The sequence below is a fragment of the Sitophilus oryzae genome, unplaced genomic scaffold (assembly GCF_002938485.1).
Source record: "Sitophilus oryzae breed Bouriz unplaced genomic scaffold, Soryzae_2.0 scaffold_471_pilon_pilon, whole genome shotgun sequence".
In the NCBI taxonomy this organism is placed as follows: domain Eukaryota; kingdom Metazoa; phylum Arthropoda; class Insecta; order Coleoptera; family Curculionidae; genus Sitophilus; species Sitophilus oryzae.
The window spans coordinates 558,509-682,915 of record NW_022147053.1 but is presented as its reverse complement, the minus strand read 5'-3'; the positions used below and the strand labels follow the sequence as shown (position 1 = coordinate 682,915).

General features: G+C 33.5%; 2 protein-coding genes, 1 long non-coding RNA gene, 1 other non-coding gene and 1 pseudogene across 11 annotated transcripts; 4 read left to right on the top strand and 1 right to left on the bottom strand.

Moving 5' to 3' along the window:
- Positions 1-27,101: 27,101 nt before the first annotated feature.
- On the top strand, positions 27,102-27,216 carry Trnal-caa. Its single transcript has 2 exons — positions 27,102-27,139; positions 27,172-27,216. It is a non-coding gene; the product is annotated as a tRNA-Leu (tRNA).
- A 2,662-nt stretch (positions 27,217-29,878) lies between these two features.
- On the top strand, positions 29,879-39,167 carry LOC115886197 (annotated as a pseudogene).
- A 4,702-nt stretch (positions 39,168-43,869) lies between these two features.
- LOC115886166 lies at positions 43,870-101,452 on the top strand. Of its 6 annotated transcripts, none has more exons than XM_030905240.1 (6): positions 43,870-44,021; positions 86,131-86,868; positions 88,329-89,115; positions 95,204-95,287; positions 96,698-97,037; positions 100,969-101,452. In XM_030905240.1, the coding sequence occupies exons 2-6, from the start codon at positions 86,177-86,179 to the stop codon at positions 101,307-101,309; spliced, it is 2,244 nt and encodes a 747-aa protein (XP_030761100.1). In that variant the 5' UTR covers positions 43,870-44,021; positions 86,131-86,176; the 3' UTR covers positions 101,310-101,452. The 6 variants fall into 6 exon arrangements, with proteins under 6 accessions (XP_030761100.1, XP_030761102.1, XP_030761101.1 ...); XM_030905242.1 differs by lacking the exon at positions 43,870-44,021 and adding an exon at positions 81,260-81,376 and having other exon boundaries at positions 96,716-97,037; XM_030905241.1 differs by lacking the exon at positions 43,870-44,021 and adding an exon at positions 81,260-81,376 and having other exon boundaries at positions 96,701-97,037.
- Positions 83,369-99,829, bottom strand: LOC115886168. 3 transcript variants are annotated; one of them, XR_004050851.1, is made up of 4 exons: positions 99,445-99,829; positions 85,260-85,366; positions 84,887-85,171; positions 83,369-83,716 (listed from the first exon to the last, which is right to left on the bottom strand). It is a non-coding gene; the product is annotated as an uncharacterized LOC115886168 (long non-coding RNA). The 3 variants fall into 3 exon arrangements; XR_004050850.1 differs by lacking the exon at positions 83,369-83,716 and having other exon boundaries at positions 84,745-85,005; positions 85,064-85,171; XR_004050849.1 differs by lacking the exon at positions 83,369-83,716 and having other exon boundaries at positions 84,744-85,171.
- Positions 101,453-102,189: 737 nt separating the features above from the next.
- LOC115886165 (dTTP/UTP pyrophosphatase) lies at positions 102,190-110,055 on the top strand. The gene is made up of 4 exons (XM_030905236.1): positions 102,190-102,468; positions 103,792-104,030; positions 107,435-107,587; positions 109,896-110,055. The coding sequence occupies exons 1-4, from the start codon at positions 102,379-102,381 to the stop codon at positions 110,032-110,034; spliced, it is 621 nt and encodes a 206-aa protein (XP_030761096.1). The 5' UTR covers positions 102,190-102,378; the 3' UTR covers positions 110,035-110,055.
- The last annotated feature ends 14,352 nt before the right edge of the window (positions 110,056-124,407 follow it).

The following is a 124,407-nucleotide window of genomic DNA, read 5'->3' as shown; positions in this document are numbered from 1 at the left end:
TTTAAGTGTCCTGTTTCTGTCCTATTTCCCAGAGACAAGACACCTGGTTGTCGATAGAGTTCCATTTTTGCTTCCTCCTAGATCACTATGTGAAGAGGCGGAAGGTCCAGGAGCAAGTCTTTGCACCTTGCTACAAATTGGATTACTGAAATTTTTAAAATTAAAAAATTACACAGGCCAAGGAAGGGACTTTGAATCAAAATTGTTCCAGAAATTGTGTTTTTAATCAACAATTTACATTACGAATCCTTACCCAAGTCTAATAAAAAACAAAAGTTTGACTTCAAAACTAATCGAAAAATGTTCGTCAAAACAAACAGCAAACTAATAAATAAATGAGACTGTCGGCAGCTTTGTCCGCCCGTATCAATTTTTTTAAACGGCTGCTGGGATGAAATTTAGGCTCGCCTAATGCGCGATCGATTACGTGCCTGCGCCTGCGCTAAAGCTTCTGGAGTCTGGACGGATATTCGGAAGAGCCGAAATATCCGAGAGGATCAGCCTGAGGGAGATGATGCTAGATCATATGTATACGTTCGTGGACACCGTTACTACATATCGTCCTATTGCTGCCAAAAGTCACTAACTAACATTTTTCCGAACCTGAAAATTCAATCACTAACTGTATTTTGAAGCGGAGAATCGATTGAAAAAGTCATTAACTACGATTTCTGGCTATTTATGTTGTATTTTAATACCGAATAGTTACTAACTATAACATTTTTATGCAATGCAATTCATCTTTAGACGCGTTTTTCACGGAAGTAATAAAAAGTAAGTTAGTGACTTTTGGCAGCAATGGGACGATATACAGGGCGAGGCTTAGATAAAAGAAAAACATTTTTTTTGTACTGTTTTTCTAATAAGTATAAAAATTAGCGAGTTAAATATTCATTTCTATTTACTTCTGTAGAAGAATATATACACAGAGAAAACAAAGATAATATCAGTACGCCAACGATACACTACTTTCCCCATTCCTCGACTATATCAGTGTCTGTATCGACATGTATCATGATATTGCTTTAGGAATATCACTGTCTCAACTATAAGAATTCATTGGTTTCCAATACATCATTTAACGATAACATTAATTGGATTTCAATAAGAGTGTATTGTTGTTGCAACTATTATATGATATTGAATGAACATAACCTTATTGAAGCAATTTGACTATGTCTTGAAATTAAGCTTTTATTGTTCTAAACCGTAAAAGAATAGAATGGATACGACAAAAGACGAAACGTAAAAGATGTCATCCACAGAGTCAAATCCCTCAAGTGCCAATGGGCAGGACACCTGGCAAGAAGGACCGACAACAGATGGACCACAAAAATTACAGCATAGTACCCAAGAGTAAATAGGGTAGAAAACGAAAGCAATCGGCTCGGTCTGGAATTAAATACACAAAAAAAAACAAAATTATGATAGCTAATAGGCAACATAACAACCATCCAAATATAAGTCATATCGACCGTTTTGAAGTTGTTAAGTCATACGTGTACTTGGGATCACTATTGACAAATACAGGCACATAGGAAGAAGAGGTGAAGCGTAGGTGCAAGATGGCAAAGGTAGCTGTTGGGAGACTGACCAAGATCTGGAAAGACCGCCAGATTTCAAGAGCCATCAAAAACCGGCTAGTCAACTCTTTGGTACTCCCAATATTGACGTATGGCTGCGAATCGTGGACTCTCAGCCAGGCGGAACGTAAGAAGATCGATGCTACCGAGATGTATTGTTATAGACGTATGCTCTGTATCCCATGGACTGAACGGCGTACAAACGTTTCGATTATAAATGAACTTAATATTACCATAGTATAAGGAAACTAATAGTTTTACTCCTTGTCAAATCCTTTGCTCTTTTTCTGCCACTTTATATGACCTTGTTCTCGCCTCCGTAGCCGACGACGTAGCTGTATAGTCGTCGTCTATTAACTAGGCAAAGTATAGACGTGGCACTCGCCATAGTTTCACAGATATGTATTTAGGAAAATATGAGTTCACAATAAAATAAAATAAAAAAAATGATCATCGAGTAAAAACTTGCTTGAAAACAGAATATTTCACATTTCGTGTAGGTAACAATTCTTCTGTATCTGAAAATCTTCTGATGGGAAGAAATGCGGAAAAAATATATAATGACATATTTTTATATTATTATCTATTTCAGAGATTTTCTACGACTTTTTTTTTGATTTAAAGCAAATTTAATTTTCTGTAGATAACTGGATTCGGCATAAAATTATGCTATAGCACACTGTCTTTATTTAAAGTACACTGCGGTGTTGCCAATCTATTTCTTATTTACTAAAACTTTGGTTATAAACATTATATACGAAAAGTGGTAAAAAACTAGAGTGAATATAACTTTATTAATACTTTGCTATGTTTTCTTAAACATGAAGGATATCGGAATAAATTCGTGTAGAAAAATTTCTTTATCGTATACAGGATATTTTTTATGGCGTCACCAAAATCGTAATATTTAAAAAATGTTGTATCTCATTTTTTTTAAATGCAACACCTTGTATATTATTCTTCTTTCAGATGTAGAATTAAAAGGTGAACATTTTTTGACAAGACAAGATAGACAAAGATCATATTAGGTGGCTTTGAAAAAAATTTACTGTTGAAAGAGCCATATGTAATATAATACTGCGAATCTCTGCGACAGCGGTAAAAATTTAGAAACACTTTAAATCAATAAAAAAATGTTCACTTTTTAATTCTGCATCTGACAGAAAAATAATATACAGAATGTCGCATTTAAAAAAGTTGAGATATACCATTTTAAATATTGCGATTTTGGTGACGCCATAAAAAAATACCCAATATAGAATAATGTATATGGAATGATGTAAAATAATAAAAAAAATCAAACTAACTTTACCATAACTTTTTTTGTGACACCCTGTATATAACAAAATATTTTAGGATACACCTCTTTATAAACCTTGAAACATATGAATAAAACTTTTTTCACATCTTCGACAACGACGACAATATTGGACTTCCTCGCACTAATGGGCCACCCTGTATATTTACGGTGGTTTAAAGCTAGGTGTGGCACTTTTCTTCCCTCAAATATAAACTCAATATTTTGTCTATAATATTTTGAAAATATTGTTATATATTATGACCACTTATAATAAAAAATAAATAAAAAAAACATGAAAAAATACAGTCCACTAAATTTATAAGAGATTATGCTATTATAAAATTCTTTCAATTAAAAAATATGAATAATTTGCGGAGACTTTAGATGTACAAAATATTTACTCTAAAATTGTTTCAAAAACCAATTTATATAAATTACCTCGTAAATTATTATTGAAATGAAAATTTTATGGAAAATCCCCTGACCAAAAAATATTTTCATGTGCATATTTGAGACAACCTGTATATCTAAAAAACTATTTTTAAAATCTGCACATATGCTAAAAAAAATAATAACATTTAATTAATTACATAATATCTCAGGTTCTAAAATAAACAAATATAATTAAATGTTAACTGATAATTACTATCAGCTTGCCGATTTACATCCGATGGAAATCTAAATAGACTTAAAAACAATTTTTTGAATTATTTCCACAATTAATAGCAGCGCACAGTAAGGCACTCATTTTTTGTCAATCCGTCCCTGTGCTCGGACGCAACGCTCGAACCTCACAGCTCGACGGACCGAATTCAACTGAAACGCTTTGCAACCTGCCAGCTTGCAAAAACTGGCAGAAAATATTTGCAAGGGTGCAACTACTCTTTTCCTTAAACTATGATATTACCAACAGGCTTTCCTGTAAAATCCGACTAAAACAACTAAAATATTTTGGACATATAATGAGGAGTCCGGATAATAAGTCCGGAAAATATGGAAAGACTCATAATTCAAGGCAAGGTGAAGGGACGTAGACCACGTAGCCGCTCTCCGACTCGATGGATAGACCAGATCACGACTAGCTGTAGGAAGCCAATGCACGATGTCATGATAGAAGATGACAAAAGACAGAGGCGCATGAAGAAAAATCATCCATGATGTTACGCTGACCACTACACTCCCTAATGGGGGTCAGGAGTGAAGAGAGATCAACGAAGAATTAAGAGACCTAGAAGAAGACCGAACCTGAGATTGGACCATGATATTAGAAAATTACGGAGGCTACACCATAATTGGAAATGGTTGAATAAGCTGAAAATGATGATGATGATGATAATGATCTGCTTCTGTATAACTTTACTTTGATATTAACCCATTATACACCAACATATGATTTGTATTTATAGATCCAAGACTCAAAACAAAAATACCTCTAAACTATATTTTTGAGAAGGAAGATGACAAACTTTTTGGACGATGGTTGTTAATGCTCTAGTGATAATCTCTTATGAACAGAGAAACACATTTTTATCATCTTGAGATGAATCAAGGAGGGAGGGGGGTCAAAAAATCCTTAATAACCTATAACACGTAATTAGTAATAATAGGACAAAACCGTTTTGTTAGAAAAAAGGTGTACTGATAAAAATAAATAGTAGACATTCAAATTGATATAAAAATGCAACAATTATTTTTTATATGTTGGCATCAGAGTTGGATGGTTTATAGTTTTATATCTACGAAAATTAATATGGTCTAGGGTATGGTATGAGGATATAGAGAGAGGACCGAATACGGTGTAGAAAAGAAGGGAGAAAATAAGAGAATGAATTTAACCTAGTTTTCAGATAGGCTTGCTCTTTTTTCCCGTGCAAGAGTTCGATGGTGTGAGGAAAAAATCGAAGAAAGAGAAAATGAGGTGATAAATTGGCTGGAAGAGTTTTAAATCAATTTTGACCTATGGTCCAGTCTCGGATCGTTACCCGTCATTATGCTTTCCATGCTTTTCTAGAGAAATAAGTACTTAAGATTGATGCTACCAGACGATCGAAAAAAAAAGGCGTCAGAGGTGTCTTGAAAATGAAGATCGCCTGTTATTTTAGATCGCTAGTCATTTTCAAGCCAATTGGACGCCGTTTTTTTTTTGATCAGACGATATTTATTGTTTTATTTTTTATTTTTGACAACTTCGGACTCTTCTCGAAGAACGACAAATTTTCGTTTGTACAAAATATTTTGTTTGTACTACATTTTAAAACTAGTTGTGCATTTACCAATTTACCATTTCCAAAAAAGTTATACAGGGTGGTCCGATTTGTATTTGGAAACTTCTGAAGCATATTCTGCAGATAAAAATAAGAAAAAAAGTTCATATAAATGTATGTCCTAAAATGATTTGTTTCGGAGATACCGGTTGTAAAACTTTCATTTTTAAAGAAGCAAAAAAATATAAAGAATAAAGAAAAAACTATTTAAAATATTTAAATGCAACTGTTCGAGAACACTTTAGTTTTTTTTAACAGATACGTCTACAAAAAGCTTTGACGTTCTGTTAAAATGACATTATATCAAGTTAACTTCAAAATTAACAATTACTATCTGATAACAATTACTTAATAAGGTAAAACCAAAAAGCTTCAAACTTTCTGTATGATTATTTTCAATTTGATTTTAATTTTTACGTATGTTATGTTTCTTTATGTTATGTTAAATATTTTAAATCAAAGAAGCGATTGCCATACATTACTAACATCTACAGATGCATGAGCAATACATTTATCTTTATTAGATTGTATTAAAAAAGTCTCTTTTATTTTTCTTTTAGAGTCTATCTCTATCATTATAATTTTGGTGTTGCTAAAATCTGTTCTGTGCGCTGTGTCCCATGAATGCTTACAAATCTTAGATTTGTAAATCTTTAGGTTCTTTAATTGGAACATTTACGGGTTTAGATGTTTCACCAATATAAAATTTATTGCATTCACATGGTATTTTGTATATTACATTTTTTGTTTGTTGTTCAGTATTCAATTCAATTTTTAATTCGATTTTTTCCAAATAATTTCAGAACTAATATCAATATTTGGATGAAAATTGGTGTCTAGGTGTTTTTTGACATGAGATTTTTGATTTCGATATTAATACGACTCTTACTTGTAGGGGATGCTAACTACATGTTTTTAAAATATTTTGAAGAATAATAACTCTTTGTCTATACCTGTTCGTACTGTCCGTACCTTTGAATAAGAAGACTAAGGAAGGAGCATATCAAAAATCTTAGGTCCACCGCGATGGGCCTCAAATATGGCCGACTTAAATTCCGGTTCATCAGTGCCGTTCTAATTTTATTTAGAAAATGTAAAACTATGATGTAGGGTAGACGTGGGGTAGACCCAATATTTTTTTTTTATTTTACGTTGTGAATAAATGTTGGTAGTTATTAAAATTGTTATAAAAATATAAAAATCAAATAAAAATAGATAAGTTATAATAATTATTTATTACCATAAACATCCGATACGCTACTGAAACAGGTAAGTCAAATTGACGTATCCAAATTCTTTGACATCTAATCTTTGACAAGTAGTAAATAAAAGCAAAAATGCAAGAAAAAATATATAATTAGTTAATTTAAGTGAATTTCATAAATGATCGGTTTACTACACGTATGTATATTATATACTCACTTACTAGCGAAAAGTTGTTCCATTATTTCACTCGATTTTTGCTGAGATCTACCGCACGCTATACAACCAACTATTTTAGTTTATTATTTAGTCTTTTTCGATAAATCGCGATAGTATCACTGTTAATTTAAGTTCTGCCACAATTTCCATCTAGATTTACTACTTTTTTACAACTATCAGTCGTAGAATAAATAATAAATAACATAAAATAAGCTCCGTAAAGACTGACAAATCCACAAAATTTCAAATCAAATTCAAATGTGTCAAATGAATCGTCAAACAGAACTGTCAAGGATCCCCACCCTAGAGTGCTTTTTCCGCCCACCATGCATGAATACATGGATAGCATTATGCTCCTTCCTTAGTCTTCTTATTCAAAGGTCCGTACACTACTGAGTGAAAAAATAAAATACATTTCATTTTTTTTACAATAGAAATAATCAATGCATATCATCAATGACAAAAATGAAACATGTTGACTAGATAGTTATTTGAGAGAAATGATAAATTTGGGATTTTTTTATGTCATTGAAAATGTTTCAAACATGTAAGTTTGTTAAAAATTTCTTTATATTTGTATTTAAAAATTTCTTTCAATAAAATTGTAGAAACTTTTTTTGTAAGTTCACATTTAGTGACTATGTTTTAATTCGATTCTCAAAAACCTATACTTACTCAGGTTATATTTTTAATTCAATAGAAACTCCACTTATTCCTAACTTTTTGGCATACGCTGTAAAATTCCATTAATAAATAAATTCAAAATATAATCAACTTGGGTGTTTCTTTGTCGAGGCTTTTAATTCAATTTATGGTGATGCGGCTTTTTAAACTTGACACGTTAAAAATGGAGACTTTGTTCTCTTATTCAGCCTCCCCCGTTTTTAATTTCATTCTCCCCGCATATCTGTTAGGGGTTGCTCAGAGAGACTGGCGGTAAAGATTTTAAATGACAAGCGTTAAAAATATTATATCAATATACTTTCTATTTTTTTTCAAATCAAATCACTCAAATGGCAATGGGCAGGACACATGGCAAGAAGGACGGACAACAGGTGAACCACAAAAATAACAGTATGGTACCCACGAGGAATCAAGAGACTTAGAGGAAGACCAAACGTGAGGGACCATGATATTAGGAAATGAGCAGGAAAAACTTGGGCCCGCATAGTCAACAATATACAATAATGGACCCAAGTACAAAGAGAGTATTTGAGGCAGGTTACACCATAATTGGAAATGGTTGAATAAGTCGAAAATGATATGCTGATGATGATACTTTCTATACTGCATAATCATATCAATCAAGAGGGTAAAATAAATATGTTAAAATACATAAAATTTATTTGCAATATGAGCAAGTTTTGCATTTTTTACAAAAATTAATTAGTGACAGAATATAGACGATATTTTTTCTAAAAAAATTATGATTAAGTTCGTTAATTTATACTTGTAGTTCTTCAGGACTCTTGGCAATTAGGACTATGTCATCAGCGAATCTTGGATGGTTAAGATATTCTGTATCTATTTTTAATCCTTTGTTGGTCCAGTCGAGTTGACGGGAAATTTCTTCTAGTATTACTGTTAACAATTTTGGGTATATTGCATCCCCCTGTCGTACTCCTTTGCCAGTTAGGAATTCTGGGGTTATTTTATATATTATTACTCTTGCTTTGGCTTTCTTGTATACTAAGGGCTGGTAGACTAACCTTTGGTAATACCAAAGGTTAGTCTTGGGTCGAGATTTCCGTATGTAAGAAGAGTACAATGCGTTTATAATGTACTGAACAAAGAGAGAACAGTGAACACGTCGCCAAACGTATGAAATGAATCGAGAAACTGTGCTGTGCACATTGCTAAGAGACGTGGAAGGGGATATAGCAGATTTGTCGCAGTTGACCGGTCGACCCAATCAGTACCTCTGTCAGTACTTAAGTTCTAGGGAAAGGTGTACATCATGCGTTCAGCTTCACGATTTAATTACGTCTCGTGATACTTTATTTGTTTATTTATTAACAAGTTGTTGTAATTTTCCCTACAGCTTGAAAATTTTTAAGTGCAAGCAAGAAACACTTGCATTTTTGGTAAAAATAAGTGGAATTGAGTTGGTTTTCGACAGTAGTCGGACTATTAGAACTCTGAATTCAAAAATCGATATCTCAAAATCTGTTAGAAATAATTGATTGTAGTTTTTTCAAAAACTTTCTTAAAACTTTCTTTTTAAAACTTGCTGTATTTTCTTCGTAGACAATAAGTGGAAATCTTTATCAATAAAAAAATTACACGATTGCTGAAAATTGCTATGCTCTAAAAGTAAATGGATGGGTTGTTTACAATTTTTGAATGGAAAAAAACAACCTTATCCAATTTTTCTTATGTAAACATGTTGTAAAAGATCTTATCTTCAAAATCAAAAAAATTTCAATATCTAAAGTGTTTCTTGAGTTATGGCGTGGCTATCGCGATTACTTATGTTTTCTCATTATAAAAAAAATGACACCTTAAAGATATCCTTATAATTCCATTTCAGATGCTCAGAAACATTTCTAATGATTTTATCTAGTTATCTTATCGAAAAAAAAAGTCTTTTAAAAATAAGCGATTTGCGATCGTGATTTTACTTTACTCGATAGAGAAAGACGTACCGGCAACGCCGCAATAGCACTCCGTCGCATTTCTCTCACTCCGACTTAATACGATCCCTATGCGATTTACTTCCATACATGTAAATACCGACCCAAGAGTAACAGTTGCCAGCACGGTATATTGGCGAGAGTTTCTATATAAGGCATGTCAATACCTCGCTAGGGCTCCTATTATTACCTTAGGATTTATATTGAGTGAAAACCTTTCTCCAAAGTCTATAAAGGCTATGGCTAGTGGAGGTTCATATTCTTTTATTTGGCTGATAGTTTCTCTTAGTGTATGTATGTAATCAATCGTGCTGAATCCGCTTGTAAAGCCTGCTTGTTCTCGTAGTTGTGCAATTTCTAGCGTGTTTTGTATTCTGTTTTTTATTATTTTTGTGAATATCTTGTATGTTACTGGTAGTAGGCTTATTGGGCTCTAGTTTCTAATGTCTTTTTTGGTGCCTTTTTTAAGAATTAGAATTATGCTGGCGCTATTCCAGTCTTGCGGTATTTGTTTTCTCCTTTGTTTCTTCTCCACTCGTGTATATATTTGCTAGGATTTTCCTAGTTCCTAAGTTCTCCTACCAGCGTATAAAATGAAATAATAGATTTTATTAAAAAAGAATGTTGAAAATTAAAATGTAAAATTATACATTGTTAAAATAAAATTTCCAAATAAAACATATTACTCATAAAATTTGAAATTTCTGTTACGTACAAAGTAAAACAAAAATAAACAGATTTTCAAAGGAGACAGGGCAGTCATCATTATGAACATTTCCGTCATATATCAAAGCAAAAACAAAGAATCGGCCGCTGCTAATGTTCAATAGGCAATTTGGCGGATCGCTCATGCACGAGGCAATATCTGGCCGGACCGGCCAATTAGTGAGGTTTGCACATTCGCCGCACCTCTCCTCACCTCCATATCTCTCTCCCGGCTGTGCATCATCCCTCCTCCCTCCCCTCGACAGGCCCGGAGCGCACAGCCAGCTCGATTTTCTGCAAATGCATTCGCGTTATTTCGATCTGTTTGCAATTAGACGGGATACGATTGGCCGGTTGTTGTTGAATGTTGAATCAGAGAGAGGTATTAGTTTGAAAGATTTTTGGGGATCGAATTATAACAAAGCGATATAGAGTATAAAGAAAAAGGGTTTATGTTGAAGATATTTTAATAAATATCGAAAGCTTGGAATGTTTTGGTTATATGCAAAAGAAATACGTATTCTATTTTTATTTATTTATTTATTTAGCTTATGGCATTTACCAAACACACAAACAAAATGGAAGAAATTGCTGTCAACCTGCATCTCCTGAGTTCCACCATATTGAAAATATTTTTTAATTGGTAGATCTCGTTTGTGAAACAATGATGTCCAGAAATATCAGATCTAAATAATATTCTGGTTCTCTACAAACTGCTAATGCATGCTCAGCCTGGGACACCCTGTACATATTTAAAATACCAGTAACACAGACCTCCAACAACAAAAATCAAAATTATATCCGTCCCATCCCAACTCCACCAAATACCGATCCGAATCTCCCGCCCAGAAACCCAATCAACTTAATTAAAAATTTAATATTTGCATCTCTTTATAATAAAGCACGGGATACCGGCGAAAATAAATAATGAATCCCAGCAACGAGAGCAACCGAAACAGAGCTAATTTAACTCCCGTCCAAGTGCGAAAAGGACAGACTCTTCCAAATAAATTACAACCGAAAAAGAGAGAACGGCGTTCGGGTAGGAACAAGACGGATGGATCGCGGCTGCATCTCCATCCCCTGACGGTTGCCCGGGTAACGATCCGGGCCCGTCGTGACGTCACTACATGTGTCCCGCTAACTGACGAACGACTAGCAAGCGGAATGTGTGTAGCGTGGCGGAGCGGAGAATGCGATGCAAATCTGATTTTAGTTCGGCGGATGATGGGCGGAGTGGGATAAGTGTCGCTTATTTGGGGGTAAAAAAGGAGTGTTGGTGTCTTGAAACAAAAGGAGGAGTGTGGAGAACGATGGGAATTTTAATATTAGTAGGAAAAGATGATTATCGTTTTTTTTTCAGTTAGTAAACGGATTATTTTACTGTAATTTCTGTATTCTTAATCCGGTAAATGATGGAGATAAACAATTGTGATTGATTCAAATTTTATTTCTAAATTCTATGAGTTCACTGGTTGTCTAACCTAATGAGTTAGTAACTCGCATTTTCATTAAAGGACACTGTCATATTTATTTCAAACTAATGATCAACGAGAATATTCGTATACTTTATTAAAATTACTGTAAATTACTATAAGTAATAAATTGTTTGTAATCGAGCTGTAATTTTTGTATTAGTAATCCGGTAAATGATGGAGATAAACAATTATGATTGATTAAAATTTTATAAAATATTATTAAATGATAAAAATATTCTGCTTCTCTACAAATTTCTAATGCACGCTCAGCCTGGTACACCCTGTACATCTTTAAAATACCATTAACACAGACCTCCAACAACAAAAATCAAAATTACATCCTTCCCATCCCAACTCCACCAAATACCGATCCGAATCTCCCGCCCAGAAACCCAATCAACTTAATTAAAAATTTAATATTTGCATCTCTTTATAATAAAGCACGGGATTCCGGCGAAAATAAATAATGAATCCCAGCAACGAGAGCAACCGAAACAGAGCTAATTTAACTCCCGTCCAAGTGCGAAAAGGACAGACTCTTCCAAATAAATTACAACCGAAAAAGAGAGAACGGCGTTCGGGTAGGAACAAGACGGATGGATCGCGGCTGCATCTCCATCCCCTGACGGTTGCCCGGGTAACGATCCGGGCCCGTCGTGACGTCACTACATGTGTCCCGCTAACTGACGAACGACTAGCGAGCGGAATGTGTGTAGCGTGGCGGAGCGGAGAATGCGATGCAAATCTGATTTTAGTTCGGCGGATGATGGGCGGGGTGGGATAAGTATCGCTTATTTGGGGGTAAAAAAGGATTGTTGGGGTCGTGAAACAAAAGGAGGAGTGTGGAGAACGATGGGAATTTTAATATTAGTAGGAAAAGATGATTATCGTTTTTTTTCAGTTAGTAAACGGATTATTTTACTGTAATTTCTGTACTCTTAATCCGGTAAATGATGGAGATAAACAATTGTGATTGATTCAAATTTTATTTCTAAATTCTATGAGTTCACTGGTTGTCTAACCTAATGAGTTAGTAACTCGCATTTTTATTAAAGGACACTGTCATATTTATTTCAAACTACTGATCAACGAGAATATTCGTATACTTTATTAAAATTACTGTAAATTACTATAAGTAATAAATTGTTTGTAATCGAGCTGAAATTTTTGTCTTATTAATCCGGTAAATGATGAAGATAAACAATTATGATTGATTAAAATTTTATAAAATATTATTAAATGATAAAAATATTCTGCTTCTCTACAAATTTCTAATGCACGCTCAGCCTGGTACACCCTGTACATCTTTAAAATACCATTAACACAGACCTCCAACAACAAAAATCAAAATTACATCCTTCCCATCCCAACTCGACCAAATACCGATCCGAATCTCCCGCCCAGAAACCCAATCAACTTAATTAAAAATTTAATATTTGCATCTCTTTATAATAAAGCACGGGATACCGGCGAAAATAAATAATGAATCCCAGCAACGAGAGCAACCGAAACAGAGCTAATTTAACTCCCGTCCAAGTGCGAAAAGGACAGACTCTTCCAAATAAATTACAACCGAAAAAAGAGAGAACGACGATCGGGCAGGAACAAGACGGATGGATCGCGGCTGCATCTCCATCCCCTTACGGTTGCCCGGGTAACGATCCGGGCCCGTCGTGACGTCACTACATGTGTCCCGCTAACTGACGAACGACTAGCGAGCGGAATGTGTGTAGCGTGGCGGAGTGGAGAATGCGATGCAAATCTGATTTTAGTTCGGCGGATGATGGGCGGGGTGGGATAAGTGTCGCTTATTTGGGGGTAAAAAAAGGAGTTTTGGGGTCTTGAAACAAAAGGAGAATTGTGGAGAACGATGGGAATTTTAATATTAGTAGGAAAAGATGATTATCGTTTTTTTTCAGTTAGTAAACGGATTATTTTACTGTAATTTTTGTATTTTTAATCCGGTAAATGATGGAGATAAACAATTGTGATTGATTAAAGTTTTATTTCTAAATTCTATGAGTTCACTGGGTGTCTAACCTAACGAGTTAGTAACTCGCATTTTCATTAAAGAACACTGTCATATTTCCTCTTCTGTCAAAAAAAGATTATAAATAGTTTTAAAAACATGTTTTTAAACAAATACACTAAACAAACAATTTAGTTAAATGCATCTTCCTTTAAAGTAACACGTCCTGAACAAGCTCCAAAATTACCACTTTAATCACGAAATTGGAATCGATAGCAATTTGGTTTTGAGAGGGAGCGAGGCGCCCAACAACGGAACAGCATCGCGTTACAGATACAATAATAGCTTTATCGATATTACCTGCAGCTTGTTGAAAACGAACGTCGACCAATAGTGCTGCGAAATTTCCTGTAGCTGCAAATAAGAGCGATTTTATGAGAGCGATGTTCGCGGTAAACAATGCAGCTTATAGTTTATACGAAAATTGCATTTTGCATTATTTGTTAAATGGATAGTGAAAATAAATATTTTCTACAGACGTTAAGGTTAATTTAATGTCTGTCTGTTGGTGATAATGTCTGTCGGTTGGAGGTAAAAAACTCCAAAATTAAGGAACTAAATTTTGGAGTTTTTGTATTGCATTTCTTGAAATTAGTGTGTTGAAAATTTAGCCAGACATTTTTATTGCGAGAAACCCTAAAAACAAAGATTTGAAGATAAACAAATTATTGCCGAGGTCGACATTGTTGATGGTTGTTTTTATTTTGAAATTCACACAGACATAGACTATTTTAGTTTGGTATTTTGTTTCTTCTTCACATTTAGAAACAGTGGCTGCCGAAAACGGGAACATTTTGGACACAAATTGCAGAAAATGTTTCGAAACATTTCCCCTGAAAGTTTAGATTCCGCATCGAAACATTTCAGAAAATGACTAGTGCCACAAAGTGAAAATGGCGGTGCTGCCAAAGGATTTCCCAGAGGTTGCTCTGACCGTCTTCTTCTTCTTCGGGTTCCATCTCCTAATGGAGGTTGGAAATCATCATAGCAATTCTAACTTTGTTAACGGCTGCTCTGAATAACTGGTTTGAAGCCATTTCAAACCATTCTCTCAAATTCTTGAGCCATGATGTTCTTCTTCTTCCTTGGCTCCTTCTGCTCTTTATCTTTCCTTCTATTATGTTCTGCAGCAGGGCATATTTAGGTCCTCTCATTATGTGTCCAAAGTATTCAAGTTTTCTCTTTTTAAGGGTGTTAATCACCTCTTCATCCTTCTGAATTATGTGTCGCAGTTTTACATTTGTAACCTTGTCAATCCATGCCTGATCTGACCTCCTACTGAACCATAGGTAGAGTTGCAAACATGTGTAATATAGCAATCTTGAAATGGCTTTAAGTTGATGTATCTCTACTGCAAGAGACATTTTTGGGTTACAAAAGGATAACGAAAAGCAATTTCCATTTCGGCCTGCTGTTTACTTTTTGCTCTGACCACCGACCAGTAAAACGTCTAGAAGAGGCTATACTGGACAAAGTAGTGGCGATCGGATCACAACACAACGATCGACAGAATGTGGGTCATCCGTTTTGCAGGGATACACTTTCGGGTAGGCATGATCCTCATAGATTTTGTATCTCAAGAATCGTCGAATTGGTTGGTGGAAATCGCACCTAAACTTAAAAATTGTCAAGGGCCGGAACTGGTTTTAGTGAAGGGAGAAAACATAGCGGTCTTTCTGCCGAAACATGTTTTTAAACAAATACACTAAACAAACAATTTAGTTAAATGCATCTTCCTTTAAAGTAACACGTCCTGAACAAGCTCCAAAATTACCACTTTAATCACGAAATTGGAATCGATAGCAATTTGGTTTTGAGAGGGAGCGAGGCGCCCAACAACGGAACAGCATCGCGTTACAGATTCAATAATAGCTTTATCGATATTACCTGCAGCTTGTTGAAAACGAACGTCGACCAATAGTGCTGCGAAATTTCCTGTAGCTGCAAATAAGAGCGATTTTATGAGAGCGATGTTCGCGGTAAACAATGCAGCTTATAGTTTATACAAAAATTGCATTTTGCATTATTTGTTAAATGGATAGTGAAAATAAATATTTTCTACAGACGTTAAGGTTAATTTAATGTCCGTCGGTTGGTGATAATGTCTGGCTGTTGGAGGTGAAAAACTCCAAAATTAAAGAACTAAATTTTGGAGTTTTTGTATTGCATTTCTTGAAATTAGTGTGTTGAAAATTTTGCCAGACACATTTTTTGACGAGAAACCCTAAAAACAAAGATTTGAAGATAAACAAATTATTGCGGAGGTCGACATTGTTGATGGTTGTTTTTATTTTGAAATCCACACACAGACATACACTATTTTAGTTTGGTATTTTGTTTCTTCTTCACATTTAGAAACAGTGGCTGCCAAAAACGGGAACATCTTGAACACAAATTGCAGAAAATGTTTCGAAACATTTCCCCTGAAAGTTTAGATTCCGCATCGAAACATTTCAGGAAACGACTAGTGCCACAAAGTGAAAATGGCGGTCCTGCCAAAGGATTTTCCAGAGGTTGCTCTGACCTTCTTCTTCTTCGGGTTCCATCTCCTAATGGAGGTTGGAAATCATCATAGCAATTCTAACTTTGATAACGGCTGCTCTGAATAACTGGTTTGAAGCCATTTCAAACCATTCTCTCAAATTCTTGAGCCATGATATTCTTCTTCTTCCTTGGCTCCTTCTGCTCTTTATCTTTCCTTCTATTATGTTCTGCAGGGCATATTTAGGTCCTCTCATTATGTGTCCAAAGTACTCAAGTTTTCTCTTTTGAAGAGTGTTAATCACCTCTTCGTCCTTCTGAATTCTGCGTCGCAGTTCTACATTTGTAACCTTGTCAGTCCATGCAATCCAAGCCTCTGAACCATAGAGTAGAGTTGCAAACATGTAACCCCTTAGCAATCTTAATCTAAGCTTTAAGTTGATGTCTCTACTGCAGAGACATTTTTTGAGTTTTACAAAGGATGCTCTGGCTATTTCCATTCGACCTCTTCATTTTACTTTTTGCTCTGACCACCGACCAGTAAACGTCTCTAGAAGAGGCTATACTGAGCGAAGTAGTGGCGATCGGATCACAACACAACGATCGACAGAATGTGGGTCATCTGCGTTTTGCGGGGATACACTTTCGGGTAGGCATGATCCTCATAGATTGTGTATCTCAAGAATCGGCGAATTGGTTGGTGGAAATCGCACCTAAGCTTAAAATTTGGCAAGGGCCGGAACTGGTTGCAGTGAAGGGAGAAAACAACCCTAAAGGGGCGGCCATCACGGACTTTCTGCCGAGGAGCAAGGGGAAAGACACCACTTACCTGCTAAGCCTTATCCAAGATCAGAACTTCAATGTAAGGACATCGAGTTGGCGAGTCATCAATTCGAGGGAGGAGGGCCATGGTTAGGTCCTCACAATAGGAATTGACCTCAAATCCAAGGAGGCAATAGAGAAAGTGTGTCATATCCCCTATTATAGATACGGGACAACACCAGTATCAGGTCTAAGGAGAGACCAAGTTAAAGAGGTGGAGAAAATGGAGACAGATCCTCCAGCCTCCAAACCAAACCTCACGGGTTCCTCAGCCGTAGACAAGCTCCTCCACTGTGAAGGGCGGCACGGAGGGCCAAACTCCAACCCTGGAAGGGTGTGTACCCTCGGAGGAAGAACTGTTGTCCGAGGAGGATGGGAAATACCCTGTCCCCTCTACAACAGGCGCATGATGGGTTATGGACTGTGTGATGACTGAAGGAAGGGGGGCACACAATAGATCTTTAAGGTCGCAGTGATTAACCCCCCCCTCCCCTCTTACTCATTCTACATTCTACAATCTAGTGCCATCACATTGGAAACACATGTAATAAAGCCATATAAAATATATATATAGATTTCAAAAATGTTTTCTGAATTTGTGGCATACCGTTTCCATTTTGTGTCAAGAAACAGACACCATTATTAGAAACATTACCTAAAATGTATCCAAAAATGCTACTTGGAAAGAAGTAACAAATTGAAAAACCTTTTCACTAGTAAAATAAAAAAGGAGGTTTCCAAAACCAGAACTAGAAATATCGTAGTATCTATATCAAGCTGGTTGTTAGCAAGTTGTTATTTAATTTTTGGTTTGTTTTGATGCCTTGTTATACCAGCTGATAAATATTCCAATTTCTGAAATTTATAGCCAACCAATCTAGCAAATTCAAAATAGCCAACTATTTCACTCTTTGTCAATCGCTCCGTAGCCCTCTCAATGTAGTACCTAGGCAACCGATTTTTTCTTTGTTTCCTCGAAATATATTCGAGTTTCCGCTGGCTCTCCCGGTCCCCAAACTCCAGTTTCGGGAACACACGGGCTCGGACGAAGTGGGGAGTGGAAAGAGGGGGGTATGTATCCCGTCGGTAGCTGTAGCACCTGGCTCGGCTACCGCGCGTCGCATGCTGCTGCTCCTGGCGATGCTGAGCCGAGGAGCATCGCATCGGTCTAGCTGGCTGTCGGTTGCCTGGCAACCCTAGATCAATAAAACAATCAAACTACGGCTACGCCCTCTGCACGACGACCTACTACCATGGCTGCTTCTGCTGTGGCTCCGAATGTTGCCGCTGCCGCCGATCTCGCTCAGGAAGAGAGACGATGGAGAGTTACACTGCCCGGCATGAAAAAGGGCAAATTAAATATCTTTTTGGACTGACATTGTGTTTAATTTCGAAATTTACGCAAATTCGTCAAATACGTATAATCTGGGTTAGAGCTCGAACACACTGACGGCCAGGTCGCACAGGCCAGGCCGCTGCTACCTCTAAAACCATTAAATAAAATGATACTACGCACACCAACGACCTGGCCGTTGGCTGGTCTTTGCGACCAGTAGACTGCACTAAAATATTATTTTCTGCCGCTTGTTGCCGGTTTTCTTCCAAACTAATATTTTTTCAGATGAAATCCCTCAAATTCAACGCAAAATATTTTATTTTCTATAAGATATAGTGTTTGAGTGTAGTTTTTGCACACGTCTAGAAAATCCAAAGAAATAGTATATAGACTGGATCAAAGGGAAACTTAAATCTAGTCCCTTTTTTTATCAAGGGTCGATTCTAGTAAAAATTCAAAACATTTTTATTGGGCATACTCTGTTTATGGTTGGTATGATACCTGTTATATATACGTGTTATATCTAAATTCTACTGTTTATGGTTGGTATGATACCTGTTATTATACCCTCGAGTTTCGATGTTAAAAAATAAAAAAAATTATATTTAAAGTGTTTTCAACTTCTTACTTTTACTTACTTTCTACTCTTCTTCTTTGTTACCACTTGTTATTTTTTGATTAAATTAGTTTTTTTAGTTGTATTGTAGTCATGTACAAGGGGGACAACTGTATTTTAAATATTATAGGGTAAGTCCGGTAGAGATGTCCCACTTTTCTTTTGGGGCTAATAATACATATTGGTAGTTAATTTTAAATGAAATTAATGATGCAATCCTAAACTATCTTTAATAATAATTCATAATAGGACTAAGATAGTAATATAATAAGTAAGTATATATAATAGTAAGAGAACAATAAAAACATAGAAAATTGGCCATCTCTCCCTACGTTGCGGGAGAGATGGCCTTCCAACATGGGAGAAATGCCCCGCAAAAAAATACCTATACATATTGGTTAAATATCTAAGGTTATTTTTTATTTTTTTAACTAATATCCAAAAGTTGAGGATGGCACTATACTTGCTTTTTCTGTGTTGTTGTTTGCCTCCCTACGTCTCAAAGTCCTTGCAAGGATTCCAAAAGCATGCATTATGCTTTTATGCCCATTTGGTCGGTATTAATGTCTTGCAAAGCAGCAGCCAATGATTTTTCAAACCACTGAGCGCTTTCGGGACATTTTATTTTATATTCAGTAGGCATGATTAAAAAAAGTTACTTTTTAGTAAATAAATTAGTAGGGCATCTTTACCAGCTTTCTATGTGGCATCTCTCCCAATAGGATGGGAGAGATGCCCCACCGCAAGGTTTTAAAATGCAGCGACATATGATTAATTTTTTGAAGTTATCATACTTCACGAAGCATGTATTTTAATATAAAATGGCATGAAATACCAAAAACTTACATAATTATATTATTACGTTATTCCCACGCGACCTCTGACAGTAAAAAAATATGTACTTATATAAAAACAGTTCTTTGTAAAAACTAGCCTATTTTTTATAGAGATTCAGACCGATTATGTCAGACCAAAATAGCAGCAGGTGAACTACTGCCGTATCTAGCGGGAAGCAACTGATAAGTCACATGATTAGAAATTTACACGCTGTGGCCATCTCACCCGGTGGGGCATCTGTACCGGACTTACCCTATTTAATTTAATGTTTTTCAAACAGGGCCCATTAGACTATATTGTTACTAGGACTAATTAAATACCCTGTACTAACACAAATACCAAGAAATAGAGTTAAACAATTAAATATTTATGTTTTTTATGTATATAAATAAGTCATAAATAAATCATTTGTTTTCAATTCTGCTATTTTTGTCCTTTATTGATATAATGTTTTTATTTATTATTTTTATATCTGAGGCAACACTCTGTGACTATATTTAATAATATGACTAATATGTGACCAAGAAATAGAGTTAAACAATTAAATATTTATGTTTTTTATGTATATAAATAAGTCATAAATAAATCATTTGTTTTCAATTCTGCTATTTTTGTCCTTTATTGATATAATGTTTTTATTTATTATTTTTATATCTGAGGCAACACTCTGTGAAGACCAGACGAGCCAAATTGCTTCAAAACTATTCTATTCAGTTTTGTCTCCGCATATCGTAGTTGTTTTGTGATTTTCGCTCGATATTAAAGATACATTACTTTATTTAATATTAGAACATTTAATAAGCTCATGAATAGGAACTTCGCTTTTTAGTTAACTCGGATATTTTAAAATTTTTGAAAACAATATTTTCTAATTGGTAAAATCTGATAATCGGAGACGCTAGCTAGAAAAGGAGCGAACACTCTAGTAACTGGACCAGAACCGTTCTGTTTTAAAAGCGGGAACCAACTAAAATCGGAACTGAAGAATCTGGAAGACTCCATCTCAACTTGAAATGGGAGTCCTCCAACGGTCTAAGACACTCGAAAAAGTTCCTCAGAACTTACGACCGAGAAAAATCAAAGGTTTTCCTTGATTTAAGTAAAAACAACACTGTTTAACAGGACACTGTCGCCGCAACGAACACCTCAGTAGGCTGAAGCTGAGAAACAACGGCGAATGCAGATTCTGTGGGGAAAATGGAGAAACACCGAACTTTGGTACGGCTGATGTCAAGGATGGAGAGCTGGCCTCTGTGGAGCCGTCTCAGATACTGGCTTTTGTTAAAGCCCTGAGACTGTATGATGAAACAAAAAGGGGACCACACAATAGATCTGAAAGGTCGCGGTGATTAACTCCCCTCCTAAACATTCTACATTCTACACAGTGTTCGGAAGTAGTTAATTAAGACGTAATTTACCTGATTAACTACGTGTAGTTTTTATTTAAAAACTACGTCTTTTCCCGTTCATTAACTACATGAAAACTACGTTAATAAACTAAGCATTGATATTATAAATAATTTTCCTTTGTATGAGGGGTCTAAATAATATGATGTGAATATTATATTTAAAGCCATATTTCTTCTGTTTTCTTAAATACATTATGTGTTTTCTAAAGCTTCAACTTATTATAACCTCACCTCAAACCTTTGATATTTGAAAGTTACATACATAAGTTACATAAACTACACCCTCCACATAAACTACATGAACTACATGTAATGTAGTTTATGTAGTTTTTAAAAGTAACATGTAGTTTTCCGAACCCTGATTCTACATTCTAATTGATACGTGATTCATTTCTAACATTTGCGGTATTTTTGGTTCATTTTTTACAGTTACAACAGAAGACACACTTGCCGCTGGACCACGGTCTGCAACTACTCTAACTTTTTATCGATAACAACGCACTACTTGCTTTAAAACTATCGATTAAATACTCTTATTTACTTGAATCGTTTCATTCCTATTTTTATCCGACCCCTTATACATTATGAGTTATCGATTTTCGTCCATTTTAATAATTAAACAGCGATAAATACATTAGGAATTACTTTATTGGGAACAAGGTTGGGGTATAATTTACCCAAATTAAGCGTTTCATATTTTCTTCTTTGTTTAAGTTTTTCATTCAGTAATAATTTTTCCCGTTTATAAAATTAATGGATTTTACTATATTAATGGAAAGTAGTAGAGGATTAGTTTTTAGTTCAAAGATTTTTTGTACTGCAATTAACAGACAATAAGTACATAATATAGACCAGTTGTTTTGTAATTAATATTTAATAGCAAAGTTTTATTTCTTCAAAAAAGCCTTTTGGGTATTTATGGGTATTATAAGGCGTAGAGGTACAGCTCTCGTCTACCAATCTTAAGGTTGTGGGTTCGAATCCTACAGCCGGCATTTCATCAGCCGACTATTTCTAGGTACCTAGGTCGACTCTACCTTAAATGAGTACTTGGGATTCACAATCCTGAGGTGATAATAGGCAGTTGAAGCGTAATTCTAGCCACATTACCTTCCTTGTATACTGAACGGCTCTAGCATGGCAAATATACTGGCCTTGTATACTGAACGGCCCTTGCTACTCCCAAGGCGTTAAACGCTATAATATACGGGAGCTATTATTATTATCATAATATGTCCTATGCCTATGCGTATTATTATATTATTTTTTTATCTTGACCTATCTTCATTAAAATCAAAGAAAGGCTCGCCATACATTACTAATCTCTACAGATACCTAAGCAATATACATTGATTAAGGTTTATCACACTTAAACACTAAAAATTGCATCAGTAAAAATTTTAAGACTTTTCTTCAAGGTTATCAAAGTTTTTTATACTAAATATTTACTGAAGTTTTTTTATTGATCAGTTATTGTGTTGCAATAATAAATGTAATACTACCTCATACAGAGTGTCTAAAAATTTATTTTAAATAATTACTCAAACGGCAATAACTTCTTTAATTTAAATAGAACACCCTGTATATTTTACAAGAATCAGATGCATAATTTAATTGTCTGTCAAATTGTATTACATCGTTTTTTATCTATCTCTTCAAGTTTTCGTAGAAAATACATTTTCTTATAATTTAGATCTCATTTATCACTATACCCATGGAGTATTGACATTTTAGATTATTTTTAAAGATACTAATATTGTCGATATAGTTCGCTTATTTCATTAAAAAATTAAGAAAAAATGTTTAAATATTTGTTCAAGAGGACCAATTAATATGATTCCAGTATTCAAATTACATTACTTGACTGTTTGCGTTGATTAATAATAATTGCTCCAAATACTAAAAACCTCAATTTTGTATGTGTATTATACATTGTGGAAAAAAAGTAACACCTTATACATTTTATTTCATTTTTTGACGAATGCTTATTTATAACAACAGAGACGTTCATTTTCATAACTTATTATTATATTGATTTCTGAGTCAAATTCACATTTATTTATAATAATTTATTAATTAAAACAATCAAGTATGTAATTAACTAATTTTTGGGCGGAAATAATGGTGGTATATTTTTTTTAATTGGTATACTCTTTTACAAAGATTTAAATAGTTTCCTTTTTAGTAAACACATAATGGGCTTACAATATTATTATTTTTACCACCTGTACATTTTGTACATATGTTGCTTTAAAAAAATCTAAAATGTCAATATTCCATGGGTATGATAAATGAGGTCTAAATTATAAGAAAATTCATTTTCTGCAAAAACTTGAAGAGATAAATAAAAAAATGGTATAATACAAGTTGATAGAAAATTAAATTGTGCATCTGATTCACGTAAAATATACAGAGTCTTCCATTTAAATTAAACAATTAAATTATGCATCTGATTCTCGTGAAATATGGATGTTCTATTTAAATTAAAGAAGATATTGCCGTTTAAAGCTAGTAATTATTTAATATAAATTTTTGGACACTTCGTATAAGGTAGTATAATTTTTATTATTGCAACAAAATATCTGATCAATAAATAATCTTCAGTAAATATTCAGTATTAAAAACTTTGATACCCTTGGAGAAATGAAACCTTAATTTTTTTACTGCAATTTCACAAAATTGAAAATATTTAAAAAACGGTAAGGTTTAAGTGTGATAAACCCTCATCAAATTTACCTTTATTTCAATCGTAGAATCTAAAAATAGAATAATATACAGGGTGTTCCATTTAAAAAAATACAACTATAATATTTTTTACTTATTTCGGACACTCTGTATCTTGTAGAATTATTTTTAAATTGTAGCCCTAATAGTCCTTCAACGAAACCAAAACTTACAATTTGTAAAAATCTAATCGTTTAGCTACAATACTCCGTGTCATATGTGGTGAACAACCCTGTATTTTTTAAAAATGCCCTAAATTAACATATAAACTGTCGTTCTCCGCGCCGTATGAGAGTCGCCACCCTGTATTGCAAAGTTACTAAAGTGTACCAAATTTGAGTCCAATCGAACGTCAGCAAATTATTCCAATTCAGCTTGCAAAATTTGACATAAACTAAACAACGCAGCTAGTTAAATAAACGCTTGTAAAAATGAATTTAGCCAGAAATAAAAATACTTTAGGGCGGCTAGTGTATATGCTAAGCGTCTTTAAGGGCTTTCAGGCAAGCTTTTTTCCTCGTCGTCTGACATAGGAGGGCAGGCACTTGCCAAAGAAAATTACCCTTTAAAAAATAAACAGTTAATTGGGATAAGGACTCTTTGCCGTGGAGCAGACAAAATACTGTTTAAAAAAGCGCACGCTAAAAACGACAAAACGAACAAAATAATATTTAGACAAACGGTATAAACTTAATAAGGATTTATTTGAGACATACTTTTTTATTTGATTTTTTTAAGTTGAGTGGAGAAAAGTTGTAGCCACCAATAAAGTTTGTATACTAACTCTTATATGGTACTAAAAACTGGAGTAGCTGTGAAATAAAGACACAATTATGACCAAATCACACAATAGATAAATAATAAATGCTTTTAGTATAGTAGAGAGATAAGGTCAAAAAGTACTTGTTTAAAAAAAATAAGATTAAAGTTAATTAATCAACTTTTAATGTATAAAATTCAGTGTTTGTAAAGTTTTGAGATTATTACTAACAAATAAGTGTCTTGTTCTGTTTTATTTATTCCTGTGCCATATTAAATATTTTTTTTTATTTGTACAGGGTGTCCCACTAAGAATAGCTCTCGGCTGTATCTCGGAAAGTATTAGTCGTAGAGCTGGCGGAAAAAAATATTTATAACTAATGAGACTATGAGAAGTTGCTGGAAATTTCAGATAGTGAACTTTCTAACTGGTGTAAATAAGGTAATTAAGGGCTAATATTTTTGTATTTATCATAATTTTGCTAATAACTTTGGGATGAAAAAAGATATCAAGATGCGGTTTTCGCTGAATTTTTAAGCTTTTATTACTCTTTCTATCAGCTAAAATTACATATACTATCGCATTTAATTTTTTTGAAAAAACGCGCAATGTTTGTTAAATTGTAAGACAACGCCCCCTAGCGTCTACGTTCAAAAGCTTATTATTATTGTTTATATGTTACAATATAGAGTAAGAAACACTCTTTTAAACGAGACCTCGCTTGTTAGATTCCGATCATCCAGTCCGGAGTTATTAATATTTATATAAAAACAGATCTAACCTCCCCCCACCACTTTATTTTGGTAGATAGGGGAAAATAGCTCTAAAAAAATATTCAAAATTTACTAAAGATTATGAAGCTATTACTTATACTACACCTTATCTAGGCAAAATTGTGTAAAAACTCAATTTTCTTATTTTTTATTGCAGTTGCGCCCCCTAGCGATTGTTCTACAAACTTGAATATAATTTCCAGCAATTTCTCATAGCCTCATTAGTTATAAATATTTTTTTCCGCAGGTCCTACGGCTAATACTTTCCGAGATACAGCCGAGAGCTATTCTTAGTGGGACACCCTGTACGTAAGTTATGTTGGATAAATGTAATAATAAATGCAGGAAGTTTCATGAAGTTTGAAAGTAGCAAAATCTCATGTCTTAGTTTGTTATTTATAAATATAGTTCTTTGCAATGCATTACAAATTACAAAGTGTCTCTTATAAAAAATCAAATTTTCTGTTGATAACTCTTAAATTATTAATTTTAAAAATATTATACTTTTTAGCTACAATACTCCGTGTCATATGTGGTGAACAACCCTGTATTTTTTAAAAATGCTCTAAATTAACATATAAACTGATATAAACTGTCATAAACTGATATAAACTGTCGTTCTCCGCGTCGTATGAGAGTCGCCACCCTGTATTGCAAAGTTACTAAAGTGTACCAAATTTGAGTCCAATCGAACGTCAGCAAGTTATTCCAATTCAGCTTGCAAAATTTGACATAAACTAAACAACGCACGACACCCTGTACGTAAGTTATGTTGGATAAATGTAATAATAAATGCAGGAAGTTTCATGAAGTTTGAAAGTAGCAAAATCTCATGTCTCAGTTTGTTATTTATAAATATAGTTCTTTGCAATGCATTACAAATTACAAAGTGTCTCTTATAAAAAATCAAATTTTCTGTTGATAACTCTTAAATTATTAATTTTAAAAATATTATACTTAAACCATTAAATTCTACGTAAAAAAGTGCTTTGGAAATGTTTTCATAAAAATACAGAATTTTGCATGCCAAAAAAGTTACAGCTATTTGTTAAAAATGCACATTTTTGAAAAACACCCCGTAACTGCGAAACGGTAACAGATATCGTGAGCGGTTTTAACATCATGTTTTTGATAAAAATGGAGCTCCTGACATCTATATTAGTTATCTCCTATAGAAAAGGGTGTTTGTCTTTAAAAGTGTCCAGTTTGGCCCACCATGTACACTTTGCTATACCTAAACCCCCTAAACCTTCCGCAGTTTTGATGAAAGAAAAATGAATCTGTCTGTATATCTGTCTACGAAATATTATTAAATTTCTAATTAAATGTATTTATTGTATTTTATATTATTTTTAATATATTTAAAATAATTTTTATCACAAAAAATATCTATGACAATCTTTCAAACATTGAAAAAAAAATTCTACGCCTAATCTGGCCTAATCTCAAACTAGATAAAATTCGGAAAAAGATGAATTAAAAAAATAACTTCTACAGCGCAATCTGTATTCCAGTAGCAGAAACAAAAATTCTATTCATTGGGAAATGAAGAAAATATTTTATAGATGTCAGCAAAATTCATAAAATTTGGAGCAAAATAATTATTGTAATCACTCCCCATATCTAAAAATAAATTTCTATTTTTATTTTATTACACATAAACCCAATACCTATTTTAATTAAATAAAAACAAACAAAATCATTCAAATTAAGTTTCATTGAAATTAATGAAATTAAATCGATTTTATATAATACTAATAAAAATTGGTAATAAAGTTTACCTAGGTGCGATTGATAATTTACATTAAACACGAAAAATTGGTTTTCCAAAAGAAAACAATCTAAATTATTAAATTAAAAATATAAAAAGGTTAAAAATAAATATTTGGCATTGCATTAAAATACCGGCTATAGATAATCACTAGATATGTCAGGATGGCCGAGCGGTCTAAGGCGCCAGACTCAAGGTTCCCCTTGCCTATTCAATAGGTAGCGAGCGTTCTGGTCCTCTCTGAGGGCGTGGGTTCGAATCCCACTTCTGACATTACTTTTTTATTTTTTTTTATTGTTATTATAGAATAAACAATGTAATTTAATTTAAATTTTTGTATTACCATTAAATATTATTTATTTTTTTGTGTCAAATTAGTTCAACTTTAACAACTAGTTTTCATTTTGTCAGTTAAAACGCACGGGTTTTGGTTTAACATACAACGGCTATTATAATTAAACATCAACCTATACAGGGTAAATCGTAATTTAGGTAGCTGTTATGTGAAATATGAAAGAATTGGTATAATTATATCAGTTGCTCTGCATTCCCCAATTAATAGAATACTTAAATGCTCCTATTTATCAAGTCTGGACTTTTTTTATTGGAATATATTAAAGACGTTTATATCTAGTTTTAATTCTGTAATAATTAAAATATGTTTTAAACCTGTATCTTTTTATTGCAGTTGAGTATTTTACTTCATGTTTTTTAATTTTTGTTAATGTTTAATTTTTGTCCAATTATCAACACCAATTTTCATCCAAATATTGATGTTACTTCAGAAATTATTTGGAAAAAATCGAAATAAAAATGAAAGTTCTACACCCTGTATCTCCGAAACTAAGCCATTTTAGGACATACATTTATACGAACTTTTTTAATTATTTTTATCTGCAGTATACACTGCCGAAATTTCCGGAATACAGTTTGGACCACCCTGTATAGGATGTTCTATTACAAAAAATCCAACTTTAATGCGTAACTTTGTGGGGACACCCTGAAGAACTCTATATATTTTTATAAAATGCTTTCAATTAACTTATTATGTATGCTCACAAAATTTCACTTCGATATAAACTATACCGTTCTTCTTGGAGCCACCCTGTATAATAGAACATGCTTGGGATATCCTAAAATCACAAATAAAGAAACGAAATAACCCGGTCTTAACGAGAATTGCAACAATTGAAGAATGGGAAAGAATTCTACAGGCCTACCTAGATAATATTGATAGGTAGCATGCCAAAATACACTATTAATTTCAATATTTTTCTTTGTTTTTACACTTTGAATCCACTGAAATTTTGCCGAACACCCTGTATTTCGCTAAACACCGAGACCTAAACAAATCCTGTTCGCCCTATGAGCCACGTAGTGTAATTGAATGCCGCTAAGCGGCAGCACTTGGCTATATTTTGCGCGGGCCTATAATATTACCCCCGGTTGCCATAGTAACCGCATCCTCTTTTGTTCTCGACGGGGTTGCGTTTAGTTCGGGGGTTGGCAATGAAAATAAAATGGGACCCACCATAGGCGACTCGTCAGGGGATAAAATAGTGTATTTTTTAAATTAAATCTGCACTGAAAATATTGTAGAAAACAAAAATAAATTAATTGTAAATATACCGGGTGCGTCTCAAAAGTGGCTCACCCCTATAACTTTTTTATTTTTTTATATAAAACAACGAGATTTGGTATGTTAGTATATGACATAAATTAGGATTGATTGACGTATTCAATTGTGTCTAGTCACTTCCGGTTTCACCGGAAATGACTACAATTTTTGATTTTTAAATGTCACCCTCGGTATTTTTTTACTTTATTTGATAGAAAATGCCACTTTGAACAGAATGACATATCATATGTCAACATTTGACATAACGATAATTTGACTAGAAATATCAAGTGTGTGATATCAAATTATTCGTAAAAAAATGGTTTTTCCAAATATGCTAATGGCCTACCCTCGTTCCATTTGAAAAAATTGAGATATGATTAAAAATACGATTTGCGCATCTTTTAACCGGGTAGGACAAGACGCTAAAAACATTAGACGATCAAATCTGTTTTTCCAAGGCTCCTTGATTGAAAATTAGTATTTTTAATACAGCCATGGCACTCTAGATTGAAATTTAAAATACAATTTGTTTTTAAGCGAATATGTCAAAAATTGACATATGATATGTCATTCGATTCAGAGTGTCATTTTCTATCGAATAAAGTAAATAAATGCCGAGGGTGCCATTTAAAAATCAAAAGTTGTAGTCATTTCCGGTGAAACAGTAAATGAGCGAAAACAATTGAATACGTCATTCAATCTTAATTTATGTCATATACTAACATACCAAATCTCGTTATTTTATCTGAAAAAATAAAAAAGTTATAGGGGTGAGCCACTTTTGAGACGCACCCAGTATAAACAGTTATTATTTACATCAACAAAACTCACCTTCTTAACAGCACTTAAGGGACATAAAGGGCCATTACTACCACTTTCCCATTCAAAATACAATGAGTTTTTTACGGCTATTAAGCTATCTTGTACACATCGCACTAAAAGAGGTTCTAAAAAAGAACAATGTTCGACTGCAAGGTCTGCTAGTAAAAAGTTTTAAGCTTAATGTATCACAACATTTAAACCAAAAAACTAATTTTTTAAATTTTTTTGTCTCTTATTAAAAAAATCCTATACACAAAGTTTTAATTGGGACGTTTTGACTGATCAGACAAGACTGACAGGTAAAACGATATGTGTAGCGGGACTACAATCCATTAACAATTTTAGTATAGTGAAAAAAAATACAAAAAAATATACAACATTTTTAAAATACTTAGAAATTTAGTCTCTTCTATTTTTAATCACCAAAAAAAACCCTAAACCCTACGCCCCTGCCGTTCTAACCCTTAATGTCACTAAAGCGGTCCACATCTGTCGATTTTTCATCTCTAGTTGTGTGGTGGCTGTGTAGTTTACATCAAATATTCACAGTGAATCGAAAAGAACACAACATAAACAAATAAAAACCACACAATTCAAGCCTAAAACAACCCAAAAAACTAAAAATCAACTCCTTAGTGTACAGTGACAGACGACATGAAAAAAAATCAAGAAACGCATTTTTGGTTATAATTCAGTTATTTTTATTAAAAAAACATGGATCTAAGTGAAGTGACATCGGGACTAGTGAATTTTTCGTGCAATACGTGAAAAAAGGACATTTTTAAAGAAAAATGAAGATCAGCTGATGAATGAAGTGTGTAAAAAACTATTTTATTGATAAAACTACCGCAGTTCTAACGTGAGTGTTCTTTATTGGACTACTTCGTGTCGTCCGGGGTATACCTACGTGTAAGTCTCCTACAGCATTATAAATAATTAATTAAATAAATAAATAATGAAGTCCTACGAGTGCGATTCGTCTTCGGAGAGCGAAGACACATCCCACGCCATCTGTCGGTCGGTAGGGCAACCGCCGCAGTGGCTCAAGGTGGCGCTGTCGGATCCACGTGGGGCTGGCAGGGGATTCCTGTAAGTAGGGTAGAGAGAAGTTCTATTGATTCGTTGTTTTGTTTTGTTTTATTTTTTTTTGTTTTTTTGTGTTGTAGTTGGGCACGCCCTTTAAACTGAATCGATATGCGTTGGATAAAGGACAAAGGTTGGAGATTTTAGAATAGTTTTGAAGTTCTATGTAAATTTAGTCATTAGTAATAAAATAAGAAATATTAAAAATTAATAATTTTGATTAAAGCAAATAATAAAAAGAAATCGAAAGAAGAAGTATTAATTTTTATGCTTCCTTACTTCGAAAGGAAAGACAGTAAATAATAAAAAGTTCTATTTGATGCGGACTTTATTTGTGATACTGTATACAGGGTGTTTCAAAAAACATGTGCCATCTCTCGTTTTCCTCATGCAAAAATAAAATTTATTTTTCATATCAACATAGGTCCGATTCTGCTTTGTTTTTAAGCTACAGGCTACAGGGTGTTAAAATATTAATAATCTTTCGATTTATTATAATTTTCTTCCAAGTACTTTTTTATTATTCATGTCACTAGACTCGAATGAAAATTTGAGATTTAATGCTAAAAAATGGAGATAAATTCATCAGGGACGTGCATATGGGTTATCACTGGAATATTTTTTTTTAAAAAAGCATCTACGCCACTGACATTTTTTTTCTCTTGTTAGCGAAATAGTGTAAGCAGTTTAATGCCGATTAAAAGTTTTCTTTTGATATATTGTCGATTTCGGCCTTCTTGATGAGATAAACGCAATTTTGTTAATTTGCCTTGATCCAAGTCTAATAACAACCTTTAAAAAATTTTAATATCATTAACTTGCGAAAGTTTTAAATAAGTACTCATTGATTTCTCATTAAAAAATATGAAAAAAAGTTCCTATAAACATGGGTATGGAAACGCCTAGTTTAGTTACAGGATGTTAAAATTTTTTAAAATTTAGGTTTTTTGTAATTATCTTAAATACCATTATTTTTTTATTTGAAATTGCTGTAGGTAGGACTAATGGTAATAATAACTAATAGTAATAATATTTAATAATAAATATAGTCAAATATATAATTTATTCATTTTATTTTTATTTTAAAGTAAGTATTATTAAGTATAATTATTGTGATTAATAAAATTGCGTTTATCTCACCAAGGAAGCCGAATTCGACAAAATATCAAGAGATAACTTTTAACTGGCATTAAAGGGCCTACACAATTTTGATATCAAAAGAAAAAAGTCAGTGGCGCACATTTTTTTTTGAAAAATATTCCAGTGATAACCCATATGCACGTACCTGATGAATTAATCGACACTACTATGCTACATATTTTAATACTAAAATCTGTAGCACTTATAGTAACTTTTAACTTCAAAATTTCATTCGAATGACTAAAAGTACTTGGTATAAAAATAAAAAAAACCAAACTAACTCTCTTTTTTTGTTACCAGGGCAGTTCAGCTAGTCATTCGGGTCCCAGCTCATCCACAGCACCCTTGGACCACCATCAAGGGTTCCCGTCATTCGCCGGTGTCAATTCGCAGGAAGAGCCGCAAGTGCCTGGCAGGAGAACTCCTCTTGGTGCTGTTGGTTTGGGAGGATTCTATTTCCAGGGATGCCAACAGAACATGACCACAGCTCATGGACCCCCTTCGGACGAGAACAACCCTGATCCGGGCTGTTCAGGACAGAATAGCAATCGGTAAATATAAATAGTGTGTTACTTACTTACTGCCATTACTCGCTGACGTGTATTTGACATGTATCAGATGATGATTACGCAGGGCGTTTACTTTCATGAGCTTTTGTGTGACTGAAAAGCCCGATACATTCATTATTTTGCCTTTTTACTTTTTGGTTGTCGTTGTTAACTGAGTTTACAATAATTCTTCTCCATTGCGTTCTATTGTGCGCTGCTTTTTCTCACTGATTCTGTATGCATAGCCTCTTTAAGTTTTCGTGAAAAATATCCCTGTACCTTTTAAGTTAATAGTGCTTCCTCTTACCCTCTAAAAGTTCACCGTAAGGAAGAGTTTTTGGTAGGCGGTTTTCTTGCATCCTGCAGAAGTGACCAGCCCATCTTTAGTAATCATGACTTCAGCGCTCTCGCAGCTGGCTTTTTCAAGAACCGATACATTTGAGACATGGTGGTACAATTTGGTGGTACAATTTGATTCCTAGCAGTTGTCTAAGATGTCTCTGTTGCCAATTATTTAATGCGTTCATATGGTACGGCGCCCAGGTTTCGCTTCCATATAACATGGTGGGGATTATTGTTGCTCGGTACACGGCAAGTTTCGTTTTTGTGCTCAAGTCATGATTGTAGAAAACCCTGTCTTTTAATTTCCAGAATGTCCTTATTATTATACTGTACTTAGCATTTCAGGAGATATATAGGTTGATTCTCACCATACCTTTCATATCAGCTCCTTTCCCTTTTCCTTTCGTTTACATAAAATATATCGCCGTAAATGAATAGGACAATGCGCACTATCTGTTCCGTTTCCCTTCCGTTCCATATCCTTTCCTTCCATACATTTTTTTGGCGGACGCACTGAAGCATATCGGAAACAGCGTTGTCAAGTTCTTACATTTGTACCAGCTCTGTTAAAATGTTGTTGATATTTATTTATTCTGTCACCTCTTAATTAAATCTATTACCTTTTTCAGAATATGTAAATTTTTAAAATAAAATTTTTGTAATGATATAAATTGTACAATAAAGTATAGAACTGATACGGAACGGATATGGAATGGATATAAAATGGAAACGGAAGGTATAGTGAGAATCAACCTTATCTCTTCTTATCGTCAGAAGCAAAAAAACACAAAGAACAAAAAAACCTATGTAATATACAAGGTGTTTCAAAAAACATGTGCCATCTCTCGTGGAGAATCGGATCTCTCCGATTCTGCTTTATTTGATTAAAGGGTGTTAAAGTCTTAATAATCTTTCGAATTATTATAGTTTTCTTCTAAGTCCTTTTAGTGATTCTAATAAAATTTTGAGGGTAAAAGTCACTATAAGTGCTACATATTTTAATGCTAAAAAAGTGTCGAAAAATTCAGTGTGTCGGGTTATTACTGGAATATTTTTCAAATAAAAAACATATGCGCCACTAATTTTTTTTCTTTTGATATCAAAATTGTCTAGGCCGTTTAATGCCAATTAAATGTTATCTCTTGATATTTCGCCGAATTCGACCTCCTTGATGAGATAAACGCAATTTTTATTAATCGCAATTAATAAAATAATAATAAAATTAATAAATTAAATATTTTACCTAATTTATTATTAAATAGTATTACTATCAGTTATTATTACTATTAGTCCAACCTACAGCAATTTCAAATAAAAACTTATAGTTTTTAAGATAATTATATAAAACCTAATTTTAAAATGTTTTAACATCCTGTAACTCTAAAACTATGCATCTCCATACTCATGTTTATAGGAACTTTTTTTCATATATTTTGATGAGAAGTGGCGTACATGATTTTTTTAGAAAAATATTCCAGTGATAACCCATATGCACGTCTTTGGTGAATATGTCGACACTTTTGTAGCTTTAAATATGTCGCATTTATAGTAACTTTACCCTTTAAAATTTCATTAGAAACGCTAAAAGTACTTGGAAGAAAATTATAATACATCGAAAAAATATTAAGATACCCTAGAACACCCTGTATCTACGAAACAAAGCAGAATCGGATCTATGTCGATAGGGAAAGAAGAAGGATGCATGATTTGAACGATGCTCTTGATGAATTAAGGGCTGTCATACCTTACGCGCATTCCCCTTCAGTTAGGAAACTGTCCAAAATTGCTACGTTGTTGCTGGCTAAGAACTACATCTTGATGCAGGCCAACGCTTTGGAAGAAATGAAGAGGCTGATAGCGTATTTGCAAGGTAAGTTGTTCGTTTCTTGAAATTACCTCTTTTTTTTCAACTGCGACCTGTGAGGCCTATTGTGTTTGTCCCCTTTCTATATCTGCACCCATTCTCCTATCCCTGTGCCCTGCACTAACTTATGCAAGTCCTTGATAGGATGGGAGCATAGTTCCTCCGGTTCTAGCCTAGCTTTCCCAAATCAAAAGTGTCGCTTGCGATCAAGAGCCTCGCAGTGACATATCATGTGCTCCGCTGTTTCAGGATCTTTATCGTAGAGTCTGCAGCGAAGACTTCCTTGATACAGGTTGAGCTTCTTCAGGCTTGACAGCCATGTGTCCTGTCAAGATGCCTGTTGTAATCCGCATTTTATTCCTGCTAAGCATTAGCAGTTCTTTTGCGGTTTTAGAGCTTGGTCCTTGGATAAAAGCCTTGCTGTGCCTGTGCCCCTGTCTCTGTTTCTCCAGTGGACATTCTGCTTTTTCTTTATCCAGAGTTTTAGTGCACTACGGGCCATACATTTTGGTATTCCCAGTTCTGGCTCTGGACCAAGATAGGATGCCGATGATCCTTGCCTAGCTAGCTCATCGGGTTTTTGTTGCCTTGGATGCCGCTGCGGCCCGGCACCCAGAATAATTTAATTCTATTCCTTCGAGCCAGAGCTCCCAGTGAAATTACTTCTTGGTTTTACCCACTATTGTTCACCACATACAAAACCGAGTATTGTAGCGAAACGATTAAAGTTTTAGAAATTGTAAGTTTTGGATTCGTTGAAGGACTATTATTAGAGCTACAATTTAAAAATATTTGTTACAGAGTGTCGCAAATAAATAAAAAATATCAAAGTTGTATTTTTTAAATGGAACACCCTGTATATTATTACATTTTAGATCCTACGGAGGGCCTAAACAAAGGCAAATATGATTAAGGTTTATCACACTTAAAGCTTACCGTTTTTGAAATATTTACGTTTGTTAAAATACAGTAACAATTTTAATGCTTGATTTTCTCTGTTTCATAAAACCAAATATTGTTCTGAAGTAGTTTTTCTATTTACTAAATTTTGTGTCGCAATAATAAAAATTATACTACCTTATACAGGGTGTCTAAAAAATTATTTTTAATAATTACTAGCTTTAAGGTTGATTCTCACTATACCTTCCGTTTCCATTCCATATCCGTTCCGTATTTTTTATTGTATTGACGCTATACGTAAGTTTCCGTTCCGTATCAGTTCCATACTTTTTATTTTACAATTTATATCATTACGGAAGAGTTATTTTAAGAATTTGTATCTTATATATAAAAATAAATATCAGCAAAATTTTAACAGAGCTGTTACAAATATAAGAACTTAACAACGCTGTTTCCGATACGCTTCAGTCCGTCTGCCAAAAAAATGTATGGAAGGAACGGATATGGAACGGAAGGGAAACGGAACGGATAGTGTGCATTGTCCTATTCATTTACATGATATAATATTTTATGTAAACGGAAGGGAGCTGATATGGAAGGTATAGTGAGAATCAACCTTTAAACGGCAGTAACTTGTTTATTTTAAATAGAACATCCTGTATATTTTACTAGAATCAGATGCATAATTTAATTGTCTATCAAATTGTGTTTTTTTGAATTTTGTTTGTTTCTTTGAAATTGTATTTGTTTCAATTTTTACCTATCTCTTCAACTTTTCATAGAAAATGCATTTTCTTATAATTTGGACCTTATTTATCATTACACCCTTGGAATATTGACATTTTAGATTATTTTTCAAGTTGCAACAAATTTTTAAAGAGTACCAGATACTAATATTGTTGATATAGTTCGCTTATTTCATTAAAAAATAATAAAACTGTGAAAATATTTGTTGAGTAAATTGTAGTTGATTAATAATAATTGCTCCACATACTAAAAAACTGAATTTTGTATGTGTATTATACAGTGTGGTAAAAAGTAACACCTTATGAATTTTAAATAATTTTTTGACGAATGCTTGTTATCTGTTGTTTTTACACCCTGTATTACTACTGGTTGTGCATTTACTTTCTTATTTGAATAAACTAGAAATAAACAAAACAAAATTCCTCCAAATAAAAAAAGTACATTTACAAGGCGACATATGTACGTACGGAGTTTCGCAAAGTTTGCCCCATCTTGCGAACATAGTAAAACTTATTCCGTTAATTATACCGAGACTCGAAACTTTCGTGGAAGTTTCAACTTTCAACGGCATGAATAAGTAATTATTTTGCAATTTTCCTTTTTTACTATTGCCGTTCTATATTCGTGCTCTGGAAATTGGTTTTAACGGATACAATTTATGAAAATTTTATATTAATTTCAAATTTAGCATAAGTAATTTAAAAATAAATGAAGTAACACATTAATAAAAATTGTATTAATCAATAATAAATATGTAAAGTGTATAAATAACTAGGTAACTAACTAAATATATTGACTAGGATTCGAACCTGCCTTACTACGTCTCCAACGTCATAGCAGCGTAAAGTCCTAACGCTTTAACCACGCGGCCACCGAGGACTTGAAATATTCTATGTAAAATTCTTTCTTAAAAGATAATGTTTAGTGAAGGTACTTCTTTATTTATAAACATTTATTTAATTCTGTTTTTAGTATTTGTTCTTATAGCGGCAACATAGATACATTATCTGTAAAAATTTCAACTGTCTAGCTATAACGGTTCATAAGATAGACCTTTGTGACGAAGTCTTAGTAATATGGTTCCCGTTCTTACCCTTTGGGTACGGAACCCTAAAAAATGGCGTCGAAGAATCGTCACAGAAATTTATCATCAATTGTCATTTCCCAGCCGTCTTTTTCTCGATGATACGTAATAAGATCAATATTAACTAGATTTAAAGAATATATGGCTCAGATAAGAGAATATACCGGGTGCGTCTCAAAAGTGGTTCACCCCCCTATAACTTTTTATTTTTTCAGATAAAAAAACGAGATTTGGTATGTTAGTATATGACTAGTATATTATATAAATTAGGATTGATTGGACGTATTCACTTGTTTTTGGTCACTGCCTGTTTCACCGGAAATCACTACAACTTTTAATTTTCAAACTCGGTATATTTTTAGTTTATAATAGGAAATGACACTCTGAATAAAATGACATATCATATGCCAACTTTTGATATTTTTGCTTCAATCTAGAGTGCCATGACTGTGTTAAAAACACTAATTTTTAATCAAGGAGTCTTGGAAAAATAGATTTGATCGTCTAATGTGTTTCGTATCTTGTCCTGACCGGTTAAAAGATGCCCAAATCGTATTTTTAGTCATATCTAAATTTTTCAAATCGAACAAGGGTGTCTCGTTAGCACATTGGGAAAAAGTATTTTTTTTACGAATAATTTGGTGCCATACACTTGGTATTTCGAGTCAAATTGTCATTATGAACCGCGTGTTACAATTATTTGAAATAAATCATATGCAAAAATGTCAAAAGACATATGATATGTGATTCTATTCGGAGTGTTATTTTCTATCAAATAAAGTAAAAAATACCGAGAGTGTTATTTAAAAATCGAAAGTTGTAGCCACTTCCGGTAAAACAGGGAGTAACCAAAAACGAAATTTAATACGTCAATCAATCCTAATTTAAGTCATATAATAACATATCTAATCTCGTTTTTTTATTTGAGAAAATAAAAAAGTTATAGGTTTGAGCCGCTTTTGAGACGCACCCGGTATAAACGCTCAATTTGTAGATATTAGTTTAGTTCTAATCATGTGATGATGCTGCTGACTTGGTTAGCAAAACGCGCGTACAGTGCAATTGTGGTGAATTAGTGTTTTATTTTGCAGTTTATTAAGATAAGATAAACTAAAAAGTATGTTTATTTAATTACAGGAACTGCAGGTGCAGCAACCGGTGCAGCTATTGTGGCTCCACCTGGATTTGACCTTCAAGGCTTCCCTGCAGCAGCCAAGTTTCTTCAGCAACAACAGGCCCTGCAAGCTGAAAACAACAGACATAATGAAGGTGGAAATAGAGGATCTGGGCCTGCAATATAAAGTAAAATTAAATAAAAACAGAAAAAAATCGTTATTATCATAATTTCCGATCATATGAGAGACGTTTACTTTTATTTTATATGTTTTTTAAGCAAGAAGAAACATCTTTATTCAGAAAAAAAAATCCTAAATTATCTAATTATTAAGTCTTTACTTATGAAACACCATGTATTTATAAAACTAAAATTTTGACAATTTTGCTCAATTTATACATCTATAATAGTTATTTATATTTAAAAAATTACCTAAACTTGTTAATTTAGCTTATTTTAAGAATAATTGTATATTTTATGTGTATTTTTTAATCACATAAACAATCGCTGGCGGTATTTTTAGTATATACAAAAAAATACCATCATCCGGCGGTATGATATTTATACATCTGTAAATGCAGATAAAAAAATTAAAATAATTTGTCGTTGACGGCGGTATGAACTTCACCTGGTATCAGGTTAAGTTCATACCGCCGCAATTTAAACATCAAATACCGCCCTAAAAAAGCAAAAGAGAAACCAAGCTAAGCTAGACCCATAACTAGACATTAACCTTTTCCATTCTGACGTTGTTATTTCGATATAACAAAACCATTATTTTTGCATTTCGATTGGGTGATAAAAAAGTTTAGTGACTGTTGCTTTCTTAAAATGATCATTTTTGTATGCAATAAAATGTAGTTTTATTTTGATAACGGTATCTAATTGCGGAACTTACTTTGGGAAAAAACAATAATACCTAAAATTTGGTAAAATATGGGCGGTATTTCTGTTTTTTTAACTATACCGCCAAACGAACAATAAGTATACCGGCGGTATAATTTTTTTCCAACAGAAATACCGCCCCTCTTTTACCAAATTTTATGTATTATTGTTTTTTTACCAAAGTAAGTTCCGTACATAAAATTTGGAAAAATACGGGCGGTATTTCTGTTTTTTATTATTATACCGCCGGTATACTTATTGATCGGTTGGCGGTAGAATTTAAAAAAAACAGAAATACCGCTCGTATTTTACAAAATTTTCTAAACTTGCTTTCTCCCAAAGTAAGTTCCGCAATTAGATACCGTTATCAAAATAAAACTACATTTAATTGCATACAAAAATGAACATTTTAAGAAAGTAACAATCACTAATAATGGTTTTGTTAGCATATCGAAATGACTTCGTCAGAATGGAAAAAGTTAATGTCTAATTTCTGTTTTTTTTTAATTATACCGCCGAACGAAAAAGATGTATACCGGCGGTATTTTAGCAACGTGGTTCATTTCAACAACCGCCGTGGTTCAAAAAGTTACCTCGCGGTTTTCATGTTAATATGTAATGTCTTCTAACGCTGGTCTTTCTTTGGTTAATTGTCTATACCGCTGGCGGTAATTTAGCCAGTTTGTTTATTACTATACAAATTTTGTTTTACTCAGCTGATGATTCCAATATATTATAACAAGGCCAAATATTCTAGAAAGCTAGTCATTTACCTATAGATAAAATAAAATAAATATATGTATGTATATTTTAGAAAGTTCAATGTTTAAAACATAAGCAATATTGTGTGTGATGTTATCTTACATAATTTTCTAGTCAATTATGAAAATAAAGGAACAAAATAAATAATTTCATGATATTATACAAAATAGTAGTGAATAAGTTTTTTTTAAAGTACCTATATTAAAGAATAAAATGTGATTTAGATTTTGGTATTTAAAATTGATTTGAAAATATATTGAATTAATTAGTAAATTTTGTCCTATTATTTATACCACCTTGAACTGGCATGCTCCTTATTAAATTATCAACGTTGTCTTGGGGTAAATTTTCCCATTCTGCTAATGCTACATCAATAAGCTGTGAAATATTTCCTGGATTGTTTCAACGAGCTCTAACCCTTCTTTTTAATTGGTCCCGCAAGTGTTCGATAAGGTTTAGATCTGGTGAACATGCAGGCCAGTCTAAAACTATGACACCTTCCGTTTCAAGGCATTTTCTAGGGCATTATCGTGCATGAAGTTTAAATTATACCCAATTGCAGCTCTCCAAAGCCTCATGATTAGTTCTAGCACTAAATCAACATACCTCCGACCCGTTAAAGTTTGTTGAAGTGATAACAATGGAGTTTTTCCTCCCAGCATAATACCTCCCCAGACAATTACAGTTCCTCCTTTATATCTTGGTACAGATTTGGCAGCCTGGAGTCTCGCTCGTCTTCCTGGAGCTCTGAGAACCGGAATTCGATGATCATCTGATCTGAGGACAACAATTCTGATCGATTATTCAGTTTCGATAACTAAGTAAATATAAACAGTGCACTTAAGAATATTTTTTTTAATTAGTATAGAACATCATATCGTGCAATTGCCAAGTCATTATAATTATTACAGAAATAAAGATCACTAATATTGATACTAACAATTTATAACAAAATTGTTGAATAGGTGCTTAAAAAAAACTAAATAAAATAAACTAACTTGGTTTTACATAGATCTCACCACTTTTTATAGTGGAAGAATTGTGTTGCGAGACTAGGTATTTTTTTACATTCTGTGTTTTTGATGGGATGGCTATTCTCTCCATACAACAGTATAATTATTCATATGAACATAATAATTATACTATTACGAATATAATTACAATATTAGTAATACCAGCGACACACTATAATCCGAAATCTGAAACAGACCAGATCAATCTATTCCTTTGATTAATATTGAGTGAAAGGGAGAATATATAATTTGATAGAAACCAATCACGTACAAATTACTACGTCGCTAATATGTATTCCCAAATCGCATAATGTGCGGCTTACGGACCACTTTAGGACATCTGTGTATATCCGTGATGAACAGAGAAAATTTGAGGACAGAAATTTATTTTTTAAAAACTTGTATTGGAACATAAATTTTACAGTTATGTAATTCTTCTTTTAGAATTTATTTTTCATTTTTGTTTATAGTGATCGTCCAAGATACAGATAAAACTGTATACAGTATGTCCCCAAATTGTCTTTACAAGAGAAAAAAAACTTTTTTACGATTGTCATTTTGAGAAAAACGCATTCTTCATAAAAAAATCTTGCTTGTTCTAAAACGATTAATCCCGTTTTATAGTTCTAAAAAGTTAACTCGGAAGTAAAACTCGGTAAAAATCGGAAGGCGTTTCTATGGTAATATAATTTCGATTTGATTCTGTCATAGATTGTAATTATTAATTTTGATTATAACGTCATATTCGTTTCTGTTGTTAAGGTCAGTTAAAAAATTCTATTTTCCGATAACTATTATCACCCTTTCCGTAGCATTAAACTAAATAAATTGTGTGCATCGTTGACATTTTAAAACAGCAAAAAATATGACGTTAATAAAAATTCTATCAATATCAATCTATAAAAGAATGTAAACAAAATCATATTACCATAGAAACCGTTTTGATTTTTAGGACTTAAAAAATTCAACTATATTTTCATGTTTTTTTAATTCGGAAAAGTATAAATGAAATAAACCATGTTAGAACAAGCTTAATTTTCTGGGTTTTTGAGTAAACGCATTTTTCGAATTTACTATGTTATTATTATTGTATGTATTATTAATTATTAATTAATAAGGGCAAATATTTTAGGAGTTTTGCGAAAAAGATTGAAAATTTGGAATATTAAAAAAAAATGGATTTTTTTAGTTAAAACCCATAATTTTTTGATAATATGACAACATAGGTGGTGGAGTAAATTTACAAGAATGAAAATCCAGAAAAGATCCAGTGGTTCTCAAAATTTTAGCAAAAAATATTTTTTTTGGAAATTCTCAATAATTTTCAAAGTAAAATAACTGGGTTATTTTGGATTTATTTGAATAACATAACCATTGCAATTATTTAAGACTCACCCTGTATATTTATTATTACTGTTTTCTAAAAGAAACTAAGAAAGGAGTACTTCACACAAATTCAAGACTAAATTAACTTAAACACATGATCAACTAGTGTATAAATTGTGTACTTTAGGACGTTTAATTTTAATATTTACTGGATAACGGAGAATGGTATATTTTTCATTTAAAACGTTATAATGATCTAAATCAGAAAAGACAAAAGTTTTGTTTTCATAATTTTCCTAAATATGATTAGCCATTCTTTAATCCCATAAGTTTGTAATAATTTAATCAGTAAAATACCAAACAAAAGCTGTTTACATCAACACTGTTTACAGCAGAAGCTGTTTACAACAATACTAGAAGAAATCTTCCGTCAACTGGACTGGGTCAATAAAGGATTAAAATAGATGGAGAATATCTTAACCATCTAAGGTTGGCTAATGACATAGTCTTAATTGCCAATAGTCTTAAAAAACTACAAGCACAAATTAGCCAATTAAATACAACCAGCAATAAAGTGGGTCTCAAAATAAATTTACCAAAAACTAATGTTACCTACAACGAACTAGTGGACAGAACTAACATCCTAATAAATAATACAACACTGGAAATAGAGAAGAATATATATTTGGGACAACTAATAGACAGCTCGGGATCTCTACTACCAGAAATCAACAAAAGAATTAAGTTAGAATAGAGTACTTACGGAAAAAACTCAATCATATTCAAATCTATAATGCCACTGTATCTAAAGAAGAAAACATTCGACCAATGTATACTACCAGTCATGAACTATGCAGCCGAAACCTGGACACTTAAAACGGACATTATAAGGAACTTGCAGGTCGCACAAAGCCAAATGAAACACAATATGCTGGGAATAACCAAGAGAGACCGTAAAAGAATAGAGTGGGATACGACAAAAGATTCAGGTAATAGATGTCATCCACAGAGTCAAATTCCTCAAGTGTCGATGGGCCGGACACCTGGCAAAAAGGACTGACAAAAATTACAGCATAGTACCGACGAGGCATTAAGAGACCTAGAAGAAGCCCAAACCTGAGATGGGACCATGATATTAGGAAATTAGCAGGGATAACTTGCCAAACAATAGACGACAATGGGCCCAACTACAAAGAGAATATCTAAATATGTGAGGGAAGCTACATCATAATTGGAAATGGTTGAATAAGTTGATGATGATGATAACCGAAGAAAAAATTATCTGTAAAGAATGTAGAGTAAAATTCTAACTCCTTATCATTAATCTAGTACAGTAGAATTACAAAAACGTTTAAAAATTGGTTTAATTCTCAAAAAAAACATAGTATTGATAAACCCCCCTATCCTCAGCATATAATCATTCTTCAACATTACACCACACCAAAGAAAACTTCACAGCGCAGGACAACCGACTTCCTGCCATAGAAAATCGACAAGAAAAAGTGAGACGGCATCAGAAAGAAAAGAAATAAAACCGTAAGGCCGGCGAGAGTCGCTCGATTCTCCCAAATATCCTTTGTAGGGCCATCGGCGCTAGTGGGAAGGCAGTCTCAGGATGAGGCGGTGCGCGTGCGTGGACTTTGGTCCTGGCGCGTCTGAACATCGCCGGAAAGGAATACTACAACCATGGCGACTGAGGCAGGATCGCCGCAGTCGTTCGAGCCGCATCCTGGCGACAGGAAGCAGCCAGACAGCGGGAGAAGAGAAGAGTTGGCAAGAAGAGCTGTTCTAAAGAGAAAAAAAGTCTGGAACCAGTGAAAATTACAGGTAGGTTATTAGGAATTATTGCCTCAAAAAAAAGGTCTATGAAACCTGTTACTCAATTGATTTTACGAAAATGTTGTCTTGATAGGAAAAATAAATTAAACTCGTAACTGTAATTCAGAAAAAATATATAGTTTAGACCTTTTATTTAAAATAAATACATTTTTCTTAAATAATAGCAGAAATAAAAAAAATTGGTTTGAATAAAATAGATTCCCAAAATGAATATTTTTTCCATATCAACTATCAAAATTTCCTTATATCTATCAAAAATAGCAGATAAAATAGTACTTTAACCGGAAAGGTAGATTAAATGATACTTTAACAGCGAGGATAAGTTAAAAACTTTATTTCTTCTCGCACGTTTTTTAATTGCTTCTATTTTTGAAAATTTTTGCATTCCTTTTCATAAGTTATCCGGGATTTAAATAGAAGTAGTTTGGATATGGCGTTTGTGTCACCTCAGCGTGAATATCTGTTGGTAATTTACTTATTTCATTTTGAGTCATTTCTGGCTCCAATTCAATCAGCAATCGACACGAAAGAGAATTAAAAAATATTTACTGAAAACTGACAACTAAAGAGACAGCTTTATTTATTTGTTAAATTACATAGTCAACGCCAACCCAGCTCAATATTTTTTCCACTCGTAATAAATTCCTTGAAATAATAATTTCTGAATATTTTTTAAAACGTAACTCGCTATGGAAAAAATATTGTTCTATACACGACGATAAAATTGCATCATTGTCTCTTGTATAAAAAATAACTATTATTTAATCCTAATACTTGTTATTTTACAACAAAAATTTAGAAATTTGTAAAAGAAATAAATATTTCATATTTAATTAGCAAAATCAAGATGAAAGTGTAACAAAATTAATAAATTTTGATAGTTTTGTTTACTTCAGGGATAGCAAAATATTTCTAAAATAATTTTAGAGACAGATAGTATGTTTATTAATAATAAAATACATTTCCCCACTAAAAAAATTGTTTGTGATGGTAACAAATATTTAATCAGTTTATATGTTTGTTTCAATAATTAGTAAGTAATAAAATATATTTTGTTATTGCTAATTTTTTTTAATTATTGATATATTTAGTAATGATTGTCATAATTCTCTTGGATATGATAACCACTTTCTTCAGAAAAAAAAATAGTTTAGGTCTTCTATTTAAAATACATATATTTTTTTAAGATAGTAGCAGAAATGACTAAAAATTAAAACAATGAGACACTTATAAAATAAAACAATTTTGTTTGATTAAAATAAAGCATATAAATTGTAATTATGCGGTAACAAAGATGCCCAAAACGAGTATTACTTTACAAAATACACTCAGTATAAATTTATAATTATTTAACCCTGATACATCTTATTTGATAACAAAAGTTTAGAAATTTGCAAAGAAATAAATATTTTATTTTTAATTAATAAAAATCAAGATGAAAGTGTCACATTAATATTAAATTTTGATAGTTTTGCCTACTTCAGAGATAGCAAAATATCTCTAAAATAATTTTAGAGACAGATGGTATGTTTATTAATAACAAAATATATTTTTCCAGTAAAACAGTTCTTTCCCATGGTAACAAATATTTAATCAAATTTACATATTTATTTTTAATATCATTTTTATATATGTTTGTTTCAATAATTGGTAAGTAACAAAATATATTTTGTTATTGCTAAATTTGTTTAATTGGTATAATAGTTACTGATGATTGTCATAATTCTCTTGGACTTATTTTTTTATTATACAGGGTGGCGCACCTCATTCGCCTCGGTTGATTATACGAAAACAGAAAGATGTAGAAACAAAATATTTTATGGGTATATGTGGGGAGTGAATGTGCACAATTTAAAATTATTTTGAAATATACAGGGTGTCTCAGAACTAAGATCCATACCAAAGTTATATTTTTTCTTATGGAACACCCGGTATTTTATTTCATTTTTGGATTTTTGAGCCCAAAAAAAGATATTTATTATAAGGGTTAAATATATTTAAAATCATTGGTTTTCCAGATATTTAAAGATATTTAAATATGCATGCTACAAGAGAATTAATTATAAATACCCTGTACATTACTTTTTAGCATTAATTGTTGTGCTGAGTTTAAAGGCAAAGAAATAAACTTTACTAAAATATGTTATTGCTTCCTTAAATTTATACAGGGGTACCAAAAATTAGTTATTTATTTTAATGACTTATTTTACATATAAACTTTGTTATTTCAAATGCAACACCCTGTATTTTTTTAAATAAATCAAAGCAGATTCAAATGCTCTTTCAAACTATATTAGGGTTTTCTATACCTATCTATCACAGATTTTGAATAAAAAGCGATTTTTAAATAAAATGGCAATCGAGATGGCTGCTATCGTCATGGCAATTTTCTAGTAACAGTTAGTAACTATTTTTAAAATCGACATTAGTTTATAGACTTTATTTAAATCTATACCAGTTTACTTTTATTTAATTGACCTACAATAGTTTCATAAATAATATTTATTAATATGTATATATTATTCTATCAAGAAAAAGGAAGAAGTAGTTCTTTGTTTTATTTTACGATAACTTGTAGATATATGAATTTTTTATAAAAGATCCAATTACGGCAAATTCAATTTCTTCACCTACGACAGGTTTCTGCCTAATATGTTTTTTATAAACTACACTACCGATTCTGCGAAATAGGAAATAGGACAAGTAGTTTTTCAAACGAACGCTTATCAGGAAGATTCCTATTTGGATATCTTTCAGCATTAGCTCTTGAGGCCAAGAAATAATTTTCCTCACAAAACAAAATCACTAGCAACATATCCATTTGTTACACCAGCAGATATGGCTTTATTTTTCTTCATAAAATAAAGGATACTTACTTATTAAACTATTGTGGGTAAATTTTAGTAAACTGTTTAAATAATAATGTCCATACACTAATGTCGATTTTGAAAATAGTTACTAACTGTCACTAGAAAATTGCCATGGTAATACCAGCCATCTTGATTGCCATTTCATTTAAAAATCGCTTTTTATTCATCTGAAATAGAGAGGTATAGAAAACCCTAATATAGTTTGAAAGAGCATTTGATTCTGCTTCGATTTATTTAAAATAATACAGGGTGTTGCATTTGAAATAACTAAGTTTTCATGTAAAATAAATCCGTAAAATAGGTCACTAATTTTTGGTACCCCTGTATAAATTTAAGGAAACAATAACATTTTTCAGTAAAGTTTATTTCTTTACCTTTAAACTCGGCACAAGAATTAATTCTAAAAAGTAATGTACAGGGTGTTGATAATCAGTTCTCTTGTAGCATGCATATTTAAATATATTTAAATATCTCAAAAACCAATGATTTTAAACATATTTACCCTTTATAATAAATGCCTTTTTTTGGGCTCAAGAATCCAAAAATGAAATAAAATACCGGGCGTTCCATAAGAAAAAATATAACTTTGGTATGTATCTTAGTTCTGACACCCTGTATATTTAAAAATAATTTTAAATTGTGCACATTGCCGCCCTACATATACCCATAAGATAGCTTGTTTCTACATCTTTCCGTTTTTGTATAATCAACCGAGGCGAATGAGGTGCGTCACCCTGTATATATTTCTTATATTTTTGTACTTTTAACTGTAATTCAGAAAAAAATATATAGTCTAGACCAGTAGTTCCCAAACTTATTTTTCTCGTGGACCACTTTCAAAATTTTACTGGTTTCGGTGGACCCCCTGCTGCTACATTTCTGCCACATTCTTAAAGTCGCCAAAAAATAAAAATTGTGTCACTTCTGAGTTCTGTCCCTATATTCCGATATGTAAAATAAAAACGAAAAATGGTACATAAATGGTACATTTTATATCACTTTATTTATTAAAAGAATAGAATTACAAGAAAAAAATATTAAGGTAATATAGGTTCAGGTCATAATTTTAATTAATGGGAAGGATGTATCTGATGGAGTGTCAGCAAACGATCAATGTTTGGCTTTATTTTTGTGAGCAATAACCGCAAATCCCCCCCGCTCTATGATGTTTAATTTGCTCCTTTTTTTTTTGTTAAGAGGTTTGTAACGGCACTAAAACTCCTTTCGACAAGGTATGACGAGGGAAAAGCTATTAAAAATTTCCTTGCGATTTCCCACAGTCCAGGATATTTTTCGGGTATTTCTGCTTGCAGCCAAAATGTTGGGTAGCCTTTTCTAAATTTCACCTTCAGCTCCTCATTAGTGCTTAGCTCGAGCAGCTCCTCTTGTAATACAACATTGGCCACTTCCGTTTCATCAAATGGATTTATGATCCATGGTGGTATATCCATCGTCAGTATATCTTCAAACCTGGTTTTGAAGTCATCATGCAGAGCACTTAAATGTTGACTGTAGGTATGGATATCCTCATCAATACATTCTACCTGCGACAAGTTTGGAAATTGAGAGAATTCGCGCCGACTAATGTTTTGCTTCATAAATTTCAATTTCCCAAGAAAAGCCGAAATTATCCCCTTTGTTTTTATTAAATTCAGGCTGTCCCCTTGTAACTGCAAGTTAATATCATTAAATTTTTTAAACAAATCTGTCAAATACGCAATGTCTGCTTTGAATTTGATCAAGTTTTCTTTTAAATCTGGATCTCTACTTTCTAAGAACTCTAATATGGAATCGAAAACAGAGTAAAATCTCGTTAAGCATGCACCTTTCGACAACCAGCGTACTTCAGTATGTAAGAGCAGTCGTTGGAAGTCTTCATCATTTTCGTCGCACAATTGAGCAAATAAACGCGTATTCAATGCATTGCTTCTGATTTTGTTGACAGCTTTTATTACAAAATGAAGAGATTGGTTCAACCTGTCACTTAAATGTTTTGCCACAAGATGTTGTCGGTGGATTACGCAATGAATAGCTGTAAGTCCTGGTATAATTCTTTTGAGATGACTTATAAACCCACGATATCGCCCGACCATTGCAGGAGCTCCGTCTGTTGCCACTGAAATAATGTTTGTAAATGGGATCGATTTTTCCGTAAAAAAATTACTCAGGACATTAAATATTGATTCGCCTTTAGTGTCAGTCTCCAAAGTTCTGGCAAATAGCAATTCTTCGTGAATTTCTTCCTCAACAATAAATCGGACATATGCCAATAGTAATGCTTCATTACTGGGTAACGTTGACTCGTCCAGTTGTATAGAAAAATGAGTTTTTTGCAGATGATTGCACAAAAAGCTTTCGATATCAGAGCTCATTTCATCAATGCGTCTTTGTACAGTATTGTTACTTAATGGAATTCTTTTTAGTACGTCAAATGGAGATTTGTGCAAAACAGTTTTTAAAACCTCTTCAACAGCGGGTAAAATTAATTGTTCTCCGATAGTGTGCGGTTTTCCAGATTTTGCTATAAGTAATGAGATATTGTAAGATGCCCGCAAGCCATCATCGTTACTTTGAGATGTTGAAGCGAACATACTGTGCATGGTGGGTCTCTTTCCATATTTTTCTTTCAATGTTTGAAAATATTTTAAATCTTTACCTATTTTATCAGTATGACACCTTTTTAGATGATCTTCGAGCTTTGATGGTTTCATAGAGTCATTGCTCAAAACTTTGTTGCATAATAGGCACATGGGCAATTGTTTGTCTGCCTCTGATGGAACAAAACCATATTTCAAATAATCGATACTATATTGTCGACATTTTTTCTTTGCTGTAGCCATGTTTCGTGTCAGTTACCTTACCTGTAAAAAAAAGTTTTAGTAACCAAGTTTTTTTCTGAATATAGGTATCACACCGCAGCCTTTGTCAGCACGCGGAAATAGAATTACGGCTTGTAAAGGGACCAACTAATAAAAACCGCTGAGACAAATACAGACGTTTTCACAAAACGGTCATCAATTTTAAAGTACATAATTTACCACTATTTTTAATAGTATAAATAAAAATTGGTGTACTCAGTATCGAATACTGATCATATTTGTGTAGGAAAAAATAAAAGTCGAAATCCCAAAATTGTCCATAAAAACGATAACTAACATTTTATTAAATCAATGAGTTCACGCGCTCCGTGTATTTGCGTATTTTTTGTCTGCGGCTTCATTGTTAAAACGTGACAAACTGGCATCGAAGTAGAGATGGGCAAAAGTAACCGGTTTTTTGAATAACCGGTATTTTCCTCTAAAATAACCGGTTATTTAAAGGTAGTTTTTTTTTCACCAGTTAACCTAATAACCTTGCATTACGTTCAATAACCTATAGCCGGTTATTTTTTAAAAAATCGTACTTGTTTAAAACAAGTAAGTAACAATTAAATATTAGCTGTTTGAATCGTAAATTTCGAAGAAGCGAACGGCACACGGATCTTCCAGATATTACGACGATAACGGAGATTCCGCTCCTGCTCCCCAAAACGAAAATATATGACATCAAACATCAAATGTCAAAATTAAATCAGGCATCAGGCGAACCCTGATGATAATAATCAAAACAACGGCCGAATGGCCCTGACAGGTCAGGCCATAAAACAAAGTACTAAGGGCATAGACTAATACTAGCCACCAGCTAGCCAAGTGATACGAACCTAACTTCAAATAGATTCTCTAAATTCTATATTTAAATTTTAACCGACTTTAACGGATTTTCAACGGTTCTTCAAAAGTTTTCCATGGTTTCGCCCAGTTTCACGCACGTTTCACCGTAAATATATTTTATTTGTAGTTTGAAGTCTCTCTTGAAGCTTAGACTAAAGAATACAAAATTGAAGTTCAAATAATGAATGAAGTTAATCTTTTCTTTATCTATTCATTCAGTCTCCTTTATTTTCTCTTTGGTATTTGATTAAAATAACTTGGTTGTAGATTGTAGAACTTGTGAGTTGTGTGGTTTATTTGAACGTTAAGTAATTACTAGTTTTAATATCATATCCATGTCTACTCAAAAAAGTGAGGTTAGCATTTTTATTTAAATTCATTTTGTACATATACATACTTACATTGCTACAATCTCTATTTAATCATGCGATTTAACTAAGTTTATTATCTAAATTTGAAGTAGACCTATGGAGTGTAGAGGTAAGTAAACCTATAGGAAAACTAAATATTTAGTTTTGCTAGGTTAGGTTATTTGGATAACCGGTTAATTTGTGTCGGTTAATTTTGTCAAGTTATTATTTTTTAAAGATAATTCCGGTTAACCTATAACCGGTTTTTTACCAATAACCGCCCATCTCTACATCGAAGTCCAAGCCCCGCCCTTTTCCCGTCGCCCGCGCACCGCTCGCTCTTTCCGAAAAGGAATAGTTTTGATAAAATAGTTATTTCAAAACCAATTTAAAATGATTATGAAATTACTGTTTTATAAAATTAGTAGTTATTTGCAAGAAAAATTACAAAATTAATTGCTCTGCAATATTGCTTATTCGGCCTCTTTTAGAGAGGCAGTGTTTCTCTCGTGAAAAACAATTGAATAAAACGTGCTGTGTTTGTCTTCAAATCGAAAGAGGACAATTAAAATATCTGTAAGTTACTAAGTTACCTATCTATACAGGCCAAGTTGTGATCAACCGACTAGTACACGTAAACAAAATACTTAAGTACTATAACAAAAAAAAGGTAGGTTACTTACTTTTCTCCGGCACTAGCAAACACAGATATAAATTTTCTCACAACTTTTTTTCCAAATTCCGCCTTTTTTTCGAAATTCCGGAAACAAATGAATGCGTTTGCCTTTGGCATCAAGTATTTATAGTGGTAATCAAGTTCATGTCTGAACAAGCATTAAGCATTGTCGGGCGGATAGCGCTTTGCAAGTCTGTACACGAAATTGTACGTAATATCGAATTCGCAAGTTTGGACAAGTAACAGTCGCTTGCCTTATTAAAATATTATCTGCTTAGATAGGTACTTAAAACAATGTAGGTAGGCCCTTATAAAAACTATGCTTACATTTTTGCTCTTTACTATCAAAAGCAGATAAATTTTCGTGGACCCCCATTAACATCTTATGGACCCCCATTTTTTGTTCACGCCTACGTAGACCCCCAGCAAGTCTCCCGTGGACCCCTGGGGGTCCACCTGGACCACTTTGGGAATCACTGGTCTAGACCTTCTATATAAAATACATATATTATTTTAAAAAGCATAAATGACTAAAAATTAAAAGAATGAGACACTTAGAAAAAATAAAACAATTTGTTTTAATTGAAATAAAGCATATAAATTGAAATTTTGCGGTAACAAAGATGCCCAAAACGAATATTAATTTACAAAACACACTCAGTATAAATTTATATTTATTTAACCCTGATACATGTTATTTGATAACAAAAATTTAGAAATTTGTACAAAAATTAAATTTAATTAACAAGATAAATTCTGATAGTTTTGTCTACTTCAGGGATAATAAAATATTTCTAAAATAATTTTAGAGATAGATAGTATGTTTATTAATAACAAAATAAATTTTCCCACTGAAAAAAATTGTTTCTGATGGTTACAAATATTTAATTAAAACATAATTATTTTTTATGTCATCTTTTATATATACCGGGAGCGTCTCAAAAGTGACTCACCCATATAACTTTATTATTTTTCCTGACAAAACAACGAGATTTGGTATGTTAGAATATGACATAAATTGGGATTGATTGACATTCAATTGTTTTCGGTCACTTCCGGTTTCAGCGGAAATGACGACAACTTTTGATTTTTAAATGGCACCCTCGGTATTTTTTTACTTTATTTGATAGAAAATGACCTTCTGAATAGAATGACATATCATATGTCAACTTTTGACATTTTCGCATATGGTTTATTTGAAATTGTAACATGCGGTTCATAACGACAATTTGACTCGAAGTACCAAGTGTGTGGTACCAAATTATTCGTAAAAAAATGCTTTCTCAAAATATGCTTATGTGCCACCCTCGCTCCATTTAAAAAAATTGAGATATGATTAAAAATACGATTTGGGCATCTTTTAACCGGCCAGGACAAGACACTAAAAACATTAGACGATCTAATCTATTTTTCCAAGGCTCTTTACAGACTGTGTTACAGTCATGGCACTCTATATTGAAATTTAAAATACAATTTGTTTTTGAGCGAATATGTCAAAAGTTGACAGATGATATATCATTCGATTCAGAGTGTCATTTTCAATCAAATAAATAAAGAAATACCGAGGGTGCCACTTATAAATCAAAAGTTGTAGTCATTACCGGTGAAACAGGAAGTGACCGAAAACAACTGAATATGTCAATCAATCCCGATTTATGCCATATACTAACGTAGCAAAGCTCGTTTTTTTATTTGAAAAAATAAAAAAGTTATAGGGGTGAGCCACTTTTGGGACGCACCCGGTATATTTATGTGAATAATTGGTCAGTAACAAAATATATTTTGTTATTGCTAAATTTGTTTAATTGATATAATATTTAGTGATGATTGTTATAATTCTCTTGGGACACCCGGTATTATTAAAGGTCAAAACCACGTCCTTTTTATTGATAAAATCCATAAATCGACAGTATAATGGCTCTTTTTGTCTCAGTCAAATCGGACAATAAAATTTTATAGTTATGTTGTCGTTTGGACCGTTGGGGTAGGTCAACAGACTGCCATAAAAACAAACAGATTTTCCAGAGAACAACAGGCGACAAGATAGTTCATGAATATGTAACAGATGTCCGTAGATATCTCTTCAATTTTCTAAACAAATATTAGATTGCAGGGAATATATTGCTGATGTTCTTTGTTTGGTTTAAAATATGTTTCTATTTCTTTAGGAATTTAAACTACTGGGTGCGTCTCAAAAGTGGCTCAGCCCTATAACTTTTTTATTTTTTCAGATAAAAAAACGAGATTTGTATTTTTTAGTGTATGACATAAATTAGGATTGATTGGCGTATTCAATTATTGTCGGTCACTTCCTGTTTCACCGGAAATGTCCAACTCCAAAATAACCGAGCTATTTTACTTCCTTAAAAATTTCCAAGAAATGATTTTTTACTTACATTTTGAGAACCGCTGGATCTTTTCTGTGTTTTTCTTTCTCTAAATTTAATATACTACTTGTGTTAACTAAAAACTAAAAAAATCCAAGGATATTTTCAAAAATTCTAAATTTTTCAATATTTTTTTCGCGAAAAAAACCTCATAATCGTGTTTCTGGGATCGAAATATCTAAAAATATCGAACCTCTAAAAATATTTGCACGTATTTAAGACTCACCCTGTATATCCTGGGAACTTATTTGCTCTTACTGAACTGACTGACTCTGCTGAACTTAATTGATCTTAGTGCTTATTACTAAATATCAAAATGTATTTTTTAGAGCCTACTGAATTAATTTCGGGAGCCGATAATGCAATTTTATCGTCGTGTATAAAACAATATTTTTTAAAAAATGTCTATACCTGGCGGATTGATCTCTCCAAAAAATCCTTTATGGGTATTTTGTCACTGCACTGCAAAAAAAAATTAAAAAAAATAATAAAATATTTTTTTTCCATAGCGAGTTACGTTTTAAAAAATATTCAGAAATTATTATTTCAAGGAATTTATTACAGGTAGAAAAAATATTGTGCTAGGTTGGCGTTGGTTTCTATGTAATTTGACAAATAAATAAAGCTGTCTCTTTAGTTGTCAGTTTTGAGTCAATATTTTTTAATTCTCTTTCGTGTCGATTGCCGATTGAATTGGAAGCAGAAATGGCTCAAAACGAAATAAGTAAATTACCAACAGATATTCAGGCTGAGGCGACAAACGCCATATCCAAACTACTTCCATTTAAATCCCGAATAACTTATGAAAAGGAATACAAAAATTTTCAAAAATGGAAGTAAATAAAAAACGTGCGAGAAGAAATAAAGTTTTTAACCTATCCTCGCTGTTAAAGTATCATTTAATCTACCCTTGCGGTTAAAGTACTATTTTATCTACTATTTTTGATAGATATAAGGCAATTTTACCAGTTGCTATTGAAAAAAAATTCACAATTCTTTAATACATGATGCACATTTTTTAATTTATAAATTTACTTATTGTCTCAATGAATTTTGATAATATTTTAATAAATAATATTGTCCAAGTAATATTAAACTAACTATACTAAACTATAAATCAAATAGTTTTAAAATAACCATTACAACAAATATAAAAAACATAATAAAAAAGAAACTGTTAATTATCTCTAAGACACATACTAATTAGATGCAAATTAGTCCCAAACCACCGAATTAAAAATTAACTAGGTCACACACAGGGAGTATGTTGCCAGTTCGATCTAGACAATTCTAAATCCAAATAAAAAAATATAATTTTAATAAGTCTTTTTCTGTTTTAAACTTGCCTGATTTTATTACATTTTCGTTTTAAACGACTATAACGGACTGTCTTGATAAAGAAACGTTATTTCTGATAAAAAAGGAAAAAAAATGCCTTGAGCGGCAACAGGGTCGACACCAGCAGGAATAAAAATTCGCACGTGAACGAAGTTTGGCGGCTGCGCACGAACTAGAAATCGCAAGCTAGGGTTGGATATAGCTGGTATATTAACAATTCCGTACGTATAAGGAACCAGGGAACTACATTTTCGATAAATCAGTACTAAATAACTTTACATCTATTCGACATATTTTAGTCTGAAAACATGCAGCTAGCTTTTTCAAGGTCCGATACGTTTGAGACATGGTGATACCATTTGATTCCTTTTAAGGAGGCCTTTTAAAGGATTGCATTTAAGGAGGCCTCTACGTGTTTCGAAGCTTAATTTCCAGCATAAAATTACGCGACTACAATGGGCTGAGGAGATGAGAGCAAATGGACCTAATTGGAATTTAGTAATGTTTAGTGATGAAACAAGAGTAGGCCTAGTGTCAGACTCGCGACGAAGTTTGGTCTGAAGAGCATCTGGAAGACGAGCACGCTCGAATGCAGCTCAACCCCGTGTCCCGTTTCAAGGGGGAAGCAATATGGTATGGGCAGGTATAATGCACGGAGCTCGAACTCCTCTTGTTTTTATTGATGGTACAATGACAGGTGCCTCATATCTTAGAGACATTTTAGAGCTTATTGTGCCTCCATCTCGAGGGGCAGTAGAGAATGAATTTGTTTACATAGACGATAATGCTCCTCCCCATCGCACTTTAGCGGTTTGCGAATTTTGCGAGGAAGAGGGTATATAAGGAAAACTGTGGTGCCCACTGATGTCCCCAGATATGAATGTGATCGAGCATGCTAAAACGCCATATTGCCAAAAGGAATGATTCCCCGTACCTTAAATGAATTGAAAATTGTTACGCGCGAAACATGGGAAACCATTCCTCAACATTTTCTAAACAGCTTAATTGCTAGCATGCCACGTCGTCTCATAGCTTGCATTGAGGCTCGAGGAGGCACTACAGACTATTAGTTGTAAGAAATAATTAAAATTGTTTTCAATATTTTATTTGGTTTAAAATGAAATTTGTTTTTATTGATTTTCACTCATTTTGAAATAAAATTATAATAACAGCCTAGTTGCACTTAAATTTTTAATTTTATATTAGTTAGTCGTGTAGTAAGCCAATATGTCCAAAAATATAAAAAGAATCATATTAGGTAAAAACGATTCAAAATAAAATAAAAATATATTTATATGCAATAATTTTGGCCATATCTGTATATGGAGAAGGGTTGCTTGAAGAGATATTTTTTACATAAAAAATGGCGGAAATTTCTTGAACCTTGCAAGACCAAGACTACTTTTAACTGCACTCCGTAAAACGAGGGAATCCTGTATTCTTGTATTTAAAAATGTAATTTATGTAGCAAAACACGTAGTAAAATGAAAAACTTGTAACCCCAACCCTACCGGCTACCGTGGCGTCGCGGTGCACCGTCGCAGATGCCATGGCAACCGAACCGGTCGCCCGTGGCAACCCGCAGAACACATTGATTTCACGTATAGACGGAATATATATCGCAACCAGTGTAGGGGCAGGCGGGGGTAGAAGAGGACAGCCGAATAGAGTAGGGGAACGAAAAGTGGGAGTAGGAGAAGTGGTAATACCGTTAAGTGTGCCATATATTACGGACCATTGTTGCGCTTCACATTTAAATTTGGGGATTGCGCACACGGGGGGTTGACGATCATTTCGGCTTTCTTCTTTTGCCGAAGTGATTTCGAGGGTAAAAAGGTTGTTTCGGAGTCTCGTGTAGGAGAGGAAGATGTAAAGGGAAGAGATTTAAATGCTAATAAGTACATCACTTTGCTTCGCGACATTGCAAAATTATTTTTTAGGGTACGGTAAAATTAAAAGGAAAAAAGGAACCTTTATAAGAGCACCTTGTTGTCCGTCCGTCTGTCTGCCAAGAGCTTTACAAAGAAGTAAGTTGGTACAATTGGAACGCAAAGCAAAAAATTAATATATTTAGAATTTGAGTGACAAGTGATTACTTCAAAATATTGTGTACTTACAAAACTGTACAAAACTGAAAAATATCCAATATCTATAATCTATAATCGAGTTATTTTATTAAAAAAATTACGGTATGTGTTAATAAAAAAACAAGCAAGGGTGTATTTTAAACAAAACACCACATATAATAATAATAGCTCCCGTATATAGCGTTTAACGCCTTGGGAGTAGCAAGGTACAGCTTGCTATACTAGAGCCGTTCGGTATACAAGGAAGGTAATGAGGCTAGCACTACGCTTTAACCGCCTATTATTACCTCAGGATTATGAATCCCAAGTACTCATTTAAGGCTGAGTCGACCTAGGTACCCAAACTATTTTTATTTTAATAAAAATAGTCGGCTGATGAAATGCCGGGTGTGGGAATCGAACCCACACCTTGAGATTGGTAGACGAGAGCCTGTACCTCTACGCCACCAAACACCACATAAGTACCAAAAAAAATATAAAAAAATTTCTAGCTTTCATAAAAAATTAATACTTTCAAGCTCAAGCAACTTCCTACATTTATTATTACATTTATCAATATAACTTATGTAAAAATAAACAATGTTTAATATTGCAAAGAAATATACAGGGTCGCATTTATGTATAGAAACGGTTGATTATTAGGTCAAATATAGGAGGTACCGCAAAAAGTTAAATATAAAAATTATATAGGATTTTTAAATATCTATTAGCGAGTAATAAATTTAAGTATACAGGATCGTTCATAAAGTCGTGGCACATCAAAGTTTCATTTTCTTAAATAGAACCCCCTGTATGTTATTACATATTTCAATTCTTCCTTGATTTCTAAGCAAAAATCTAAATAAACACAATGTAGTTCAAACCAACCGTTTCCGAGTTATTGACTTTTGAAAATATCACTTAAACCATTCGATTTAATTAATATCGATGAGTTTGGTTTAATTTCTGCCAAAACTGTGATACTATTGTAATGGGTTTTTAAATTCCTATTAGCTACTAGTAAATTTAAGTATACAGGGTCGGTCATAAAGCTGTGTCACATCAAACTTTATTTTTTTTTAAATAAAACCCCCTGTATATTATTGCATATTTCAATTCCTTCTTCAATTTTAAGCAATAATCGCAATACGCAATGTACATAAATTAAAGAATTGAAATGTTAAATAAAAATTTTGTAATTTCCAGACTTGATATACTCTCATTTTATACATCTATGAACGCTAACTTGAGAACTAATGTCAAATCAATCGACAGTATAATGGCTCTTTTTGTCTCAGTCAAATCGGACAATAAAATTTTATAGTTATGTTGTCGTTTGGACCGTTGGGGTAGGTCAACAGACTGCCATAAAAACAAACAGATTTTCCAGAGAACAACAGGCGACAAGATAGTTCATGAATATGTAACAGATGTCCGTAGATATCTCTTCAATTTTCTAAACAAAATATTAGATTGTAAATATATTGCTGATGTTCTTTGTTTGGTTTAAATATGTTTCTATTTCTTTAGGAATTTAAACTACTGGGTGCGTCTCAAAAGTGGCTCACCCCCTATAACTTTTTTATTTTTTCAGATAAAAAAACGAGATTTGTATTTTTTAGTGTATGACATAAATTAGGATTGATTGGCGTATTCAATTATTGTCGGTCACTTCCTGTTTCACCGGAAATGTCCAACTCGAAAATAACCGAGCTAATTTACTTCCTTAAAAATTTCCAAGAAATGTTTTTTTACTTACATTTTGAGAACCGCTGGATCTTCTCTGTGTTTTTCTTTCTCTAAATTTAATATACTACTTGTGTTAACTAAAAACTAAAAAAATCCAAGGAAATTTTCAAAAATTCTAAATTTTTCAATTTTTTTTTCGCGAAAAAAACCTCATAATCGTGTTTCTGGGATCGAAATATACTACCCCTAAAAATATTTGCACTTATTTAAGACTCACCCTGTATATCCTGGAAACTTATTTGCTCTTTCTGAACTGACTGACTCTGCTGAACTTAATTGATCTTAGTGCTTATTACTAAATATCAAAATGTATTTTTTAGAGCCTACTGAGTTAATTTCGGGAGACGATAATGCAATTTTATCGTCGTGTATAAAACAATATTTTTTAAAAAATGTCAATACCTATGTGGCGGATTGATCTCTCCAAAAAAATCCTTTATGGGTATTTTGTCACTGCATTGCAAAAAAAAATTTAAAAAAAATAATAAAATATTTTTTTTCCATAGCGAGTTACGTTTTAAAAGATATTCAGAAATTATTATTTGAAGGAATTTATTACAGGTAGAAAAAATATTGTGCTGGGTTGGCGTTGGTTTCTATGTAATTTGACAAATAAATAAAACTGTCTCTTTAGTTGTCAGTTTTGAGTCAATATTTTTTAATTCTTTTTCGTGTCGATTGCCGATTGAATTGGAGGCAGAAATGGCTCAAAACGAAATAAGTAAATTACCAACAGATATTCAGGCTAAGGCGACAAACGCCATATCCAAACTACTTCCATTTAAATCCCGAATAACTTATGAAAAGGAATACAAAAATTTTCAAAAATGGAAGTAATTAAAAAACGTGCGAGAAGAAATAAAGTTTTTAACCTATCCTCGCTGTTAAAGTATCATTTAATCTACCCTTGCGGTTAAAGTACTATTTTATCTACCATTTTTGATAGATATAAGGCAATTTTACCAGTTGCTATTGAAAAAAAAATCACAATTCTTTAATATATGATGCACATTTTTTAATTTATAAATTTACTTATTGTCTCAATAAATTTTGATAATATTTTAATAAATAATATTGTCCAAGTAATATTAAACTAACTATACTAAACTATAAATCAAATAGTTTTAAAATAACCATTACAACAAATATAAAAAACATAATAAAAAAGAAACTGTTAATTATCTCTAAGACACATACTAATTAGATGCAAATTAGTCCAAAACCTCCGAATTAAAAATTAACTAGGTCACACACAGGGAGTATGTTGCCAGTTCGATCTAGACAATTCTAAATCCAAATAAAATATAATTTTAATAAGTCTTTTTCTGTTTTAAACTTGCCTGATTTTATTACATTTTCGCTTTAAACGACTATAACGGACTGTCTTGATAAAGAAACGTTATTTCTGATAAAAAAGGAAAAAAATGCCTTGAGCGGCAACAGGGTCGACACCAGCAGGAATAAAAATTCGCACGTGAACGAAGTTTGGCGGCTGCGCACGAACTAGAAGTCCTAAGCTAGGGTTGGATATAGCTGGTATATTAACAATTCCGTACGTATAAGGAACCAGGGAACTACATTTTCGATAAATCAGTACTAAATAACTTTAAATCTATTCACGGATTTTAATACACATAAGTATTGTGTCAAATTTCGACATATTTTAGTCTGAAAACATGCAGCTAGCTTTTTCAAGGTCCGATACGTTTGAGACATGGTGATACCATTTGATTTCTTTTAAGGAGGCCTTTTAAAGGATTACATTTAAGGAGGCCTCTACGTGTTTCGAAGCTTAATTTCCAGCACAAAATTACGCGACTACAATGGGCTGAGGAGATGAGAGCAAATGGACCTAATTGGAATTTCGTAATGTTTAGTGATGAAACAAGAATAGGCCTAGTGTCAGACTCGCGACGAAGTTTGGTCTGAAGAGCATCTGGAAGACGAGCACGCTCGAATGCAGCTCAACCCCGTGTCCCGTTTCAAGGGGGAAGCATTATGGTATGGGCAGGTATAATGCACGGAGCTCGAACTCATCTTGTTTTTATTGATGGTACAATGACAGGTGCCTCATATCTTAGAGACATTTTAGAGCTTATTGTGCCTCCATTTCGAGGGGCAGTAGGGAATGAATTTGTTTACATAGACGATAATGCTCCTCCCCATCGCACTTTAGCGGTTTGTGAATTTTGCGAGGAAGAGGGTATATAAGGAAAACTGTGGTGCCCACTGATGTCTCCAGATATGAATGTGATCGAGCATGCTAAAATGCCATATTGCCAAAAGGAATGATCCCCCATACCTTAAATGAATTGAAAATTGTTACGCGCGAAATATGGGAAACCATTCCTCAACATTTTCTGAACAGCTGAATTGCGAGCATGCCACGTCGTCTCATAGCTTGCATTGAGGCTCGAGGAGGCACTGCAGACTATTAGTTGTGAGAAATAATTAAAATTGTTTTCAATATTTTATTTGGTTTAAAATGAAATTTGTTTTATATTGATTTTCACTCATTTTGAAATAAAATTATAATAACAGCCTAGTTGCACTTAGATTTTTAATTTTATATTAGTTAGTCGTGTAGTAAGCCAAAAATATAAAAAGAATCATATTAGGTAAAAACGATTCAAAATAAAATAAAAATATATTTATATGCAATAATTTTGGCCATATCTGTATATTGAGAAGGGTTGCTTGAAGAGATATTTTTTACATAAAAAATGGCGGAAATTTCTTGAACCTTGCAAGACCAAGACTACTTTTAACTGCACTCCGTAAAACGAGGGAATCCTGTATTCTTGTATTTAAAAATGTAATTTACGTAGCAAAACACGCAGTAAAATGAAAAACTCGTAACCCCAACCCTGCCGGATACCGTGGCGTCGCGGTGCACCGTCGCAGATGCCATGGCAACCGAACCGGTCGCCCGTGGCAACCCGCAGAACACATTGATTTCACGTATAGACGGAATATATATATCGCAACCAGTGTAGGGGCAGGCGGGGGTAGAAGAGGACAGCCGAATAGAGTAGGGGAACGAAAAGTGGGAGTAGGAGAAGTGGTAATACCGTTAAGTGTGCCATATATTACGGACCATTGTTGCGCTTCACATTTAAATTTGGGGATTGCGCGCACGGGGGGTTGACGATCATTTCGGCTTTCTTCTTTTGCCGAAGTGATTTCGAGGGTAAAAAGGTTGTTTCGGAGTCTCGTGTAGGAGAGGAAGATGTAAAGGGAAGCGATTTAAATGCTAATAAGTACATCACTTTGCTTCGCGACATTGCAAAATTATTTTTTAGGGTACCGTAAAATTAAAAGGAAAAAAGGAACCTTTATAAGAGCACCTTGTTGTCCGTCCGTCTGTCTGCCAAGACCTTTACAAAGAAGTAAGTTGGTACAATTGGAACGCATAGCAAGAAATTAATATATTTAGAATTTGAGTGACAAGTGATTACTTCAAAATATTGTGTACTTACAAAACTGAAAAATATCCAATATCTATAATCTATAATCGAGTTATTTTATTAAAAAAATTACGGTATGTGTTAATAAAAAAACAAGAAAGGGTGTATTTTAAACAAAACACCACATATAATAATAATAGCTCCCGTATATAGCGTTTAACACCTTGGGAGTAGCAAGGTACAGCTTACTATACTAGAGCCGTTCGGTATACAAGGAAGGTAATGAGGCTAGCACTACGCTTTAACCGCCTATTATTACCTCAGGATTATGAATCCCAAGTACTCATTTAAGGCTGAGTCGACCTAGGTACCCAAACTATTTTTATTTTAATAAAAATAGTCGGCTGATGAAATGCCGGGTGTGGGAATCGAACCCACACCTTGAGATTGGTACACGAGAGCCTGTACCTCTACGCCACCAAACACCACATAAGTACCAAAAAAAATATAAAAAAATTTCTAGCTTTCATAAAAAAATTAATACTTTCAAGCTCAAGCAACTTCCTACATTTATTATTACATTTATCAATATAACTTATGTAAAAATAAACAATGTTTAATATTGCAAAGGAATATACAGGGTCGCATTTATGTATGGAAACGGTTGATTATTAGGTCAAATATAGGAGGTACCGCAAAAAGTTAAATATAAAAATTATATAGGATTTTTAAAAATCTATTATAGAGTAATAAATTTAAGTATACAGGGTCGTTCATAAAGTCGTGGCACATCAAAGTTTCATTTTCTTAAATAGAACCCCCTGTATGTTATTATATAATATATAATAACAATTATTATATATAATATATATTATTCAATTCTTCCTTGAATTCTAAGCAAAAATCTAAATACACACAATGTAGTTCAAACCAACCGTTTCCGAGTTATTGACTTTTGAAAATATCACTTAAACCATTCGATTTAATTAATATCGATGAGTTTGGTTTGATTTCTGCCAAAACTGTGATACTATTGTAATGGGTTTTTAAATTCCTATTAGCTACTAGTAAATTTAAGTATACAGGGTCGGTCATAAAGTCGTGTCACATCAAACTTTATTTTTTTAAATAAAACCCCCTGTATATTATTGCATATTTCAATTCTTTCTTCAATTTTAAGCAATAATCGCAATACGCAATGTACATAAATTAAAGAATTGAAATGTTAAATAAAAATTTTGTAATTTCCAGACTTGATATACTCTCATTTTATACATCTATAAATGCTAATTTAAGAACTAATGTCAAATATTATTAAGTATAACAGTTTCGGCAGAATGGCATCGTTAAATGAAACTGAACATATCGAAAATAATTAAATCAAATTATTTAACTGATATTTTCAAAAGTCAATAACTCGGAAACGGTTGGTTTGAGGTACATTGTGTGTACTTCGATTTTTACTTAGAATTGAAGGAAGAACCGAAATATGCAATAATATGCAGGGGGTTCCATTTAAAAAAATGAAACTTTGATGTAAGTACCACGACTTTATGACCGACCCTGTATACTTGAATTTATTACCCGCTAATAGACATTTATAAACCCTATAACTTTTATATTTAGCTTTTTGCGGTACCTCCTATATTTTACCTAATATAATCGACCGTTTCATTAAATAAGTGAGACCTTGTATAAAACACAACATAAATAGAACAAAATATTTTATTAATAATAAAGTTTGATTTTCATGCATTCGTTGTCCGACGATACGATGATACGATATTAATTTTATTGGTTGAATTTAAAGACTTCGGTTGGTTAGAAACGGTTAACCAATCGAAGCTTTTAAATACAACCAATGAAATTAATATCGTATCGTCGGACAACGAATGCATGAAAATCAAGCTTAACACTTACTGAATTTTATACCTTAAAAGTTGGTTAGGTTTGGTTTGGTTACATATATACTTTAATATTATTTTTTTTAAACCAGCTAGTAAATACGTTTAGACATTATCTATCTGCACTACTAAAATTTATTATTTTACTATCGTGTGATGTTAATTTACAGATAATCCAGTTTTTGGTACCATATACGAGATGGCATGCAAAAAAGTAAAGACTTGTGGCAAACCTAGTCTCTGGCAAACTGTCTCTGGCGGTCTCTGGGCACCGAATATTAACTGTAAACTATGGTCTGGGTCAACACTTAATTTTCCTTCGAGTTTTCCTCCACTTCATTTTAAAAAAACACGAAACACGCGTAATAACACAGTCCAAAATGCAAAATGCAAAATATTTATCATTTCTATTTGACATAATTTGACACAAAATTATAACCTATAATTTGGCAACAGTTTGACAACTCTCAAAAATCTTTGAAATTCTGACCCAAAATCTAAAATTATAAAATACGATAACATAACATTTCATAAACACCATTATAATAAAAATACGATATACGGTTGCTATTTTGGAAGGAATTTGTTCCTTTATGCTAAACATGCTAAAATAAGGACGCTAGAAGGTTGGAAACGAACACTGGTACACAAGAAAGAATTGGGTCAGGGTATATAATATAAGTTTACAAGGAAGAACACCCACCTATAAATTTCCAGGGTTATGAAGTAACCTTCCGGAACTTGAATATATTTTGCTATAAATATTTATGGTTTAAAAAGTTTTAATTCTATATATTACAGAGGGATAAATCCATTTTAAAGGGTAGATTACTTCAGATTGTTTTAAGTACAATAAAATACAAAAACACAACAGTAAGTACCTACATTTAATGAAATTATATAATTATTATACAGGGCCACTGTTATGTATGGAAAGGTCGATTATTAGGTAAAATATAGGAGGTACAGCAAAAAGTTAAATACAAAAGTTAAAGGATTTTTAAATATCTATTAGCGAGTATTAAATTTAAGTATACAGGGTCGGTCATAAAGTCGTGGCACATAAAAGTTTCATTTTTTAAAGAGAACCCCCTGTATATTACTGCATATTTCGATTCTTCCTTCAATTCTAAGCAAAAATCGAAATACACACAATGTACCTCAAACCAACCGTTTCCGAGTTATTGACTTTTGAAAATATCACTTAAACAATTTGATTTAATTAATTTCGATATGTTCAGTTTCATTTAACGATACCATTGGAACATTTGCCACAACCTAACCTAACCGACGATTCATACCACTCTAAAATCACTGTAAAGGCGGTTCCACACGATGTGTCAAACACCTTCCAACGTTGGATACAAAAACATATGCCACATCGTGTAGGAGACGCATTTGTCAATTACAATATTGTCGAAGCCCGAAGCCTATGCCAAACGATGCGTCCAACGTTGGACGCATCGTGTAAGACCAGCTTAACACTAAGCGACATCTAAATATAATTTTAATATACAGGGTACCTCAGAAATAAGTGCAAGTATTTTAACTGGTAGTATAGTTCAACCCCAGAAACACGCCTATGATGTTTTTTTGCGAAAAAAACATTTTGAAAATTCGAAATATTTTGAAAAAATTTTTTGGATTTTTTTTTTAGTTTTTAGTTAAAAAACATAATTTCTTGATAATATGGCAACATAGGTATTAGATTAAATTTACAAGAAAGAAACCCCAGAAAAGAAGCAGTGGTTCTCAAAATTTTAGCAAAAATTATTTTTTTTTGAAATTTTTAAAGTAAAATAACTCCGTTATTTTGGACTTATTTGAAAAACGATAAAGAGTAAATATGTTTCTTTTATCGAGATCTACCACCCCTTAAAATACTTGCACCTATTTCTGGGACACCCTGTATAATTAACTTAAACCAATCAAAAAGTATTAACGAAAATCAGTAGATAAATAAATAAAATGATAATTTAAATTGGCAAACATCTCTCCTCGTTACTTCCTCAGGGGACAGCTATCAAACCAAACCATTAAAAGTCCGAAGAAGGATATTCCAAGGTGATAGCTTGAGTCCATTAATGTTTTGTATGGCCATAAACCCACTAAGTTTCATGCTTAAGTCTAGCAAATATGGCTATGCTGTGAAGAACAATCCTCAAGTAAAGATTTCCCACTTGCTTTACATGGATGATTTAAAATGTTACGCGAGCAACCCAGAACAACTTAAAGGGCAAATGGAACTTGTAGCATCCTTTAGCCAAGCTGTTGTATGGAATTCGGTGTGGAAAAATGTGCATTCCTGCAGTGTAAAAAAGGGAAAATCCAAGAATCTAACGAGATTATTTTAACTAACGAAATAACATTATCACCGTTACATCTGGGTGAAACCTACAGATATCTTGGTATCCATCAAGCTCTAAAAATTGATGATGGAGTAATAAAAAAGACTGCGGAGAATGCATTTATGAAGAGGGTTTGTGAAGTCTTGGGAACAGAGCTTCATGCGAAGAATAAAATAGCTGCGATCAATGTAATAAATAGCAGCACCTGTAATTCTTAATACATTCGGAGTTCTAAAATGGTCACAAACCGACCTGGAGTCTCTCGATAGACAAGTCAGAATATCAATGACAAGGCACCGAATGCACCACCCCCATGCTTCAACCATTAGACTCTACATTCCAAGGGACAAAGGTGGAAGAGGAATTATTAGTCTCATTGCTATGCATGAAAAGCACATCAGAAGTCTGCAGCATTACTTTGACCAAGCAAATGACCCTCTCCTTTCAGCTATTAAGACCGCCGACAGGAATTTCACACCTTTAAACTTAGCAGGTCAAAGATTACCTGCAGGTCTAGGGGTGCTGAGGAACTAATCGAGGAGTGGAAAGGGAAAGCCTTGCATGGAAGATATCCATCCAACTTATATAACCCAGACGTTCACCGAAATCTGTCATTACGGTTTCTTAGAGATGGAGAGCTCAGAGCTGAGACCGAATGATTTATTATAGCTATACAAGACCAGCAAATACCAACTAAAAATTTCCTAAAAATAATAGCCAAAAAGGATTTACCTACTGACAGATGCCGACTATGCAATGCCTTTCCGGAAACAATTCAACACATCTGCTCTGGATGTACCTATCTTGCACCGCGATATTATCTGGACAGGCACAACCGGGTGGCTAGTATTCTACACCAAGAAATCTGTAAAAAAGAAAATATTTTAAATGAAATTACACCCTACTACCGATACTTACCTGAAAAAATAGTAGAAAACGAAAACGTAAAAGTATACTGGGATACTGACATCATCACAGATCGTACTGTGCAGCATAATAGACCTGATATAGTAGTCTTCTATTAAAAACAAAAACATGCTTACCTGCTGGATATCACAATACCACTAGACGAAAATATTAAAAATGCAAGAAAAGAGAAAAACACAAAATATGAAGCACTGGCGCAAGAACTAAAAGCTATATACGATTTGAGCAAGACTTTTATATTACCAATAATATTTACCTGTAACGGCCTAGTAGACGTAAACCTTGTTCAAAGCCTTAAAAAACTCCAACTTCACAACCTGGAAGGATCATCTCTACCATGCAGAAGTCCACCGAAATCTGTCATTACGGTTTCTTAGAGATGGAGAGCTCAGAGCTGAGACCGAATGATTTATTATAGCTATACAAGACCAGCAAATACCAACTAAGAATTATCCCGACTTAGTCGCTAAAACCGGCTTTAAGCTGAAAAAAAAATTAAAAACTAAAAAAAGTAAGAAAGTTTTAACTAACCTCAACTAAAAAAAATAATTAAAAAATTAAGAAATAATACAGAGGAATAGAAAAAACAAAAAAAAACTACATATTGTTACGTTTTTCCTCGTGCGCAACAATATTTACATTAGTTCATGATTTTATTATCATTATTATCTAATTTTCAAAATGGACATATCTGTATCTATTAGAGATGAAATTATCCAAGTCTAACAAGTATCCAGACACTCTTAAATCAGTGCCTACACTAAGCGAGGCAAATTAAATTAATTAGGGAGATTACTGGCACACTTAAAACGGCAACAGGGAGTTGCCTGTGGCCTACCACAACCGTGGAGTTTGTGCCAAATAGCCAGAGAATTTAATTACTTCCCGATTATCGGCTTGCCAAATGGAGACACTGGTTGATTAAACACTTTATTAAGCCTATATAGATTGATTCTTGATACTGTAATTTTTGATACTGTATGATCGTATATAGCAAAACAGCGTTATAAGTACAATTGACGCAGTTGAATGAAGGTCGAAAATATAAAAATATCTCTATTTTATACTATTAAATACGTCAGTTGCCAAATAAATATCACCTAAACTAAAAACTTCTTTTTAAGCACATTAAATTCTAAAGGTTTACTTCTTTTAGGTCAACTATAAAATTATCTTCGATCATGCCTTATTTGTTATCGAGTTTAACAGAAAATGGACCAAACTTTTTGAAAACTTTCTTTTTTATTGAGGAATCCTCGTATAAACTTCGTTCTGTTGAATATTTATTGACTCCGACGATGCATCGGACGTATTCGGAGATATTCGGTAAACATCGGGGGGTTGTGCGATTGAAGTGCGCGAATTATTGATCCCCTCAATCTTCTCTATATTATTTTTCTAAAATATTTAGCATATCTAATATTGTATCTAAATAATTTTAAATGAAGATTATTTTTAACAAATAGTTTTAATCAAAAGATGCCTGATTTTAATTTGGTTTGGTTAGGTTAGGTTGTTTTAGTTGGTTAGATTTTAATTTTTGTTATAACATTTTTTATCGTTATACAGGTTGTCTTATAATTATATCATTATCATTAACTGATCTGAACCGTTTTTCGAATTGATTGTTCAACAAATTTAATTTCTTGACTTTTTAATTTTTGGAATATTATAATTTCAATCATGTCTTTAAAATTACAAGCAAATAACCAAAACTTTTATATTCATATAAGTTAAAGATATCTGTGTATAGATCATGCCAAATAAACTTTTAGTCGCGTGATTAAGCTTGCTTTACATATGTTCTGTTGATCAAAATATTTTAGGAAACAAAAATAAATTAACTATAAATACATAAACAGTTATCATATTCATCAACAAAACTCACCTCCTTAACAGCACTTAATGGGCGTAAAGGGCTGTTACTACCGCTTTTCCGTTCAAAATATTCTGATAAAGTTGCCATGAGTTTTTCACTTTCTTGTACACTTTGGACTAAAAGAGGTTCTAAATAGAACAATGTTCGACTGCAAGGTCTGCTAGTAAACATTTTTAAGCTTAAAGTATCACAACACTATTTATTTAAAACAAAAACTCGCAATACAAAACTAAAGTGTCGAACACGAATGACAATGTTAGAAAATAAATAAATAAATGTGGCGACTTGACATTTTTTACAGCAGAGCAAATAAATATATATAAAATGACAGCGATCTTCATTTCATATAGCCATCGCTGACGCCGTTTTTTTCGATCATACGGTATTTTTTTATCGAGATCTACCAACCCTGAAAATATTTGCAGTTTTTTTTATTGCAGTTTTAAATAAACTCACCCTGTATAGGACATATTATACAAGATTCAAATATTTCTCTTTCTCTTAAGTGATATGATACTATTCATTTAACAGATTTAGAAATACATATACCTAATTTAAAAAAATATAATTTAAAAAAATTGTAGACATGGCAGCAATCCATAAAATATGATTCTTGGGATTTTAATTTTTACCTGTTCTTTTACCCTCTATAACAAGGCCATAACTTACCTACCAGACCTACCTATTTTAAGAAAGCATCTGCAACAGGTGGTACAAGTATATTTAACGGACTTTACAGGTACTACTCTTAGTTTTATAACAAAATTCTTTAATCTGATATCAATAATATTTACTTATAATCGTTTGTACAATTATTATAACAAATATTTTTCATATCTATGATATGTTTGAATTTCTATGAATTTATTTACACCTCCTATACAACTTCTGTCCACTATAGAGGGTGTTAAATAAATGAGAACCGTTTAAGAGACTTGTGTCTAGCCCTAGCAGGCAACTATTAAGCCCGACCAATCACGTTAGAGTTTTTGACAAACACAAATGAATTAACACACTTCAAATAACCACGCTAACCAACCTGATTGGTCAAGCTTAAAAGTTGACTGCTAGAGCTAGACACTTCTGTTTAAGAGTGGTTTGATATCGAAAAAAGTATATTATCTATTTATCAACAATTTTAAAAATATAATTGAGTTTAGCTTTATAAATTCTTTAACGAATAAAAAATAAGTTTTATTTATTTATAAATAATCTAGCCTGGCGAATTCGCCAGATTTTTGCTGATTCTGTGTTATTGTGAAGGCAAAATCAGTTGAAAATAGAAAGTATGTAGATACATGGTCTTTGAAACGGTAGGACAGAGTAAAACGGGTCTTTTATTAGTTAATGTTATAGTTATTAAATATAATTACATCATTTTTCTAATAATTGTTGCTCTACGAATCGTATAATCGAAAATAGTTGAAATCGAGTTAAGGCAGTCGAGAAATTTACACACTATAAAATTTAAATTTCAAGATATTTTTTATAGAGTGTCCCAATGTTCCGTGGACATAGAACTTCTTCGTATTTTTAGAATCAAAATAAGTTTATTGGGCACAATTTACCTCTATACAAAAGTGCTTCGTTTGTCCGCTAGAGGGCATCAAACTTTAAAAAAATAAACAGATTTTTTCGGTTATTTTAAAAACCGTTTTTCCGATTTGAATGAGATTTTGGTTGCCTATGTTTTGCTAAGTGCTCTAACATTTGATATTCACAGAAATCAAGAAAAAGTACGAGAAGGGTCAAAACTACCCCCACCCATATAAAAATTCTGGTATATATAGTTTTTCGGACACCCAAAATATCATTCAAATCGGAATAACTGTTCTTAAAACATCTGAAAAAATCGGAGATATTTAACAAAAACTAAAAAATTGTACCTCTAAAGGTGGTTGGAATATTTAGTAATAAATTACATTAAAAATATGCAGGGTGAGTTTTCTACGATGTTCTCTATGGGTATCTCGGAAACTACTGAAGATAGAGAGTCGGTTAAATGGGGAAAGAATTGCAGTTTTGTGGGGTCATAAATATGCGCCTTTCAGGTTTTTGAAAAAGTTCATGGCTTTCTAGATATTTGAAAAAAACTAATTTTAACTATTTTAAAAATGGTCTGTTCCTAATTCCATTATAATCTATTTTAGACCAAAAGTTTTCAGATAAAAATTGTAGATAATCACATCCTTAATGAGACTGTGTTCCACTTTTTTTCTAAATTCTGTCATTTTTGACATATGACACAAATTTATGTTTTTTTAAATGGAAACCATAGTTGGCCATGACTTCATAAAAAACGCCATTTTTTAAGATTTTCAGTGATATACACTATAATATGTTTTTTTTCTAAAAAATACTGAGTTATAGCCAACTCTTATCATTTTTAAACAATTTCACTTAGTTAGCCATAGAAACAAGTTCAATCGTCGCGTCGTTGCTCTCAGAAATGTCAAACTGTCACATCCAAACTTAGACTTACTTTAGAGACTCGCGCATCAATAGAGTGGTTCTAACATGACTTTCATTATAACCCCCCATAATCAAAAAAAATGTTAAAAATTATTATTTATATCCTAATTATTTAAACTCAAGGACAGGAAGAGGTACCAATTGCATGGGCCTCGTCGATCACCTGACCTATCTATTTTAGATTTTTTATGCCCGGTATATTTTATAAAATAACTTAAACTCTATGTAGTGATATTATTTTTTAAGTTTAAGTTTATGTAATGTAAATTGTAAAGAACTGTTTAATAAAATATTCTGTCTTTTATAAGTCATAAATTTATAATAATTAAATAAATAACATAATAAGAATACCATACCAACTAAGTGAAATTAGTCAAGAAAGAAAAAAACATATTTTAGCTTATATCCCTAAAAAGCTTGAAAATTGCGCTTTTTACGAAGTCATGGCCAACTATGGTTTCCATTTAAAAAAACATATCTTTGTGTCATATATGTCAAAAATAACAGGCTTTAGAAAGAAACGGAGAACACAGTCTCATTAAGGATGTGATTATCTACAACTTTTATCTAAAAACTTTTTGTCTAAAATAGATTATAATTTATACTGGAATTAGAGACCATTTTTTAAATAGCCGAAATTTATTTTTTTCGAAATATCTAATAAGTCAAGAACTTTTTCAAAAATCTGAAAGGCCCATATTTATGACCCCACAAAACTACAATTCTCTCCTCATTTAACAGAGTCTCTATCTCCAGTAGTTTCCGAGATACCCATAGAGGACATCGTGGAAAATTCACCCTGTATACAACCAAATTTAACAATACTACAATCAACATAATCCAGTAAAAAAATACCGGACTGTAAAACATTATTTTTCGAATTATAGGTAAAGTTGGTTTTCACGACACAGTATGAAATAAAATAAAATTAAACTGTAATGGGCTTCCTAAGGTGATTTTTTCACTTTTTTCTCCCTTCTCTATCTGTGGCAGTCATTCCGCTGTACCGGAGGAATTGAATTGTTCGGATTTGAAGGTAATGATGGGGGCTCGCGGCCCTGACCCACAAGCCTATTAAAGTTTCATAAAAAGAACGATTTCGCCTGTAGCATCATCGCTTCGCTTTACTAGGCCACGCTGTTATTGCAATGTTGTGTCTGAGATAGATTTGAAACAATCCAAATCTCCTATCCCTCTGTCTGCTATAGCAAATTAGTAAATAACAAAGTAATAAATACGTATTTCTAATAAACACTGAGAAAACAGAAATCGTTCAGCGAAATAAATTGATCCACAGGAGTCTAATAGGTATTTTTTAAACAAGACGATAATGCAATTTTATCGTCGTGTATAAAACAATATTTTCTTTCCATAGCGAGTTACGTTTTAAAAAATATTCAGAAATTACTATTTCAAGGATTTTATAACGAGTAGAAAAAATATTGTGCTGGGTTGGCGTTGGTTTCTATGTAATTTGACAAATAAATAAAGCTGTCTCTTTAGTTGTCAGTTTTGAGTCAATATTTTTTAATTCTCTTTCGTGTGGATTGCTGATTGAATTGGAGCCAGAAATGGCTCAAAACGAAATAAGTAAAATACCGACAGATATTCAGGCTGAGGCGACAATAAACGCCATATCCTAACTACTTCCATTTAAATCCCGAATAACTTATGAAAGGAATACAAAAATTTTCAAAAATGGAAGCAACTAAAAAACGTGCAAGAAGAAATTAAGTTTTTAACCTATCCTCGCTGTTAAAGTATCATTTAATCTACCCTTGCGGTTAATGTACTATTTTATCTACTATTTTTGATAGATATAAGGCAATTATTTGCTATGGAAAAAGAAATTTGTTGGTACAACTGCAATGCAATAAAAAAATACAGCAAAATCAAACACTTATTCACCATAATACACCAAAACACTTTACTTTTGTACTGGACGCGCGTTTCGCAGATATTTTTTTTTTGCGGATCATCAGCAGATGATTGCGTCATTGCTTCATCAAACACATACTGGTTCTTTCTTTAATGTTTTCATTTTGCAGTAAATTACCTTAATATATATTCTATTTATTTTAAAACCTTCTATGTAGAAAGTGCTTCTAATAAAATCTATTAAGAATAGAGTGTTTTAAAGAGTCTTGCATCTTGCAGCAAGACCAAGACCAAGAATGGACCCTGAAAGGCCAAGACTAAGATTACTTATTAGACTGTAAGATCAAGACCAAGGGAATGTTGGATTGGTTTTTCATTTTTTCATCGCTACATAAAACTATACAGGGTGGGTCTTAAAAAAGTACAAATATTTTCGGAGCTGTTAGATCTCGATAAAAGAAACATATTTTCTCTTTGCCATTTTTCAAATAAGTCCAAAATAACCAAGTTATTTTAAAAATGATTTTTTGCTTAAATTTTGAGAACCACTGGTTGTTTTCTGGCTTTTCTTGCTTGTAATTTTTTTAATTTACACCTAATTTATTACCAATGTTGCCATACTATCAAGTGATTATGGTTTTAAACTAAAAACTAAAAAAAATTCCAAATTTTCAATTTTTTTTTTCGCGAAGTAAAAATCAAGTCAATCAAAGTATAATATACTACCACTTAAAATATTTGCACTTATTTAAGACTTTAAGACTCACCCTGTATAGTAGGTACTAAAAAACAGAGTGTCCCAATATTCCTTGGACATGAACTACTGCGTATTTTTGGAAACAAAATAAGTTTACTGGACACAATATACCTCAATTCAAAAGTACTTCGTTTGTCCGATTGATGGCATCAAACTTTAAAAAAATAAACACATTTTTTACGATTTTTGAAGAACCGATATTCCGATTTGAATGGGATTTGGGTTGCCTATGTTTTGCTAAGCGCTTTAATATTTGACTTTCACAAAAATCAATTAAAAGGACGGGAAGGGTGAAAACTACCCCCACCCTTACACAAATCTTAGTAGATAAAAATCGTAAGATGATCTTTCTAGTATTTACTACATTTTTTGGATCTTGTAAAAAAAAGGCAACGCGCATACTTTTTGAGGAATGTTTATATATTTTCTATTCGATATGGCATTTTTCTAAACAAAAACAAAAAATGTAGTAAATACTATGAAGACCATTTTAAGAAAAAAAAATCACCAGTCGGTGACGTAGGAAAATATTTCTACTAAAATTTATGTAGAGGTGGGGGTAGTTTTCACCATTCCGGTCCTTTTTCTTCATTTTTGTGAAAATCAAATGTTAAAAGGCTTATCAAAACATAGGCACCCCAAAACCTCATTCAAATCAGAATATTGGTCCTTAAAATATCTTAAAAAATATGTTTATTTTTTTAAAGTTTGATGCCCTCTAGCGGACAAATGAAGCGCTTTCGTATAGAGGTAAATTGTGTCCAATGAACTTATTTTGATTTATGAATTACGCAGTAGTCCTATGTCCACGGAATATTGAGACACCCTGTATAGTAGGGGTACTAAAATATACTGAACAAATATTAATAAAAATGTTTAATTCTTAATAAAGTGTAGGAATGATTCGCAGCATCAATATTATCGAGCATATCTAAAAATAACATTAAGAAAATAATGTTACTTTCAACTGAGTAGATGCGAATAAAATTATTATTACTGGCAATATCGTAAAATTACACTGCATCACGAGATTAATAATATTTAAGTCTAGAACAAGCCTAAAAAAACTTATCTATCCGTATAAACAAGTACAATCATAAATCTGCAGCCCGAGTATTCTTTTTAGCGGGTCGCCTTCGCAGTATTGTTACGTTGTGGAATAATACTAAAGAGCAAAATGTACTAGAAAGGGCGAAATTGTACTAAAAATATCGCGCTTATATCATGCGTACGAAAAATCACATATATCAAACTTCGAGTAATATGTTAAGATATTACTAAAAACAAGGTATTGACAGGGACTTTATATATAAACTCTCGCCAATATGTACAAAGAAGCCAATGTAGAATGTAGAATGTAGAATGAGTGAGAGGGGGGTTAATCACTACGACCTTAAAGATCTATTGTGCCCCCTTCCTTGAGTCATTACAGAGTCTGCAACCCATCATACCTCTGTTGTAGAGAGGACAGGGTATTTCCCATCTTCCTTTGACAACAGTTCTTCCTCCGAGAGGGACACACCCTTCCACAGTTGGAGTTTGGCCCTCCGTGCCGCTCTTCACAGTCGAGGAGCTTGCCTCCGGCTTAGGAACCCGTGAGGTGGAGGCTGGAGGATCTGTCTCCATTTTCTCCACCTCTTTAACTTGGTCTCGCCTTAGACCTGATACCGGTGTTTTCCCGTATCTATAATAGAGGATATGTCCCTCTTTCTGTATTGTCTCCTTCGATTTAAGGTCAATTCCTATTGTGAGGACCTGACCATGATCCTCCTCCCTCGAGTTGATGACTCGCCAACTCGATGTGCTTACATTGAAGTTCTGACCCTGGATAAGGCTCAGCAGGTAGGTGGTGTATTCCCCCTTGCTCCTCGGCAAAAAGACCGTGATGGCCGCCCCTTTAGGGATGTTTTCTCCCTTCACTGCAACCAGTTCCGGCCCCTGCCAATTTTTAAGTTTAGGTGCGATTTCCATCAGCCAATTCGCCGATCTTGAGATACACAATCTATGAGGATCATGCCCACCCGAAAGTGTATCCCCGCAAAACGCAACTGACCCACATTTTGTATATCGTGGTGTTGCGATCCGATCGCCACTACTTTGTCCAGTATAGCCTCTTCTAGAGACGTTTGCTGGTCGGTGGTCAGAGCAACCTCTGGGAAGTCCTTTAGCAGCACCGCCATTTTCACTTGTCCAGCAATAGCGGCAAAGCTGGTGATACGTCCCTGCTTGCCTCCCGGTGTTGGACGGCTTTCCATCCTAGCTTTTTTCTTTCCCTGCCGGAGAAGAGGTGAGAGATTCTCGCTCCCTCTCTTGCCCTTTGATAGAGATGTGTCAGGGTGCTTGTGTACCACTTGTGGAGGACGATCCCAAGCAAGTGTCAGCCGCCCCTCTTGTAGTTTCCTTTGGATTTGGTCCCTTGGAACTTTTATTGTAATATTCTCAGTGTCGCTAGGGGGCTTCCCCACAGCTTCACCGGTGGACAAAGAAGCCGAAGCAACACTAGAAGAAATCTTCTGTCAACTGGACCGGACCAACAAAGGATTAAAAATAGATGAAGAATATCTTAACCGTCTAAGATTCGCTAATGACATAGTCCTATTGCCAAAAATCCTGAAAAATTACAAGCACAAATTAACGAACTAAATACAGCCATTAATAAAATAGGTCTTAAAATGAATTTAGCAAAAGCTAAAGTAATGTACACTGAACGACATTCTAATAAACTCAATCATATTCAAATCTCGAATGCCACATTATCCAAAGAAGAAAACATTCGACCAATTTGTACTACCAGTTATGACCTATGCATGCAAAATCTAGACACTTAAAACGGACATCATAAGGAAACTGCAGGTAGCTCAACACTCAATGGAACGAAATATGCTGGGGATAACCAAGAGAGTGGATACGACAAAAGACCCAGGTAAAGATAATCATCTACAGAGTCAAGTCTCTCAAATGGCAATGGCACCAATTAAGAGACCTAGAAGAAGACCGAACCTGAGATAGAACCATGATATAAGGAAATTAGCAGGGATAACTTGGGCCCGCATAGCCAACAATAGACAACAATGGGCCCAACTGCAAAGAGAGTATCTAAACATGTGATGAAGGCCACACCATAATTAGAAATGGTTGAATAAGCTGAAAATGATAATAATAATACTAAAATAATCGCATAACTACCTAGTTTTATGTCTAAAAACATCAGAAATCGAGAAAAAAACATCATTATTATTAAAATCTCACAATTGTACCAAGATATTTTTAAACTGTACAAATTTTAGTACTATTTTTTTTTCGCGACATCCCTCATTGCAAAAGTATGGTCCCCACTTGAAGTAGTTGAATTCCTGTTTCAGTGGAACGTCATCGTATCAGTACCGTACTAAGGAGCGTTCAGTACTATTTACACATAATTTATTTAATATTATTTGCTAACAAACTATTTTTTTTAGATAAAATTATAAGTTTTTATTTCGTTATTTACTTTTATTATTGTTATTAACACTAAATCTTTTGTTTTTTAGACTGTTTTTAGTAGGAAGTAACTTTCCTTTCATTTTTAATTCTGTTTAAATGACAATAACAATATTTTAATAAAGACCTTGATCTTGATTGTTGTTTGTTCTCATTAGAGCGGAGTCTCATTTGAATATTATATCAACTTTTTTTCCATTCATCAACAAATTATTTTTATTAATAAATATTTATTTTTATGTAATTTATTAATTCGTTTTCTATTTGTAAATTAATTTCTATTTCTCTTAGTTCCATATTATCTCTGTGTCCAAAAGATTTTGGAGATAATATGGATATAACTGGAATTTTGAGATAATTGGATTCTAAAATAATTTTATAATGTATAGTTTTTAATCAAAAAATATTTTTTAAATAATTTATTTCAACGATTTGATCGTTTGGTTTGGTATTGAGGAAATGATTACTCACACTGTTTACTACATTTTCTGTCATCTGTACGTAAATAGAAAGATACAGCCTTGATATACAGAGTGGTCCAATACAGGGATTCAGCAGAATTTTGTTATGGAGTTTATTTTATAACAGATAATTGCTTTTTAAGGAGGACCATATCAACAAATTTAGGAAGAACGCGATGGGATATTAATATGGCTGGGATATTAATATGAGCTCAACCCCAGAGGGGGCCTAAGGCTTTTGTTTTTTTTAAAATGAAAAATAATTTTAAAAAACACATTTTTTGAATAAAACGTTTACATGAATTTCTCTATCAATAGATTTCATAGACTTGGTTATCATACCGTGTTCCCGTAGATTATTTAAATACCTACAAATTTTCTAAAAAAAATAAAAATTAACAGATTTTTTGAACACGACAAAATAATATTAACTAAACAAAACTAGAAAACATCATTTTCTGCATCACAAGCAAATAAAAATTAATACGTAGTCAAGAGTCATAATTCAGGATTTCTCGCCCGGCAGTACATGGGGGGCCGGCACCCCCGGGCACCCCTGTAGTTACGCCAATGCTTGGATTGCTAAAGATTTTATTATTGTTAGAAATGAATACGGCCTCCTTAAATTTGCGCTTTTTCCAATGGCGTTCTTTGTGGACAACCCGGGCTTCCGACCATTTTATGTTGTGGCGCTTGGACCACACATGATCTGCAATACCCGACTTCATTGTTTCACCTCTTTGCGTATGTTTTTTATGTTCGTCAAGTCGTACATCTAGAGGACGTTTTGTCTCTCCAATATACGACTCACCGCACTCGCAAGGTACCTGGTAGATGCACTCTTTCTCTTGGTTTGATGAGTTTGAGGTTTTGTTTTTGTTAGGGCACTCCTTAAAGTAGTTGCAGACTTAAAAACAGTTTTTATTTTATATTGCATAGCTATTCACCTGATCTTTTCCGATGTTCCTTTTAGTTAGGTTTAGAGAGAGAGAGAGAGTGTGTGTGTGTGTGAGAGAGAGAGAGAGAGAGAGAAAGAGAGAGCATCCTCCTCAGGCTGGCGTACCAATGAGTCGGCCCTGCAATTAGATATAAATTTGTCTATGGATTTTGCAGAGTAACCATTCTGAAGCAAATCGCTTATAATATTATTTAGTTCAGAATTCAGAGATTCTTGGTCACTGCATATAGTGATTGCTCTGTGACATAGTGTTTTAATTATACCTCTTTTGGTTGCTTCAGAATGGTTCGACTGAGAATTTAAATATTGTCCCGTATGTGTTGGTTTTCTATATACAGAAGTGCTAATGGATCCATAATCCATCGCTTCTACTGACAAGAACATCCAGAAACGGCAGACAGAAGTTTTTCTCTTTCTCAATCGTGAATCTGATTGAGTTATTTCGTGAATTAAGATGATTAAGAAAAGAATCAAACTGTCTATCGGTTCCGTTCCATATTATAAAGACATCACCAACATATCGGAGCCAGATTTTAGGTTTGACGACTGCCGTACTACATACATACTGCCATTACTCGCTGACGAGTATTTGACACGCATCGGAAGATGGTCACGTAAAGCGTTTTCTTTCATGAGCTTTTCTGTGACTGAAAAGCCCAATACGTGATGTTATCTGTCTACCGCACTCCGGACATTCAAAAATCTCATTACATTGTTGCCTCTTCACTTTTTGGTTGTCGCTGTTAACTGAGTTTACAATTCTTCTCCATTCCGTTCTATTGTGAGCTGCCTCTGCCCACTCATTCTGCTTGTTAATCCCCTTTAAGTTTTCGTGGAGAATATCCTTGTACCTTTTGAGTTGTCCGCCCGGCCTCATCTTACCGTCTGCAAGCTCACCGTAAAGCATAGATTTTGGTATGCGGTTTTCTTGCATTCTGCATACGTGACCAGCCCATCTTAAGCGAGACTTTGTAATCATGACTTCAATAGTCTCAGTTAGCTTTTTCAAGGACCGATACGTTTGAGACATGATAGAACCGTTTGATTCTTAAGAGTTGTCTAATATGTCTCTGTTGCAATTTGTTTAATGCGTTCATGTGTCGGCGGTACGCGGCACCCAGGTTTCGCTTCCATATAACATGGTGGAAATTATTTTTGCTCGGTACACTGCAAGTTTCGTGTTTGTGCTCAAGTTATGATTGTAGAAAACCCTGTCTTTTAATTTCCAGAATGCTCTTGAGGCGCTGCTAATCCTGTGCTGAATTTCAGAGTCGATATTGACCTTTTCTAATGCTGCACTAATGGCATTGGTCTCGAACCATTCCAGTCAGTTCAATTATTGGTCAGTGATACTTCTGACTGAAAGGTTGTGTAAGCAAAATAAATAAAGACACTGAAAGTCAGAATTTCTTTTAGTTTTAAGTAATCTCCCATTAAATACACTCCCAAAACTAATCAAACAACAACAAACAAAGCTGTATATGGTAGCGAATCATTCAAATTTCAATATAGGCATCATCCTGTAAGGTAGTACCGCGCCGTACTACTTGAGTCCGTCTCTGACCTTGCTCCACTGCGCAGGCGTGCCGCTCCGCATTTCCTAACTCGCCGCGAACCGAACTAGTGCGAAGTCAAAGTGCCGCTCCGTCTTTTGGTACAATGAACTTACCGTTGTCCGCTCTACACAGCCACAATAAGCGCTCGTCCTCCTCATAGCAGTATCCAAGTGAGTTTGACGTCTCATTGTGACAGAACAACCGTTTGGTTAGTTTCGCTTGTTTCTTCATCGAGTGTACACAAAATATTGATAGTTTTGTGTAAAATAGTGTATATATCGTCGCAAAAATTTAGTATAATTTTTTTTCTTTTTGAAAATATTTAATCAGTATTTTTGTGATGATGCCTTATTGGTTTTATCAGTGACGCCAATTTTAGATTATAAACCTCTCGTTACACAGTGAACAATAAAAGAAATATTGGTATAAAAGTGATCGTAATTAGAGATTTTCGAATGGAAGAACATCGAAAGTAGGTAAGATTGGAACGCATTCACTTTATTACTCTTGAGAGCTCCTGATTGGTTTGATTCAAACATAAACGCGCCCAGTGATTTTTTTTACATTATAAGTATTTTATTTATTTTAATCACGCTATGTATTGGTGAAACATTAACGGATGTTTTGTCTTATTTTATTTAATTATTATTAATGAGAACAGATTTTAATTCTAGGATGTATATACAGGGTGTATAGAGTACGAGGTCAAATTTTAAAGAACGATACTTGTGACGATACTACAGGGTGGTCCGATAAATTAAATATTTTAACTAAACTTGTTAGACTGAAATCATAAATTTGAAATGTTTTTGTGCCAAAAGTTGAACATAAACTGTTTTATCGTTATTTTTTCGCAGAAAAAATTATGATCAATTTAAAAAAAAATTATTAATTTATTATTTCAGTCAAACAACTATCTACACAACGTGTTTATTTTTTGGCAATAATGACATGTATTGACTATTTCCATTTTAAATATGTTGAGAACGGTTGCTCGTAACGATTTTTACCAAGAAACATTTTTTACGTAAAAAGTATATTTTTTCACTCAGTAGTTTTATACAGGTACGGACGAAAAGTTATTACTCTTCAAAACAGTTAAAACATACGTAGGTGGCGCCCCCTACAAACAGGAGTCATATTGACATCAAATTCAAATTTTTCATGCCAAAAGACCCCCAGACACCAATTTTCATCCAAATATTGACGTTACTTCAAAAATTTATTTGGAAAAAATAGAAATATAAATGAAACTTCTACACCCTGTATCTCCAAAACTAAGCATCTTAGGGCATACATTTATACGAACCTTTTTTACTTGTTTTAAATACAAAGTTCAATACAAGAAATACAGTTCGGACCACCCTGTATATTACCATATTTTTTATTTTTCTCTAAAACGATATTTGGAAAAGCATAAATGAGATTAGCTATTGTAGAACAAGCATTTTTTTGTGAAGAATGCATTTTTCTCAAAAAGTTAATAGAAAAAATGTTTCCTCTTATCCAGACGATCCGGGGACACACTGTATATACAGGATGACACATTCCTAGACTCTATAATATTTAGACTTACACGAAAAATCAGAAATAGTACGGAAAGTATGAAAACTATCTGCACCCCTACATAAATTCGAGCAAAATAAAAAAGCATATTTGGACATCCTATATGAGAGGAAGAATTTATTTTTAACACTATTCTGGAAATCTACGTACAGTGCCGGTCTGTAGCTAGGGGGCATCCGTACAGGGGGGAACGAAATTCTCTATTAGCCAGCAATTCATGGGCGTGCAATAAATATTTTAAATAACATTACTTATTTATACAAAAATTTCAAAAATACTAAATCAGTTTTATTTTTTTCAACGTTTTTCCACGTAAATGAGACATATTAATTTTATTTGTCTTACATAAGTAAATTTAAAAGTATTCTAGGAATGTCAAAAATTATCCAGTTATCAGTGGCGTTACAAGTACAAGGAGCACTTAATCGAATTTTATTTATAAATAAATGTAGATACGTCAAAATTTTTGTTAATTTTTATATTTGTCCAGAGCAGTTAAAAATACGACTTGTTTGTATTCTAAAATATTTTAAAATTATAGATAATAAGTTTATTACATGTTCACCAAAAAAGAAAAGAAGAAAATGTATCAAACTCTCCATAACATAGGCGTACATGATTATGTTATTTTTTGCATATTTATTAAGTAAAAATTTTTTTCATAGCAGGTATAACAAACAATATTACAAAAGCCAAAAAAGGGAGAAATTTTTTTATTAAAAGAAATATCTGAGCTACAAAAATTTAAATATATTCGTCAACTAAAAGAATAACTGCTTCCATGTTGGGAATAACGAAAATTTCAAAATAATTACATTGTTTTATTAAGACTGGTTTTGTGCACAATATGTATCATATATGATTTGTGACCTAAAATCGTACCACAATTAATAAAAAATGAGGTTATGATTAAAAACTCGTGGCTTTTTCTGTTTGTATGTAAACTAAAAATAAAATATAGAATTTAGGACTTTATTTTACTTTTTTCAGTAAAGCATCACTTAAAATCGAAATAATTTGTTATTAGTTGGTGAGGTTAGTTAAACTTAAAATATCTTAAAAAATGTATTATTTTTTGTAAATTTGATGCCCTCTTGCGGACAAACGAAGCACTTTTGTATAGAGGTAAATTGTGTTCAATTAACTTATTTCATTACAAAAATACATACAGGGTCGTTGTTATGTATGGAAACGGTCGATTATTAGGTAAAATATAGGAGGTAGTAGTAAGTCGTGATACATAAAAGTTTTATTTTTTAAATAGAACCTCCTGTATATTACTGCATATTTCAATTCTTCCTTCAATTCTAAGCACAAATCAAAATACACACAATGTACCTCAAACCAACCGTTTCCGAGTTATTGACTTTCGAAAATATCACTTAAACAATTTGATTTAATTAATTTTGATAGGTTCAGTTTCATTTAACGATGCCATTCTGCCGAAACTGTGATACTTAATAATATTTGACATTAGTTCTTAAGTTAGCATTTATAAATGTATAAAATGAGATAATATCAAGTCTGGAAATTACAAAATTTTCGTTTAACATTTCAATTCTTCATTTCATTTCATTTAAAAAAATAATGTGCCACAACTTTATGACCGACCCTGTATACTTAAATTTACTAGTAGCTAATAGGCATTGAAATTGAAAACCCCATTACAACAGTATTACAGTTTCGGCACTATGGCATCATTAAATGAAACTGAACATATCGAAATTAATTAAATCAAATTGAAATCAAAAGTGATATGTTCCAAAGTCAATAACTCGGAAACGGTTGGTTTGTGGTACATTGTGTATTATGATTATTGCTTAAAATTGAAGGAAGAATTGAAATATGCAATAATATACAGGAGGTTCTATTTAAAAAAATTAAACTTTGATGTTCCATGACTTTATGACCGACCCTGTATATATAAATTTGTTGCTCGCCAATAGACATTTAAAAACCCTATAATTTTTGTATTTAACTTTTTTTTGTACTTGTATATTTTACCTAATAATCGACCGTTTCCATACATAACAGCGACCCTGTAGTAATCTCTAAGAAATATTGTGACACCCCGTATTTATTAGACAATTTGGCGAATGCGCCAGAATACTAACCCCAAGAAAAGCATTCTAAAATTATTTTGAATGCGATTTCAAGTTATTGTAATTGTTTATTATAAACTTTTATTCATTTACATAAACTAATTAATGATATTCAGTTATTACTGCAACGCCTAAAACAGTTAGTTTAAATAATTTATGCAAATAATTGTAAATAATAATATAATTTACTTAATAGCAAGTTTTTTCCAAGAAACTCGTAGGTAGTTGTTAGAAACTTATGTATGTAAGACTTTTGTATCTCTTCTTGTCTAGAAGAACCTTACTGGAATTCTGCGCCTAACCAAAACAGAAAAAAAATGCCATTATAGATACAAAATAAAAAAGCATGCAAGAAAAAGATATCTAATCAAAACAGTCAACTTACCAACTTAGAGACTATGGTTCTCCATATTATGTATTATGCCCTCCATATTATGGGTATTATGAGACTCTACTCCGGTCCTCTATTAAATTTGTCCTCCGAAACACAGTCTGAAAGAATAAATAATAATAATATCAACATACCTCTATATTGATATAGATAGATCATGAAACAATTATGTTTACATTAAAAAGTCGCTAAAATAAAGATGTAAATAATTATAATAAAAATGTTAAACTAAAACGTTGCATTTTAGTTTTCGAAAAATGAAAAAACACCTTTACAGAGTGATAACTCGGCTATTATTACACCTACGGTAATCAGCAAAAAATGAATCATTTAATTATTCCAAAAGCTTCATTTCTGCTTTATTTGAGTTTTACGATAAAACGCAAGGTTTTTGAGTTAATTTATATTTATAAAAAAAATGACGGAAAAATATGCAGATTTTAGATGAAAAATCAACATTTTCAATCCTAAATAACTAGGAAAATATTAATTTTCTGAAAAAATGTTATAGAACATTTTTATTTTGATTTTTGTAATTAAAATGGGTGATTTATTTTCCACTCCCGAGAAGGCACTCACTCCAGGATAAAAGCAAACATCGATACTATGTAACTTTTGTTTCTTACATAGGTATATCTATTCACTGTTAAAATTTCACGTCAATCGATGCAAGTGTTCAGAATTCGAATCCTAAAACCCTCGCTTACTGGCCTATATTTTTTTTCAGTGTTTTTTTAAAAATACAGACAATTTTGACAACCTTGTATAGCTCTGTCACAAATCAGTTCCAAAAGTCACGTCCTAAAACTCATAGTAATTTAACTGAAAATCAGTATTCTAAAAAGATTCTTTTATCACGTTTCAGACAAGAATGACCCACACCAAGGAATACCGGATAGCAATAAGCGACCATGGGATCCAGCGAGTCTAGCTTGGACTCTTTGAAAGGCTACGATAAGTCAATTCAGTTGTCAGAATCTCCAGCCACCATGAGCGACAGTTTCAAATCGACCGACGCACAACCCTCCGACCAGGAAATAATGGCCCTAGCTATCCACGAGGGCGAGGACTCGGCCACCGAAAGCTTACCAGCCACTGAAGAGCTGGTGGAAGAACCCCACGACAGATCTGACGGCTCAGATTCCGGCCTAGGCTCGGAAATTGCCGAGGAAAGGGTGGATAACGCCCCCAACGCACCCAGCTATGAAAGCGACAGCGAAACTACATTCCTGGACAGGATAAATGAATCTGAACCTTCAACGAGCAAAGCTGGAGAACAGGAATCTTCAGGTGCTTCCTCGAGCTCGAGACCTATCTCAGATCTCGTTGCCATACTTAAAAAGGGACCTACCAAGAGTAACCTGAAGAGGAAGTTGCAGTTGGAGGAGACTGATCAGCCGAAAGTGAAGAAAAAAAGAGGGATTACATTTGATAGCGTTACGGTGTTCTATTTTCCGAGGGCTCAAGGGTTTACGTGTGTCCCTTCGCAAGGAGGGTCTACTTTGGGAATGGCTGCACAGCATCATCAGGTGAGGAAGTTCTCCATTATGGAGCATGCTAATGAACAACGCAGAATACATCGACAACTTGTTCAACAGCTCAGGTGAGTTTTTCATTATAAGCCATAGATAAAAGACTTACAAATACAGGATGTTTCTGTTTACTTAGATCCATACCAAAGTTATATTTTTTCTTATGGAACACCCGATATTTTGTTTCATATTTAGATTCTTGGTCCCAAAAAAAGGCATGTATTATAAGGGTTAAATATGTTTAAAATCTTTGGTTTTTGAGATATTTAAATATGCATGCTACAATAGAATAGATTATTAACACCCTGTCCGTTACTTTTCAGAATTAATTCTTGTGCTGAGTTTAAAGGTAGAGAAAGGTCTCTTTTCTGAAAAATGTTATTGCTTTCTGAATTTTATATAGTACCAAAATTGCTAATTTCTATTTTAAGGATTTATTTTACATTAAAAATTCGTTATTTCAAATACAACACCCTGTATTTTTTAATAATGAAGCAGATTCAAATGTTTTTTCAAAACCATATTAGTTTCTATACCTATCTAGCTTAGATTTTGAATAAAAAGCAATTTTTCAATAAAATGGCAACCAAGGTGTTGTCATGGCAAGTTTCTAGTGACAGTTAGTAGCTATTTTCAGCTCTGCCAAATTGAACAAGTAGTTTTTCAAAGGAACGCATAATATTCGGAAGATTTCTATTTGGATATCTTTGAGCATAAGCCCTTGAGGCTAAGAAGCGATTTTCCTCACAAAATAAAATCACTAGTAACATATCCATTCGTTCCGCCAGCAGATATTGCTTTATTTTTCTGGATAAAATAATGAATACTAAATATTAAACTATTCTGGGTAAATTTAAGTAAACTGTTATAAATCTAAATAATAATGTCCATAAATTAATGTTGCTTTTGAAAATAGTTACTAACTGTTATTAGAAAATTACCATGGCGACCCAAGCCATCTTGATTGCCATTTTATTGAAAAATCGCTTTTTATTCAAAATCTGAGCTAGATAAGTATAGGAAACCCTAATATAGTTTGAAAGAGCATTTGAATCTGCTTCGATTCGTTTAAAAAAATACAGGGTGTTGCATTTGAAATAGCGAAGTTTTTATATAAAATATATCCTTCAAATAGATCAGCAATTTTTGGTACCCCTGTATAAATTTAAGGAAGCAATAACATTTTTCAGTAAAGTTTATTTCTCTACCTGTGAACTAAGCACAAGAATTAATTCTGAAAAGTAATGTACAGGGTGTTATTAATCTATTCTATTGTAGCCTGCATATTTAAATATCTCAAAAACCAAAGATTTTAAACATATTTAACCCTTATAATAAATGCCTTTTTTTGGGCCCAAGAATTCACAAATGAAGTAAAATACCGGGTGTTCCATAAGAAAAAATATAACTTTGGTATGGATCTTAGTTCTGACATACCCTGTACATTTCAAAGTAATTTTAAATTATGCACATTGCCTTTCTATTTGGATATCTTTTCAAATATCTGAATGTTCTTCTGAATTCTTTCCAGAGCGGAAAGAAGCGTAAACTTCGGCCCCCTGACCTGGTCCAGCGACGACAGCGACAGCGAGGACGAACTCAGCGACGCCTCCGAATCCGAGATGGACCTCGACAACTACTACTTCCTCCAACCGGTCCCCACCAGACAGCGCAGGGCCCTGCTCAGAGCCTCCGGAGTGCGAAAAATCGACTCCATGGAGAAGGACGAGTGCAGGAACATCCGAACTTCCAGAGAATCCTGCGGTTGCGGTTGCAAAGGATACTGCGATCCTGATACGTGCTCTTGCAGCCAGGCCGGCATCAAATGCCAGGTGGATAGACTCAATTTTCCTTGCGGTTGTACTAAGGACAACTGCGGGAACTCTACGGGAAGAATAGAGTTTAATCCTGTGAGGGTTCGGACCCACTTCATCCATACTTTGATGAGACTGGAGCTGGAGAAGAAGCAGGAGGAAGAATTGAGGGAGAAGAGACATAACTGGATGAACAACGAGAGACTCCAGCAGGATTCGGTGCAGATGAATGTGGTGAGTAAGTGTTCGGGCCAGCTGCTCAGAGACATCAGCCTGAACGCTTACATAGAGGTGGAGAATTGCGTGAATAGTGGTAGTTTTACCAACTTGCACTATGGCGCTCCCGGAGAGGGACCTGGTGGTTTAGGAGGAGGAGGAGGAGTAGTAGGAGGGAGTAATTCTTCGACGGCGGGGTTTGGAGAATTGCCGGAGAGTGACGACTCGTTCGACTTGTACCAGTACAGGGAGAACTGTTACAGGGAACAAGCCGATAGAAAACAACAGGTAGGTAATAGGATATAGTATATTATTATACAGGGTGTTCCGAACTGTATTCGGGAAGCTTGAGCAGCATATTATGCAGATAAAAATAAGTAAAAAAATTTCTATAAATGTATGTCCTAAATTGCTTAGTTTCGGAGATACAGGGTGTAGAAGTTTCATTTTTATTTCGATTTTTTCCAAATCATTTCTGAAGTAAAGTCAATATTTGGATGAAAATTGGTGTTTGGGGGTTTTATGACGTGGGAAATTTGATTTTGATGTCAATATGACTGCTATTTGTAGGGGGCGCCACCTACATGTGTTTTAACTGTTTTGAAGAGTAATAACTTTTCGTCTGTACCTGTATAAAACTACTGAGTGAAAAAATATACATTTCCGTAATTTTTTACGTAAAAAATATCTCTTGGTAAAAATCGCTACGAGCAACCATTCTTCAGATATTTAGAATGGAAATAGTCAATACATGTCATTATCGACGAAAAATAAACGTGTTGAGTAGATATAGTTAAGCCGGGACCCCATTAGGTCACACGCCACGCGACGCCACGCCATCCCACGTCGCAACACGTGGGCCCACGTGGGAAAGAGTGTACACATGAGATCTGGGACAAACGACACACGTGTGATAGCTTGGGATGGCGTGACGTGGAGTGTCGTGTTGCCTAGTGTGTACGCAATACATGCAATTAAAGGGAAAAACATACGCACAGATCTTCATGACGTCGGGTAGTATGCCGCCGCGTGGCGTGGCGTGTTGGCTAATGAAATCCCGGCATTATTTGACTGAAATGATATATTTAGAATCTTTTTATTTTTTCTTAAATTAATCATAATTTTTTTTGAAAAAATGATGATAAAAAAGTTTCTGTTGAACTTTTGGCACAAAAACAATTCAAATTTATTTTAGTCTGATAACTACCGTATGATCGAGAAAAAACGGCGTCAGCGATGGCTATGGAATGAAGATCGCTGTCATTTTATACAGGGTGGCCCATCGAAAACGTTCCGCAAGGCATAACGGCCAGGATATTTTTTTTTCAAAAAATCCAAAAACACGTCAATTTTGTTTGTGAGGGGGACAACTTTTGCCCCAAAAATGATTGCAAAATCTTCAACCCTCTAAGTGGGGGTGTCATCCCCCAACTTTTTTCAAATGGGAAGGGGGGTCAAGTGGTACCGCAATGAAAAGGGCTTTTTATTCTCTATACTTTCACGCTTCGTTTTTGAAAATCGTTCGAGTCATTGAGAAAATATGAAGGATTGAAATTTGAAAAGTTTATTTAAACATTTATCAGAGTAAATGATAAGGATAAATTCCTTCGACCAATTTGCTGTTTTTTTCTTATTATTTCTAGATGTTTACGCATTTTTTCACTTGCCACAAGGTTGAACGATCAGGTGCTGCAGTTGCTAGATAGCTGTTCTGTGACTTGTGCGTTGAAGTTCTTCTCAATATCGTTAAACTGACCCAAAATAGAATTTCCAAAAATACCAGCCCACACGTTCAATTTCTGAGGGTTTTGTGTGTGTACCTCGTGAAAAACCCCTCAGCCCAGTACCGACAGTTATGCCGATTAACTACACCGTTCAAAAAGAAAGTACACTCATCCGAAAAACACACATTAAATAGGAAATTATTATCATTCGCCACTCGTTCACTCACAGTTTCACAAAATTGCAAGCGACGATTAAAATGGTCTTCGTTGAGTTCTTGTACCAACCGAATTTTGTACGGGTGGAACTTGTGTTTTTTTAATATCCTTTGGACACTGGTACCATTCACGCCGGCTAATTTTGCATTTGCTAATTTTCTTGTACTCAGCGTACTATCCATGGCAACTTGGCCGAATACGAATACCTCCATAGCTTCATTTACTACATTTACTTCATTTACTATTTTCCCTCTGTCTCTTTTTATTCATAGCGGAACCAGTTTCGCGAAATTTTGCTACTAACTCGCGAACAATTTTGCCATAAAGGTGTTTTTCAGGATGGCATTCATTGAATATCTGCGGAACCCGATTGCTACATTCATTATTTTTAAAATAAAGTTCGATTATTTCCACTTTTTCTGCAAGTGAGTACACCATAATTGTTAAAAACTTTAACGATATTGAGAAGAACTTCAACGCACAAGTCACAAAACAGCTATCTAGCAACTGCCGCACCTGATCGTTCAACCTTGTGGCAAGTGAAAAAATGCGTAAACATCTAGAAATAATAAGAAAAAACAGCAAATTGGTCGAAGGAATTTATCCTTATCATTTACTCTGATAAATGTTTAAATAAACTTTACAAATTTCAATCCTTCATATTTTCTCAATGACTCGACCGATTTTCAAAAACGAAGCGGGAAAGTATAGAGAATAAAAAGCCCTTTTCATTGCGGTAGAGTAAACGCCACGAATGTTTGGGAGTCATTCATCGCTTGATGAAGTTAGAATCGACACGCGCGCTATCATTTTTACATTAAAAACGTAAATTTTTACCGCAAACGTAGGTTTTTAAAGGACGGTCTAATCATCTGCCTGCGCTCCTCCTACTTATTCTAAAATGTTAGCGTGATTGACAAAGACGATACTATATCGAGTTTCTTTGATTGATTCGTTTTTGTGCGTCAGGCCATTGGTGTGCTTGCAGTGCGACCAATGGAGCATTCCATTTTATATTTATAACCAAATATATGTTTTGAAACAAACAACAAATTACAACAGATTATATATTGATTATTATATGACTTGAAACACCACGGCACTGGAATTAACCGATGAATCATTCCCAAACATTCGTGGCGTTTACTATACCACTTGACCCCCCTTCCCATTTGAAAAAAGTTGGGGGATAACACCACCGCTTAGAAGGTTGAAGATTTTGCAATAATTTTTGGGGCAAAAGTTGTCCCCCTCACAAACAAAATTGACGTGTTTTTGAATTTTCTGAAAAAAAAATTACCCTGGCCGTTATGCCTTGCGGAACGTTTTCGATGGGCCACCCTGTATATAAATTTATATGGGAAATGTCATTGATGTTCATTTCCCAGCCAACTGGACGCCGTTTTTTTCGATCATACCCTATTTAATCAACATGTTTAATTTATGTCAATGATGACAGGTATAGATAATTTTGATTCCAAATATCTCGAGAACCATTACTCGTTGCGGTTTTTACCAAGAGACCTTTTTTACGTAAAAAACGTCGTAAAGGGGTATTTTTTACTCAGTAGTTTTATACAGGTACGGACGAAAAGTTATTACTCTTCAAAACAGTTAAAAAATAAGTAGGTGGCGCCCTCTACAAGTATTAGTCATATTGACATGCAAATCAAATTTCTCATGTAAAAATCTCCCAGACACCAATTTTCATCCAAATATTGACGTTACTTCAGAAATTATTTGGAAAAAATCGAAATAAAAATGAACCTTGTCTCTCAAAAACTAAGCATTTTAGGACAAACATTTGTACAAACTTTTGTACTTATTTTTATCTACAGAATATGCTGCCGAAGTTTCCGGAATAAAGTTCGGACCACCCTGTATAACATCCTGAGAAAATTATAGAATCGAAATATTTTTCTTGAAAAATTTCGATTTAAACAAGGAAGATCAGGCTTGTTATACATTATTCAGCAAGAAATATCGATCGTAGACGTTGAATACCATCGATTTGGGGCCGATATGTGTACATATATATTTTCGAATACGTAAATGTTTACCTCCGACGCCAATTTTAAAAATAGATCGGTTAATACAACTTTAATACGGAACATTTCTCTAACTAGAGATACATTCAACGTCCTTTACAATAGTTCTATTTTCATTGCTTTAAGGAAGCTGATTTTTTTTATTTTCCAATAGTTAGGTTCCTTAAGTATTTATTGTTACTAGCTATTACTAAAAGTGAATGGCGAAAAGTTACATTTAACTTTTTAAAAGTTTTAAAAATAATTTAACATACCTAATGTAATTAATTTTTGACAGAAATCCAAAAAAATGGAAAATGAGGTAAAACTCATACATTAAGTCAAACTAGGTGATCTGGATTAAAAAATATCTTTGTACCCCGGGCGTCCCAATATACAGGGTGGTCCGAACTGTATTCCGGAAACTTCGGCAGCATATTCTGCAGATAAAAATTTTCCTATAAATGTGTTCTAAAATGCTTAGTTTCAGAGATACAGGGTGTAGAAGTTTCATTTTTATTTCGGCTTTTGTTAAATATATTATGAAGTAACTTCAATATTTGAATGAAAATTAGTGTCTGGGAGTTTTTTGACATGAGACATTTGATTTGATTTGATGTCAGTATGACTCCTACTTGTAGAGGGCGCCACCTACATATTTTTTTAACTGGTTTGAAGAGTAATAACATTTCGTTTGTACTTGTATAAAACTACTGAGTAAACAAATATTCATTTACGACTTTTTTTACGTAAAAAAAGTCTCCTGGTAAAAATCGTTACGAGTAATGGTTCTCGAGATTATTTGGAATCGAAATTATCAATACCTTTCATCATTGACATAAATTAAACATGTTGACTAAATATTTATTAGACTGAAATCATAAATTTGAAATATTTTTGTGCCAAAAGTTCAACAGAAACTGTTTTATCATTGTTTTTTCGCAGAAGATTTTACGATCAATTTAAAAAATAAAAATTTGCCAAATTTATTATTTCAGTTAAATAACTATCTACTCAACGTGTTTATTTTTTGACAATAATGACATGTACTGACTATTTCCATTCTAAATATTTTGAGAACGGTTGCTCGTAGCGATTTTTAACAAGAGACATTTTTTACGTAAAAATAGTCGTAAATGTATATTTTTCCACTCAGTAGTTTTATACAGGTACGGACGAAAAGTTATTACCCTTCAAAACAGTTACAGCACACGTAGATGGCGCCCCACAGTGGGGTATTTGACACTGATAGTTGATCGAATTTTTTTTATGTAGACCTTATATAAATTATTGCTATTTTCAATTAAAGAGGAAATAATATGAACAAAATAAAGGATAATTCGTCGATTCTAAAAAAAGAAAGAAAAATCACTGTGTCAGTGTTTCCACGGTCAGTGCCAGTAGTAATATCGCAACTACTACTACTAATGCTACGACTGATCCGCGAGCAATGCCCATACCACTAAAGTCGCTACTAATGCCAAATTGTGCTATACTGCTAATGGCACTAATGCGATCGCTTTGTATACAACAATGCCATCGCGGTTTACACCTCGCATTAGTATATCACTGATTGGCAAATTAGAGGAAACCAACCATGCTGAATTCTTCGAAATGCGCAACTAAATCTCTAAGTATAATAAAAATGTCACAAATTTAATCAAATTTTCTGAACGCCTAACTTTTAGTTGCAAAAAAAATCGTTAGTATAGAGAATATCAAAATAAATAATACGTTTTTGTAGAATATATACCTGCAGCTTGCTGAGCCATTTTCAATCAAAACGACAATATAAACGTAAAAAGAGCACAAGAACAACAACAATTTATAATTTTAAACATAAAATTTAGCCATTTACCTCTTATCTGTGAGAAGTAACAACTTTGACGTTTCGTTGAAACAAATGAATGCAACTAAACACACCCACCGCAACGCCATTCATGGCAGAGATGATTTAACTTATCATTTATCTTTTTTTGGGAAATCTTAAACACATTTGCTTTTTCGAATTTCGATCACCTTTTTCATGCTAATACCCCACCGTGCGCCCCTACAAATAGAAGTCATATTGACATCAAAATCAAATTTTTCATGTCAAAAAACTACAATACACCAATTTTCATCGAAATATTGACGTTACTTCATAAATTATTTGGAAAAAAATCGAAATAAAAATGAAAGGAGTACATACATACATTTATACGAACTTTTTGACTTATTTTTATCTGCAGTATATGCTACCGAAGTTTCCGGAATACAGTTCGGACCATCCTGTATATCGGTCCCCGGAATAGGTCCTGAACTAGTTCCTTTCGTTCCGGGATCGGAATAGTTCATTGGAACTAGTTCGTTCACGAACTGCACACCTCTACTCCAGAGTTTACTACGATTTTTCTTTCAATTTTCCAGCACCAAGCACACCAACAGCACCACCACCACCACCAGCACCAGCCCTTTACCTCCCAACTGGCCTGCTCTGCGAATCATCATCAGGTAAGGCTGTGCACAATGAACAAATATTTCGTTATCACGATACATTACATTATTACGTTACATTGTAAACAAGTAAAAGTAGTTAAATTAAATTTAAATAAAATGTAATTTTATTCGAAATAATTTATCATAATAATGATAATATACCGGGTGGTCCGAACAGGGTATTCCGGAAACTTCGGCAGCATATTCTGCAAATAAAAATAAGTAAAAAGTTCGTATAAATGTATTTTCTAAAATGCTTAGTTTCGGTGTTACAGGGTGTAGAAGTTTCATTTTTATTTCGATTTTTTCCAAATAATTTTGGAAGTAACGTCAATATTTGAATGAAAAGTGGTGTCTGAGAGTTTTTTGACACTAAAGCTGTAAGAATTTTGATCATTTCATATATATTTGGGCGAGCCGAAAAACGCTCTTTACCATCTTTTGACGGGAGATGCACTAATATCTTATCGACACTTTACGACATCGTCTGTTAATATTGAAAAAGCTTTGCTTGCCGTATCGGTGAAAACCAGCCCCTGGACAGCCTACTTGATGAAGGGTAGGCCCAGAAACCCGTTGTGGGAGTGGAGCTTCGTTCCCCCCTTTACGACAAGCAAAATAATTTTCTTTTTACTTTTTATTTTGTTTTCTCTACTTTTGATTTTTCGAAATTAGAAAAAATACACAGCTAAATACAAGAAAATATTATTTATTAATATACACTAAAGCTGTAAGAATTTTGTTCATTTCATATATGTAGATAGTCATTTGACTGAAATGATAAATTTGGGAACTTTTTATTTTTTAAATTTTTTAATAAATTTTTCTATTTTTCTTCGAAAAAATGATGATAAGACAGTTTCTATTGAAATGTTGGCACAAAAACATTTCAAATTTATGGTTTCAGTCTAATAACTATTTAGTCAACATATTTAATTTATGTCAATGACGATAGGTATTGATAACTTCGATTCAAATTATATCGAGAACCATTACCTATAGCTATTTTTATTAAGAGACCTTTTCTACGCAAAAAAACGTCGTAAATTTATATTTTTTTACTCAGTAGTTTTATACAGGTACGGACAAAAAGTTTATTACTCTTCAAACCGGTTAAAAAATATGTAGGTGGCGCCCTCTACAAGTATGAGTCATATTGACAACAAAATCAAATTTCTCATGTGAACAAACCTCGAGACGCCAATTTTCATCCAAATAGTGACGCTGCTTCAGAAAATATTTGGAAAAAATCGAAATAAAAATGAAACTTCTACACCCTCTATCTCCGAAACTAAGCATTTTAAGACATACATTTATACGAACTTTTTTACTTATTTTTATCTGCAGAATATCTGCAGAAATTTCCGAAATACAGTTCGGGCCACCATGTATAATATTAAGTTATCCATCCCTAATTAACACCAGCAGGTCTTTACCCAACAGCAGCAGCAACAACCGACGCCGGCAACCACGCAATTCGATCCACGCTTTGCTTCGAGTTCAACCGAATCGCCGTCGGCTTTTTCCGGCCAGCAACACCCGAACGCCCCCGTCCATCCCTACGCCCCTGCAATCGCGCCACCCCCACCCAACACGACCGCCCCCACCACCGGCATCAATCAATACGGCAACGCAGCGTCTGCGCAGCAGTTCCATGCGACGTTCGGCGCCGGCGCCGTTGCCGAGTTCGCGACGAACGGGGCAGGAGGCGGAGGAGGAGGAATCGGCAACGGTGCGGCGTTCAATACGTACGCGGGCATCTACGGTGAGTGTGTATGTGTGTGAAGCAGCAGCGATGCCAGATTGGGGGATTTTTACTGAAATTTAGGGAAAAAAACTTGAAAGGGATTTGGAGTTGGGTTTTAAAATCTATGGCATTTTACAAAAATAAAGGCTTTCAGGACAAATAAGGAATACAGAATATCCAGCTTTTAAAGAGATATTTCAGGAAGCCAATTTTATATATATATGGGTGTTTTAATTTTATAAAATAGGGTGTCATTTTTGTGGGTTTTCTCGTTTATGAGTAGAGATACAACGATGCAATTTTCACATTACTTGCTACTATTTTATGAAACCAAAGATGGTACACACAAATTTGTCCTAGCCCCCTTGGTTTCTGAAATACCGGGCGAATTAAAAAAAATTGTATTTTCCACTCCTTCGCATCTTTATCATCTTGAAATATATCGAAAAGATGAGTTCCGTAGACTATTTTACATAGAAGTACGTACTAGTTTTTTTCGATGGGAGCTGTCATTTCCCAAATATGACTCAAACTTATGTTTTTTTTTAATATAACAGCCTGTATATTATTTTTTTATTTTATTTGCTTTGTCATGAACTTTCTACAAATGTGCTAAAACCACAAATCTATGTGTAGCATCTTTAGTTTCATGAAAAAGTGGCATAGTGATGTGAAACCCGTACCTATGTAGCTTTGACTCAAGAACGGTAAACTAATAGGATTGCTCATCCTCATAAGACGTACATTCGCCTCTTCCCGCGCTTCAGCTGACAGTTGTGACGTCATTGTAGTCCTTATCATGATAGTGTGTATAGCTGAGTAATTTTGAGTTAATTATTTTGTCGATTTTAAATGTGAAAAAGGTGTTTTTAAAGTTTTTAGAGCTATAGGAGTTTATAAATACGTTCATTTTGTGTTGTAGATTGTGACTAAGTGCCTACAATATTTTATTTTAAAGCAAAATATGAAAGTACTCTAAAAAGAATGCCTTCAAAAGATGATGCTGGGTACTGCTGTTCTTAAAAATGCATTATGCGAATATTTAATACGATATATACAGTTAGTTTTCTATACTGCATACATATAAGGTATTTAAATAAATAAACTATATAATGAATATTTTTCATACGGCAACCACTAATACACACACTATCATGACAAGGACTACAATGACGTCACAAAACGAGGAGTTTTCGCATGCACCTGGCAGACACTTTTGGCTGAGTGAGCAGTCCTATTAGGTTAACTGTTCTTGGCTCTGACTCATAAACGAAAACCTTGCAAAACACACGAAAATGGGACACCCTGTACAGTAGTGTGGTATAACTCGAGCGAAAAATTGCTTGGATTATACTCAATTATTGAAATAAGCGACATCGTACTGTATAAAGCGAATTGCGTGTTTCAACCATTTCTGAATTTACTATAGGTAATTATTTATCTAGGCAGTTACAATGGGAGGTACAAATATCGTCATTTTGACGTAATCTCAATTCAAAATTACGTCATTTCAACGTAGTGTACTGTTTGAACTGATTTATTGTCACACATAACTAAAGTGTCATTTAAATATTCGTATGTACCATTGCGATAAAAAAGTAGTACAACAAAATATGATTTAATTTAATCTGCTGGTCTATATTCTTGTGTCAGTGTCACGTAATTTTTAAAAAATGCCTTTAACTTCAGAGCAAAAATCGATTATATTTAGCGATTAAGGGATGGGGTTCCCATAAGGGACATTGCAGATGCATTAGGGATAAACAAAAAAACAGTGTTGTTGGCTAAATCCAAAAAGAAATCAATATAATTCAAATATCCTTATAGACCAGGAGTTCTATATGGTACTACTAATTCTTGTACTACTTTTTTTATCGCAATGGGTACCTATTTAGTGGGACAATTAAAAAACTCTTTAGAATGACACGATATGATAATATATCCTATAGTTAAAATACTCTCTCTGTGTTGATGAAGTGTATTCTACAGGGTGGTCCGAAATGTATTTCGAAAACTTCGGCAGCATATTCTGCAGATAAAAATAATGTGCAGAATACGCTGCCGAAGTTTCCAGAATACAGTTTGGACTACCCTGTATATTTATTCAAGTTCTAGGTGGAGTATAATTCCTTAGAACCGTCGAGCTATATTGAACTGTGGCACTGAACGCCAAACGCACGTTTTTAAACAATTTTGTACCAAATTGTTTTTAGTTGTTATTTTCGAGCATGCATCTAAATAATTATTCTTCTGTTATGGACAAAATGGAAAAACTCTCTCTGTGTTGATGAAGTGTATTCTAAATATAACCAAGAAATTAGAAACAAATTAATATTGCTATAAATCAATTTTTTATCGTAAAAACTGTTTTGGTTCTTGTAAATGCCATAAAAATCTATTTGTACCTTTACTTACTGCACCTTACCTTGTCTTTTAAGATATATTTGCCTATAATAATGTTCTAAACACTAGTGATTTTAACCAGTAAATTTTCTAGAGAATCAGATAAATTTTATAACTACATTTTGTAACATGTTTCGTTAATAAGTTACAGTTATTAATTATTAACTGTAACTGATATTAATAGTAGTTAATCTCATAATCTGAAGGTTACAGATTTTCGATTTTTTGCAAGTCACTCTTGTTTACCTGGTTTTATCTTAATAATTGCAATACTTATTATTATGAAGTAAGAAATAATGTATTCAAGTAGATATCCTAATATACTATGTAATGTACTACGCCGATATACCGGGTGCGTATGGTAATATATGATATAAATTAGGATTGATTGACATATTCAATTGTTTTTGGTCACTTCCGGTTTCACCAGAAATGACTACAACTTTTGATTTTTAAATGGCACCCACGGTATTCTTTTACTTTATTCGATAGAAAATGACCCTCTGAATAGAATGACTTATCATATATATCAACTTTTGACATTTTCGCATATGGTTTATTTGAAATTGTAACATGCGGTTCATAACGATAATCAATCGAAAAAATATTAAGACTTTAACACCCTGTAGCTAATTACAGTTGAGGGTTGGAACCTTTGGTGTTACACAGCAAAATAAAACACTAAATCACCACAATACACCAAAACACTTTTACTTTTACACTGGACGCGCGTTTCGCATCTGCTGATGATGCTAACATGGTTAGCGAAACGCGCGTCCAGTGTAAAAGTAAAAGTGTTTTGGTGTATTGTGGTGAGTTAGTGTTTTATTTTACCCTGTAGCTAAGAAACAAAAATGAAAAATATGAAAAATAAATCTCATTTTTACGTAAGGAATCTCCCCACGAGAGATGGCACATGTTTTTTGAAACACCCTGTATTATTACATTTGCTTTACATTATTTTCAACTTTTTTCCAAATTTATATTATATGATTTCTTTATATGAGTTTTGCGATAAAACGCAAGGTTTTCGAGATATTTATAAAAAAATTCCAGAAAAATATGCAGTTTTATATTAAAAATCAACATTTTCAATCCTAAATAACTAGGAAAATATTAATTTTCTGAAAAAATGTTACAGAACATTTTTTGCTTAGAATTTATCCCTTTATTGATTTTTGCAATTAAAATGGGTGATTTATTTTTCACCCCCGAGAAGGGGTGGTTAGGCACTCTCCCCCACGGTAAAAGCACACATTGTTACTATGTAACTTTTGTTTCTTACATTTATCTCTATTCACTGTTAAAATTTCGGACACTAAAACCCCGCTTACCGCTGGGAGTAAAAATTCAAGGCCGTGACACACGAGCTAGCGAGACGACAATAATAGCTAACCAAAAGTGGTAAGGACGCGCGATTGTCAAAAGTCAAAGTAAAACAAATAGGCTGGCAATATGGCGACATGCATTCGTCAAATGTTTTCATGATGTTAACTCTTACAACTTTTATTTATTTTCTTATAATTAACATCTTGTTTCTTTTCAGGAAATTTCCAACAACAGATCCCAGCCAACAGCTTCGACCAATTCCCCCAAGCCGAACACTACGCCAACGAGACGAAGGAGAACCAATACACCAACCTGAACACAGTGTCTACAAGTTCCAAACTTGAATCTTCGTTCAGCGACTTGTTAAACAATCGCTACGCCTACGCCACGTACGAGGAGACGACCAGTTTCGCCAACTCAACGCCCGACCAACCGACGGCAAGCGCTGTTGCCAACGTGGCGGATCGCATCGTCAACCCTGAGGCCAACCCTGACGATTGCGACGAGAATTTCGGCGAAATCATCAAGAAAACGATGGTCGAAACAGTGTCGGCGTAAATCATATTCTAAAAGTGCATATAATATGTTATATTATTTAAAGTTATCGTTACGTTAACCTATATTTAATTATTATTATTATTATTATGAAAATGTAAATGATTTATATGAGGAAAAATGTAGAGAAAAAAATAGTAAAAGGAAAAAATGTTTTAAAATAAATGTTGTGAAAAATACTTATTATTAAAGTAATAATGTTATTTTTCTATTTGGTTTTTATTTATTATTGTTTCTCCAATGTTATGTTCTTTAAAATCAAAGAAGCTATTGCCATACATTACTAACATCTACAAATGCATGTGCAATACATTTATTTTTATTAGATTATATTAAAAAAGCCTCTTTTATTTTTCTTTTAGAGGCTATCGCTTCTTTCACTATAATTTTTGCTAAAATCTATTCTGTGCCCTGTATCCTCCCTGTATCCAAGGCTTTTTTTTAGTTTTTAGTATTTTTATTTTAGTTCTGAGTAATTTCTTCGAGTGTCTAAGACCGTGTAGGAATTAAATACTTTATACTCAAACTGAGAAAGGAAATTATAATCTATTAATGCTATAAGATTTCTTCAAAAAATATTATTTACAATTATTGGCAACAATTATTTTAAGCTTGATCAGACTTTTTCTATAAACTCCTTAAATATTTCACAAATAGTTGGTGAAAAGAAATAACTAAATTTGACCAAAAAATAACAAAATTTATTACATCTGCACATTAAAATAAAAAATGTATTTATGAAATATAAAGGGAAACAAAAACAAAAATATTTAACCAGATATCTTCTAAAATAATAAATATAATTCAAACTTTTTGAGTACACTTACAGAAATCTGTAATTTAATATACAGAAATATGTTCCTTTCTTTTAGTAAATAGTTCCAAGACCTACCACCATCAGCTGTGTTACGATTTGTTTACGAACGATTGTTTTAACTATTTCGCAATAATATTTACTTATTTATCATCTCATTACAGCTATTTTAATAAGTGGCGGCATTAATAATAATTGTGTGTAAAGTGTACTTACTCAAATAACGTAAGATAGATTATAAATTTAATAAAAGCAAACATGTTGGAGCCATTGCTGAGCCAGCTGAATAGCATGAGAGTGGTTTTGGCGAGCAGTTCGAAGCAACGTGCTAGTTTGTTGAGCAGTACGGTAAGAGATAAGAGATGGCGCCACGAATGCCAAATTCATCTTTTTCTATAAGTATTTTTCTAAGTTAAAAATCTGGTTTTATATAAAGGCAGAAAATAATATAAATAATGATTATCTATTGGGTTAGATTTTAAATATATTAAATGCAATAATTTAATATTAAATTAAGAAGTAGTAAAAATAAAATCGGATAGGGATTTTTATAATAGTATCCAATATTATGAGACAGATTAAAAGATGGCGCTACAGTGGACATTTCTATACATTTTTGTTATTTTTTTTTAATTTAAAAATTATGAAATAAACAACTGGGAAAAATTATAATTTTAAGTCAGTAACCTAAGAAAAAAGGATGTAATGTGTATGTATACTGAGTGATTCATTGTTCCAAGTTCCAACAAACTAAATATCAGGTTTCTTCTTTGAGATTCTAACTTTTCAGTACACAGGGTGAGCCAACGGTAAAGTCCATTATCTCATTTGTTGTTTCGAGATTTACAACAAAATATTGAATATAAAACTTATAGAGACGGTTAAGATACACATTTTAAAATTATTACAGAGTATACAGGGTGCTTCAAAAAAGTGTGGCGAATATAACATATATGTTTTTTAAAGGCAACACTCTATTTTTTATTTTATTTTTAGATTCTGCGTAAAATTCCATAACTTTTTTATGTATAATGTTATATACCTACCTAAAATTAATAGTTTTTGTAATATTTAAATTTGTTTAAAGAAATGTTAGATTGCAATGCGGTAAAAAATTGTCTGTGATGCCATTGTTTCTGAAAATGGACAACTAAAATTTGGTAGGAGAATTTTATAGAGATATCGAAAAAGACATATGTAAAGATATTTTAGTTAGACACTACAGGGTGTTCAAAATGTATTTATGCATTTCAACTACTTAAAATTAAGAAATTTCAAATTCTTAAATGGTACACCCTATACATTATCATTTTTTCTGATAGATTTTACAAAAGTCTTCAACTTTTATTAAGTATGTCATATGCCTATTTTTAATAGTTTGCGCGTTATTCCAATTTTTCCTATTTTTACCCATATTTTTAATACAGTTACGCTATAACATCATATTTTATGTAAATTTTTAATAAATGACATCTTGACCTTGCCAAAATTATCGTCAATTTTCATTCCCAGCCGTCTTTGACGTCGTTTTTTTTCGATCGTAGGTATTTTCTTCATATTTTATAAAATAAAACGCTTGCTTTATTTTTTATATATCTAATTTATATATAAAATGATTTATTAGGAACAAAATGCGTTTTCTAAAAATATATTTTTAATATAAATTTTTAGAAATTGAAGTTCGAAATAGTTGCTTCGAGTTACGAGGAAAACCTAGATCCCACACAGCATACTTTTTCCGACTTCGTGGAGAAAACGGCTTTGGGAAAACTAAACGACGTGCTGGAAAAACTGAAAGATGACCAACGAAAGCCTGACATCATTATAGGATCGGATACCATGGTAGCTCACAACGGTAGAATGTATGGCAAACCAAAAACAAGGGATGAAGCTATTCAGTGCATATCAGAGTAAGTTTTTTTTATTATTTTGTCTCGGATGGTATTTAAAAATGAATATCGTTACATTCTACATCTTATCCAGGGCCAGCGGAAGGAAAATATTGAGACCGGGCGAGTACCCTATCTGGCGCCCTCCCCCCTCCTTAACAGTTATTATACCTCTCTTTTTCCTTCAGTTACTTTAACTACAAACTAAGCATATTTATGCTACTTTAACAATAAATTTTCACTTAATGATACTTCAAAATTCTTCTCTTCGTTTAATCTTAGTCTGCGATTGTTGTTTTTTCTACACCGGTCTCGAAAGTGACTCACTCCTATAAATTTTTTATTTTTTTTAGATAAAAAAACGAGTTCTGGTATGTTAGTATAATGACATATATTAGGTTTGATTGACGTATTCAATGGTTTTTAGTCACTTCCTGAAATTACTATAACTTTTGATTTTTAAATGCACCCTCGGTATATTTCTACTTTATTCCAAAAGAAAATGACATTCTGAGTAGAATGGCATATCATATGTCAACTTTTGACATTTTCGCTTAAAAAAATCGTATTTTAAATTTTAATCTATAGTGCCAGGGCTGTGTTAAAAATAAACAAATTATAGGGAGATAAACTTCTGAGACGCACTCGGTATATAGAGCATAAGAAATAGAATTCCAACTTCGGCAGTCTCGTTCTGCTATAAGTGATCTTTGAAAACATAACAGTATTTAATTGCAAGCAGTTGCATTATTTTTTATTATATTTTATTATTAAGAATTTAAGAAAATTTTCCTTTCTTTTTCACAAACAATTACATATTTAGTGCAGAATCAGTATTATGATCAGACAGTTTTCTCGGCTGCAAAATGAGGATCAGCCAATGTTTGAGATGCATTTCTTTGTGTGATTCCTCTAATGAGAAAATTCTACGATTTTGCTACCATTTTCAGCGTATTACTACATATTCAATCCGGAACAATCAAAACCACCAAAAGATTGATATCTTTCCCACTACTATTAATAAATTAATTTAATTAATGAGGCAAACTTATAAGTTTTTTTTGATAATAAGGATATCAGCATCCTCTTCAGCTTCTTGCGAATGAATATTTGCCGCATATAACTTTAGGGCAGATCAGCCATTAATAATAACAAATAAATGGTGTGGATAGTAGAAAAAGTGCAATTTTGAGCGGTCAGTCTAAAACTGTTAATTTTGCTGGCTCTTGACCCAAAACAGTTTGTTTAGAAATTTATAAAAACGAGAATTATAGAAAGAAGAATTATTTACAAAAAGTTGTTAGCTTTTGAGTTATAAAAATGCCACGAACAAATCCGATTTATTTTTTTTTATTTAATTTTGTTTAATATTCTTCCACGAAAATGAATTCGCAAATCCCAGTTTCGGATAGAGCACTCAAAAAACATATCGAATAAAAGAACTCAAAACTATCCCAAAGCTTTCGTGCTAAGGATTTTTTTGAGAATAATTTCAGTAAACTATAATAGGATACATCTAGGATATAGTATAGTGTTTATAATGTTTAGTCAGATATTCTCCCCTATGTGGTGTGGTAATAGCTAATGTGGAAATTGACAGTACCGATTAATTATTGAACTGGATATTCGTTACTATTTGTTTAGATTACTGTTTTTAAATATTTTAGTTGCTGTTGTGGCGCTCCTCGTTTGGCCGCCCGGTGCGCCCGGCCCTTCCGCCGGCCCTGATCTTATCTAAGATGACAAGTTTGACCAAATCACCCTGTACAGGGTGGTCGAAATTGGTCTGTTTTAACAGAGAAAATCTATTTCTTGACTAGATAGAGCAAAACCGACATAGATGTCATGGGCTCGATTTCTGAGACACGTTTAAATGGCATAAACCGCCTGTTGATATTTTCACTGCCAACTGAGATACCGGGTCTTTTTGATTTTTTTACCATTTTGAAAATTGCCCATAACTTTTTTATTTTGCGGAATAATAAAATTCTGTAAAAACGCACTTTAGGCACTTTTTAAGAACAATCCAGTGGCGTAGTCAGTTTTTTCTATACTTGCTATTTTTGTTATAAATAATACAAAATATAATTGTTTAAATGGAAATCATAGTTGACTATGAACTTTAAAAAAATGCTGGCGTTTAATCTTTTCCAACGATATAAAGTTATGGGTATTTATTTCTATGTATGAGAGAAATATTAGTTTTTTTATCTTTATATCGAAGCGGGCCTTGATTTTGTATTGACCTATTTGCCTAATTATTTTTTTACAATTTTATATTGTATATTATTATTTATCTGCATAATTAAAGACTTTTGAAAAGGTAAATTAACATTCTCTATTAGTATTAGTTATTACAACTGAAATCGATACAATAAACAAAACTAAAAAAACGTATTTTTTGAGCGACGAATATATTTTTCTAAAAAAAATCATTAAAGATGTTCAAACTGAGCACCTGCTTGTTAAATACACAATAAACATCATTTACGCACAGAGTTACAGCGACTTATTAGGCGAACTGGTGTAATAAGTCCGAAAGCTTGCTTAGTAGCCTTCTGTAATTCTTCTCTCGTCCCAATGGTTTATATATATATTAGGTCTTTTAATTTCCTCCATAAAAAAGTCGAAAGAAGTTAAATCATAGGACCTAGCAGGCTAAGATATGGGGCCTCTTGTTCCAATCCAATTCTCTCTAAATTCTCCATTTAATAGTTCAGTTGTAACCATGGCGTTTTAATTGTAATTGGTAATACTAATATAGAATGTCGAGTTACCTTTTCAAAAGTCTTTAATTATGCAGATAAATAATCCTATAGAATATTAAATTGTGATTAAAAATAATTAGGCAACTAGGTCAACACAAAATCAAGGCCCTCTTCGATATAAAGATAAAAAAAACAATATTTCTCTCATTTTTAGAAATAAATACCCATAACTTATATCGTTGGAGAGGATTAAACACCAGCATTTTTTAAGTTCATAGCCAACTATGATTTCCATTTAAAATATTATATTTTTTATTATTTCGGACAAAAAGAGCAACTCTAGAGAAAAACTGATTACGCCACTGGAGTGTGCTTAAAAAAAGTGGCCCAAGAACGTTTTTAGAGAATTTTATTATTCCGCGAAATACAAATGTTATCGGCAATTTTCAAAATGGTAAAAAATTCAAAAACACCCCGTATCTCAGTTGGCAGTGAAAATATCAACAGGCGAGGCGGTTTACGCCATTAAATGTGCCCCAGAAATCGAGCCCATGGCATCTATGTCGGTTTATCTTATCAGGAAATAGGGTTTCTCTGTTAAAACAGACCAATTTCGACCACCCTGTACATTCACCGGTTAATTTAATAAATCGTTCTTACCCTGTGAAATAATAACAAACAGATAGAGTATTTCTTTATTGCTTTTATTGGTTTCAGCTTGACGCGAAGTGGCCTGCCCAATAGTGTTTACACAGGTGTCGTTATATGGTACAAGAACAAGATTCACAAGTTTACAGAAGTCTCCACCGTCTATATGGCCAAACTGACTGAAGAAGAAGTGATTGCTTACGTAGATACAGGAGAACCAATGTAAGACAACTAAGTAGCTGTATAGGTTTTTTTTATTTGTCCAACTCATTCATTTTTCTCAAAAAAAGTTTTTCTCCAAAATAAAAATTTCTTTCTAGTTTGGTTTCTAGCCGACATATGAAGTTTTTTTCTTAAACATTAGAATGTCATTAGAATGTAGAATGAGTGAGAGGGGGTTAATCAGTGCGACCTTAAAGATCTATTGTGCCCCCTTCCTTGAGTCATTACACAACAACTTATTTATATATTAGTCTACAACCCATCATACCTTGTTGTAGAGGGGGCAGGGTATTTCCCATCCTCCTCTGACAACAGATGTTCTTTCTCCGAGGCTGGAGAATCTGTCAATTTTCTCCATCTCTTTAACTTGGTCTATCCTTAGACCTGATACCGGTGTTGTCCCGTATCTATAATAGAGGATATGCCCCTCTTTCTCTATTGCCTCCTTGGATTTGAGGTCAATTCCTATTGTGAGGACCTGACCATGACCCCCCTCCCACGAGTTGATGATTCGCCAACTCGATGTCCTTACATTGAAGTTCTGACCCTGGATAAGGCTCAGCAGGTAGGTGTGTCTTTCCCCTTGCCCCTCGGTTTGGTGGCCGTGATGGCCGTCCCCTTTAAGGATGTTTTCTCTCTTCACTGCAACCAGTTTCGGCCCCTGCCAATTTTTAAGCTTAGTAATAGGGTCCACCAACCAATTCGCCGATTCTTGAGATACACAATCTATGAGGATCATGCCCACCCGAAAGTGTATCCGCGCAAAACGCAACTGACCCACATTTTGTAGATCGTTTTGTTGCGATCCGATCGCCACTACTTCGTCCAGTATAGCCTCTTCTAGAGACGTTAGCTGGTCGGTGGTCAGAGCAACCTCTGGGAACTCCTTTGGCAGCACCGCCATTTTCACTTGTCCAGCAATAGCGGCAAAGCTGGTGATACGTCCTTGCTTGCCTCCCGGTGTTGGACGGCTTTCCATCCTGGCTTTTTTCACTCCCTGTCAGAGAAGAGGTGAGAAGTTCTCGCTCCCTCTCTTGCCCTTTGATGGAGATGAGTCAGGTTGTTTCTTGGTTTCATTACTCTCCCCTTTTCGGACGAGCGTTTTTGCTTTTGCTTCCTCTGGAGCGAGTCCTTCGTGGAGCAGTCGGAGGTATCTCCCTGCTTCTGCTCCGCTAAGACCTACTTTCAGAGGATCGGCTAGCCTGCCTGGTTGACCCAGGCCGGGTAGACGAAACGGCAGTTTGTGTCGCTTATTGGGTCTAGAGGTAGGCTCCCGACCCTTGCTGGAAAAGGTGGTAGCTTCCCAAGCAAGCGTCAGCCACCCCTCTTGTAGTTTCCTTTGGATTTGGTCCCTTGGAACTTTCATTTGTAATGTTCCCAGTGTCGCTAGGAGACTTTCCCACAGCTTCACCGGTGGTGTTTTTAGTACTAGATCTCATAGTGTTCCCACGAGTCGCTAGAGATAGTCGGTCCACTTCTACAAAGCTCCGCATGTAGAAGTAAGGGGTAAATACAATGGGGTGCCCCCTGATGCTCCAAGGTTGAGGCCAGTAATGGCTAGTCCTCTATCTAGCCACGCATCCCTTTGACCTGGTCCCGCCATCGTAGGAGTTAGGTTTTTGGTGAGGTTGTCTCCTCTTGGTCCGGGCGGTTAAGCCAAGACCCCCCCACACCCTCTACCCGCGAGACATGACCGTAGTCAGTAGAGGGTGCCTGGTATGACGGACAAGGTTAGCCCCGTCCGGCATCGTTATATGTCTTGGTGCAATTCCCTGGCCACGACACTACAGTCAGGAACAAGACGATGAGTGAGATGCTTGTTAGACCAAGCCAAGCGCAAGGGGATTTCCCCCAGCACTTAACCAGGGGCTTCCCCACCAACGACAAGGTCTTGCATCTCCTAGGGGAAGTAGCATATCATTAAGGAACACCCTGTATATATTATCATTTTATTTCATTTAATTTAACCAGATAATTTTGCTTTCCTTCGTGTTATCTTAATAAAGTGCACTAAACATAATCTTTTGCAGCTTTTAGATAACACGCTGTCAATCAGAGTTATTGATATTTTTAATGCACTTGTGCAATAATTCTACACACAGAAGCTAGCGTGGAATACACAATAACCAAAATTTCATTCTATGTATACTTATTAATCTAGATTTAACCTTAAATTTTACTACTTTTTTATTATAGCTACCCAATTATAATTGACGGTAGAACCATGCATAGATAAGGACAAATAAATTAGATCATTACATTTACTACCCATCAATTTTCATTATTTTCCAATTTAATCAATTTTTAGGGGAAAAGCTGGAGGATACGGGATACAAGGTATAGCCAGCACATTCGTGACACGCATAGAAGGAGATTTCAATAATGTAATCGGGTTGCCCTTGTGTCGTTTAGCCTTTACCCTAAAGAAAATTGTAAATGAAAATTAAGTATATTAATAAATAAGTAATAGAAAAATTATGTCTTGTTTCTTCTTCTTCTTCTTACCTAAGTACACTTACCAGTACGAAAAACGGGTACCTCAATTTTTTTTTATGTGTTTTAAAGTTTTATATACAGGGTAGCTGACATACAGGGTGGTCCGAAATGTATTCCGGAAACTTTGGCAGCATATTCTGTAGATAAAAATAAGTAAAAAAGTTCGTATAAATGTATGTCCTAAAATGATTAGTTTCAGAGATACAGGGTGTAGAAGTTTCATTTTTATTTCGATTTTTTCCAAATAATTTATGAAGTAACGTCAATATTTGGATGAAAATTGGTGTCTGGGAGTTTTTTGACATGATAAATTTGATTTTGATGACAATATGACTCCTACTAGTCGAGCGCGCCACCTACATATTTTTAACTGGTTTGAAGAGTATTAACTTTTCGTCCGTACCTGTATAAAACTACTAAGTGCAAAAATATACATTTACGACGTTTTTTACGTGAAAAGCGTCTCTTAGTAAAAATCGCTGCGAGTAGTGGTTTTCGAGATATTTGGAATCGAAATTATCAATACCTGTCATCAATGAGATAAATTAACATGTTGACTAAATAGTTATTAGACTGAAATCATAAATTTGAAATGTTTTCGTGCCAAAAGTTCAACAGAAACTGTTTTATCATAATTTTTTTGCAGAAAAGTTTATGATCAATTTAAAAAAATAAAAATTTCCCAAATTTATTATTTCAGTGAAATAACTATCTACTCAACGCGTTTATTTTTCGTCAATAATGACATGTATTGACTATTTCCATTCTAAATATCTTAAGAACGGTTGCTCGTAGCGATTTTTACAAAGAGATATTTTTTACGTAAAAAGTCACAGAGATGTATATTTTTTTTGCTCGGTAGTTTTATACAGGTACGGACAAAAAGTTAATACGCTTCAAAACAGTTAAAACACATGTAGCCTTGCCTCTACTAATAGGAGTTATATTGACATCAAAATCAAATTTCTCATGTCAAAAAACTCCCAGACACCAATTTTCATCCAAATATTGACGTTACTTCAGAAATTATTTGGAAAAAATCGAAATAAAAATGAAACTTCTACACCCTGTATCTCCGATAACTAAACATTTTAGGGCATACATTTATACGAACTTTTTTACTTATTTTATTTTTTTCTGCATAATATTTGCCAGAGGGGACCACCCTGTATATGGGAACGGTAACGGTCGATTATTAGGTAAAATATAAGAGGTACCGCAAAAAGTTAAATATAAAAGTTATAGGGTTTTTAAATGTCTATTAGAGGGTAATAAAATTAAATATCCAGGGTCGGTCATAAAGTCGTGGCACATCAAAGTTTCATTTTTTTAAATGGAACCCCCTGTATATGATTCCATATTTCGGTTTTTCCTTCAATTCTCAGCAAACATCGAGATACACACAATGTACCTCAAACCAACTATTTCCGACTTATTGATTTTTGAAAATATCACTTAAAGAATTCGATTTAATTAATAATTTAACTTTAAAATACGTAAAAATTTTAAGGTGTCCGTCTTTCGTGCCGGTGTGTGTATATTTTAGATTAGTAATTTATCCTAGATTAGTACAGTATGTATATACTGTAACTTGACTAAATATCTTCAAAAAGAGTTTTCCATCATATGACATTGGTTAAAACGATAAAAAACATATAAATAAACAAAACAAAATTCAAATTTTAATTTCAAGTTTAACTTTGTATAACACTCCATATATCTAAACAAATGATTAAAATGTATCTCCTGCTTAACATAATAGATATCTGTATCACTCAACGACCTTTAAAAAAAACGTATACCAAATAAAAGGCGGTATTTCACCTCAGGACACCTCGTTCAAAAATCCTGCTTCCTGTATTATCGCCAACCGGTCTGTCAAGGATTTTGACGGAAAACAGGTAACAAATTAACCTATATAATCAGTCATAAACAGAAGCAAACGATAAATCGTTTTACAATAAGAGAGAAGTGAGATTTGTTAAGGATATCCTCCTTATAATAATTTGAATGCACTTATACTTAATACACAAAGAGAAATAATTTAACAGGGTTAACTGTGTATATCATAAAGATAAGGAGGTATAGTCTGTACAATCACTCGGAGTTTGGAATTGGAGTTTGGCCCTCCGTGCCGCTCTTCACAGTCGAAGAGCTTGCCTCCGGCTGAGGAACCCGTGAGGTGGAGGCTGGAGGATCTGTCTCCATTTTCTCCACCTCTTTAAGACCTGATACCGGTGTTGTCCCGTATCTATAATAGAGGATATGTCCCTCTTTCTCTATTGCCTCCTTGGATTTGAGGTCAATTCCTATTGTGAGGACCAGGACCTGACCATGACCCTCCTCCGAGTTGATGACTCGTCAACTCAATGTCCTTACATTGAAGTTCTGACTTTGGATAAGGCTCAGCAGGTAGGTTGTGTCTTTCCCATTGCTTCTCGGCAGAAAGACCGTTACAGCCGCCATTTTTGGATGTTTTCTCCCTTCACTGCAACCAGTTGCGGCTCCTGCCAATTTTTAAGCTTAGGTGCGATTTCCACCAACCAATTCGCCGATTCTTAAGATACACAATCTATGAGGATCATGCCCACCCGAAAGTGTATCCCCGCAAAACGTAGCTGGCCCACATTTTGTAGATCATTGTGTTGCGATCCGATCGCCACTACTTCGTCCAGTATAGCCTTTTCTAGAGGCGTTTGCTGGTCAGTGGTCACACCAACAATCCTCTGGAGCAAGTCCTTCGTGGAGCAGTCAGAGGTATCTCCGTGCTTGTGCTCCGCTAAGACCTACGCTCAGAGGATCGTCTAGCCCGCCTGGTTGACGAAACGGTTGCTTATGTCGCTTATTGGGTCTAGAGGTAGGCTCCCGACCCTTGCTGGAGAAGGTGGTAGCTTGTGTGCCACTTGTGGAGGATGATCCCAAGCAAGTGTTGAGCCGCCCCTCCTGTAGTTTCCTTTAGATTTGGTCCCTTGGAACTTTCATTTGTAATGTTCCCAGTGTCGCTAGGGGGCTTCCCCACAGCTTCACCGGTGGTGTTTTTAATACTAGATCGCATAGTGTTCCCACCAGTCGCTAGGGATAGTCGGTCCACTTCTACAGAGCCCCGCATGCAGAAGTAAGGGGTAAATACAATGTGGTGCCTCCTGATGCCCCAAGGTTGAGGCCAGTAATAGCTAGTCCTCTATCTAGCCACGCATCCCTTTGATCTGGTCCCGCCATCGTAGGATTTAGGTGAGGTTGTCTCCTCTTGGTTCAGTCGGTTAAGCCAAGACCCCCCCCACACACCCTACACGCGAGAAATGACCACAGTCAGTAGAGGGTGCTTGGTATGACGGACAGGGGTAGCCCCGTCCGGCATCGTTATATAGCTTAATGCAATTCCCTGGCCACGACACTACAGCCAGGGACAAGACAATGGGATGCTTCTTAGACCGAGCTAAAGTGCTAGAGGAGATTCGTCCAGCACCTGACAAGGAACTTTCCCACCAACCACCAACGACAAGGTTTTGCATCTCCTAGGGGAAGATACTTGAACGAAACTTGAGTCAACTATTTTTCTTCGCGTATACACCTATGATTTCTTTTTTAATAAATAAATTTATATTATATTATTCACAAATCTTCTCACAGTGTTCTAGTTCATTCATCGCCAAAGCGGCAACACATAATTAAGCAAAAAATGGCCGTGGTTCATTTCTCATTACTTTCGAATATGCATTGTTGATTTGCTGCAACTTAATAATAACGAGAGAATATGGGAAGATGACTTTTTCCTGTTGATTTCCCGAGCGGTCAGGAAGTGGAACGCCGGAGATGCCTTTCTTATCCGACAGATTCTAAATAAAATACTTTCTCGTTTTTGTTTAACGATATAAATAAAAACAATGAACAGATTTCGTATCCACCTAAAGATGAGAAAATTTATCCGATATTAAATGAAATCAAAAAGAAAAGACATTGTTAATAATTGATTTAAGAGGGTTAATAATCTTTAAATTTATGTCTGTTTCTAATTTCTGGCAGTTATTTTAAATACACACTGTGTGACTTCGAGATTTTTCAATCAAGCTTTTGTATAGTTCATATCAGATAAAATTTTAGTCACGTAACTATGCTTGTCCGGCACAGCGTTGCCGACTTTTACATATTTTCTTTTAATCAAAATATTTGAAGAAACAAAAATAAATTAATTATAAATATATAAACAGTTATTATTTACATCAACAAAACTCACATCCTTAACAGCACTTAAGGACATAAAGGGCCATTACTACCGCTTTCCTGTTCAAAATATTCTAATAAAGTTGCGATAAGTTTTTTACGGCTATTAAGCTATCTTGTACAATTCGCACTAAAAGAGGTTCTAAAAAGAACAATGTTCGACTGCAAGATCTGCTAGTAAACATTTTCAAGCTTAAAGTTTCACAACACTATTTATTTAAACCAAAAACTCGTAATATACAAAACTAAAGTGTCAAAACGAATGACAATGTCAGGGAATAAATAAATTACTACCTGTATCATCAACCAGCCTGAAGTGTCCACTGCTGGACGTAGGCCTCCCTCAAATCTTTCCACTCTTCTCGGTCCTGTGCCACTTGGATCCAGGTTCCCCTAAATCTCTTTAAGTCATCGGACCATCTTCTCGGAGGTCTGCCTCTGTTTCTGAGAACATCCTGTCTTGGCCGCCATTCTAGTATTGGCACTACCTGAATACCCAGCACGAGATTTAAATTTCAGTTAGTCAGCCCGGCGCCGAATATGTCCATGGTTGGCAACAATGAATTTAAAAATCGCGCCCTCGATTAAATAACTAAAAGTTTAATCGATATCAAATATACAGGGTGGTCCGAACTGTATTTTGGATACAGGGTGTGGAAGTTTTATTTTTATTTCAATTTTTTCCAAATAATTTCTGAAGTAACGACAATATTTGGATGAAATTGCGTCTGGGAGTTTTTTGACATGAGAAATTTGATTTTGATGTCAATATGACTCTTATTTGTAGGGGGCGCCACCTAAATGTGCTTTAACTGTTGAGGAGTAATAACTTTTCGTCCGTACCTGTATAAAACTACTGAGTGAAAAAATATACACTTCCGTAACTTTTTACGTAAAAAATGTATCTTGGTAAATATCGCTACGAGCAACCGTTCTCAAAATATTTAGAATGGAAACAGTCCATACATGTCGTTATTGACAAAAAATAAACACGTTGAGTAGAAAATTTTTATTTTTTCAAATTAATCGTAAATTTTTCTGTAAAAAAATGGTAATAAAACAATTTCTGTTGAACTTTTGTGAACTGTGAATCTCGAGAACCATTACTCGTAGCCATTTTTACCAAGAGACCTTTTTTTACGTAAAAAAACGTCGTTAATGCATATTTTTCTACTCAGTAGTTATATACAGATACGGACGAAAAGTTATTACTCTTCAACCAGTTATGCCACTCTCCAACCTGTTATATACAGGGTGATTCCTGTAGTCGGTCATGCTTTCGAGGAATAAGACGTCGACGTCGAAATATTCGGAATGCGCTTACGCAGATACGTTGGGTGTTAAAACCTTTTATAAAAACATCAAAGATGTTCTTCTTTAATAGTTTTTTAACAGTTGCAGATATCGTTATAAAATTTCATTATAGGAATCTACCTAACAGACATACTTTAAATGTAAAAAGAAGAGGTTTTAGTTTCAACCAGTGGCATAGCTGTGATACGCATCGGGTAATATTTTCAAAAAAAATAGTACGCCACTGATAAAAATAACAAATTTGATGTTTTTTTGTTTACTCGGTTTATTTCCAAGAAAAACAAGTCTCTTGCAATTTTCTTCTATCTAACACCATTTTGTCACAATTTAAAAATAAATATTTTTTAAAGAGAACCTTAAATATGCGAAGTATAACTACCTTAAAACTACGAATTTTATTATTAACAATAAAAAAAATTCTAGTTTAAATTTATAATTTTTTAAAACTGTATTTAGAGCTAATAGTAAAAAGTACTAAAGTTACCCAAGATGAAGGGAGCTAACGATGCACATGTGTTTCTGCCCTCTAGTTATAATATGTCTTAATAAGATTTTCATTAAAAAATTGATTTATTTTTAAATTGTGACAAAATGGTGTTAGATAGGAGAAAGTTGCAAGAGACATTTTTTCTTGGAAATGAACCGAGTAAATAAAAAAACTCTGAAATTTTTATTTTTATCAGTGGCGTACTATTTTTTTTGAAAAAATTACCCGATGCGTATCACACCTACGCCGCTGGTTGAAACTAAAACCTCTTCTTTTTACATTTAAAGTGTCTCTGTTAGGTAGATTTCTTTAATTAAATTTTATAACGATACCTTCAACTGTTAAAAAACTATTAAAGAATATCTTTAATTTTTCAAAAATTTTAACACCCTGTATCTTGCGTAAGAGGCATTTCCGACCCATAGTGTGCTATATCAAAATTAATATTTCGACGTCCCCTATCACTCCTCGAAAGCATGACCGACTTACAGGAATCATCCTGTATATACCTACAAAAATATGTAGGTGGCGCCCCTACAAATAGGAGTCATATTGACATCAAAATCAAATTTCTCATGTCAAAAAACTCCCTAACACCAATTTTCATTCAAATATTGACGTTACTTCATAAATTATTTGAAAAAATTGAAATAAAAATGAAACTTCTACACCCTGTATCTCCGAAACTAAGCATTTTAGGACATACATTTCTATAGGGACTTTTTTACATATTTTTATCTGCAGAATATGCTGCCGAAGTTTCCGGAATACAGTTCGGACCACCCGCACCCTGTATATTTTTGGTGTAGAAATGATTAATGTTTATTGAAGTAATTAAAACATGTTTTAAATCTTTGGTTTGATTTCTATACCGTTCTCGATACCGTTATAGATATATAACGTATAGGATTGAATAGGTTTTGAACATGAACATTAATAATTGATTTCAATAATCTGCAATTTATTAATCTATGTCGATCCGAACAATTTACTGCTCGTCTCGCGATTTCCAGGACTCGCAATTAAATTTCTGCTTTATGCTCGTCTTTATTAAATATATCTCTTCTATTTTCTACGGCGTCAATCTATAAATAAACATGTCATAACTAAACATCGGGGAAACGTTAATGTTATGGTTGCGACTATCGATGAATATATAACCCTTATTTATAGCCATGGATGGGTAAATGCTACGAATTTACTACATTTGGTATCTTAGTATCTACTTGGATTAGGTTAGATTTCATGATGCCAACCTATACAGATCTATTGTGGTCCTATTATGATTTTTAGGTTACATACTCCACACTTAATCTTTTGCAAAAAGTCTAATAACTTGGAGACTGAATCCTCCATATAGCTGTTTGTCAATGGCTGATCGAGATTGTTGCCTCATACAAAGGACGGCACATATGTTAGGCTATCGCACTAACATACATTGTGTTTTGATGTTTCTTCTTCTAAACCCATCAATTTTAAATGTCTATTAAACTTGCAATGCCCTGTTGAGGGTTCTACTAACAAATGTTGTGAGTTCCCTAAAAAATGTGTGAGTGAATCGGGATGTGTGTGTGTGTGCTATTTTGGAAGTGGAATACCCTGTATATTATTGCATCTTTGGCTTCCTTTCTAATAACTTTATATAATCCTAAGATATTATTAAACATGTTTTCATAGTTTCAGATTTAATAAATAAAAATAAAAGATATATTTTTCAGCTTTTTTTTATGAAAATTATTAAAAATACAAAAATACAAACTTTTTAAAATATATCCTAATTCTTCTTTGCTTTTTTTAAACGGAACACCCTGTATATTATTTTTTTGTTAGATGGAGAATTAAAAGATGAACATATTTTGTTATCTAAATTAAAATTATTGTAAAAATTTTAACTGTTTTTGCGGATATTCGTAATATTATATGACATATCGATTATTATCCATGATCTAGTTGACAAATGTTGTGAACATTTGTGAACTAGACCATCGTTATTATTATTTGTTATTGAGTTTAACTCAGTTTTGCTGAAAAATGCAGTAACAGTAATTTTTTAACATAGCTACCTAATAATTTTTTTCTGGTATTTTACTGTTAACAGAGCTATATGCTATAAAACGCAAATATTTGCAAAACCAAAAAAATATTAAAATACGTTAAATACAAAAAATGTTATTTTGTTAATTCTCCATATAATGAAGAAATAATATATAGGGTGATTCATTAAAAAAAACGAAAAAAAACATATTTTAGAAAGTTTGGCATAGAATTTTGAACACCCTGTATGGTTTAAGATTACGATATTTATAGCAAATTAAGTACAGACCAGCCATAGTAACTACTTAGTATAGTTATGATTTCGGGACATTTCTTGTATTTTTAATAATTTTTTTTCCAAAATGGGTAAAAAAATATTTTTTTTTATTTATTTATCAATATCTCTAAAACTCTCAAGACGTATTTAATAATATTTTAGGATTATGTAAAATGATAAGAAAGGAAGCCAAAAATTCAATAACATACAGGGTATTCCATTAAAAAGCCACCCTATAGAAGTTAAAATATTTTTCTGAAATACATCCTAATACATACTTTAGGTTTGCTCTTATACAATATTTCTAAATTGTTTATTATAAGAGCTACAGATGCCCGACCCACCTTTGCCAGACCCTGTAGAGAACATAAATATCTGGTACTAAATAAAAAATAAATGACAGTTATCCAAAATTATAGTTATATTCCGTAAAAAAGTTGAACTAACTAGAATTCAAAGGAGGTGTTTTAAAAAGGTTTAGCTAGAGAGTTACTTAAAAAACAGCATGAAGAAGAGATGTATAAGGTACATAGTGCAAGAAATTAAACTAAAATTGTAACACAAAAGAAATAAAAGCAAATGTGAATTGAATAATAGGTTTTCTAATGTTCCTGTTATAATATTAATGAATTAAGATATGCGAATTAAAAATGAAATAAATAGTTTAATTTTTAAAAATTTTATTTATTTTTTACCTACTTTAGAGCTTTATTAAGTACGTAATGGTTTTTAATTGAAGGGATTTAAGTAAAGTAATTTATAAATTGCCGTTGAGTTATATTTTTACTCGGTAATTGTACATATTTCATCACTATTATCTTGACCTAATGCATTATCTTTGTTCTGATGCTCTAACAGAGGCTCTTTTTATTTTGTAACATTCCTTATAAAGTCCGGTACTAGCAACAATAGTTTTTTGCACCATTTCAATGTGTTTATTGGTGATACCTCATACGTTCTAAAATGGTAGACAGTATTACAGAGGAACTATATATATACTTTAGTTGTAGATTGCAGATTGAATAAAGGGGGGGGAAGTTAGTCACCGGAGCCCTACGGACGGTTATTGAGTGCGACAGAATTTGCATTTGCAGTTGTTTCTTACCTTCAATCTATTGAGGTATTCATTGAGGAGAGTAGCAGGACTATTTTCGAATTGATGGTTACTGAGTTGATCGCTTTTAATGCTGCATAGAATATGATATAATATGGTGTTAAAAATATGTAAATAGTAGAACATAAAAACAAGTATCGTTCATAAAGTATCTAGGAGCCCTCGTGCCACGACGCTTACGACCCCAAAACTGAAATTTTGGCGAAGATCGAACAGGCCGGACCGTACTTTTGCTTCCATCAAAAGTTCTTCCAAAAATTCCTTCTCCAGCCGAGATCTAAGCCTCGAACTGCGCATACGTATGCTGCGTTGCTACATCTTTCCAGTCTTTCTCTACGGCTCTGAGACTTTGACACTCAATCAGACATTGGAAAACCGCATTAACGCTTTTGAGATGGACTTGTATCATCGTATGCTGCGTATATCCTGGATGGATAGAGTTACAAATGAGGAGGTACTCAGTAAGATAAAGAACTCTTCTATCAACAGTGAAGGAAAGGAAAGCTACACTACGTCAGTCACATCATGAGGGATGCTCAGGCTGGTCATCGAAGGCAATATTGAGGGCAGGAGATCAGTGGAAAGAAGGCAAAACTCCTGGTTTAAGGATCTGCGTCGTTGGTTCCGAAGACCATCGACTAAAATTTTCAGAGGTGCGGTTCCCCGCACCATCATAGCTAGTTTGATCTCCAAACTCCGAAGGGAGACGGCGACCTAAGAAGAAGAAAAGAACATAAAAAAGAACCCATCCCTGTTTCTATCCCATCGGCATACAAAAGCATGATAAATTTGAATATATGTACGTACGTTTATGAATAAAATTTATCTTGCGTTTCACGTAGACGACGTATCCGTTCGATAGAGGTAATCGTTTTATTGGACGTATTTTCATCTTGTTGAGGGCATTATTATGGACACATTATGACAGAAAATTTCACGTTGACGTGATTATCATAGTAAATGAGGCGTGGCGACGATGAAAAGCACTAAATAACAGATAACACGATTTTAACTAGTGTTTTTCTCCTTTTTACACGAAAATAGATTTTTATTATAATCATGTATTTATTTTAAAACTGCTACAAAATATTTTACAAATTTTTGTGAACTAATTTTTAATCAAGGAGCCTTGGAAAAATAGATTTGATCATCTAACGTTTTTCGTGTCTTGTCAAAGCCGGTTAAAAGATGCCCAAAGCGTATTTTTAATCATATCTCAATTTTTTCAAATGGAATAAGGGTGGTTCATTAGCAAATTTAGAAAAAGCATTTTTTACGAATAATTTGGTACCACACACTTGGTATTTCGAGTCAAATTGTCGTTACGAACCGCATGTTACAATTTGAAATAAACCATATGCGAAAATGTCAAAAGTTGACATATATTATGTCATTCTATTCAAAGTGTCATTTCCTATTGAATAAAGTAGAAATATACCGAGGATGCCATTTAAAAACCAAAATTTGCAGTAATTTCCGATAAAACAGGAAGTGGCCAAAAACAATTGAATACGTCAATCAGTCCTAATTTATGTCACATACTAACATACCAAATCGTTTGTTTCCAAAAATTGTTTCCGAAAAGGGACGAATGGGATAAGCCGAGAAACGGTTTAATAAATGCGGAAATGTGTTGGTACACGGACGGATCCAAAAACGAAAAAGGATCGGGCTCAGGAATTTACTGCAGCAGTCCAAAGATGGAGATCTACCACACTCTTGGAAAACACACCACAATTTTTCAAGCTGAGCTATATGCTATTGAAACATGTGTGCAACTGCTGGTAGAACAGCAATACACCGCGAAAACAATAAGCATATTTTCGGATAGTCGAGCCGCGTTGAAAGCACTAGAGGCAACGAAAAGAACGTATATGGCGATTCTTCATTGTAAGGAACTACCCAATATATTAGGAGATAGGCACAAAGTGTCGCTAATATGGATACAGGGACATGTCGGCCTAGAGGGAAATGAACGTGCTGATTCCCTCGCCAAAATGAAATAAAAAAGGTTTCAATGTCTAAAGTGGTTCTTGAGTTATGGCCTGTTATGTGTTAAAAAGTTGAGTTTTTAAATTATCGCGATTACTGACGTTTTCTCGTTATAAAAAAAAATGACACCTTAACGATATCCTTATAATTCCATTTCAGATGCTCAGAAACGTTACAAACCTAATGATTTTATATAGTTATCTCTTGAAAAAAAAGTCTTTTAAAAATAAGTTTTGCGATCCTGATTTTACTTTTCTTGATAGGGAAAGGCGTATCGGCAACGCCGCAACAGCACACCATCGCGCGTCGCGTCGGTCGGTCGCATTTCTCTCACTCCGACTTAATAAGATCCATATGCGATTTACTTCCACACATGTAAATGCCGACCCAAAAGTAACAGTTGCCAGCACGGTATACACGGCTCACTGCCGGCTGAGATCACACCTACAGAGGATGGGACTGGTGGAAAACGCCGAATGCCGACTCTGTATGGAAGATGACGAAACAATGAAGGCACGTTTTGTATACCTGCCCCGCTGGGGGCAGGACCAGGTTTGAAGTGTTTGGCAAACCCACGCTAGACCTATCAGACCTAGGAGACATATCATCCTCGGACGTAACGGCCTATGTTAAAAGGCTAGGTCTTGAGGGTGAACTTTAATGCTCTTTTTCTATCAAAGAGCTTGTAGAAACTGAGCCGCAATAGGCCCTCGCGGCTGCAGTGGAGGGTCAACACCTGGGACCCACTCTTAAGGTACGCGCACATTGACCAGAGCCGCATTCGCCGCACGCGCCGCACGGATCGCACTTTTTTTTCCCCTACTACACCCGTATTTGCCAATCGAATTTCTCATCAGTCGCTTCCGGAGTCCTGTCTGCGGTGATAAGCATGTTTTTTAATATTTCTCGACAATAAATGAAACGAACAAGAAATAATGATCAGCTCCTTGCCAATAGAAGAAGAAGAAATCACGAGAAAGAATCGAAACTTATAGGTTCACAATATTGGCAAAAATCCACATTATTTCCATATTTAATTGAGGATGAATTAAAAATTTTTCAATATTTCAATATGAGCCATGAAAAATTTGCGAACTTTCTGAGCATATTGAATTTCTAATCTCCTCTTCGGCTACCTACGCTACGTAGAGTGGAAGGAATTGCGTGTGACGTCAGCAGCACTAACCGCATTTACTGAAAATCGTTCTGGCCCAACAAATGCTGGCCGCATTTGCGTCGATGCGATTCGTGCGGTTCTGGTTAGTGTGCGCACCTTCATTGAAAGTAACGCAAACAATATTTTTCTCCGGTCGATGCGGCGCGTACGGCTCAGGTCAGTGTGCGCGTACCTTTAGTCAATACAATACAATACAGTACAACATACTAAATCTCGTTTTTTTATCTCAAAAAAATAAAGAAAATATAGGGGCGAGCCACTTTTGAGGCGCCATATTTTTACAGGGTTTTCTTGGACATACTGTAAAACCCTGGTATAATATACAAACAAGGGTATATCCATAGATATAAAGAATATTTGGTATATCATATAATTAAACAATTATTTTTGTTTTGTTTCGAAACTCATGCGAACAAACCTCAGTCCGAATAATATATCGAATAACAAATAATAATCTCTTTGACAAATTTTTTCACACGCTTTCTTAGATTTCCACCGGTCCCGATTAGGAAATGCCGTTCGTAAGACAGGATATTACGTTATTATGCAACAGACCCAAAGATACATATACACACTTACACGTAGTACTTATTTATCTGTGTATTTGCTGTTGAATATCCGATTGGAAATAATTACAGAAAATGCCGAGGAGTTATGTCACGTTTCAAAATTATAAATTCATATTCGTTCGTATTAATTCATAAATACAGGATGCGGGACGGTCTAACGTTAAAAGTTTTGGTTACCGCTTCTAATATAATACTAGATTTCTAAATCCATTCATGTTTATTTAATTATATCTATGACTTTCAATAAACTTGATTAGTTAATGCTTGTATAGACTATCCAACGACTAAAGGGAGATTTCAGACAATATCCAAAAAATCATAGAAAATACGATTTGCCTATGAATTAAAATGATAGACACAATTGTTATTGTCAGATATCCTGCCATTAGAAGAAAGACTATATGTATAGATAACAGTTGTCCTGTAATTTTCGACATTCGGATGCCAAAAAAAAACGCAACGCGTTATATTTTTGTTATTTTGAGACCTATTTTCATAATTTTTTTAGCAGACTGTATATAATTAAATAACCTTTTATTCGTAAACTCAGTTTTTATAAACTTTAGTATTTGACATATTATACAGGGTTAATCGAGGGGTTGTTTTTTTACCCTAACTTTAAACCACCCTGTGCAATAATTTCGTGTGTAAATTTTCCTAAAATATAATTTTACGGTCAGAACCATGCCTCCTGGGCATTTTGATTTTTGGATCATGTCAATACATGCCTTGGTTAATTTTTAAGAGCGAAATGAGCTTGTCACCAACAATTTGCAATTTTTTCAATTGTCATTTCTCTTTTGAAGATATTTTTCAATGTGACAAGGCGGCTTTGGAAATTATTGTGAACTATATACTACTATATGAACTGCCCATCATGTTCGACGTTTGGAAAATGCTTGGCAGAAGGGTATGATGTCGTAAAGCAGTACTAGGTTCATTAAATGAATTTTGCTTGGTCCTTAAAGAAGAATCGGAAAACATAACGCAATATGATATATGCAGCCTCAATGACAGTATGAACGAACGTATACAGGCAGTTATAGCAGCTAAGGACGACAATACAAAGTATTAGGGTATTTTTACTTTAATATCGTTAGTTCTGATTATCGTTATTAATGTTTAGTAAAACCCGGACT

Excerpts from the sequence above, each read along its gene's own strand:
- LOC115886165 (XM_030905236.1), top strand. The coding sequence starts at position 102,379 with ATGTTGGAGCCATTGCTGAGCCAGCTGAATAGCATGAGAGTGGTTTTG. Across the intron at positions 104,031-107,434 it reads GCTATTCAGTGCATATCAGA|CTTGACGCGAAGTGGCCTGC; the intron begins GTAAGTTTTTTT and ends TATTGGTTTCAG. Across the intron at positions 107,588-109,895 it reads GTAGATACAGGAGAACCAAT|GGGAAAAGCTGGAGGATACG; the intron begins GTAAGACAACTA and ends ATCAATTTTTAG.
- LOC115886166 (XM_030905240.1), top strand. The coding sequence starts at position 86,177 with ATGGGATCCAGCGAGTCTAGCTTGGACTCTTTGAAAGGCTACGATAAG. Across the intron at positions 86,869-88,328 it reads CAACTTGTTCAACAGCTCAG|AGCGGAAAGAAGCGTAAACT; the intron begins GTGAGTTTTTCA and ends AATTCTTTCCAG. Across the intron at positions 89,116-95,203 it reads AAGCCGATAGAAAACAACAG|CACCAAGCACACCAACAGCA; the intron begins GTAGGTAATAGG and ends TCAATTTTCCAG.